Source organism: Colius striatus, chromosome 1 (assembly GCF_028858725.1).
Source record: "Colius striatus isolate bColStr4 chromosome 1, bColStr4.1.hap1, whole genome shotgun sequence".
Classification (NCBI taxonomy): Eukaryota; Metazoa; Chordata; class Aves; order Coliiformes; family Coliidae; genus Colius; species Colius striatus.
The window spans coordinates 16031940-16140972 of record NC_084759.1 but is presented as its reverse complement, the minus strand read 5'-3'; the positions used below and the strand labels follow the sequence as shown (position 1 = coordinate 16140972).

Here is a 109033-nt window from a genome sequence, read left to right as displayed (position 1 = left end):
AAGACAGAGTTTTACAGACTGGATGGATTTCAGTGGAAGCCCTTGAGATGGTAGGGCTGGAGCACAGACTCTGCGAGGAAAGCCTGGGAGACCTAGGCTTCTTCAGCCTAGAGCACAAACATCTTCAGGGGGACCTATCAGTAACTTCCAGTGCCTGAGGGAAAACTGCGTAGGAGACATCATGATTGATAATGCTGAGGTGAGCTTTTCAACATCATTAATTCCCATACCAAGAGTCAGGCTCTTCTAAGTGATGCAGGGCATAAGAGGCTCAGCTTAGATAAAAGGAGATGCTTTTTTCCCCCATATAGACAGTCAGGTGGTGGTCCAGGTTACCCAGAGAGACCATTTCGTCTCCTTTTTCAGAACTTTTTAAGCCTTAACTAGATGAAGGCCTAAGGTCAGACTGGGCTGCTCAGAGCTGACCTGCTGTGAGCAGGAGGTTTAACTACAGACCTGCTGAGGTCTCTGCCAACCTGAGCTATCCTGAGATCTTATGAAAGCCTGAAAAAATTTGCATACATAATAAATGCTCTATTTTCAAATTTGGTAACATGGCAGTTGCTACCAAAGCCCACATACTGCTACCACAATTACATAACACACATCAAAAACAGATACTGAGCATTAGATACTCAAATTGGTTATAGCTTTAATAAAGCCTGAAGAGCTCCCTCACTTCCTAGAAACACCCTGAAGGGCATGGTATAAAAGGACATTCAGAGAAGGGAAGTCAACTCATGTTAATGTCCACAATAGAAGTTTAATCTGCTTTGTGTTCACTTCAACTTAAACCCCTTTGAAGGAGGATTAAGGTAATGGAACTAAAGTCATTTTATGTCTAAATGGAGAGAATCCACACAAGTATTTAACTTGCTTTAAAAGCATCCACTTTATCTTCACACTTTTTGTTAATTCACTTCATACTCCCAAATGCCTTCATGCAGGCAACCCCCTTGTCTTTATGCAATAAGAAGCCTCTATTTTAGATATAAAGTGAAACCTAAAGAATGAGGAATCACTCCTACACTGGACTCAAGTTTTAGACTGGCAAAAAGTTGAGATGCTGACAATGAAATATTTTTTTTTCCTCTCCAAGATGTACCAAAACAAGTGCATCATCAGCCAGTCAGTCATTCTTCAAGTTTTCAAGAATCAGTTAAAGAGTCGATCTCATATGAATGCCTTCAAGAACAACCTATAACAGAGGTTTTAAAATATTCACAGGATAACATTAGGGATTTTGGTCTTCCCATAGACAATTGATATCAGACATCACAGATAGGACTAGTTTAGCACCCCTGAAGAATCCAAACACAACTTAAAGCCATCTCTCCACCTCCCGAGCACACCTCAGTGTATCAGTCAGGCTGAAGCTCCAGAAAAACAAAAGCAACAGATAAACGACAAACTGAGAGGTGCAGTGTGGTATAACAAAGTTGTGGGTTCTCACCATGCGCTTGTAGTAGAAATTAGCACCACTTTCTGTTGGTTTGTTTTATTTGCAAAGGTTAGGTGTCTATTAGAGCAACTCACTACTCATAGAGCTCATTTATATGAAAGGAACTAAAGACACACTTCTTGTTAACAGCCCATGTAAGATTTCATTCTAATGAGCAAGATATCTTCAACAAGGGTCATAGGTCCTTTAAGAAAGTTCATGCCTACACTTAATTGCCTCTAAGGCTAAAACATCACAACCCATTTCATTACTCAATGCTTCATGAGGTCCAACAAGGACAAGTGCAGAGTCCTGCACCTGGGAAGGAACAACTCCATGCACCAGAACAGGCTGGGGGTCAAACTGCTGAAGAGCAGCTTTGCAGAGAGACACCTGGGACTCCTGATTGATAATAAGCTAAACATGAGCCAGCAAAGTGCCCTCGTGGCCAAGAAGGCCAATGGCATCCTGGGATGCATCAAGAAGAGTGTGGGCAGCAGGTCAAGGGAGGTTCTGCTCCCCCTCTACTCTGCCCTGGTGAGGCCTCATCTGGAGTCCTGTGTCCAGTTCTGGGCTCCTCAGCTCAAGAGGAACAGGGAAGTGCTGGAGAGAGTCCAGTGCAGAGCCACCAAGATGATCAGGCGAATGGAACATCTTTCATATGAAAAAAGGCTGCAGGAACTGGGGCTGTTTAGTCTGGAGGAGACTGAGGGGAGATCTTATTAACATTTATAAATATCTAAATGGTGGATGTCAGGAGTTTGGGACATCCCTTTTTTCTATAGTAGCTAGTAATAGAACAAGGGGTAATAGGATGAAGTTGGAACACAAAAAGTTCCATTTAAACATAAGAAAAAACTATTTTAGTTTTCCTCACTTTTAGGGTGAGAGAGCAGTGGAACAGGCTGCCCAGGGAAGGTGTGGAGTCTCCTCTGGAGATCTTTAAACCTGCCTGGACACATTCCTGTGTGACCTGATCTAGGTGAACCTGCTTCTGCAGGGGGGTTGGACTAGATGATCTCTAAAGGTCCCTTCCAACTCCATGATTCTATGAGTAGCAGGAATGCTGCAAAACGAGACAAGCAATAAATCTCCATCATCAATAATGGGCCTTAGCAGAGATTCTGGAGAGCTCTTCTGTGAGAGAGAGGATGAAGAAAACTTTATCATTGCAAGACAGAGAAATTCAGAGCCACAAAATGCCTAAAGGAAGACTTCAGCTGCTAGAGTCACAGCAGTTCTATTCTACCCAGCATGTGCTGTTCTCTGGAGTATGAAAGCATACAGCAGGAAGAATCAGAGAGAAATGAGCATGTCATTTCTTACCCTGACATTGCAAAGGGAAGAACAGAAGTGGTTCTTAACAAGATGTCTCAAGGTTTGTCCTTGCAACTGATGTTGAGTCAGGGTGATGGAATCGCACACACAATGGTTATTAGAATTTACACCTCTCTCCAATGACAGCACAACATTACATTTTCACAAAACCTGGCTTTTTATTTAAAGGTGATTGGCTCTAGACAGACTTTTCCATGATAAAGAGGCAGAAGCAAAACTGAGCAAAGTTTTCCAAAGTTGTCTAATAGCTCTTTCCCATGCGAGGTATGTTTGCCTAAATAGCAAGATATATCAATAACGCAAAATGTGGCCTTTCACTGACATGAAGGGAAGTAGAGACTAGTTACTGTGTAACATTTTTTAAACTAATAAAATGGGAGGTGCTTATTCCCTCCCCAGGGTGATTTTGAAGTCTTAGTATTTTCAGCATTAGTAAAACACAGAACAAATACTTTGTGAAAAATTAAGCCTTCAACTAGACTTAAAAGGAGGGAGAGATGGAGTAAAAACAAAACAAACCCCAAACTCACGAGTTTAAAAGAATAACAGAGAAGTCACTGAATCTATTTACATATAATTTTCTTTCCTGTGTGTTCTGTTTTAGGCTCTATGGATAGGAAAGATTCCTACAAAACTGTTTTTCTTGAAGGACATACTCAGCTCGGAAAGGAAAGAATCACACATCACTATTTCCTTCCTGAGAGTTCCAATTATGACCTGGGAAGTCAAGGACACAGTAGTTGTCTATGACAAGCTGTCAAAATAAGAGATTAAGTGATACTGATCTGTTAGGAGCTAATTAACTTGACTATCTTTGGTTTATTTTGATAATTTACAGTGTGTATACAAGGCCAATCTAGAAGTAATGTACCAACCACCATTTCTGCCTTGCTATTAGCTCCTTTAAAACAAGAATTTCTTTTTTTCCATCCTATGCCTTTGCCAACTTAACAACTGAAATCCACCTTATCTCTTCATTCAGACATGAAAGCAAGTCACTGTGGCAACTAAGGCAGACCTTGCTTTTTGCTGACTTGATTTTCATTTTATCTGATGTGACTCCAGCACGACAGAACTTATGCTTAAAATCTGCTAGTGCTTGCAGACTGTTTTGCAGTAGATCAAGAGGTGTCAAGTTTCCAGGATTTATTGAAAAAAAAAACAAACCCAAGATTCTGCTACAGTTAGTTGTTACTATTTCAGATACTTAAGATAAATCACATTCAAAGAAGAAGTGCCACTGACAGACTCCTCAAAAACACTTTACAAAAAAAGAAAGCACTGAAAGATGAAATATTCCACTGAGAAACAGTTTTATTATTTCACAAGTAGTATTTTGGACTTCAGGAATAATTCATATAAGAGCAAGCTCAAAAAGAAAAGAAATGTAAACCAGCCATTTTCATTGCCTTGCTAAGAGTCCTGTAGTTTACTGTCTGAGAGCATCTAAATTAGGGATTTAGACTTATTCCAAGTACTAGACTCTGTTTAAAAAAAACAACAAAAAACCGTACTTATCCAAAGCAAGTAGATCAAAAGTCAGAAATGAACTGCTGTTAATTAAGGATCCTTCAATCTAAAAACTATATTTTTATAAAATCACAGAATTATGGAATCTCAAGGGCTGGAAAAGACCTCGAAAGATCATCCAGTCCAACATCCCCGCCAGAGCAGGACCACCTAGAGTAGGTCACACAGGAACTCGTCCAGGTGGGTTTTGAATATCCCCAGAGAAGGAAACTCTGCAACCCATCTGGGCAACCTGTGCCAGTGCTCCATCACCCTCAGTGGATAAATTCTTCCTTGTGTTTGTTTAGAACTTCTTATGTTCTAGTTTATATCCATTACCTCTTGTCCTATCATTGGACATCACTGAGAACAGCCTAACTCCATCCTCCTGACACCCACCCTTTATGTATTTGTAAACATTAATGAGGTCACCCTTCAGTCTCCCAGTCTCCTCCAAGCTCAAGAGCCCCAGCTCCCTCAGCCTCTCATCAGAAGGGAGATGCTCCACTCCATCATCTTGGTGGCCCTGTGCTGAACTCTTTCCAGCAGCTCCCTGTCCTTCTTGAACTGAGGGGCCCAGAACTAGACACAATATTCCAGATGTGGTCTCACAGGGACAGAGTAGAGGGGGAGGAGAACCTCTCTCGACCTACTGCCCACAGCCCTTCTAATCCACCCCAGGATGCCATTGGCCTTCTTGGCCACAAGGCACATTAAAAGATCTATATGTCCAAGTAGCTGCCATTTGTGCAAGCACAGCCCCTTTCTTTGATATTCAGATGTGTACTACAGTCCTGGGAAAGGAAGGAATAGAGGAAGTAATTCAGACTGAGACTGCATATGATTCAATTTAGGACTTAGCTGGAAGTTTTGCAGTTGTTTAAATACTCTAGAACTTTGGTTTATTAAAGGCAGTCGTCCTACATGTCACCACATGGATCTTGTATCTTTTTGTCTCATTCAATGGCTGAACTTCATGTTAGAATGTACTGACACTCATTTTTTAAAGTTATTTCTACAATGACAATTTCCTTTTCCAGTTAAAGTAGAGATGGTGACTGGCAGCAAGATAGGTAACTTCAGAATTGGGCTATTTTGCAAGAGGTAAAGACTACCTTTCAGATACATCTTAAAGAATAGCCACACACAAATTAACAACCCTCCCAACCTAAACCACCCACCCCTCCCTCAAGTAAACACACACATCAAAAGCAATTAAATGCATTAATTTTTTAAAGGGGTATTACATACTTGTTTATTTTTATAAATATCCTTAGGGACACATCCATCTCCTTCATATAAAACAGTTTAGCCGATGTTGTCAATGACACGAAGCAAACATCTTTTTCATTCCTTTCAATATGAGAGTGTAAAAACATTACTTGTAAAAAGCTATGCAATTGCTTTCATTATGGAAGAGCAGTCAGCCTTCAAATTTTACCTTTCGCATCATCTTTCATGTGAGGCCCTTAAAGTTCCATGTGTTTGTGGATCATACTGATCACACTCTGTACTTGGCCCCAGTGAGATGCACCTGGAGTGCTATGGTCAGGACTGAGCTTCTCCATACTAGAGTCCAACAAAGAGCCAAGAACATGGTTAAGGAACTGGGGGTATCTGTCATAAAGGATGTACTGAAGGCTAGGGGCTCAGGGGAAATCTTATCTATGTGCACAAATAGGGGTGTAAATGAGGGTACCAAAGACAATAGATGTAGACTCTTCTCAGTGGTGCCTACTGATAGGTAATGGGCACAGTTTCGAGAGCTGTCTTTCAACCTCACTGACTACAGAATCACAGTATGCTTGAAGACTAACCAGGGCTTCTTAAATGGAAAGATCTAGGGAAAAAATAAAAGACAATTAACTAAACACAAAATAGATTGTGTCAAGAGAGATAGGAGATGTAAAGCCACGTCAATGGTCTAACAGATAAGTAGTAAATACAGCAAAAGCAGCATGCAAATGAAACTAACTCTATCATTGTCTCTACTTATATCTGCAGTGTTTAGAAAAATAAACTCCAGTATCAAAGGTCCCCAAAGCAGCATGTCCTTTGAGAACAGCAGCAGAAACTACAGTGTGCCTCCAGTACACAAACCTAACTCAGAGATGAGTGGCAAGGCTGCCTACATGTCAGAGTCTTCTTTTACAAGAAGCTGGATTGAAAAGCCACTTTTGAAAGTTCTCCTTGGGTCTCCAGGTGAAATTTGATGTGTGAAGTTGCTGCAGGTGAACTACATCACTACTCAGAGAGCAGTTGAGATTCTTAACTTTACATATGAAAGCCATGCTCCTCTCTCCATCTGTTTTCTAACATTTTCTAAAGTGCTGTCAACACAATGACTTGCAGTTTGTGGGGACTTAACTAAACTTAATGGTTTTAAACAGAGACAGTCTATGCCTTCAGGATCAGTTAGTCCTGTGTCTGCTCTGTGGTGTGCAACAAGACACTGTCACTGAGCAGTTCTTGCCATCAGTATACCACATTCAGCCCAGCATTTGATCCTCACAAACAGTTCAGAATGCTTTTAGTAAGCTCCTGGATGGCTGCTGCTATTGGTAACAGACAAACACTAGGTGACACAGTATATCTTAATTTGTTTATTTTCCATGTGATTTTCAAGCTGAAAGGCTTAATAACCTTATCTCCCTGCAGCTCCAAACTTCACTGTCTTATTCATCATCACACGAACCTGCAACCACTATACATACAATAGAACTCACTATCTCAAAGTGCTTTTCTTGGAGGACAATCCCAGTTTAGTTCATAATCTCCTGGTATTTCTTCTGTATTTATAAAATATGAGGAGCATAGTACTTATGTTAATTGTTGGACATTAACTGATATAATAAAATCCCAATTCCTTTAAGTAAACAGAATAGCTTTCCTATATCAACACTGTTTTCCTATTTGATGTGCTCTATATTCCCCACTTGCCATCCTTTAATCTGATTTCCTGTACAGCATTAGGAATGCTGAACCTTCCATAATATCACAGTCTAGGACTTCATTTAGATAAAGAAAGTGCTTATCAGATCTCACTTGTGTACTTTAAAGAAGCTAACACCATCAACACTTCTCGAATTTTTTAGGATTCACCAACTTTGGGAATCACATAAAAAGAAGTAGGAGGTAGTTTCTTCAAGACAGCACACTCCAACATGGAAAACACAAGGGGCCAGGACAGCCAAAGGAGGGCAGAAAATGTAGTTTAAAGGAAAGAGCTGGCAACTTAAAAGTTATCAACAGCTCAGCTTCTCCATCAGGAGAGTGCAAAATTTTATTATACTCAAGAGATAACAGGCCATTATGGGGGCAAACTGTAATGCTCTGTGACCCCAGCTGGAGGCTCCCAGCCCACCCAGAGACTGGTGAAGACTGGTTTGCATCAAGAAGAGTGTGGATGGCAGGTCAAGGGAAGTTCTCCTCTGCCTCTATTCTGCCCTGGTGAGGCCTCATCTGGAGTCTTGTGTCTAGTTCTGGGCTCCTAAGCTCAAGAGGGACAGAGAACTTCTGGAAAGAGTCCAGTGCAAGGCCGTCAAGATGATCAGGTGACTGGAATATCTTTCATATGAGGAAAGGCTGCGGGAACTGGGCCTGTTTAGTCTGAAGAAGAGACTGAGGGGAGATCTCATTAATATTTACAAATATCTAGATGGTGGGTGTCAGGAGGTTGGGACATCCCTTTTTTCTGTTGTATCTAGTGACAGGACAAGGAATAATGGGAAGAAGGTGGAACAAAATCAGTTCCACTTAAACATAAGAAAAAACTATTTCACTGTGAGGGTGAGGGAGCCCTGGCACAGGCTGCCCAGGGAGGATGTGGAGTCTCCTTCTCTGGAGGCATTTAAAACCCACCTGGACACATTCCTGTGCAACTTGATCTAGGTGGATTTGCTTTAGCAGGGGGGTTGGACTAGATGATCTTTAAAGGTCTCTTCCAACTCCTACCATTCTATGATGGTTCTATGATGAAGTCAAATTTATGCAGGATTCACAGCCCAGAACCCATATGACACCAATTTGTGACCTTAGGCCAGGCTGCCAAGCAAGTCGGTATAGAGAAAGAAAATTAGAGGCAGGACTGCTGAGGTGGGAATTATTAGCAGGATCCAAGAAGGAAGGCTGGAATACGGAACTTTATGATTTTATAAAGGGAAAAAGTACCACAGTGACATTAGCCAGACTAGTTGTGAACCATGAAGTCCCTGGATCAGTATCAATTGGAGTTAGTGGAAGACTTGGGATCATCCAGGATCCAGGCCACAGAGCTGCAGGGGCCAATCCTTTCCTTCCTAACTGGTGCCTGTCAGGGTGGTAAGCACACTAGCATATTAAATCTTAGCTGTCTTTTTTGAGTGTTAGAAAGTAAATAATTGCTTTTTACTTTTAACCTGCATATGCCCTGCTTGCAGAAGAGTCCTTTTGCAGATAGCTCAAAATACTTAAGGGAACTCACCCAAACACTTCACAGAAATGCTTAACCAAAGCTAGCTTGGCAGCAAAATCATTACAGATGATCAGCATAGAGGTAAGGATGTCGATACCCATAGTGTCTAAGATTCTCTGCTATAATAGTCTAAAGAGTGAAAAATCTAGTGACAGATGCTCTATACAGAAGCATATGTTTCGGCTCTCTTGAAAAGTTTTTTCCCCAGCCAGACATGATACAATTTCTTTGGTTTATACAAAAATTAAGCTCGCTAACTGTATTAGCTTCTAGGAGTGATCAACTTTATCCACTGCAGAACAAAGAGACCATGAGCTTTCTGGACCTACACCTGATGTCTGCAAGTCTCCTGTTCTACCCCTGGTTTTAAAGATAAACCACAAGTAATATGTAGGAGCAAGTAATAGACATTTCTCCCCAAATTGAACACAAACAGCTTCAGAGAAATGTGCACCTCTTCACCAAGCATCTCAGGCTTCACAAACAACATTTCCAAAATCCACAGAGCAGACAAGAATGAGAAAGAAAAACCTCAACATTTTTCAAGCACTGTTACTGTTTCTCTTATTTTTCCCTGAAATATCAGACACTACTAATTTGATACATCACTGCCCCAGTCCCACCAGAGTTCCCACATTCTTTGCCTCTATAAAGAGCTGGAAAGGAAAATTTAAAAAACAAACAAATGAAATCAGTCATGAAATCTAGGCAAACAGAAAGCAATCTAGTATAAACTAGTTCACACCTACTGGTAACAGATAAGACCTCTTACTCACTGCAGCATAGAAGTAATCAGTATAATTTCACATATTTGAAAAAATACAGAACAGTTACCTCAGAAAGTGCTTCATGGTGACTGGTTTGTGCTGCTGAAGCCGTAATCTATTGATCACTGATGAACTCTTCTTTGCAGGTAATATCAGTGCTGTAGAAACAGAATTGAGATGTATTTACTAACAGGAAAAAAAAGTATTACTTCAGTTTTGGGGCCGGGTCTAGTTGGAGGCCTGTATCTAGTGGAGTCCCTCAGGGGCTGGTGCTGAAACTCGTACTGTTCAGTATACTCATTAATGACCTTGATGAGGGAACAGAGGGCACTGTCAGCAAGTTTGCTGATGAAACTAAACTAAGGGGAGTGGCTGACACACCAGAAGGCTGTGCTGCCATTCAATGAGACTTGGACAGGCTGGAGAGTTGGGCAGGGAGAAATCTAATGAAATTCAACCAGGCCAGGTGTAGAGTCTTGCATTTGGAATATTGTGTCTTGTTCTGGGCCCCTCAGTTCAAGAAGGACAGGGAGAGAGTTCAGTGCAGGGCCATCAATACGATGAAGGGAGTGGAGCATCTCCCTTATGATGAAAGGCTGAGGGAGCTGGGGCTCTTCAGCTTGGAGGAGACTGAGGGGTGACCTCATTAATGTTTACAAATACAAGAGTGGGTGTCAGGAGGATGGAGCCAGGCTGTTCTCAGTGAAGTCCAATGATAGGACAAGGGGCAATGGGTATACGCTTGAACACAAGAGGTTCCAAGGAAACACAAGGAAGAATTTCTTCACTGTGAGAGTGCCAGAGCACTGGCACAGGTTGCCCAAATGGGTTGTGGAATCTCCTTCTCTGGAGACATTCAAAACCCACCTGGATGAGTTCCTATGTGACCTACTCTAGGTGGTCCTGCTCTGGCAGGGGGGTTAGACTAGATCTTTTGAGGTCCCTTCCAGCACTTAAGATTCTCTGATCTCTTAAAATCTCCCATCAGTAAAAACAAAATAAATCATAATTTGTTCACCCTCTCCAACCTGAGTCCATACTTGAACCAGACTATATTACCCATGTCTCTTTTCAAACAAGTGAAAAAGTTTGAGTAAGTGTACAGAAACAAGTGAGAAAGTTTGAAGCAAAAAAATATAGACAGTTTCAAACGCTCATTGCACCTGCCTGGTTCACAGGAGCTTCCAAGGAGCAGTTTCAAGAGACACTTGGCTCACTCAGCAGTTAAAAGCCCCTCAGTTCCCTAGAATTTACAACAGCACTTGGCCACCTTGGGTAAAACAATATGTAAGCAAAGAGCTTCTATTATGACCTGATTTAATTAACTGCAGGAGATGACAGGTAATCAATTCTCCTGGTAATCAACTTTAAGAAATGATACATAGGAGGTCTTAAAACAGATACAGTTCATTGCCATCTGTTCTGAGATCTGGTGTCCTACAGGTAATTTTCATTATGATTATCATTTAATTCCTGTATAGGAGAGAAACAGGAAGAAATGTCATAAGTAAGCCTGCACATATACTGCAGACTCTTCCCAGTTCCCATCTCTTTACTTCAGGGTTATAAAACAGAGTATTTGCATACGAGAGATATTCAACTAAGAGATGAAGACTTGATATTAGTGCCTGTAAAAACCAATAAAGCATCTTTACTTGCTGCCAGAAAACAGACTACTGCTACTGCTACACATCTGCAATCCAGCTTAATCCAAGACCTAAAGGGGAACAAGACCAGACTAGTATAAATGACTAGTATATGACTAGTATAAATCATATACAAAGGCTTGAATGAAAGCTTCACTGTTAAGAGATCATTTAAGAGACCATTTTTCATTAGCACTGCATGCAGCATGCTGAAAAGTACTTGAAAGCCTTAAGAAAAAAGTATCTAGCCTCTTTCGTCACAAAATTATACATCTAGAGAACCTCAAATCTCTTCTCTATTGCAATAATAGGACCTGTTAACACTGATTGGATAAAAATCTTACCCTATCTTGCTCTCGTTTTTTTTTCCCCTTTTGTAACTTGCAAGTTTACATTATGCTGTTGCCTGCTAACTGGAATAGAACAAGCATTTAAGTTCTGAAAAAATGCAGCTTTCTTGTTGGATTAAATCACATACAGCTTGCTAAAAATATATAATCCCTGAACTGTGAGAGTTTAGTTCATTTATATTGGTTTTGACTGGCTGAATCATGTTGCTGTCCCCTGAATAGAGCTGTAATTGGCGCTTGCTGCAGTGATACCTGCTTGCAAGGGCAGAGAGATGCTAACATCAAACTCTGGTTCATTAATGAACACAGTAGGCAGGCTCCTAACACTTCCTGCTACAGCTTTTGATAGGTCTTCAATGATAGCCAAAACAGGCAGCACAGGAGACAAGCAAAAACTGGAGGGGATATAACCTGTTCCCCTTCTCCAGTCTAATAATTTGCTGCTTAAAAGATACAGTTTGTGAAAGATTCTCACAGCTGAGTCTCAGCTTTTTAGCATCAACTTGAACAAAGGAAGATTCACCACAATATTTGACCCATAAGGGCAGCAGTGTAAGGAACATACCAAAAGTGCCAGAAGCTGTCAAATCAACTCCCTTTAAAAGTGTGTGCTGGCCTCAGTCTCTGAGGTCAGCTCATACTTGATTCTGATCATGGCCCTTGCTGAAAATGATGCTGCTTTTTACTACTGCTTTAAAGGGAAGAGAAGTTCTACTTGCCTGAACTCCAGCATTGGCTTGTCTAAATGTAGCATGGTAGGAGCTTCAAGATACTTTCCCTTCAAGAAGAGTTACCAGCTACAGTCAACTGCAAATTTGTTTTGAATACTCATTAGAAATTAGTCCATTTCAAAAACTGTATTTTAAATCATTATAGCTCTTCATAAATCCCTGCCTTCTACCCAGAAAGCTAAACTCAAAGAAAGATTGCCAGTTGCAAAAAAGCATAACTGACACCACAAGCATGACAACTGGTTAAAAGTGACAATTCTGTGTCTCTTTAAAGGCTTGCTTTTGGAACTACAGGAATAACTCTCCTTGCTCTTTCCCTGTCAATTAAAAAGGAGGCAGGGGATCACCAGAAAGGAACTTTACAGAAGTCAGCATCAAAGCCCTCCTGCTTGGACAGGAACTATCCATTCTGCAGGCTTCAGCTTCTAGTCACCTATAGCACAGGCTCAGCAAACAACCAAGTTTATAGAACAGCTGTGGCCTCAAAGCACTTTCCTCTGCTGGAGCACCAGGCAATCAAAATCCACCTGACTGTACCAAGAAGCTTTTCAAGACCTAGGGGCAAGACTTGCAGCACAAACAAAAGTACAGAGAGCCTATGCTGCTGTCATGATTCATAAGGTTAAAGGTTTACTTTAATATCTGGCAGACAGGCTCTGTAAACGCTGTTGTCAGCTAAGTATGGGGATAGAAATTTAATGCCATGCTCTACGATTCTTGAAACAATTCACTTGTGTGGACACACACATACACATGACATTAATGTACTGCCATCCAGGCTAGACTGGGAAGCCAAATCAGAAGGCGAGAATTTACAATCATCTTCAAACAAGTAGAACAGGAGGGTAGCATTCCCCATAGCTACATAAGTGCTCTTCTAGGAAAGTTCAGTAAAGATTTCCTGCTACTATAGTTCACAGCTGAGTAAGTTCAACTATTCATAAACCTGTAGAGCCACAAGACCTGACTTTTCAGACTCTTTTCCTCTCAAAATATAATGGATTTCTTGTAAGAAACAAAAGAGAAAGGGAAAGGACCTTTTGTGGGAAAGGAAGACACATAAGAAAAAAATATTCTACAAGTGACATATAATCAGAATACTGAGTGTTTGTGAACTTGTTGAAAGAAAGAGCAAAACAATTATATAGTTTAGTTCAGAAGCTGACAGTAGTTATGGATTTGGAGAGAATGCTTCCTGTACTTTTAAAATGCCAGTTTTGTCAGAAATTGCTGCCGTGAGTCTGGCAAATCTCAAGTGGGGAGCAGCCTGTTGGCCCCAGCACCCATCCACCACTCCAAGAACCCAAGCTTGCATTTTTACATGATTTCTCTGGATGACAAAGTGAGGACACAGTTTGGATCTCCCATACATGGAAGTTTCTCAGCTTGCATAATTTTATCCTATACCATGCCATTTCCATAAACCAACCCCCTCCTCCCTCCAACAACACACCTACGTACTCATTCACTGCCAATTGTTTTATCCAGTTTATCTTAAACCAGACAGGAGTTTCCCCTCCTAAAACTAGCTGCAGCTTTTCTTAGAGGAAAAGCTACTGCTACAATCACAGGAAACAGCAGAACTATTGCAAGATCTGTCTTGAAATATAAATGAAGCTTTTCTTCAATAAACATTAACTATTTGAATTCTTGTGACTATGATATTTGAAGTAGTATAGCAAAACATGCATCAATCGGAAAGGTTAATGGTTGCTGAAGGCTGGAAGAAGTCAAGCATAAGCTTTAGAAGTCATCTCTATCTGAAGCTGAGGACTTGCTTTGTCTTGAAGAAAGCTACGGATACAGCCAAGTGGAAAGAGTTTTGTTATTTAACATAAATCACTGTATTTTCAGAGTAAAATATAAAACCAAGGTTGCTTTCTTCATAATGTTTGTACTGCAAGTCAATAACTCACTTGGCATATTGCAAAACATCTTTAGAAGGTTTATATTCTAATTAGAAAGAATAATTGTGCTGAAGGGACAAATCAGCAGAAGTGTTAAGATGAGCAGAATATAGGACTTCACATGGATCATTAGACTACAATTCATCTAACTTTCCTCCTTGCAAAAAAATCCCAAAAGATATGCTTGAAATAGAAGGCAGTGACTGTAGTCAGGCATCTTGATTGCAGAGAAAAAAAAAAGTCATTCATTTATTTTTAGATTTAGTTGTTACAGTTTCAAAGTAGGTTCTTCTGAGCTGAATACAACCAACTAGCATCAAGATGTTAATTTCAGATTGTAACTTCTTTCCAGTTAGCACTCTGGGTTGCCATCTATCCTTCATTCATCTCAAAAGCATATGAATATTTATTTGTCAGGGACAACAATCTTGAGCCTTATTTCACCAAAAATGTTTTTCTACTGTATTTGTCTTTGTTTTCTGATGGGAATGCTAATTCTTCTCTATCCTGAACATCTATCTGTGATAACTAGAATTAGAAAGGAGAGGAATAGCTGATTCATATTATGAAATGTCTCTTGAGGTCCTGGTGGATAGCAAGCTGGCCACAAGCCAGCAGTATGCAGAGACAGACAACAGTGCCCTGGGCTCCATAAACACAAGCAAAGCCAGTAAGTGGATTGAGGGAAGGGATTATCTTTCTCTGCTCAACACTTGTTGGATCACATTTAGACACTTTCTAGCTTTGAGCTCCAACAATACAGAAAAGATATCCATAAACTTGAGGGCTAAAATGAGGCCATCAAGATGATGAGGGGAGTTTGGGGGAGATAGGCTTGTTCAGCTGAGGTGAAGAGACAGTTTTGAGAACCGAACAACATCTCCAGTGCCTCCAGGGAAGTCAATGGGAAGAACTCTTGGACTTCAACAGACTCTTCACAGCAGTGCAGGTCAGGAAACCAGGAAGGCAAAAACCAGACATAAACAGTAAAGGTTCAGCCTGGATATAAGGCAATTTTTTTCCCCCAAGTCAGTGGCACAGGTTGTGCAGTTTCAAGCCTTCGATGTTGCAAGCCTTAGCTGAATGAAGTCTCTAGAAGCCTGACCATGGAGTTGACCCTGCTGTAAGGATGAGACCTCTTGAGGTACCTTCCAGCTTTTGATTCTCTAGGAAATCTGAAATACCTTGAGTTATAACCAAGTACTCTATACAACAGATAAGGCGCTCAAGTCCTTGCTGTTTTATTAAAGAGGTACTAACTTCCCATTAAAAGCCTGCATAACTTGCAATGTTTCCCACAAAACAAGTTTGATTTGAGGATAGAATAAGATTACTCACTCTATCATATCACCTCCCCCCACCACTCTTACCCAAAAGCCTCTATCACTCAATTTGACCATAAACATGTCATTTAAACGGACCTACAATTAAAGAATAAAAGTCTACAGGAGCATTAATATAACACAAACACATCAAATATAAAAACAACCCCAGCAACTCTAGGGCTCCATTTAGGTCAAGTCATATTAATTTCTCAGTAGGCAGTGTTTATAAGACTATCCCATGGAACTGACACACCTACTTGCACCTTCTAACTTGCACTCATGCTCAAAGGTGGAAGAGCCACTTAAAATATATATATTTTTTTAAATCCAGTAAAAATTGAGGATTTTTTTACCATCTCAGTTGCCGCATTTAGAGGTCTTTGAACATTATAGCAAGAGCAGTGCTTAGACCTCTCCAACTCAGAACACATCCTGGGAAACACTCTATTGCCTAAAAGGAACAGGTAATCACAAACTCCAGTTCCATGGAGTTTAAAAGTGCTTTATGTTGGCTCAGAAGTGGCTTTGCCTTACATTAAGGGATACAGCTACTGGTAGGACCTACATCAAAGACCAACAGCAGATGCCTGTCTTGTGGGAGCTCAGTACAGAATGACATTTTAATTTCTGTGTGTTCCAAAAGAGGCTGTATTCAACTTCAAGCATTCTTTAAAACAAAATCTTGAAACCAAATGTCATGGTTAATTGATGAAGCTAATAAGCATGACTCGACTTCAGTCACACTGCCACAGGTTTCTTCCCTCTCAATCTCCGTCACATATTGACTTAAGTTTCTTTATTTCACTCAGAGAGCGAGAAAAGGCTAGACATGAAGTCAAAATTCACTGAAATTCAGTCCTAAAAACTCTGTGATCATGAACACATACAACATATTTAAGCAACACAAAGAGAAAGCTCTGGACAAAAGCTTAAAATCACAGCCAAGCTGAGGGGTGGGAGAACACAAAAAAACCCTTTCCCCACAGAACAGTGCTTTTAAAATCTATTTCTGTAGTCCTTATTTAGCCTTTATATTTATTACTGCCTCTTTAAAATGATAAATAGTGAAAAAAGATGCAAGACAAGCAGGGAAGCATGAAGATGGTTTTACAATACCTGTAAGGGACAGACAAACCAGGACTGGTTCAAGAAAAACTAATCATTGTATCTTGCATGATGAGTTACCTCTAACATCACCCAGTTCAGCCTACACACTGCAATTCCTGAGGAGACTTTCGCTCAGTGATAGCCCACAATTTGACAAAGACAACAAGATCAAAACTCAGCATTGCAAAAGCATCGCCACAGCTCATTGTTGATCTCTGCTCTTTAAAAGAAAATGGCTATGGCTCCACACCTGACTCTTTAAAGTAAACAAAATTGCCCCCTAAAAAAAGAAAAATCAACATAGGAGGTGTACATACATGTACACATATTTTGCATGGAAAACTGTGGCAATAGTCTACTTATATCAATTTCTATTAGCTCTGTTCTGTTACAGTGTTGAAAGATGTCAAGGACAAAATTACATGAAGTCAGTTCAGGTCACCAGTGAAGACTTCACTGGGTACATTCTACTTGTAATATTAATTACAAAGTTAAAAAGCAGAGGAAGCTCTCCACATCCCAGAGTACTGCGGAAGTCTAGAAATGTAATCAGATGCTTAACTTCATCAGGAATTAAAGTGTCCAAGTGCTGTCTCTGTCTATACCATTTGCATCCTAAACAAGCATACATATTGAGAAAAGTTTATTTTATCCAAATGAGGTCTGAGTAGATGACACAGCAGCCAAAAATGAAGTCTCATGCTTAAAAACAGCCTTCAAGCCACAGTAATTTCTCTCCCCACACTCATGCACTAGAAAAAGGCATATTTTTTAGCTGCTTCTCATGAACTTTCACTTGCTCACTGACAGTTCACCCAGGAAAACAGCAGCAGCATCTGTGTGGCTTGTGTGTGCCTACATGATTTGAGAGTGATGTTTCCGGCCTACTTGCTCTTTTTCCAGACACATTGTATAACAGCTCCTATGTCAAGGAAGACTGTTCTAAATAAAACATCACACTTTGTAGCAAACATTCCTTCAAGTTTAGAATAAAACCTACAAGATTGGATGCATAAAATCCAAAGAGGCTGCCTGGTTAACTCCTAGATTAAACACTGCAGAAGCTCCATGGAAAAAACTCAAAATTATTATTTTCAGAAGTGAATGACTGCTGCTATTTTGCCTTCCCCTCTTGGTTTCCACCTCATAGGCTAGAGGAGAGGAGGATACAATGTAAAAGTTAAAATATCCACTTGCCACCAAAATTAACTCAAGCCTAGATCTGCTTTAGAGCCCTACCAATACCTAACATGCAGTAGTTTGTGGGGAAGAAACGTCATACTATCAATGGGTCTTTGACTTTCATATTTGGAAACATCCCACTCAACTTCTATCATGAAGTCATAGCTTAAGAAATACTATAAATAGGATTTACTAGATGTAATCATACTGTTGCAAACTGCATCAGACAGAGACTTTTAATTATTGGTAAAGATAGGGTTTTTTTTTTTTCCCTCCATGATTTGATACCATGAAGTTGTTATCCCAGGTAAGAAATCCAGACAAGCAGAAGTGAAGTAGAGATGTTCAGATCTCTAATATCAACAGAATTACACCACAGACACATGCTCTATCCTTTTCCCTACTTTTCCAAGTCTGTTATTCTTGCTTGGACAGGGCGGAGTTAATTCAGCTCTTAGGTCAGTATTTCCTCACACCAAGCATCAGTCTGAAAGTATGTAGAAGTAATTACATCCATATTTATTTTGTTAAGTAACAAGAAAAATACAAAACAAAAGAGACAAGGACACCAGAGGTGTCAGGACAAAGGCCAGATAAAGCTTCCAGGCTATAGTGGCATAAAGCAATTTACCTGGGAACTTGATGAAGGTCAGACATAACTCATATTGATCTAGCAGAGGATTGCTCCACATTTTGCCTGATTTTCCCATCACTGCACCCAGATTACTTTGGCATGCAAGTGACAATTTTTCTACAGAGCTGAGACAAATGTGCAAGGGTCAAGTATGTGAGGGCTTCTGCATCTCCTTCTGTAATTTTACATACCCACAGTTCCCCAAGACAAGATTCAGGAATAGGGACTGCCATGCAATAAACCAGTTAGATGACATCCTGAAGCAAGTCATCTGTGAAACTATGCATCCTATAGCAAGTGTTATGCACTGCAGCTACCTGCAGTCCTGTAGTCTGCAGAGGGACCGTGATAAATGAGCAACACTTAATCTGTAGACAAGAAGACTAAAAATCCTACTGGAGTTTCCTTTGTAAACTTCATGGCCTACTATTTCATCTCCTGTTTGCTGCCCAGTGAGATGTTCTGCATCCCAGGAGGCAAGAAACCAGGACAGCTCCAAGAACATAACCTCATTGGAAGTTCTAGTTATGCATTTGCTAGCCAGAACAAGGGTATGTACAGGGTAGATTGCTCTGGTTTTACCAATGTCTGGGGTGAGGAGAAGTAGAAAAAGTAATCTATTTTCTCATGGAAATAGGAATTTTTTCTAAAGTTTCTTCAATAAATACTGCAAACTCTATTCTTGGGCTAAAACAGTTTTTAAGGGAAAAGTTGTGAATGGCAACATGGTAGAAAAAATGAAAATTAAAAAAAAAAGAAAAGAAAAAAAAAATCACTTTAATCACTTTAGGGTCATTTTCCCAAATCTCTTCAGACAGGCCTACATACCAGCAGCTACAAGATGACTTTTCAACTTGGAAGTCACAAGAATCTTACCAAATTTTAGTTTCTAACAATCTGGATTGGGAACAACTGTAAAATAGATTGTATTAAGAGTCACTTCACCTTCCTGCAGCTTAAGCTAACTCAGAGCAGTGCTAAAAATCAAACACTACTTCCATAACTACTGGAGAATGCAAGCTAGAATGGAGTCTGGTGACAGGGACAGTCATTGAAAGCAAAGACACAGTAATAGAAACACTTCTCTAACATGATGAAGGGTAAGGTGATGAAGATCTGCAAAAGGTAAAGATGGAGAGAGTCATTTGAGGGTCCATAAAGTTATAGCACCTGGCTAACAAGACTTAAAAAACACACTTTCAGGCATAGCCCAGGAACCACACTTACATGGTAATTGCACAATATGACATCTCTCAACCAAGTAGGATAAAAAGCTAGTGGCAAGGGAAGTGTGAGGTGCAATGGTGCTCTACTTCCCTCTTCCACTTCCTCTCAGTGTTTGCTTTCTTTCAGGTGTCCAGTCTCAGAGGATGCTGGCAAAGACTTGATGGCAGAAAATTTGAAAGAAGGAAGAAGATGACATAGGAAGACAAGAAAAAGAAAAGTAATGAAGATGATTGGAAATTGTTCCTGCAACACCATTGCCAAAGGGGAAGAACAATAATGCAGAGCCAGAAAAAAACCCGCACAAACTAGGACAGGATGATTGACAGCATTGCCATAACACACTTCTTAAGAACGTAACATTGAAAGTCTTCTTCCTTCGGCATCTCTTTCTACTTAGAATAAATGGGCATACATGTTTGTAGTCCTGTGCTTTACCTCATAAGTGTAAAACAATAGTTAAAGAAACTGCTAAAGGAAAATAAACGAAACCAATTTCCAGAACACTTGAACCAGATACACCCATGACAATTCAGTGATATGAACTGATTTGATCCTTGAGATGGTAGACTGTATAACACAGCACAACGTGCTGACCAAGATTTTCTCCAGATTCAGTGGGTTGGCTGTTAAGTGAGGGTTTTTTTGTTGTTTGATGATTGGCTAGTTTAACTGAATGGTGACCCCAATCTCATCTTTCAGGCTTTAGATCTAGTCCTAAATTGCTCAGTTTGCATGTGAAATTAGCTCTACATTCAAGATGCATAAGAGCATTCCCTTGCTCATGCTGCATTGTTCAATTTCCTCTCTGGAAGAAAAGTATCCCCCAGAGTTTCAAATAATACCTACAACATGATAAATCATGGGGGGGCGGAAAGAAGAGATGTTCCAGTTAAATCAGCGTACAATATTAAAAAAATGCTGAAACATTTTTCTCTTCTAGTGGGAAACTTCAGTCCAGCAGTTCCAGGGCAGCTCATTTCCATATAGGTGCCTAAAGACTTCAAAGATGATGCATAAAAACTGACCCAAAGTACTTGTACAGTGGATGGTCAAGACAAGGTTCAAAGGAGAACATGACTATCTCAGATCCTTGGGGATACTGTTGTGGTACCCCACTAAATAGTTGGGGCACATCATATGGCCTTTTCTTAATCTGTGTTCTGGGTATGTCCTATTTTCTGTATCTTCCTTTGGGAGTGCCATCACTCCTCTCCCTCTTCCTCAAATGCTTTAGCAAAAACTACTCTTTTCCTCCTTCAGTCCATCTGTTCTCTTCAGGCTGCCTTAACACTGACAGTGTAAAGGCCTAACAAGCCCAAATTTAACAAACCCCACATTGATCTTAACGTTTCAGTGGCACAACCTGTTTGATGGCACACATCCAAGACAGTGTTGATATGCATGTAGCTTTGTGAAAGCAGAGTGGGAGAGGGAATAAGAGACTTGCTCTTATAACTGCCTACCAGAGCTATGGAAGAGGACTCCAGTTTCCATGACCACAGGACTGCTTTGTACTGAGGAGCCCAATCACCTGCACACCCACCTGATTGCAAAAGCATTATCAATGCAGTAACAAATTGTTGATACACCATGGATGAGTCTCAATACCTGAAGCATCCTGGAAAGCTAGGGATGGATTTTTGGTTTTGAATAGATAAGCGAGTCTCTTGGAAAAAAAAAAAAAAAACAAACACCAAACCAAAAGTCAGTGGCAAAACTTCTGTTTGCCATCAGTGCAATCTGAAACTGGCACAGGAGCCCTTCCTCAATATGCTGATCCCAGTAATATCACAGTTTTAGAGTCTCAGAAAAAATTATCATTTACTTTTGGCAGACTCAGACACAGGCACATAATATGGACCTGTGTGGCAGATGCTGTATGCACTAAGAAATGACTCCTATGTTTGTGAAATTGATAGCCAGTCTTACACAGTCCTAAATAAGCATTCTTTACAGAAGAAATGGCTTTTCTTCTCTATGCACCTTCAGAAGACACCAGTTAACTGTGAGTGGATTAGCAGCATGATACACGTACCTGTGGAGACAGGATCTCATATAACTAATTTTGTTGGGTTTTGTCCTGTCCCTCAATCTCTTTACCTAAGCATCCCTTGCCTGGAGAAGCAAAATACATACCTATCACAGCAGCTACAGCTTCATCAGTGCACAAGAAAAACCAACAGAAGTAGCTCTGCCAAAGAAAAAAAAAGGTGCAAAGCACTTCAAATTGAAGCTAAATAGATGGCAAAATACTGCTTGTTTTTAAACAAAACACCCAGTCCAGATGCTGGAGTGGCTTCAAACCACTCCTTGAGACTGACAGCTAAAACATTAGTGTTGACTAAAAATGGCTGAAGTAATTCTGGGTACAATACCACCAAAGAGGTGAGAGCTTACAGTTACATGGAATTTCCTGCAGACACACTCACAAGGACCACAGTATCCCATACCTCCTAAATCTGCTTTAACGGGTTGCAATTCCACCTTCCTGTATCTGCTGTCTTCAATTCCAGCCTTTGCACCTCTTGTATTTCTCCTATTCTTCAGGCTCTTTTGTATGTCTGTGACTGTAGCTGACTCAACCAGAATGGAGTGCTCAGCCTGAGGGTGTGCAGATAAATTAGGGCATGTTAAAAACACCATGCCCAACCACTTGATTCCACTTAGGTACTATACCTACTATAAGTGCTGGCAACCATCTTCTTGAAATGCCTCTCAGCTGTAACAAAGCTGAGAAGTGTTTGCTCACATTTTGCACTCCAGAAGGAACTGCCAGAAATGTTGGAAGCTAACATGTGGTGTGGGGCTCTTCATTGGTTTTATGCTAAAGTGAATGAGAACTGCTCTTCGATTACAGTTGAGAAGTGCTTTTAAGAAACAAATACCTTTCACACAAGACTCTGTAATTGACCAGAAGTGCTTCCAGTGTGGGACTTCTGCTTTAGTTACATTGGGAGAGTTCAGGTCTCTTGCAGTGAAATTGCTCTGAGACCTGAACCACTGCATGGCAACTGGAGAAGATCTCCAGAGGACGTGTCAGATGCTAGCAATTTGGCTCACATCCAGATTGAGTGTGTAAATACATGTATAATTTGTTTCAAGGCAAAGCCAAACAGGTGGATTTCCACCAAAACACTTGCTTTGCCTTAAAAAGGAGTGATAACACAGTCCCTCCTACTACTGAGAAGTGGCTCAGGAAGCTGCTTCCCCAGCCTCTGCTGACAGACTACTCTTTCCACTACCCAGCAAGAGCAAGCAGCCTTTCAACTTCAGGCTCATGCTTGGCAAATCCTGCAGTGCAGCATCGCTCAGCACTCAAGCTCAGGTACGTGGCTCATATCAGGTTACACAGATGCTGAGGATGCTAAGCCCAAGCCATAGCCTCAGTACTGCACTATCCACAACCATTCTTCATGACTCTTTACATCAGTCTCTTTTAATTTTATTTTTCTTGACTTTATCCTTTTTGCCCAATTGGAATCTCACCACCTGGCATCCTTCCTGGTACTCCAGCAAGCTCTATCCTGAAGTTTACTCTTCATGCCTCCTTCCTAAAGCTTGCACTTAAGGAGGGTAATATATTTCACGCAGTCTTTTGGACTACATTACCAAGCAAAAAAATTCAAAGCAATGCCAAATAAAACAAGTATTCCAATCAAGAAAGTTGAGCAGATGTTCATAAAAAAAAAAAGTCTCTTGAGCCAGAAGGGACTAAATCCAACACAATTTGATCTCCTGGAAGTCCAAGCTTCCTTGGCTTAAAATTTTCTGCAACACTTCAAATGACCCCTTGGAAAAAATAAAGCTTGCCTGGCTCTGTATAGCATTTATGTCCTATCTATGCAGTTAAACAGAATTTTTGTTAGCACTGGTTACAGCTGATCACAGCCTAGCTGCAAGTACAAGTTACCTGGACAGCTTTAAAAACAATACAATTCAAATGCTACCAGTAGTCTGGAGCCCCCTCATATGCTAGTATTTGTGCAACAGCATTTTCTCTGCTTCCCCCACTGCAAGCAGCAGCACAACTGTGTGCTGAAGAGAGATGATAGATAACAAAATAACCACCTAATGCAACATAGCATAGTTCCCCTGCTTAGATCAAGGGGCTGTAATTCACTGACGAGTGACAGAAAGACATTTGATCAGAGGAAGTTCTTGAGTTCACAAGTGTCAGCGCAGCTAATGTGATGCTGTCCCATGGCTAATAGACTCCTGTCTCAGGGCCTGAGCAGGTGAAGGATTCATAGACACTTTGATTATATGCTTAGCCCTAGCAGGGCTAGGGGTTTTACACTAGCAGAACACATTTACTGTATATTAGCAAACCAACAGGAAAGTTAAATGTATTCTGTTATGTGATACTCCATTGTTTAGTGCTTTCCTGGAAGTGTTTTCTGCCTTGGGTGATATATACAACATCTGATGCTGTCACATGACTTAACTCCTGAAAAATCATAGGCTTCCTGTCTCAACCATCTATTAGGCTTGGTGAGAAGTCAGTTGCTCCAGCATTGTAGTTTTGCATTAGGGTTTAGTTTAAATACTGCTTAAAATGATATGCAAATTATGAGGTTTGAACCAGTCAAAAGACATTTCTAGATGTAACTCCACCTGCTTAGTTTGGAAAGGCAGTGGTCCATATTTTTTAAGAAAGTCAGGGGAAAGCAAGCTCTTCTTAGAATCTAACTCTCCTCTGTACTTGCTCTTTGCTAAACAGACACAAGTATGCAATACCTACCAAATTACTGCACATAACAAGTCTTTTGCTGTTCTTGTCACAAGCACACTCAGCTGCTTCAACTGCTCACAGATATACCAGTACAAAATAATGTTCTTAAAAAATGCATAACAAAATATTTGAAAGGCTAACAGTAAGCCTGCTGTAGTGCACAGGGATGACACAGGACTTAAGAGATGCCATTTATTCTATTTCAGGATAAATTATGATAGCAGGGGATGAGGCAGAAGAAAGAAAAATGGAAACCTGGATTTACTAAAGCACACAAGCCACAACAAATTATTTCGGTTTCTAAAGTAGCTCCTTTGTTTTAAACGTCTTTATCACAAAAACAGATTCTTATGACAATGCTGTTGAAATGACTGAATTGGGACAACGGTCTTGTTCTCCCCACACTCCCCCCACCCCGTTCGACGTACACTTTAGCTACTCTCTTTTAGCCATTTTCATGGAAACAGTAAGAAAAGCAGAAACTGTGAGGACAAAGAGATACATAAAAGACTACAGACCTCAATCCTAGAGTTAGCTGGGGAGCAAGTATAACTTCAATACACAATGACCACGCGGTGGGATGAAGGGGATACAGGCAAGAAGAGAGTGTCATGAAAAAACCCAAACCAACCAACAAATCCAAAATATCATTATGGTGTCCACATCTGTGTGTAAGTGAGCTGTCTCCCCGGAGCGCAGGGCAGGAGCGCGGCCGGACGGGCTGCCGGGGCAGGGCGCGGAGCCCACTGCGGAGCCGCAGAGCCGCGCTCCCAGCTGCCGCCAGCGCTCGCCTCCTCTGGCGAATTACAAAGGATGAGGGCGTTAGGATAAAAATAACAAATAAAACCTAGAATTAAAAGCAAACAGCAAAAAAACCCCAACACACCCAAAGGCGCAAATTGACCAGCGTCCCTCCAAATTCCTTACGCCACAAGGTCTTCCCAGAGAGCATTCAAAGGGGCAAAACTTGGCTCCCGCCGTCGGGAGGGGCGGGCAGCGCAGGGGCTGCGATGCGATGGCCGGAGCCGCCTCCCGTCGCTAAGCGACCCGCGGGGCCGCGCCGCGCACTCACCGCTCCGCGCCGCTCCATCCCCATGGCACTGCGCGGCTCGGCTCAGTCCGGCCGCCGGTCCGGGGCCGTCCCTCCCTCCTCGCCGGGAGGCTGCGTTGCCGCCGCCGCCGCGATCTGGGTCACCCGGTGAAGGTGAGGAGGGGGAGGAGGAGGAGGCGGCGGAGGAAGGCGGGTGGCGGTACCGCCTACTGGCGAGCGCGGGGGGAGGCTGCGGCGGGGCCCGAGCCCGCCCCGTGGGAAGGGGCCGAGGTCCGCGGGATGACGGGCGCGATGAGTCCCTGCGAACCGTCATCCCTCAGACCCCGGCCCAGGCTGCACGTCTCCCATGGTGACCTTCCCCCGTCCCAAATTAACGCAAGATTTCCGAGACCTTCGCTCTCATACTCTGCTAGCCGCTCAAAGCGTGCGCTGGAGGGGAGTCCAGACCCAAGGTCCTAAAACAGAAACATCTCTGAGGTACTAAGGGCCCGGCTAGCTATGGTAGCATCCAGCGAGTCAGGGGCCTGCCTTCCTAGCCCATCCCACCGGCCTGTCAAGGAGATCAGCATCTTGTCTTTTCCCCATTGGTAGATCCTGAAGGCTTTTGATTGTCAAAATATAAAGTCTACTAATCAGGATCACAGCCACACCAGTCTATTTACATGGTTCTCCCCTCCAGGAGAGCAATGACCACTGTCTGAAGCATCCATAGAACTATTTAAAGTTGTCCAGTGTAACTACTGCCGGTAGGCAAACAGTCAGTGTTTCTGTTCATCCTGACTGCTGCATGCATCTGTCCAGATGTCCCTTTAAGGCTGTAAGCAGGCTGTCAGGCCACACTGGCATCTCCATAATACCCAATCTTGGGTTTTGAGATGTCCTTTCAAAAAGTTAATTAACCTCTTTTTAAAGTGTTTTCTATACCTAACCTGAAAATAGCTTTCTGCATGTCTGTTAAAGGCACATGGTTTAATTTCTTCTGAATCTCCTTTTTTAGTCATTTTGAGCGTATAATCAACATTCAAGAAGACCAGTGAAAACACTAGGGTCACTCTTCATGTCTTATATTGGAACCAAAGCAGACTGCTGCTTAACCCTCCTCCTAGCTGGAACTAGGAAGTTCTACTTCCACTTCCTGACATCAGCATGCCTGATGCACCTGACTAGCAGATGCTGCATCTGCAGAGCTGATGAAATGGCAGGGATGGGTCCCAGCAGCCTCCACTGCAACCATGCTATCCATTAACAACTAAAGTCCAATGCTTAAAGGAACCCACTAAAACAAACAACTGTTTAGGTAGGAAAGGGCCTTTAAGACCATCAAGTCCAACCCTTAACCCAACACTGCCAAGTCCATCACTAAACCATGTCTCTCAGCACACTGAGAGAGCATGTCTCTCATCTACAGGCGTTTTAAATACCTCCAGTGATAGTGACTCCATTACTTCCCTGGGAATCTTTTTTCAGTGCTTGACAACTCTTTTAGGAAATAAATTTTTCATAATATCCAATCTAAACCTCCCCTGGTGCAACCCTATTTCTTCTCATCTGCAGCTAACTACCTCATGTCTCATTTGCCTCATGTTTTGCACATTGAAGTTTCAATCTTATTTCCATGTACCAATGCAACTAGAAAACTAGTTCCTCTGTCTCCTGCATTATAGTAGGTTTTTTGTGATTATTATATCTTGATGAATCCCTTCTCACTCACACATAGATCTGTGCTCTAAATTCAGCACTTTTCAGGGGCTTCAGGAGCAGAGTTCAGTTATGGTTCCAAAAATGTTATGCTTCTTTGGGAGACAATTCATTCACAGTTATGCAAGATGCATCATGAGCATGAAAAGCCAGATCATAGTACATAGCCTGACCTTCCTAAATTCTATACTTGTGTCCACAAATGTGAATTAATTTAAAATGTGACCTGGAAAGGCTCATTGACTCTAGCCCCTTACTATTTTGGCAAATTTAGGTGATCCAGCCAACAGGTTTGGAGTCTTCAGATGGCCTCTGGCTCTCACTCTGAAGTCAGGTAGCAGTATACAGCTGTATCATTGTCATGGAGTGCCATTTCAGACTTCACTGGCTTTTTACAAGACTCTCCTTATCAAATTACAGTTTGATGTACCCACTCATTTAATACCTTGGACTGGAATTTACCAAGGTTACTCCTATGTTACCAAGGTTACAAGGATGCCTCCTATGTTCAGCATCATTGTTTGCATGAAAAGTTAAAGCAAATCAGCATTTTAAAGCTAACAGGGGTCTGGGGTTAAAAGCCTCAAGCTCTTTCAATTATAAGCAGCTACAGAAGGAAAGTAAAGCCTAGTACAATGTTCTAACAGCATAGTTATTTTTAATTTATGGTAAATGAGAGAAACTGTACATGACAGCAGAAATATAGCCTGTACAGTAGCAGTGAAAAATATATTAGAAAAAACAGATACAGGACCCCACTAGTTGAGCAATTGTCACACTTTTCCAGCAGTAGCTTATATAGCCTGCTGTGTTTAATAAAAACCAGCAAGGTCACCTACATGATTAATTTAGCATTGGAAAGAAGGTGGCAGAAGCAACAACAAGAAAAAGCCAGATAGCAGCATACCTCACTGAAATATTGGTGAAAAAATGAAATGCTCGAGTCCCTCATTATTTTGGACAGAAGCTCTTGTTCTTGCACAATTTACTGATAAAGACAAGACCAACACAAACTACAGTGCTGTGCCCTTGTAAAGAATCTAATGTGTTTTGGCACCATCCAGTGTCTTTCTCAGAAGGTGTACCATCCAAGCATTATTAAATGCACCCTAAGGAGTTACAATTTAGTTATTGCTTTTATAGAATTATTTAGTGTTCTTTTTAACAAATAATATTTTTAATTTTGTGATAACACAGTTAGCAGCAGAAGTACTTTGGCTACACTTGTATTCTTTTACTTAGAACAGAAAAGAGAAAGAATGTATTTTAGCTAACAATCCCAGTACTCCCAGAATACTCTTTTAAAAGTTATAGTAAAGAAAAATAAGGATAAAAACAACCTCTCCTATTTACATAAAGAACTTTCTTACCTCAGTTTTCAAAGCCCCTACTCCCAATGATCCATGTGTTTGAGCTTTATTCAGGATGACATTGCCTCCTTTCAGCATAAATTAAAACCTTCTCAAATTGCTTTCAATCTTCCTCACCTGCCCTGGGCCTCACCTGCCTTTTGTCAGCTGGGCACTATCAGGGTGGGATAAACCACACCCTTGTCTTTAATTTGTCAGCAGTTTTCCTGAGACCTAGGCATCAGATGAAAGTTTTTAATTTTTATTTCTTCTTTCTCTATTAACACAAGCATGATCTAAGAGACCATAGTATATTAGGCAACTAGTGGCAGTGCTGTGCATTTAAAGAAAATTGCTGTAAGAGAAGCATGCTGTTATAGTGATGATACTTGCGGTATCAAAGGAGCAATAGTGGATTAAGTACTGCCAGACCAGCTGCTGTGTTTCTATATTACTTTGAGTTGATCAAACTTGCTTACTTGAGGGGAAAAGCTTTACATTAAAAAGGCTATACCCTTCTCCTAGTAGTCTCACCTACTGAAACACAGGAAGTCTGATTTCAGTTTAAAAGCCGTTTGTTCTCACTCCATAGGAAAAAGCATCTCACCTCTTAACATTTGGAAACTCATATGTTTCTATGAAGCTGTATGGGATCTTTGTGTCAGACCTCCATTAATGTCCAAACACTGGTATGTGATCAGATGGAGTCTGACAAAAAAATACTGTAAGTCTGATGATAACTACACCTTTTGTTCACAGAAGAATAAAGCTCAGATCACCTTAGGTGTAGGATGTCATCAAGCAAACGTCCAGCTATGTCTTCTGGGAGGTGTTATATGGTCCAGGTGAAACGGATGCTCAGGTAAAGGTGCAGATGAGAGAATATTTATCTAAGCACAGCTTTTACTGCACACATGGAGCATTTACTGTACGAGGACAGGCTGAGAGAGTTGAGCCCTTCAGTCTGGAGGAGGCTCTAGGGAGACCTTGCAGCAGCCTTGCAGTTCATAAAAGTGCCTACAGGAAACATGGGGAGGGCCTCTTTGTCAGGGAGTGTAGTGGTATGATGGAAGGCAATGGTTTTAAAACTCAAAGAGAGTAGACTTAGATTAGATATTAGGAAGAAGACACTGGAACATGTTGCACAGAGAAATTTTGGATGCCTTATCCCTGGAAATGTTGAAGGTCAGGCTGGATGAGGCTTTGAGCAACCTGGTCTACTGGAAGGAGTCCCTGCCCATGGCAGGGGGATTGGAACTCAGTAATCTTTAAAGTTCCTTCCAATTTAAACCATTCTATGATTCTATACATTTGAGGCATAAGTTACTTGCTGAAAAAAAAAAAAACCCTTCAGTAGCCATTATTGTAGGGGAAGGATCTGGAGTCTTGGAAACTGCCAGTGGGAGTGGGAATCAGTGAGAGGTATATTAACTATAGTGAGCTCTGTAGTGAAAGGTGTTAATATTAAATCAATTCCCAGCTGCTAGACTGTACTACACAAGCAGCTGGACAGGTGCTGCCAACACAGTTCTTACTCCTATATCAGTATAGCCAGAACTTTCTATCTACCCAGAGCTTTATCATTTACTTCTAAGAAACGAAAAATTATATAAAAGGCTTGGAAATGGACCCTCCTGGGGACCCATGAGAATCTAGAAACAAAGTGCTAAACATCTATAGATTTGCTTATATGTAAGAATTATCACACTTTTGGAGCCTTTCATGAGAATACTTGTGCTAGCATGAGTCAGCTTCTCTGTTCTATGTTTGATACTGCTCAACTTACACAGAAGCCATTTGATTTTATTTTATATAATCATATATATACATGCTGAGGTTTACTGGGTGGAATCTGGGCTTTGTAGTTCATTCCTCCCCATTCCAAGCCGCACTCAGGTAGCGAGCATGATCCTGAATTATATCATGCAGTCAGGGATTCCCATTTGGTCTTCAGGCACATCCAAGTAAGTGCTGATTCCATTCCTAGGCCAGTGTCCTGTGTAACTGATATGTGTATGTCGACTTCCCTGCAGGTATCTGCCCCCTCAAATACATTCCTACAGTTGAGTTGCACAACACTACAGAAATCTGTTACAAAGAACCTGTGGTGAAGAGAAGAATGGGGTGACACAATGTATTTCCAATCTCTAACTTGTATAATTTTGTTTGCTTAGGAAATCTGGTTCTTCAAATTAAAAACTATTTATTTGCTATGTCTGAGTATCTATTTCAAGTTATCACAATGATTTAATAAGTGTCAGCACCCTACTTGGAAATAGTGAACAACTGACAATTCTCTGTGCCTAGCTCAGGACAAGTGTCAAATACAGATTTGTCCTGAGGTGGTGCATCACATGGCTCTTGTGCTGATATAGCAACCAAAGTTGCACAGAACCTTTCTGATCATTTCTTAAACCTCTCTCCTAGTTATTTTGTTCATTTACAGTGCCACACTTTGTTTCACTCATATTCCTTTGACTGAAGATGCTGTAAAGTTTAACATGGGTGACAATAACAAAAGCATGCAGATGGTGATAACATGAGAGATGAAGTGTGTCAGACTTACTCATACAGCCTTTAGAGAGATGACAGCTAAGTGAAGCAGCCAGTATGCTCATTTAGTTTACTCATCTCTTCAAACAAAAAAATTTGCCAGAAAGGACTTTGCCTTTGTATGAATTAAGATAAATTAACGTTGGAATGTTTTAATTTAAATCATTCTGTTTCTATATAGAAAGAGTAAAATAAAGTGATGTAGACATGAATTTAAAATACTATATGCTAACTACTCCTGCTTTTTTACCTTAATAAAAGTCAATAAACTTCAATATACTGATTAACATCAGACTATATCTTAATCTTCACTAAGATCTGTACCAACCATATTATACCCATGTGAAAAAGAAAGTTTGGCATTTGTAATAGAGAATTTATTTGAAACCAACTTTGAACAAGGGGAAAAAAAAGTGATGTGATCATTTTTTTTCTCTATTCTTTTCTTTTCTTCTCTGCCATTAACCACATCCATACTCTGAATGTATCTGCTACATTTCATTCAAGGAGTACAAAGTGCTACACAAACAATGATTCATGAAGATTCACAATCCTTGACAAGTTGGGTAAATATTTATGTAAATGTCATACAGATTGGGAAACTGTGTCACAGAGACTAGTGTTTGTAAAAAAAATTCCACTGTTTGTCCACATATTTATTTAATTTTTTAGCCTATTTGGTTGAAAAACTTCCAACTTCTGTTTTTCTGATGTGAGTATGTGCACAGACCCAGAAAAGTCAATGAAAACTGGATTACAAGAGCAGCACCTGGGGCGACCCAAGAAACTGACCATGTTTTTGTGTAGAAAATTTTAGCTTAGGGTTGCACAGCTATTCTTCTTCCAAAGAAGGTGAATCTATTGCCTGAGCAACAGCTAATGAGACCTTCTGAGATGATGCCTGAAATGAGCTGAAAGGATATAGTCCCAGTCTAAGGAATACATTGCAATGACCTCTCCAGTTTCACTGGAGGTACCAAGGTCCTAAGTTGTGAGGGAAATGTAATATTTAGCTCTTTGTATAGAAACAATACTACATCTTTAAAAATTAACTTTGCAGATTGTGTCTGGGCTGTCAGCACGTCATCCTTAAAAACGGATAGACTGATGAAGTAGACAAATTCACTATCTGATATGCCAAGATTTCCTTTATGATACATGTATGTTCTGAAGGATAGCTGTGAAAAATCATGATTCCCAAGGCTCTGCAGGAAAGCAGACTGTCTACCTAGTGTAGTTATCAGGGAGGATCCCTGAATAGAGTCGCATCACTTTCTGAGTGCCTACCAAATCCTAATTGCTTGTGACAGAACTGGGTTTTGCTGGGTTTGGGTAACATTTTGACTGTAGGGCCAGAAGAGAATAATCTCATTCAATCAGTAATTGAAAAAAAAAACCCAAAAATTTCTGTCTCTTCCTGGAAAACAGGCAAAAAGAGCAAGTAGAGAATGTAAAGTACGTGCAGGCTTTGAAGAAGAAATGATAATTTTCAGCTGTTGTGCCAGAGAAAACAGAAAACATGTTGTTTGAATCTTTCTTACAACATTGCTTTCAAGGCTAACTAAACCATGTGATGATGAGTTTTTGAATTTGGAAGGAAGTCAGTATTTTGTATGGTTCTTTCAGTATTTCATATTACTGTTCTGACACGCTGGGAAGTGTACTAGACTGGCACAAGAAGATCCTCCCTAGGCTTTGTCTGAATGGCAGAGGAAGGGTCACCTGAGCAGTGAAAGCAGCAGTTACTGTTCAGCAGAGAATGATCATCTCTTCTTCAAAGACTGCATGGCTTTAAAAAGATTTAAAGCCCCAAGTCTCCAAGATTGCCTATGGTCAGAAAGAATTTAGAAAGTCAAAAGTGAGGGCAAAATAATTATCTGCAATGATTGATTTGCTAAGGAGTGGTGCATGTAGGACTTTAAAAGCTGGGGATCATTCACTGAGAGGTTTTATGTGAGCAGAAGAGGCTGTCAGAAGCGGCATTGGGAGCTTTTAGTTGATCTTCATGGATATTATCCTTTTTCAGTAATTGTGCCAAGGGAATTTTGATCTCTTCGATTCTTCCTTAATCAAACGAGGAAATTCTCTGTTGACATCTGTGTGCATGTGCTGCAGGAACATTGCAATAGCTGGAGCTTTGAGCTGGCAGTGCTGATAATGAAAGGTCTTCAGACTTGCAGCACACACATCATAATTACAATAATTTCTATCTTCTGCCTGAAATTCACAGGAATTTTCTGAAGACTCTCTAGGAAGGGATCAAAGTTTTTCTGTTTATCAAAGCTTATAGAACTGTGCTCCTAGTTCCAGTGTGATATTAATGGTGACCCAAAAAAACAGGGACATCTTTATTGTGCATCTTACAACAGCATTTAAAACTGTTCCTTCCTCACTTTGATAACACAGGCTTGCAATTCATTAATGCAATCTCATGGCAGGGCAGAAGTGCTCAATTTAGCTAACCTCTGCCCCATCCTAAACATTCATTGACCAGTTTGGTTCTCTGGATGACAAAATCTACAGAACTGAAATCTCCCTGCTTAGAAAAAGCTGTGTCATCATGCATCAAACTATATAACAGTTGTGCTACACAGGAGGATGGTACCTTGTAACAGTGGAAGCTGGACCTGCCAGCAATAGTGCATCTGTGTCACAAAACCAGTGTTGCCAAATCTTACCATTTTATCATGAGATTTATGCTATTTAACATATTTCTTAAAGTTCCAGTACTCTGAGCCTAGAGATTTCAGGAAAAAATCAGCTTTTATTAAAGCAAAAAGACTTGGATGTATGAACAGGGTCTAGCCTAAAGCTTAGAAAACAGAAAGCATACTGATACTACTTGATGATTTAAATCTCTTAAGAATAAAAGATTGTTATTTACTGGTATTTGATTTCATCAGGGCCCAGATTTCTCATGTGTCTTTTTGGTCTTATGCAATTGCTAAAAAATGGTTAAAGTAATTTTTTGGCTGTTTTTCTTTTTTTTATAAGGAAACATGAAATCTGTCATTGAACAGCACAAATGCAGACTCAAAATGACATGCAGCACAGAGACAGCTTTGCTATCTTCCTGAAAAATATCAGCCTTTGGCATCGCGGAGGTTTGCTATGGAGAAATTTGCTATTGCAAGCAGCAGCGGTAGCACATTATGAGTTTAGGTCAACAGATATTTTTCAAAGTCCTTAACTATTACATGAGTGCTATCCTAAAAAAGTTCACCTTGTATCTCATAGTGTACTAGGGTACTCCTCTACGGTGCTAGTCATCTGTGGTTTTGAGCTGGATTTTGTGCAAAGAGGCTTCTTCTGTAACAAACTGCTATCCTGAGACATATCCTATTTGTCATGATCCTTAAACTGCAGTTTCTTAAATCAAGAGATTTGATACAGCAAATTCTACTATCTTCCTGTGATTTTAATTGGGTTTGAAAGTAATAGAAATCCAGTCTGATCACATTAGGCTAAAGCACAGCTTGGCTTACTTTGACATAAAAGGGAGTAAGATTGCCTTTCCACATATGGACCAGCAATCTCTAGTTCATTAAAGGAAAAAGAATTGTTTGCGTATTGCCAGACAAAGTGAATTGCCTTGACTTTCCCTGGGAATGTGGGAAAGATAAAATAGGTAACCGTATAGTGAGTATTGTAATTTGTTCCTGGGAAAAGTCATCAGCATTTTATTTCTCACCCAGGAATACACAGGAGGATGACATTCTGCTTTACAAGACATGTTTCCTGATTGTCAAAGGAAAAAAAAGACCCAGAGACAACATTTTCTGATATAAACATTTTTTTTCTTACAAAAAACTTAATTTCAAACTAGAATATTTTCTGAATTTTAAACAAAAAAATATTATCATTACAAAAGCCAGATTTATGGGTTTTTTTAAGGAATATTGAGATTTCTGCTAAAGCACCTTTAATGAGATTATATTAATATTAAATGTAAATATATTTGAATCCCCACTTCTGTCAACTATTTTGTGGGCTAGTGAGGGATAATGTTAACTGTATAGAGATGTAGTTTTATTTGTGGTAAATAAGCACTGTGGCATCTGTAGAACAAGTCTGTGCCCATGTTATCTAGTATGTGCTTCAGGGCTTAAATTATAAAGGGCATAATTGTTCTAGTTTGACCAAAATAAGTTTTTATTAAAAACTGCATGACCAGTCTTTAAATGTTCTCCTTTTAATTGGTCAAATTTTCATATGTGAAACTGTTGTTCATAGAAGTAAAATCTTGATGTACTTACAGAAAAAATGTTATTGCAACATGCACTGCAAGTTCTAATCATACAGAGATATTCCAAGAAAAAAAATGCACAGTAAGTTTGTTCCCCTCCAGAAGGCAATTTTTCAAAATAATAATAAAGGAGAATAAACCCAAGTGATGACTGGTGAACACAGGGCCAAGCAGCTGCCAGAACCTTGTGGTTTGTGCTCTGAAATCTAACATTCCATTAAGCCTACGTTCTACTTCTTATCTACCAACAATGCATCCCAGTGAACTAAACCACACATGGATGGCCAGGTAGAAGAATGGAGAGCCCACACAACCAGGGCATTGAACTGAAACTTGGGTACTTGACAGCAACAACTTTTGGGCAGCTATTTTCCACTTGTTAGAACAAATTGGTAATGAATTACAAACCAATTTCATTAGGATCATCCTTTCAGTAGCTTTCAGGTTTGGTGGTTTCCAGGGCTGAGCGCCTCAGAGAATATTTTAACGGAGACAGCAGCTGTTGATGTTGCCTGGTTGTTCTTTCCCTCTATTCATTCTGGCTTACAAAAAGACCAGATGGTGCTAATGCTTAGTGTTCACAAAGGTTAACAAGCTCCCTGCTATACTCCTACTAGTAGGCAGTTAATATTCACACTTTACATATGAGAAAACTTAAGCAAAAGATCTGTGCTATCATAATAGCTTACTACTCACTGTGTGGGTCAAAGATCGAGAGTGATGTAACGCACCACACTGTGGTGGAAGGACAGAAGTGGAATCACCCTTCTGACTAAATATTACCTTGAAATGCTGGTGGACATCAGCCTCACATCCTCAGTGTGCCTGTACCTCCTCCACGTGGGAAAGCTGTGTCTCTGATAGAGGACAGGCTATGTGGTCCAAGAGAAAGGGTTTCTGTCTGGGTTTTTTTTGTTTATTTGTTTGTTGCTTTGGGTTTTTTTTTGGTGGGTTTTTTTTGTGTGTATGTGTTTTTTTTTTTCTTCTGGGTAAGCACAGGATGGGTAGGCTCCTCCAGAGTGTGGATCTGGGATAAGGTTGAGAAGCTGGCTGCTGACTAGAGATTTACAGGCTTATCAGTCACCTTACATACCACCCTTAATTGATCCTGAGAAACGTTAAGTATCATCTCACTCGATGAAGGAGAGGAAATTGGTGTGGGGCAAGGGATAATGCTTAATTGCAGAGAGGGTTCAAACACGTCTGTTCTATTGCGGACTCAGAGGAAGATTGTATTGATGTGAAGGAGGATGACAAACAGCTGGTTGTACTTGGAGAGAAAAGGTGGCAAAGAGGGACATCAGGCAAGCAAAGCTGAGCAGCACTGCGTGAGCAGGTATACAGACATGGAACATTAAGTGCGTGGCCAAGGCAGAGAGCTGAAGAGGGCCACTTCCATTCCATTCTCTCGCTAGGCTGGCAGCTTCTCCTCAGGCTGCGAGCACAGACCCCGGAGTCCCGCTGGTAAGGGCCTCCCTCCTTCCCGTGGCTGCACGCCCTGGGGAAAATCCCGCACTCCTCATTAGGAAAACGTGTCCAGACAGTACCGACCGGCTGCGTTCCTTCACCGCACGTTACAAGAACTCCGCGCCGGCCTCGCTAAACACCCACAGCCGCCTGTAGGCCCAGCAGCTCAGCCGCAGCCGCCTGGGGCGGGCCGGAGGCGGGGCGCTGCCATGACGGCACGGCACGGCACGGCGGGGCGGGCGCACTGCCCCAACATGGCGGCCTCCAGCCAGGTAACGCGCGGCGCGGTCCAGCTCGGCTCGGGGCTGCAGCGCCCACCGCGCTCGGCTCCCTCTGGGGAGGGAGAGCTGCGGGGTTCCGGGGATGGAGCTGGCGGTCGCCGCGGGCTCCAGTCTATGTGTGCGGGCAGCTGAGCCCGTGGAGGTCTGGTCCCGGCCCTGTCAGGGAGAAGTGATGTGAGGGGGTTTAGGGGGAAGTTAACTGCCGCGTCTGCCTCGCAGCCTTTCCCTCCCCGCTGTATTTACTCGGGGCAGAACAGCATACACGCAGACCCGTTGTTATTCCTGTTATCCGTATTATTTTTAACGACGGCCTAGAGCCGGTGAATTTGATGTGTGTCGATGGTAGTTTAAGTGCGGCTGTCACTGGTAGGGATGGATGAGGACAGCCCCAGGAATGTACTGGCGCCTTCGGGCCTACCTCACCAGTGCTGGAACTCTTAAATCGCTCTGTCAGGCCTCTTGAATGTCTTTGTCCAGGAGTTCTGATGTCTCTGTGTATGCAGCGTGAATATACATTTATGTTCCTGCGTCTGCGGCACAAAAGACCAAACTGAATAATAGACCGCTAAACTTCATAAGTGAGCAAGGTGCTCCCTCTGTTGAGAGTTGCCGTTTAGTTCCACTCCAGTAATGATGCACTTTCAGAAGTGGCTACTTCTGCAAATAAGGTTCCACTGTTGCATTAACGTTTACATTAATTTCTGTAATAATTCCTGGCCAGTTGTGTGACTTGCTGTAACCTGAGTTAGCATTGCAAGGGGAGACTGTTTCAGGAGCTGTATTTTTGTAATACTTGTGGAAAGAGAACAGTAAGGAACAGTCCACTGCTGCAGGTTTTTTCTTCTGTAGTCATGTTGGGCTTTGTAAAAGGAGTGTGGGATGTTACAAATAGTGTTTTCCGTTTCTATACAGTTGAATGTGATTGCTTAACTCAGATTTCAAGGTAGACTCTGGGTTTCTGTACCTGCAGAATTGAGCCTGGGGTAGTGATGCAACAAACAAGACAGAGTTTAGGCTCAGCTCAAAGAGTCTAAGGGAAGGTTCTGCTGTCTCAGCAATGCAAGTAGTGCTGTTTGAGATGCCGTTAGGGACTGGAGTCAGCTGGGTAGTGCTGGCAAGCATGACACAGCATGTAGGGAGTATCTTCAGCTTCTTGAGTAGCAGGTGAAAGGCCAGGCAGCCTTTCGCAGTACATTTCTGCCCGTTTTCAATGTTCAGGCAACTGGGTCACACCTCATCCGTCCCTTGTTCTGTTGTTCAATTCAGAGGTTATGAAAGTAGTTTTTAAACTTCAGTTTCTGTGCTAGTCTGTAAAATGTTGGGCAATGACTTCTTGGCTTTTGTCTGGAGAATGTGGGAGTTTGTGATGACCTGACCCGACTAAAGGCCTGACTAAACTCAAAGCTGCTCTCCCCAGAGATTGGATGGAGTCTCGTAGCATACAGGGTTGTAGGTGTTATGAAAGAGGCTTGAGGAGACTTGCAGTTGGATATCCTTATCCTCTGTCTGGGTCTGTCCTACAGAAGCTGCATGACAGTAGTCTTGTCTGGTGTGGCTGATGGTATGTAGCCTCCACACTTTTCCATTTTAGCCAGATTTGCATGATTTCAAAGAGAACACATACCATATTTTCAGTCTTTCTGTAACTCTTCCTCACCGAAAGATGAGGAAGAGTTACTTCCCATACTTTCCTGGGAAGCAGTTTGTCCCCTTCCTCAGTTTAGCTGTGTGTGGCAAATGAAGTTGGGCAGGCCAAGCCTTTGGGACCAAATTTCTGAATCAAACAGTTTTGTCATGGTAGACTTGCTGAATGAGCCTTGAATCCTGGTAAGAGTAACCTATTAGATGCACTTAGTGGAGTCTACTTGTTGTAAACTTTATGCCTTTTTTCTTGAGACTTTTTTTTCCCTTTTTGTACCTTCGCTTACATTTATCTGTTGTTGGTGTATTTGTGTCTCACTGAGCTTTTGTCCAAGCATGTCTGAGATGTCTTCATCATTATTTAACTAATGAAGGTTAAGAGGAACGTTGCTGTCTGTGTATTTAACCATATTTGTAGCTTAAGTGAAGAATCCTCAATAAGAAATCTATTTTGAACTATTTGTTTTTAGAAGCAAGTGCAGTTTTGTCAAAGAATAAGCTATAGCCTGTGCAGGTCTGCCATCAACAAGGGAAAAGTGGCAAGAGATTCAGGAAGGGGAGGGAGAAAATCAGATTATAAAATATGCAAAGAGCCCTTAGTGAGCACAGTTTCTTTGAAGGGAAATGGGAGACAATTGCTAACAAATCTGTAATAAAAAGTTGTATAGAAACGTTCTATAACCCATTGATCTTTTCTGCCTCTACACTTTGTTTCTGAAGTCACATGAAATATTTATTTCAGCAGTCTCTTCTTTTTTTCTGAAACTGCCCTGTTGGAGTTGTGTCACTTGTGACATTTCCTTCTTGTACATTTTGCCTTAATTGCATGTTAGCATGTTTATCACAGAATCACAGATTGGTAGGGGTTGGAAGGGACCTCTAGAGATCATCTAGTCCAACCCCCCTGCTAAAGCAGGTTCATTTTGATCAGGTCACACAGGAACATGTCTAGGTGGGTTTTGAAAACCTAAAGGAGACTCCACAACCTCCCTGGGCAGCCTGTTCCAGAGCTCCCTCACCCTCACAGGAAAGTAGTTTTTCCTTATGCTTAAGTGGAACTTCTTGTGTTCCAACTTTTGTCCATTACCCCTTGTCCTATCTCTTGAAACAACAGAAAAAAGCGTTGCCCCGTCCTCTTGACAAACACCTTTTACATACTTGTAAATATTAATGATTTCTCCCCTGCAGTCTCCTCTTCTCCAGGCTGAACAGCTCCAGTTCCCGCAGCCTTTCCTCATAAGGAAGATGCTCCAGTCCCCTTATCTTAGTGGCCCTGCACTGGACTCTCTCCAGAAGCTCTGTCCAGTTCTTGAGCTGTGGAATCCAGAACTGGACACAGTACTCCAGATGAGGCCTTACCAGGGGCAGAGTAGAGGGGGAGAATATGTTTGAATTACGTCTGAGTAAGAGACTAGGAACTAGCAAGCGCATAATGGTGGTGGGATGGATCTTGGTGCTGAATATTTTTTATTTGCTTTTTAGTCAGACTCAGATGTAAATGTGATCTTTGTGGTCAAGATATGTGTAAAAATTTTACTTAATAATGCTGTTTGCCCAAAATATCAGTGTTCAGACTCTTGCAGCCATGTATGCATCATCTGAAACTTGACAGCAAGCATCTGAAACTTTTTTAGGATTGAATTGTTGGAGCCTGCCATTCCAGTAACTTAATAGGTTTGCTTGAAATTTGTGTTGCCAGTTCTTTTTCTTTGACAAGGGTTTTAATTCATTTGAGATTGCTGTAAAATTGGACTTTGCAGTGGGAGAGCAGGGGCAGGAGGAAGAACAAACATGGTAAGGAGTGGCAAAAGACCAAATCTTCCTCAGCAGCATTTATTCTGCTCCTTTTTAAAGGATTAGAGTCTATTATTTCCATGGGGTGCTTTTGTCATTCTGATTTCCTTTAAAGATTTTTCTCTTTTGGTGTAGTTAATAGTTGTGCATGTTGATGTTGGTAATGCTGCAGCAGTCACAGTACACAGCTCCTACACAACTCTTAATATTTTTGTAACAATTTTACTAGCACATTTGCATTTGTTTAAAAGAAAGTATTTGCCAAGGCATTCAATACAAAGCTACATCAAATGCTAATATGGAATGCTTTTTTTCTTTTACAATTTTCTGAGGTTGCGTCATCATATTTTCATGACTGCGTCTGCAGTTCAAGTTTTGGGGAGCACTTCTGCAGTCTTGCAAGGCAGAAGACGTGCAAGTGGATGACTTGACTGTTGGAGCAGTTGACACATTTAAATAAGTAAACGTAGTGGTGATTAGCATAGGTGTTTTGTTTTGTTTTTCAAAAAACAGAAACAAAACCATTTTTTGAGGTGAAGGTGAGATGGAAGGATTGTTGTCAGATCAATGATAATGAATGGAAAAGGACAGACAACTGCACTTGGATTGTCCAGCTGTACTCTGATGAGGATTTTTGGAAAACGGAGAAGAAACTCCTAATATATAGTCAAGGGATTATGCTGTAGGGAGAGAAAAAGAGAAAGGCAAAGTCCAGCCATGTCAATATATGGGAGCTTTGTCATAGTCTTACGTGAGATCTGCACTCTTCCACTGGGTTCTGAAGAAGTGGGAGGAGAGAAAGGGAAAGGAAGCAGTGTCAGAGGGATACAGAACAGGACTGTATAATCTCAGTATAGCAGTAGACCAGAAGAGGCAAAAAATGCATCAAAACCTGGAGAATGCCAGTGACTCTTACATAACTCACTAGTAGGTAAATGCTGTGTTGCCACTAAATTAAATGTTTAATATATGTAGGCAGCTTTCTGTTCCTTCTTATGACAGGAATATGATTTCTGTGAGGTTTGGCCATGGGAGGTGGGCTACAATGAGGTGTGGAGCACCCTGGTTGCTAGTTCTTGGGCATCTAAGTATTGAACACATTTTTCTGTTCCCAAAAAAAAGGTCAGTTTTTGCCAGATGTCATATTCACTTGAAAGTGACCATTAGAAAAAAAAGGAGTCCAATGGAAACAACTCATCTCCAACTCAAGCATTTGATGCAACAGGAATAAATAGGACACTAAACCAATACAAATCTCATGGCAATTCCACATATGTTTTTTTATCTTCTGCTCTAGAGAGAGAGTAGAGAGAAGGAAATGAGCTGAAACACCTGTATGAAAACAAGAGGTACAAGCAGGTTAAAAACTGGAAATTTATGTATTGATACTGTGAATAAATGAATGAAGAGGAAAAGAAAAACTGGAAAATGAAACCTAACATCATGGGAATCCTCTTAATGAGAGTTCAATAACAGAAATTCAGAGATGTAGAAGCTGTGCTACTGACTGAGGAAGAACCTACTTTGCAGACTCAGTTTTGTCAGCCTCAAATAATTAATAAAATATGGAATTACCTGAAGTGCTATTACAATCCTAGAGATAAGAGATGAGGAAGACATCTCTCTAGAGCAGACTGAAGTACTTAATTTTGAAATCAAGACACTTATTATATGTTGTTACTTCTGCTTCTCAGATTGCCAGCATAGAAGCCAAGACCAGCGAAGATGATTTGAAAGTCCATAAAATGAAGAAGAAGGTATTGAGGAAGCAGGTCAGAGCTCAGCATACACTGATGAGACATGAGGGCATTGAGTGTATCTCCCATGCCACACAGGTAACCAGTAGTTCTGATTTTGATGGTAATGTGAAAGTACTACTAATCAGTGTTTTATTCTCACATATGCTTTGTCTAAAATGCAGTTCTCCAAAATGCACTTCATGAGATTGAGAGCTTTCTGTGATTCCAAAGCAGAACTGTACTTCAGCAGTTTAAAGTCTGAGAGACTTTGATGGCCTTTGGATAAGATTTTGATTTTTTTAAAAATCTTAAACAGTAGTTCCTTGGATTGAGGAAGAAGAGGAAATGTTACTTTGTTGGAGTAGATAAACTTGTCTTCCCTGTGGGATTTTCCTCCTTTGGCTTTTTCTTTCCTATATACTTCCCTATCAAGTATTGTTTTTCATCTAAACTCCTTGTTAAAAGCATATTTATCTTGGAAATCTTTCCTGCATTGTCTTCTTCACCTGAATTGATTTAGGCTGTGGTTCTGTGGGAGCTGAACTTATTGACTGATTTATAGCTGTTGAAAAAGGGAAAACTTCATCTTCTTTGCACAAAAGGGGACAAAATAGGAGGGAATTCTACTTTCTCATGATGCTCAATGAACTTTACCACTATGAACTTTATTCCTTAACCTATCAGAAAGCTACTAGACTTTTTGATTTGTAGTTTTCTGCAACCATAAAGAGTTACAGCAGATCAGAGGGTGATTAGCAGATACTGATACTGCAAAAAGTGACAGGAAGTTGCAGACAGAAAGGGAAGAAATTAGAAAGTTTATAATTTCCCTGTCAGTTGTGGGGAGATATTAGTGGCTTGAAGCGCTGTAGAGCTGTATCGTTTACTCTAGCCGTGTTCATCCTAACACTGCAAATTCCTTCCATTCCAATATGGAAACAATGGTTAGATCTTGATACCTTTTTAATAACTAAATTGGGCTTAGTCTTCACTTGGATTTCACACCAAATGGACATATTCTAAGATGACATCGCAATACGGCATATATTGTAAGCTCTTTGGAGCTTTCTAGTGTTGCTCGGAAATGTATCTGTAATCCAGGACTAGTTCTCCTCAACACTGCTTCATATCCCAAATTATCCATCTAATCTATCCAAAGAGTAATTTTGAGGTCCAGCAAGAAGCAAGATCCTCACTGAGGACAGGACATTTGACTAAGTGAAGTATCATAATCATACTAAGTGAAGTATCAAAATCATAGTGATAAACCCCCGTCAAGAATCATAGAATGGTAGGGTTGGAAGGGACCTTTAGAGATCACGTAGTCCAACCCCCCTGCAGAAGCAGGTTCATCTAGATCAGGTTGCATAGGAACATGTCCAGGTGGTTCTTGAAGACTTCCAAGGAACAAGACTCCACAACCGCTCTGACCAGCCTGTTCCCCTGCTCTGTCACTCTCACGGTGAAATAGTTTTTTCTTATGTTTAAATGGAACTTTTTGTGTTCCAGCTTCATCCCATTACCCCTTGTTCTGTTGCTAGCTACTATAGAAAAGAGGGATGTCCCAACCTTCTGACACCCACCCTTTAGATATTTATAAATGTTAAGAAGATCTCCCCTCAATCTCCTCTTCTCCAGATAAAACAGCCCCAGTTCCCACAGCCTTTCCTCATAAGGAAGATGTTCCAGTCCCCTGATCATCTTGGTGGCCCTGCACTGGACTCTCTCCAGAAGTTCTCTATCCCTCTTGAGCTGAGGAGCCCAGAACTGGACACAGGACTCCAGATGAGGCCTCATCAGGGCAGAGTAGAGGGGGAGCAGAACCTCCCTTGACCTGCTGGCCACACTCTGCTTGATGCATCCCAGAATGCCATTGGCCTTCTTGGCCATGAGGGCTCATTGCTGGCTCATGGCTAGTTTATTATCAACCAGCACTCCCAGGTCTCTCTCTGCAGAGCTGCTCTCCAGCAGGTCAATCCCCAGCCTGTACTGGTGCATGGGGTCGTTGCTTCCCAAATGCAGGACTCTGCACTTGTCCTTGTTGAACCTCATGGGACTTCCAGGCTTTGTGCCAGTGTCTGATTATATTGAAATTGCTCAGTCAGGAGATCTGCTGTGCATGCTGCTGTTGGATAGTGATGGTCTTTGTAACTGAAGTGCCTACAGTATGTGAAAACGTTGGTTTGTGTCTCTACATCTCTTCTGCACACATGGGCCTTTCCCTTATTAACATTCTAGAAAATACCAATAATTAATAAGTCATTCACATTTGAAAAATGTGATCAGTAATGCACAGGCTGGTGCACTCCAAATCACCAGTGTTAACAGCCATCACAACAGGCGTAATCATTGTGGTACTTACTTTGTGATTTTTTATTTTTTTTTTTAAATAATCCTTCTCTTTATTTTTAAACTTAATTTTCTGTCTTTTAGAGAAGTGAAATGCTCTCATTTGGAACAAGTGAACACTTTACCAGCTGCCTTAAGAAAAAGTGGTAGAACATTTAGAGATTTTTAAGGAAAAGATTGAAAGCTTTCTGGAAAGGTATTATGTGGAGACAATCTGAATAAATTGTTGCTAGCTCTTTGGAGTCACCGAAGTTAAATTGAAGCTTTAAAAGTACATCATCATTTGGCCTTAAAAAGGCCCTTAAACTTCTTTCAACCACCATGATGAGAATGAATGTTTAATTATGGTATATAGCTATTTAGATGTCAAAAGAACTTGTTAATTTATTTTGAAAAGGCCTATGTATTTTCTAAGGCTATTTATTGAAAAATGTTGTTCTTTCTGGCAAACCAGCAACAATTCTCCCCAAGTGTGTACTCCTTGATAATTCTGGACATAAATCACTATGGAAGTGTAAAATTAAGGATTAGGTATTATGCATGAAGTGATCTGTGTTAACTAACAAGGGGACATAAATCCCTTTTGTTTATAAATACAGGAGAGAGACTTTTTAGATAAGGATGCTGGAGCACAACTAGGTGCTCTGTTTCAGCATCCTCTAGAGTCTTTTTTGGTCAACCTGATGTACAGGGGACATGAGGTGGGACTGGCAATATCTTGGCAAAGTTGGGAAACTTTCTTTAAAAAAATTAAAATCACAGTCTTCAAAGGTTTTTCTACTGTTAGTGGCAACAGGTCTCTGGAAAAATTCCATATTTGGAACCTTCAAAATTATGTGTGGCAGTGTCACTATTTTGCCTGAAGTGTACTTGATACATGCATGTTGATTTGAAGCTTTAGTGCTCTTGTAACAGGAACTGCATGCATTAATTGAGGAGATATCTCTGACAGAGGTGGCAGGCCTTTCTGCTAGAGTATGTGCTGGGCAAACAAAGGTTGCCTTAGCCTCATACACCAAGCTCATTGAGACATCCATATCTTGTGTGGAATACATAAGAGTACTCATAGGCTTATTTTTTCTTTATGGAGCTGCTCTCTTGGTAGATATTAATTTAAAATGTAATCACTAATTCTCTGTTCTTAAAAATTCCTCTTCATTTAGAACCTGGTTATTGCCAATGCTGGCCTTGGTAATGAGATGAGTAGACACCAACTACTCAGAATAGTAGAAGAATATGGATTGGTGGAAATGCTTTTAATGCCACCGAATAAACCATATTCATTTGTGAAATACGGGACAAGAGAAGAAGCCAAGAAAGCATTTGATGCCCTTAATGGAAAAGAAGTAACACTGGAAGATGTTGACCACAACATAATTCTATATGTTAATTTTGTGGAAAAAGGTATAATTTCTCTTCTCTCCTACAGATCCAACTTCTTGCATGCTACTTTCTTTTGCTTTTACTTCCTTGGTTGTAGATCTAGCTAAAAGCACACTAGTCTTTGTATGCAGACACAGAAAATGAAAGCGAGAATCTAAGATTCAGTACAAAATCTTTGCTCCTTGTATTTCATGATCATATACTCAGCATACTCTAATCTGAACTCATTTACTTGGAGGCAGAAGGAAAAAGGATTTAAGTAGTTACCAAACTGTTCAATACTGTGCATGAAGGAGATTAAGGAACTAAATTGGAACCCAGGAGATCTGTGGGCAGTTAATTGAATTTCTTGTGTGACCTTGATCTTGCAATCTCTCTCTGCTCAAAGAAGGAAAATAGGCACAAAAAGATTTCCAACTTTCTCCCCTTCTTTGCACAAGCACAATTGCTCTTTCTGTGAGTTTTTATAGTGGCTAGTTAAAACAGCTCCTGGTGTTGGTCTGTACCAATTGCTTTTTTAAGCTATTACCATAGCAAAAAAAATGTCCCTATATCAGCATTTTTTATTCACTTAGATATTGCATTACACTCCTCTGTATTTGATTAGATTGCCTCTCTGGGCAGAGATTGGTCTCATGATTTGGTAAATCACTCAAGTTCCAGAAAGTAAAAATGAAATGCAAGTAGAATCCTGATGTGATTAAGAAATTATTTCTGCTGCTATTTTGATAGAAAAATCACAAGAGGTTTTGCATTTGAGAAGCTTGGAGTCTTGTTGGTGTTAAGCATTAAAATTTCTAGAAGGTACTTTGCATGATGCAAAACTTGTGCCCTATCCTGTTTTGTCATGCCAAAAAGGGATCATTCATTCATCAAATAAGAGTCCCCATGAGAGCTCTATCATATCATTAAAGTAAATATTTCTACAGCTATACTGCATTCTCCTCCATAGTAAATATCCACATGGGGAACAAGTGGTTTTAGTTTCTCTAAACAGTGACGATATTTTCTTTTTCCATATGCTCTAGTTTCCTGTCAGAATGCTGTTCCTACAAGCTTGCCTCCAGGCCTGGTGGTCATTGAAAAGATTATTTCTCCAGAGGAAGAAAGGAGGATGTTGGAAAGTGTTGACTGGATAGGAGATGAAGAGACTCAAAATGGTGAGGAAAACCATAGAAATCCAGACCTTCCGTACTTTTATGCTGGGTTTTTTACGGTTTCAGTTTACAAGAGGTCTACATCTTGGTGAATGTATTGTTTGACATCATGAACATGAGCCAGCACTGTGCTCAGATGGCCAAGAAGGCCAATGGCATCCTGGCTTGTATCAGAAATAGGGTGGCATGACCAGGGAAGCTATTGTCCCTTTGTACTGGTGGTGAGGCCACACCTCAAATACTGTGTTCAATTTTGGGCCCTCAACTACAAGGACATTGAGGTGCTGGAACAGGTCCAGAGATGGGCAGTGGAGCTGGTAAAAGGTCCAGAGAGCAAATCCTATGAGGTACATCTGAGAAAACTGGGGTTGTTTAGTCTGGAGGAGGCTGAGGAGAGACATGATCACTCTCTACAGCTACCTGAAAGGGGTTGTAGAAAGATGGAGATCAGCCTCTTCTCCCAAGTAACAAGTAATAGAAGGAGTGGAAAATGCCTTAAGTTGTGCCAGGGGAGGTTTAGATTGGATATTAGGAAAAGGATCTTCACTGAAAGGGTAATCAAGTTTTGAAACAAGCTGCCCAGGGAAGTGATGGAGTCACCATTCCTGGATGTATTCAAAAGATGTGTAGATGTGGAGCTTAGATTTAGTGGTGGACATAGCAATGCTGATTTAATGGTTGGACTTAGTCTTAAAGGTCTTTTCCAACTGAAATGATTCTGTGAGTCTCTGATTTTGTGATAGTATTTTAGAAATTGGGTCTTATATTGCAGGTAATAAACTCCTGAGGTCAAGTGGTCTGAACTGGTAACTCAGGTATGCATTTACTTGAATAATATTACTGCATACAGAAGCAGCTGAAGTGTTTTTTAAGTGTCTTAGGCCAAGCGTAAGGCTGTTCTGTGAAGGTTAGCTTTGTAGTTTAATGTCCAACTGAGGAGCCGTGCTTTCTCTTACAGAGAAGTCAGTGGGAGATACATTCATGATGCTTCTGTCCTTTCATTTTAGCACTGTGGAGTTAAATATCTAAATTTATTAATTGTTTTGGAATTGACTTCAAAGTTTCTATGTAAATTTTGTTCCTTGGAACAACAGAGGTTTTTATTGACCTTATCTAACATGTAACTTGGTGAGTGGTAAAAGTGAAGGATCCTGCTAAATCTATAGGATATTAATCAAGGGTAAGTTCAGAGATCAGGACAACATGCATTAAACATGTCTCAAGAAAATGGATACTCTCTACTTCTTGGATATACAAACCCACCATCAGTGAATGTGATGCTTGATGGAATACAAAAGGTAATAAGGCAGGAATGTTTGCCATGAAGGACAATGGTCGCATATATTGTTTTAACTGTTAATTAAAAATATTCAGGCTTAACAGATCAGATGGAATAGGGAGGCATAGCAAATTGCCTATACTGTTTTATGTGGTCCAGTCTTACTTTAATGTGTTTTTGCAGCTCAGAAGGCTTTGAAGCATAGAAGAGTAAAACATTTTGGATATGAGTTTTGCTATGATAACAACAATGTTGATAAAGACAAACCTTTACCTGGAGGTGAGAGCTTCCCTTAAATCATACTTATTTTGCACTGATGTTTGAACCACTATGTGAAACATGTAAGCATCACTGAGATATAGATGTGAGATTCTAATTAAAAAAGAGGTGAGATTCTAGTAAAAGTAGAGCCTTCATGCATCTTAAGCACATGCTGAGCGGTGCTTTTGAATGAGATTCATTCCACATTACTGTGAGTGCTTAAAACTTGTTTTCCAATCATTTAGAGTCAGATGTTGCTGTCCTTTGAGGCCCAGTCAGATAAGGCTTTTGGGATTGTAATTGACAGTCTTATTTTAGAGGGGTTTTTTTCCATAAAACAAATATATGTTACAAGTTACATACACGTTTGTTTGGGAGTTGTGAAGTATATTGCTTTATTTATTTATCTTGACTAGCTTAAAGCTTGCTGGCTGCACACCAAAATAAAATTTCTTTTAGACTGAAAGCAATTAACTCGTATTTGGAGTTAAGAGCTGTGAGTCAGAGCAAAGCAGGTGAGTCATCTTATGGTCTTCAATCTAAAAGCAGAAAAATAGGAAAATTAAACACCTTCAAGTTTTATGGGAATTTAAGGTGATGGATGTGTACTGCCAGTGGATAGACTCTATTTACACATTGTGGTTTTAACAGTGAAGTTATATAATCATAAAAGCATTGATATTTGAGGATTTTTCTAGTCTCACAAACTATTTTATATGTCAAACAGAAACACATAATTGGGGGAGAACAATTAATAAAAATCAACAGATGTGTGGAAGAGCTGTTACTAACGTGTTTTTGGGTGTTACCTCCAACAGCATTTTACAGTGAAGTCCTTGGGTAAAATAGCAAACCAGTGATTCACTGCAGGACTAGCTCGTTCCTGTTTCAATACCAGTTCAGCAGATTTTTTTTTGTTATTTATTTAATTCAGTAACAGATTTTTTGGGGGTAAATTTTTTAAAGCGCTCTCTGCACAACTTCTGACTTTCTGCATAATTTTATTTCTTGATTGCAACTTCTTTACTGTAGTTGGCAGAAACTTTGCCTCTGATTTGATATGCTTTTATTTATGTCTAGAGATAGTTCAGTTTGCATTTATAAGAAGTGGCCTGCTTTTTAATGCAGAAGCCTTGGAGGTGTGGTCTTTCTAATTGTGAGATGTTATAAATACATCAGTCTTGCAGATCAGGTGCACAATTCTGATGTGTTTGTTACAGCAAATTTGGAGATGAACTTGGATATCTATGAAGCTGTTCCTATGTATTTTATCTGGTTATTAGAGTTATTGTGAAAAGAAAGGACAGAAATGTAAAAAACGATCCTGTCTTGCTTATGATTTTGTTTCTATGACTTAGGTCTTCCTGAAATTTGCGACATCTTCTTGGAGAAGTGCTTAAAGCAGGGCTATATCAAACATAAACCTGATCAACTGACTGTAAATCAGTATGAACCTGGACAAGGTAAGTCTATTTAGCCTTCAAAATTTTTTAGTTTTATTTGAATGATGTTGTGTGATATGGAATATCCCTTTGGTCAGCTCTCCCAGCTGTCTCATCCCAACTTCTTGTGCCCTTTCAGCCACCTCACAGGTGAGAACCAGAAAGAACCTTGACTCTGTGTAAGCACTGCCCACCAATAAATAAAACATCCCTATAGTATCAACACTGTTTTCAGCACAAATCCAAAACATAGCCCCATTGCTTGCTACTGTGAAGAAAATTAGCTCTATCCCAACCAAATCAGTACACTATAATTGAAAATCAGAAGAGTAGCAGCATCTAAATGTGACATGGTGTAGAGACAGGATTTAAGCACTTGCTTAGTGTGTTTCCTCTGTGGCCAGAGATGCTTTGAATTAGAACTGAAGTCTTCATACTGGTTTCTGAAGCTGGGAGCTTGTGTTTAGAAGTACAGTTTTGATACCACTGTTATGGAAATTGATGTTTCAGAGTCCAAGACTGTAACATAGAAACTAACCATAAAAAGATACAGGAATAAATAGTTATCTTTGGTTTTGTAGGCAAGTGCATTTTTTCAATCCAAACACTTCTTGCTTTCTGTACTGTGCCTACAGTGTCCAGGAAATGGCCCTTGCTGCTAGTGCACAGGATATAATGTTAGTGTATGTGATATATGGACTCTTAAGTGTGATGCAAGCAGTGTTCCCTTATCTGAGGACAAGAAATTAGTCTTTCTGTAATCTTTTCCAAACTGGAGACATCTGAAGAGAATTTTTCTTCTAATCACAGCTCTAGGGAATAAATCACATGCTGTGCTTTTTGCCAAGGTCAACCATCAAGGCTAAGTATCTGGCTTGCTTTCTAGAGTGGCTATCTCATTTGTCCTTAGGAAGAAGGGACAACAGCTTCTCTTTCAGAATTAATGTCTGACAGCTAATACAGTGTCTGCCAAACAAGAGTCTGAAAGCTGATCCTATTTATTTATGTATCTGACAATGTTAAATTGATACAGTCATGTACTTTTGGCTGGGACATCAGAGGAAATTCATTAGGATTGTAGATTTCTATCAAGAATAGAAAAATCTTTTAAAAATAAACACAAAGCAAAATACCCCTCCTTGAGTGCAAATTGTTAGGATATGAATGAGCACTGAATGCAGTCATATTAATACTTTTAGTATCTGATTCTGAGCCAGATTGTCATGGGAAATTACGCTTGAGATTTTAAAAAGTGCCTGATAGGGGCCACACTTAAGACATTAAATGAATTCCTGTTTGAGGATGTTCATTCAAGAGTCCTAATGTTGTAGATTTATATTTGAAAGTCACTATCCACTTTTGAATGCTTAGGTGACTCTTGCTATATGCTGCACATGTGGAGTATAGCAGCAGGTCAATGTGGTCTTGATTGGATTGTCTGGATGATGCTGAAGACAGCATTCAGTGATCTGTTTGTCGCAGTGAATTGCCCTGACTTCAGTGCACATGTGAAGGCAGAATTTCGGTGCTTTACACCGAGATAAAGTTACAAGCAAACTTTAGTTCTCACCTCTGCCATATCTTCTGTCAGATTATGTGCTGACCTCATAAAACACTTGCATTGTTTTCACTGAAACTAGTGAAATTCAGAATATTTACACCTGGAGGTAAAAACTGGCCGATCAGAAAGATGCTTTATAGGGCTGACTGACACTGTTGGGAAAAAATATTTTCAGGTCAGGAGTTCAGTAGTGTCCAAAATGAACATAGACAGAGTTTTTAATGAGCAAATAGAACTGTTTTGGTTTGGATCACATAGGAATTACTGTATCTGTCAGGGCCTGCAATGGTGTCAAAAGAAAGCATAGTTACAGTTCTTTCAAGCTGGACTGCTGGCCTTGCTCCACTGCTGACTACAGTTCCCCACCATGTGGTGAGATCTTGCTATGGTATGCACACTGCTGTTTCAGCACTCTATGTTAAGTTGTGTGGCGTGAGCTGCAGGGGATGGCAGTTTCTTTCCAATTAGCAGATCTGGAAATAAAAAAAAGGAATTACCGTTCCTTTGGCAGTTCTCAACTCTGTGTTTACTGATATCCATACACCAGCTACCCGGGAGTTAACCTTGCAATGGTGTCTGGAGTTCTCTTGGAAACTGCAAAGCAGAGGCAGGGGTTGATGCTGACGGTCCCTGCATTGATGGTAGTAGGTCCTAATTCTGAAACTGATACCCTTTGCACAATCATTTGCTTAGCAACAGAGGAAGAGGGTAAGGGAGAAACACATGATCATAGTTGAACTAAGGACCAAAAATCACCTAACATAGTACTTAACACCAACAGTTATGCTAAACTCCCTAAATGGAGCGCATAGTGATTTCAGGTGCTCTGTGCAGCAGGGAGAGCTAGGAAGCAAGGATGGCATTTAGGTGCCCTTAACTGTCTTCTAGGTAATTCCACTGGGAACTATCTGGGCATGTAAATCAGAACATTGTCCTGAGTTCTTTTGGAAGGCAACTCCCTTATTTATCATAAAGTTTTGTTTGCTCAACAATACATCCCACCTTTCTATATGTTCATCCATGGAAATGGAGCTTGCTAACAGAAATAGCACTCTCATTATTATATTGACTTTTTTTTTCTCCTGCAGGAATTCCTCCTCATGTTGATACACATTCTGCTTTTGAGGATGAAATAATCTCTCTCAGTTTAGGAGCTGAGGTAAACTTAACCTTTGTATGTGTTTTGATGGTGTTTTGTTGAGAACTTTCATTTTTATATTGTTTAATATAAGTTAATTGGATTTTTCCACGGTGTATGTTCACACCCCTCGGAGTTCAATATCCAGCACATACGGTAATGTGATAAACTAATTAAATCAGTAGCTGCAATGAGATGTTGTCACTTGAAGGTCACAGAATCTCAAGGGCTGGAAGGGACTTCGAAAGATCATCTAGTCAAAACTCCCTGCCAGAGCAGGACTACATAGAGTAGGTCACACAGGAACTCATTCAGGTGGGTTTTGAATGTCTGCAGAGAAGGAGACTCCACAGCCCATCTGGGCAACCTGTTCCAGTGCTCCCTCACCCTCCCAGTGAAGAAATTCTTCATTGTGTTTCTTTAGAACCTCTTATGTTCCAGCTTATACCCATTACCTCGTATCCTATCATTGGACATCACTGAGAACAGCCTGGCTCCATCCTTCTGACACCCACCCTTTACGTATTTGTAAACATGAATGAGGTCACTCCTCAGTCTCCTCCAAGCTCAAGAGCCCCAGCTCCCTCAGCCTTTCATCATAAAGGAGATGCTTCACTCCCTTTGTCATCTTGGTGGCCCTGTGCTGAACTCTCTCCAGCAGCTCCCTGTCCTTCTGGAACTAAGGGGCCCAGAACTGGACACAATATTCCAGATGCAGTCTCAGGAGGACAGAGTAGAAGGGGAGGAGAATCTCTCACACCTACTGCCCACACCCTTTCTCATCCACCCCAGGATGCCATTGGCCTTCTTGGCCATGAGATCTGCAAGTGAAATCAGTGATATCCTGTTTTTAAATCTTAGCATTCAGTTCTCTGTCAACCTTCCTTCATTTTTTAGTCATATTAGAAAAGGTATCACTCCTGTTTATGTTTCTACTTATCTTTTTCCCTGTGTCACCATCGGTTTCCTCTGGTCTGCATAAGCCTCCCATTATTTTTGTATTCAGTGGGTTAATGTAAATGTATTACCTGCAGAAGGTCCCTACTCAGCTAGTTGCAGTGCAGACACTGATCTCTTGAGCTTCCAACATATGCAGATGATGTAGACCAAGAGTGGGAAGATAAACAGAAGAAAAATAGTCTAGCACGAAGTCATGCAACGTATCAGGAGAAGGACTGAAAACAGGCTATATAATCTAGTCATCTGCTCCAATACAGGATCCCTCCCATGGGACACAGTCCTTAATGAACATCTCTGGTGTGAGTTCTTCCCCACAGTTACAACTTCTGCAAATATGGGAGCCCCCCAAAGGGACACGGCCTCCTCTGGGCATAGTCACTGCCCCTGGCACCAGCTCTTTTACGAAGTGCAAACAAATCTCACCTTCACCAGTCCTCTCCACAAGATGCAGGGGAGTCTCTGCTCCAGCACACCTCCTCCTCTCTTCCCTCATTGACCTTGGAGTCTGCATGGTTGTTTCTCTTCCCACTCCTTGCACCACCACCAGCCAGAAAAGAAGGGACAGAAGAAGGAACAGGAAAACCCTCCTCTTCCAGCTTCTTAAAAAGTGAACATGGAGGCACCTGTCTCAGCCCCAGAAGTGGGTCTGGCTCAGAGCTGGGGAAAGTTTTGAGCGACTTCTTACAGAAGCCATCTTTACAGCCGTTTTCCCCATTACCAGAAACAGCTCCACACAAACCTAGCACACTGAGGGATCTCTCCCTGTTCCTATCTGAAGCCACCAGCCTGTCATTAATTTCTCTCCCCTGTCCAGCTGAGCAGGCGACTGATGGAGTGGGTTTGGTGGATATCTCAACAAGCTCAACCGCCCCACCTTCTGATTTTTCTGTGCATTTCTTGAGAATGTATTCTACGTATCTGTAAGGCATCCTTCCATGCTTCTGTGCCTTGGGCCTTTTGTGACAGTGGAGTCACATGTATTGTGTGTGGCTTTCAAATCTTGCTGTTGAAAAGCTATGTATGCTATATGAAAATTGTCTAATCTGCTCCTTGTTCTCATCTGTCGGTGTGTAGATGACACAGATATCTCTGCTTATAAAGGTGTACCTGTATTACTGAAGTGTTCTCCTGTTACAAAACAACAACTTTGATTAATGTTCTTTAGGTAGAGAGGAACATGGCTGGATATTCTCAGCACTGACATTTTTTGAATCTTTAGTCTGAGCTTTAGCATTGACTTCATCTTTCCTTGCAAGTCACATATCCTCACAAGACGTGTAGTGACTGTGGAGCACTGGGACTCGGGATGAGTCTAAGGAAGGATCGCTTTTTTGTTAACGAGCTTGGCAGTAGTACATCTGTGTTCTTTGGTCTCTTGAAAATGGGCTGACAGCGTTGCTAGTCCTCTCAGCCTGACTATGGATGTATCTGTCTGCTATTCACACAAGCATCCACTTCGGAGTAGAGATGTCTGTGATCAGTTGTGGGGGTAGCATGGCCAGTGGCAGTAGAATTTTTACTGCTTCTTTTCTGAAATCTTCCAGTCTAGGGGCTACTTGCTCATGTGACTTTTGCACTTAGACTTGTCTCAGAGATAGTTGTATTCTCCTCTGTTAAACTGCAGTGTTGTCTTTAACAGTGCCAACACCTCTGTGTTACGTAGCACATGGTAAAGTCAGTTTTTCTCATGGAGTTTCTCTAGAAGGTCTCTAACTGATCTTCTGAGCAGTTTATCCATTTTAAGTTTAATTTTTCTAACACATGCTGAGCATTCAGAGCAGCACAACAGCAGGTGACCCAACCTTACAGCAGTTTTGATGTTGATCTTGTAAATTAAAAGAAATTCCTTTAGTTTACTCTACAAAAACAGTATTGGTGCTGTAATTTCACATTCTGCCCTGGTCTGTGGCCCCAGACTTTCTTGTCTCTTCCATTTTTATTAAAAGGCCAACTCTGGCACAGGTGCTGTGTTACTGCATTGATAAGGCACCATGGGCAGAACATTTCTAGATGATTATATTGCAGCACACTTTTGTGGTGGTCTCAGAGGTAGCAAAAAGCAGAATGATTTTAATCACCTGAGAAATGCAAACCTTTCTGGAAAGTGAACTGCCTGCAGCATTATGATGCTGTTAAAAATCTGAATGTGTGTATTTCAATCAGGGAAGCAGCCAGACTTGGGCCATTGCTAGGTTTCTCAGGCATATGAATTGGCTACAGTCTGTTAGACAGCGCTTGAGTTTCATTGCCTTTTCATAATGGGCCATTAATGCACTTTTCAGGTGCAGGCAATCAAAGCACACTTATAGTAAAACCAGCCAGTGGCCCATGAAATGCTGCATTATTTAATGGCTTTTCTTTCTGATGCTTTTACAACTTTTTATTTCTTTAATGTGTTTTTTTGCACTTAGGTCTTCATCTGATTTTAAAATGTGAATACCAGTTTCAGTAATATGTTTTAGGAGTAAAGCCCTTTACTGTGTTCCTCTGAAAGCTTACCATGTACAAAATTTACTCACTCTGATAATAAATAATTGAAGTTGCATATACAGCAGCAAGCTTTGGTCCCTTCCCCTTCCCCTTCCCCTTCCCCTTCCCCTTCCCCTTCCCCTTCCCCTTCCCCTTCCCCTTCCCCTTCCCCTTCCCCTTCCCCTTCCCCTTCCCCTTCCCCTTCCCCTTCCCCTTCCCCTTCCCCTTCCCCTTCCCCTTCCCCTTCCCCTTCCCCTCCATTGCTAGGAAGAGTCTGACTCCCTCTTCTTCATTCTCTCATGTCAGGTATTTATAGACACATATATATATATCGGTTAAGAGCCATCTTATATGAGCCTGAGCCATCTCTTTTCCAAGCTGATGAGTCCCAGCTCTCACAGCATCTCCTCATACAAAGATATTCCTTAATCATCTTCATGGCCCTGGTGCTGTACTTGCTCCAGTAAGTGCATATCTTTCCTGTAGTAGGAAGTCCAGTCCCAGGACTGGATAGCGTACTCTAGATGCATCCTCCTCAGTGCTGAGAGGAAGAATCACCTCCCTGACCTTCTGACAGTGCTCTTTCTAATGTAACCCAGGAGCCTGTTGGCCTTCTTTTCTTTGAGAGTGCATTGGTGGCTCACGTTCAACTTCTTGTCTACCAGGACTCCAAGGCCCTTTTTGGCAAAGCTGCTTTCTAGCTAATCAGCCCCCAGTGTGTAGCAATGCAGGGGGTTGTTCCTGAGCAGGTCCAGGACTTCTCACTTCTCTTTGCTGAACTTTAGATTCCTGTTGGCATCAGTTCTGCAACCTGTCCAGGTTCCTCTGAGTGGAGACACAACCATCTAGTGTATCAGCCACTCCTCACAGTTTTGTGTTGTTTCTGAACTTGCTGAACTCTGCCCTGTTGTCCAGGTCATTAATGGAGATGTTAAACAGTGTTAGCACCAGTCTTGTCAACCTAGAGTACTCCACTAGTGCCGTGTTTCCAACGGCACTTTGTGCCACAGCTATCTTTAGTGATGCCTTGCAAACTTAGGTGGTGTTACTGAGAATCATCCTTTTCCTCAGTGGCAAATAAGCTTCTGCAGTAACAAAGCACTTTGTACTGTTTAGTTAGAGGGATCATTGTGAGTCTAATTTACTTCTGAAAACTTTATTTGTGTTGAAAAAGGAATAGTTATTGTCATGTGGTGTATATGTTAGTTTTAAATATGAACAGACAATCTTGAGGAAAAAATAAGGGCCTCATTCTTCCCAACACTGCATTCGTCTTGCATCAGATAAACTACACCAATGTAAGTTCTCGTATGAACTGAGGTGTGAGATTCTCTCTCCTATCTCAGTCACGTGGAACAGCTTTGTCAAGAGGTACAGAGACAGCAAGTGGCTCAGTTTTGTTCTAGTTGCTGCAATATGTTATGTTTGGGGAGTGTACAAGAGAGATCAAATTCGATTTGAAGGATAAAAATTTCACTATTCCTTTTTACTACTGCTTATCTTACTTATCTTATGTAAAACCCATTAAATAGTTTGAGGGCAAAGAAATGAGACATGTGATATGTCTTGTCCCATAATGTTCCAGGAAAAGTGAGGATCTCGGCTAATCACTTGACTGGCTTTGACTTTAGCATCTCCTTGGAAACTACAGAATAAAGTGAGCATTCTAGAACATCCTGTGGGCATGTAATGACATTTATAAATCACCCCATTCCTTTATAGGAGCAGATATACTGAAAAGTACTAATATCAATGTCAATGTTGTGTTATTGAATACCACTTCCTTTAATTCAGAAGCTGTCATAGTAGAAGAAGAAAGGCAATGGGGTAAGTTTATTTCAGAGGCATTTTAATTAAGCTTAGCAGCAAACTGTATATCCTGTGTCCATGAATTTTTTCCCTGTTTTGCAGTACTTTGTTCAGTGCTTTCCATGGAGGATTTTCTAGTTTTGAGTTAGGTGTTGTTTTCAGTGCTTCCATTTGGTGTCTCTAAAGATATGTAATTTTACAGTATTTCATCTTAGGAGCCTGACCAAGTTTGCAGCTGTCTTAAACCCCAGTTAAAGCCTGCATCACAGATCCTTTTTCAGATTTGCAGCACGAGTAGAAATCTCAATATTGAGATTTACATTTTTCTACTTTTCCTAATTTGCCATTTTACATGCTGTCATATAAGCCTTGATTTGTTAACATTTTAGAAATACACAGGTAGCATTTCTATAATGAGCTAAGTAGTGCTATGAGCATATCCAACCCATGAACTCTTGCTAGCAGGATTTTCCCTTCCTGGCTGCAGACCTTAACCCCAGTGCAGAGGGTGAAGCACAGTCATAGTTTTCCTGAAGGGTATGTTGTGTTGGCACCATACTATGATTTATGTTGTTCTGTCCCATTTTCCTAATGTCCAGCTGTGATGTGGAAGCCCCAGACTTGTCAGTCTCTCTTCTGTAGCTTTTGCTTTTCCTCCTTGAGTGCCTTACTCTGCTTCCTGTCCCTCTGCCTTGGCCTGGCATGGGGCTGGTATAAACACTGAGACTTCTATGGTGCTCTGGTTGGGGCTGTGGCCTAATGTCTGTGGAAGGGAAGCTTCAGGGTTTTCAGTGAGATCTGTGGCTCAGAATTAAACAGTGGGACCATGTTTGTATCCTCAATGACTTCTGCCTAACTTCTGTTCATCTGAACACATATGCATCATATCTTAGCCTACAGATATTGTCTTGATCTAGAAAGAAAAGCCATGCTTCTCTTAAGCTTTGAAAGCAGAGCAATGTTATAAATAATATCTCCACCAGACATTTTGAAATATGTATGACAGTCATCCTAGAACTAATAGGATGGGGTATACTGCTATTACTCATCTCTCAAGCAGGTAATTGACCATTTTCCCAGCACTTTTGCTTCTGTTAATCTTTTTTAGTCTGTCTTGGTTAACAGACAGGAACCTGTAGCTGCTATAGCAGCAGCTCTATCTGTAACAGCTGCTTGAGAGACTTCCAGAAGCCCGTAGAAAGTCTATATTGTACCTAGCCCTTGGCAGCACTTGTTTCATATCTTGTATGAACTCTAACAAGGTAGCCGGGAACTAGATATTATGTTAACTTTGTGATCCTGCTCTTACTTTGCTCATCTTGGTTAGTTTCTGATTCAGTTTAATTTACTGTTTGCATTGCTTTATTTTTCGAGGGAAGGCAGAGGGCATCTTACTTGTTTAAGGAATTACTCAGTAGCTATACTGAAGTTTTTCTTCTCTGATTGAGGTAAGGGAAATAGTAGTACTGATGATCAATATTTAAAAAGCGATTGGATAGTCAGAACCAAAATATCTCTTAAGTCAGAAGACATTCATTTAAACCACTACAACCTAATGCTCAGTTCAGAAGTTTGTTGAAGTGGCCCTGGGATCCCTGAAGCTCGAGTGTACTTTTCTGTAAGATGTGTTTCTTGAACTGGACCCTTTTTACAGTCATGGATTTTATGATTTCTTGAAGAATAGCAATTCACAGGTTTATCATTTAGCTGGAACCTCAAAGGGACTGTGTTTATAATGGTATACCAAATGAACTTGGTTTGTTCTATTTAAAGTGGTATTTCATTTTTGAAGACTACTGAAACATGTGAAAGGTGTCCTTAGCATCACAAATTAAATGCATCAGGCTTCATAAAACTATCTGTCCTGTTTGCATTTACTCTTTATAAATGTGTGTTTCTTCTTGTCCCTGTCTTAGTATAATGGACTGTCATTGAGCTTGGGGATCAGGTTCAAGGCCCATCAAAATCAAGGGAGGACTTTCTGTTGATATAATTGAATGTTGAATTGTACCCTCTGAGATGAGCAACAAAGCCTACAGCCTTTTGTGGGAATATTTATAGTAGTCTTACTGTCTTTTTTCGGAAAGATGACTATTAAGGAAACATACTGTTCTGGGTTTTTATTTCTGTGCTGGATATCTCTTCCTTGTTGGTATGTTTGAACAGAACCTTATATACAAACATATCCTGTTGATGTGTCCATCTGATCAGTTATTTTAACCTTTGTAAAGATCTCAGAAGTCCAGCCTTCATGTAAATTGTTCAGAGAGAACCTGTCTTCCAATACTTGATCGCCTTCTTCCACAGCCTTGGTTGTTTATAGGCTAATTCTTATTTTAGCCAAAGGTAAAAACAGCAAGGCACCCACTCAGTGCAACTAATGGCAGTCAAGTTTGTTTCTCAAGTGTTACAGAAATCTGCTAACCAATCTTGATATAGCGTTTGCGATGCTACAAGACGAGCATTCAGACACAATTGCCCCCAGAACAGTGATACTCGCATTATTTCTTTAGAAGCTGTGTGGCAGTAATTTGTTGAGAAACAAGACAGCAGCATGGAGATCTCACCTTCTCTGCTACCTCCTCAGATACTTGGGAGGAACGAAATCTAAGCTAAGCTGTCAGACCCTGTATTTTCAAGTTTTATATGTAAAAATATTCTTTGTTTTTTAAATCCCCTTTCATACTGGTGAGACCACTGAGAGGGATGGCAACTTCTCCTAGTTGTACCACTTTGCTTTCTCCTCAGTCAGCTGATTCCTTCTTTTAGCATCTTTTGTTTGCTATTGGTTGTTGATGTTGAGAAAAGGATGTGGGAAGAATGTTCTCGTAGTCTCCTGAACTCCTCTGGACAGCTGCATCAGCAGCGCATCCGAGGTGAATGTTATCCCATGGAAAAATACATAGAGGTGCTATGAAAAATGTCATGTAGTTCCAGTTAGGTTATCACAATCACCTCAAAATCCTATGGCGAGTTAAATGTTTCCTGAACTGTTTGAAGTCTGCAGTAGGGCTGACAATTTTCTGGCTGTGGTCATAGCTGCTAAATAACGAAGGAAAACTGCGTAATTCCTCTACCAACTTGATTCTCTTTGAACAGAACCTGTTGTCTCCAGGCTATTTGCTGTTTCTGTAGCATGCTTACTTTGTATGCTGAGGCAGCAGCGTTTCATTTCCAATTCTCAGATGTCTGGCTGTTATGTCTTTACTGTGACACACAAATACAGATACTGAATTTTTCAGAGGAAGGAAACGTACTCTCTAAAAAGTGTCTTGCTATTGCATTGCAGGAGATTGCTAAATGGTTTCCATTTGGTAGAAAATATGTACATGAATAAAAATCTTGGGAAAACATATCATTATGCATAATATGGCTCTTCTTAAGCTAAAACCTTTTTGTTTATTCTCTCGTTCGACTTCATTCTCCCAGTATACCCTTCACTGAGGTAAATGAACTGCTTTTCAGTGGTGGTAAGATGAATTAACTGTTTAAATATGAAGGTGCTATTTATTTCTTTGAAGAATGTAATCATTATAATAGAAGAAAACTATCGGAGCAGTTAAATTTACATTGAAATAGTTTTTGAGTCAGATTTTGGGTTGACGTTCTTGAAATACAGTTTTTTTTTTTTTTAAAGAAGTAGTTTTCAATGGAACCTTCTGTAATGATGTTTGAGTAGTTACTAATTTATTTTTTTCAAAAAGAATTCTTAATTTTCGTGAGAGGTGTATTAGTGGAAGTTATTTCTATGCCACGTTATTTTTAGAAGATCAGTACTTGATGCATGAAATGGAATCCTGGTGTCTGCCACAAATTAACAGCAAACAGGCTGAAGTCTGGGACATTAAAAAGTCATTTTCTTCAGCTGTTGCATTTCAGCTGTACTTCAGTTCTGGAATTCAATAAAGAAATCTAACTTCATTAGTCAGTGATGTCATCTCTATTTTCATAGGAGCCTATTTTAAGACCTTGGCAAATTTCATGTAGAAATGACAAGTAGTCAGTCAATAATAATAATCACAAGTAGTTTATAAGCAAAGAAAGAAGCTTAATTTGTTGAGCTTCTGCTGTGGTATATGGTAACTGTTGGCTTTCAACTGGACTTCTAAAATACCACCAAGAGTAGCAAGTGAGGTCTGAAGTCTGTCTATGTTTATGCTATCTTTACAAATCTGAGCGTTTTGCATACTCCAGTGTTCTGTTTCTTTCCAGCTATTTTGAGTGTTTCAGGAGGAGTTTCTCCACAGAGCTCATGTTTCAGTAGAGTTCAGTCTGGAAATATTCATTGAGGAACTGGTGATTTAGAGTGGTTGAAAGTGTGCTGGAGCCAGGGCTGTCAGGCCTCTGATCCTGAAAACACTTAGAAAGATTCTGATTTGAGGCAGGGTGAGAGATGTGCTGTTGGCAGAGAGGCAAGTAGGCAGGCAGCCTCTTGGTGCAGTGCAGACGCAATGCAGGTGAAGCTCTGGGATGTTGACTGGGACAACAAAAGAAGGACTGGAAGGGAGCGAAGTTGATGGTGAAGCTGAAAGCAGTGAAAACTGGACACTTGACAGTTCCTTGTGAGGTGTTCTTGCTGTTCCTCCGCTTCCTTAGTTACTTCATCTATTTCTTGACAGTGCATGCTCATGCAAGCCATTGTCAATTCAAAGCCAGATGCTGAGGTCCTGGTAGAGCCCTTTTTTTTGTAACTTCTGGCTGCACTATAGCTCATTGTGCTAATAAAGCAGATGAAGGGAATGAGAGAAGAAAGATGACACTGCTTGTGATAAAAATCTGTAGTGTTTGCCTCTGCAAACTTCAAGATGCATTTTTCCTTTTTGATTGTTTTACCTGCCTTAGAATAATCTATATATGTCAGATGTGTGGTGAAACATAGCAACCGTGTGAATACCTAAAATGGTTTTCTTCAAAAGGTTTTAAAGAAGTCTTTTTGTCTCATTCTGTGTTCTGAATGATAATTCATGGCCTTAGGAAATATCATTAGCCAAGAAGATGACCTTTGTTCATTCTTTTGTTTGTTTTGTGGTTTTTGTTTGATGTGTGGTTCTTTTTTGCCCTTTTTTTGAGAGTGAGTTATATGCTTTTGTCTGCTAAGGAATTACTTTTCTTTATGTATTTAAGCTGTTTCTGTAAATTTATGCCCAGATCTTTGTTCTTCAGTAGGTTTCCCTTTTACAGTGAAGATGCAGAGGATGAAAAAACAGGCCATATGGTAGTTTCTATAGCAATAGATTAAAAGCTGTGTCTTGTCAGCCCTTGTGAGATATGATGCACGAGTTAGTTTGGAAAGACACAGTTTGCATATCTTGTATTCCAGCAGTTCCCTGTTGTTGTAATGGTCTCTGGGACAGTTGTTAGATGGAGTTGTGAGGAGGGTTAGTTGACCTTCATTTCAAACTCAGGCTGAGTAAAGTCATCATTTCATCCTTATGAATTACAGATATTCATCACTAAACTATTTCCATGCTACTTTCTCAGTATGTAGGAAATAGGATTTTTGTGGTAATAGTGCAGGAAGTGATTTTAATTAAGGCAGAATGGTTTCAAACAGAGTTGAGGCCTCAGCTGCATCCATACTAGGGTGTCTTGTAAAATAACTTCTTGTCAGTAGGACTGAGTTCATAATGAAGATATTGAAATTTTAGCATTTAAAGTGCACATGTACACACCTACTTGTATGCTTGAGCTCCTCTGTAATCAGTGGGGACTGTCAGTCCTGCTCAGGGTATGATTCAGCTCACACTAAATTAGACATCTAGTGTCTGGTTTCACAGGTTTCAATTCCCTAATAGGATTTAAAAAAAAAAATCCATGCCCAAACCTAGATGTCTTAATCTTCAACTGAATTGACTCTTCTAACCCTATCACTTGGAGTTAGCTTGGATTCCTGTACTACTCATTACTATCAGGAAGCTAAGACCTGCAGAGGAGAGTAAGGTCTAGCAAACAGCCTCAATATTTATAGAAATTGAGGTATGACCTACTACTACCCACTATATAGGACAAGGAACTTGCAGCATGTTTTCCCCATTCTTTGAAGTACCCTAAATGTTTAAGAACTTGGGCTATTATACAGCAGCTGGCACGTATGTGCCACACTAGTGTTTGGTATGAGTGTACACTCTGAATGTAAGTATTTCAGATCCTTCTTCCTGTAAATGACTCTATCATTATTGTGGGTGTTTTATTCCAAGTTTGGCAGTATTACTCAGCCAATGGCTGGTCTCTCCTGTATCAAATATTGTTTATGTTATATAGAGGCTCTATCCACAGCCATTTATACCATTTCTGTTGATGAAAACTTGCAATTAAAGGTTATAATGTTGATGACAGAATGATGAATGTACAGATAGGGTGGCATGGAAATAAAATTAGGGTTGAAGAGAGTCCTGCTACATGTATCTGCAACCTCAGTAACACGGAAATTGCTGATTACAGCGTGTGTTTCCACAAACAGTAGTAAATGAGCAATGATTAAAAAAGGTGATAGACTCTTTTTGAACCCTGAAGTGTTTCCTCTTCTACTTCAACCCTGAAAATCTCACACTAACTTGCAAGTTTTTAATGTGTGAAAGAATTTCAGATATGCCACAGCACCACATACACAGATGTGTGTACCAGAATCCTGTAAATGTCATCATACTTGCACAGAAAGTTGTACTCATTACAGAACAACTGTGTCTCTCTTGTAAGGACTTGTTCAATGGTTTCTCGGTAGACATTTGATACAGCATTAAACATGTAAATAAGGTTTATTTGTTTTCAGGACCATGCAGGGGATGCAGAACTGCTTTCTTGTGACGCCTGCGTATTAGATTTTGAACAAATTGAGTCCTTTGGAGGCCACTAGGATCAGGATATGTAAGAGTCCTCATGCTCTTATATTAGACTATACTCCATTAGAGATCAAGTGATACAAAATACTGGAAACTCCTTTCCAAAGGAAAGGAAAAGAGTGCTTACTTACATTTGGGGCACGTTCTGCCCTGTATAGGTGGATGCAATTCCCTTTATGTCAGTGTAGTAGCATCCATGGATGTGAGGGAAGACATATGACTGAAAGGATGGAAAATATCGCAGAGGGGAGCTAAGTCTATACAAGAAGACTAACAGCATTATCCTCTTGCTTTCTGTGTCCTAAAAGAGTTTATGCTGAAAGCTAGGGAGGCAATTTATTAAAGGATGAAAATGTAATGTTAGCAAAATTGAATAAACTGGATATTGTTGAGTACTTGACTGAGTCTTTGTCCCTGGATTCACAAAAGAACATCAAGGTCATATTATGAAGTTGGATAGCATTTTCCAGGAAGGAGAAATTTATACCTGTGGTGGCAGAGAGGGAAGCACTGATGATGTGTTTTACTATAGGGATTGAAAGTCTTTTATGTAGGAGTCTAATATTCAACATTGACTTTTAACTGGTAACTGCTAACAATCTGGAGAGGTGCAAAGGCCACAGGTCATGTCCTGACATACAAAAGAAACTGTGATACTTTCAGAGTTAGTAGGAACTGGCATATTTTATGACTAGTCTTTAATGGATTAGGTTTGTTGTGCTCTTCTTTTAGTCTGGCTGTTCAGTTAGCAGGATTAAACAATAATCCTGGATTTATAAAGAGCCTTTTGAAACAAAAGAATTGTCAACTTGAGAAGAGAGAAGTCTAAAAATTTGTAGCAGCAGGAAGAGACTTTGGAGTGGGAATAGCAGCAGTCAAAAGTTAGTGTGTTGCTGCCAGAAGCCCCTCCAGCATCCAAAGCTCTGTCGAGGCTGGGCAGAGCAACCACCCCTGTTGGATGCCACAAGGAGCCAGCATCCAGCTAGTGGGGCAGCTAATCATTTCTAATAGTTTGAGGTTGATGAAGCTCAAGAGATGCAGCCCCAGGTATGAGAGTGGTATATATTCCAGCTAGCTGTGACAAGACCTGGAGAGGATTGTAAGCTGCTTCATCCAACAGTTGTTACCTTGGAAATTGCAGTAATTTTCCTCTTCTTGTATGCTACATGAATCTTGTAAACAGTACAGACAATAAGAGAATTTGTATCATGGAGTCAATGGCACCTGTAATAGCTAGGACAGATACTAGAATGCCGTTCAGTGGATACACTCTTTCTTTGAGGTTATCAAGAAAATCCTAACAAGGTGAGACCTTGAAAGAAAAGAATGAGGTACTGTATATGTTGAAGTAGTTCTAAAACATTCATATGCTTGATTTCAACTAAGAGGAAGAAAAATAGATAATTAAAATGACACATAAATTTCAGGAAGACAGTGCATTGCATGGATGGAAAATTGAGTATAATTTTTGAAGAAAGAAAATCCATAAAGTGTATTAAGCATTTGACTTGTATCAACACAGTGTCTGAGTAGATAAGCAGGCTTAGCAAGAAATTATATGCTTTGGCGTAAATCTGATATGGGGGAGGCCTGGGCATGTGTTGTAAGATTTTTTTTTTTTTTTTTTTTTTTGGTAGACAGTAATGAAATATTTCATTAGCTTGACACTACACTTCCTTTCTGAGAGACCATGATAGAGGATGTAGATATCAGGTAAATTTTCTGTGACCTGGAATATTTGGAGAAGATAATCCCATCCTCTTTCCCTTGAAAATGCATTATTTTTCTGAATTCCAGACCTTGAAATTTAGCATGTTTTTTGCAGCGAAAGGCACTGTGTATTACTGATTGATTGCCTCAGTCCTGTGTAAGCCAGCAGGCTCTTGTCTCTACGTATAGCTGCACTGTGTTGTTCCAGCTCCATGTGTGGGCTTTAAAACTCTCAGCTGTCTTTGAAGTAGACATTCTTTTTCATCTGTTTTACATGTGGGAAACTGCTATGTAGGCTGATAATGTGCCTTTGCTCTCTGAAAATTTGCGTCTCAAGTCTCTGACATTATTTATCATTCCACATTGTGCTCTTTTTAGCTTTAGAGTGTGTTTCATCAAAGGTAGTTTATGAAAATCAAATACAAATTGCATCAGAGAAAGCTTCGAAAAACAATATTGTCATTTCACACCATAGCAGTGAAATCCTGATTGACTTTGTCCTTAGAGCCCTGTTGCATTATATTTCTTTTGCCTTTGGATCGTTAGTTATTTGATAGTGATAGTCATTCACCTCCATCCTCCTGCTTGTTCATGAAGTGCAGTACCATTGCTGTGAATGGCAGTGCAGACTTGTTCTCCAAGGACTTAAGGAAAACATACTTTCTTCCCTCTGTCTTTTATGCCAGATTATTTCTCTTTTCTTTTTTTTTTTTTGGATTTTATGCCACAGGAGCAATATTCATGTTGTGTGTGTCCTTTGCTTTGATGTTTAGCAATCCTTGAAATCCGTTTACTTCATGTCTTCCCTTGTCATGAACATTCTCTGTTAAATAATCATGACAAGTTATTTAAAACCACAAGTTGGTATTATTAGTTGTTTGTTTCTTTTAAGTTTTTTGATGTATGTAGAGATACACTTTTTCCACAGTACAAAGAAAAGAGGTAGAAGTTGTATAAGAGCAAAGCATTCACCACGTTTATGTTTTTGACTGTAATCCCTGGATGACACACCATGGGCTAGCTGGAAATTTGATCTTTATTGACTCTGCCATCTAAGAGAAAAAAGAAAATAGATAAAAATGAAAATAGTAATTGGAAATAGCTCCTGTGGAGCAAAGCTGTCATGAAGCAGATTGATTCAGCTGTGGCAGAGTTGCTTTATTGATTGAAAGTCCTTAGTAAATTAAAAAGAGGAGCAATTGCATTAATCTTTTGTGTGTGTGTGTGACAGTGACAATTTTGAATGTTCTGCTAGGATAAAGACACATATAGGAGTGTGGGAATGTTACCTACTTCAGTCAGTTATAGGCTTGTCAGAGATACGAACAGAGTTCTTAAAAAAATCCTTTGGGGTTAAATGTTCTTCACTGTACTGTAAACAAATTATAGAAGTACTACTCTTGACTTTTTAAGCATTCAGGTGCAGTTAATCTAAGTAAAGGAATGAGGCTTAGGAATTGCTCTAATTTTCTTTCTGAAGTTCATGGTGAGTTCCTTAAAATGGATTCTCTGACTCAATTATGATGTCAAATTTGTTGTTAATAAAGAAAATGCAAAACTTGATTATATTCTAGCAGAAGATCTCTTGTCTGTTTCATAAGCAAAAGTCAGTTTTGGATTTGGATCTTTGACTCTACTTAAGGTCATTCCCCATTTGCAAGTCAATTAATCTTTTATTTATATTTGCCCTGCCAAATCATCATGGCTTGTCATCAGGATGAAATTTGTTTAAATGTGGAGCAGCCACACAGTGTAATGTGATAGTACAGCAGCTTTTTCAACACAAAGCAGGGAGCTGGGATCCTGTACTGGTGAGGACTGAGCTTGCAAGATGTTATGTAGATATAATCATAGAATCACAGAATGGTAGGGGTTGGAAGGGGCCTATAGAGATCATCTAGTCCAATGCCCCTGCTAAAAACAGATCCACCTAAATCAGGTTACACAAGAAAGTGTCCAGGAAGGTTTTGAAGACCTCCAGAGAAGGAGGCTCCACACCCTCCCTGGGCAGCCTGTGCCAGGGCTCCCTCACCTGAACAGTGAAAGAGTTTTTCCTTGTGTTTAAGCAGAACTTCTTGTGTTGCAGCTTCATCCCATTGCCCCTTGTCCTGTCACTAGATACAATAGAAAAAAGGTGCTGTCCCAACTTCCTGACATCCACCATTAAGATATTTATAAGTATTAATGAGGTCCCCTGCAGTTCACTTAGTTCTTGTTGGCTTAGTGAAGCTTAAATTCAGCCAGGAGGATATGCTTTCCTCTTTTACTGTATTTTCATGCCACTTCCGCCTGAAAATCCATCTACCGGGGATAGTTTTGTGGCCTCTCATTCCAAGCGTGCCATGTGTTACAGAGCATGCTTAATCTTTGCTATTTTGAATGCACAGTTGTTAACAGGACAGGGCTTGAACAGCATATTTTGTGAAATGACTCTGGGGCCATGCAGTCGGTAGGGTACAAGGAATTTTAGATGAATGAGCTAAAGCAACAGAGAAGGCAGGGAGCTAGAGGAACTGTTTCCCACTGCTTCATATGGAGTCCCCAGCCTGGCATGTGGAAGTAAAATCAGATGAGGTTCTCTCTGGGCCATGGAGAGAGATGGGAACTGGAAGCATAGGGAACCCCACAGAATTGTCCTCATTGACTCTTGGAGAAAGTATGGTTCTTAAACAACATCTGCAGGAACAGAGCGCTGTAGCTACTGCACACCCAGAAAGAGGGACAGTAACTGTGACTCTGGGAAGGATCTGAATGGAGTGTCATACTGAGTTTATTCTGCCACACTTCAGAAGACGCCAATCTCTGTCTTGTCCCCTCACATCTTTCTCCTCCAACAGCAGTGAGACAGAGAGGCAAATGACAGATTGAGGTACCATCTCACCTGTTTCATTTGACCACTTCACTCCTCACTTTTCTTTACTTTTCCCTTCCTTACTTTCTGGTCCTGAGTAGTTATCCCGTGGTTTCTTTGCCTTGCCAGACAGTTCTGTCTTTTTTACAGAGATTTGCACCCGGTTGTGCTTTATGAGACAACTTCCCCATCAGATCTGTGAAGCTACTGTGTTTCCTCCTTTCACACTCCATGCTTCTTTGAGAATACCTAGAAGAAATTGCTGAGTGCGAGGGAAGGGAAGTAGGTTAGCAAGTGGCTGCCATTCATCTATTTGTGTAACTATTGAAGTGTTTCATAATCATTAATCAGAGCTTATAGATAGGCTTTGTTCCTGTTCCCCCGTACCTCATTTTCCCTTTCAGCCCCACTGTTTGTCACCCTTGTCATTTCTTGCCTTAAATTTAGGTAGCTCATCAGGAGAAGCTGTGTCACTGTGTGGGTGATACTCCAGTGTAAATAATTTATTTCCTAAAAATGTAAATGCCATTGTAGTGTGCTTCAGTGTGCACAACATTAAATAGTAAATGTTGTAAGTGGTAATTTGTATTGCTTAAAAGTCTTGCTTATTCAGTCTCTGTCTTGCTGTTTCTTTGTGTGGAATGACTGATGATTGCAGTTTTCTCTTTGTTAAACGCATCTGTATGCAGAAGCAGAACTGCTTAATTTGTTTCGATCTGGCATACTGTATGAAGTCTGCTTTTAAATTGCGTAGTTAGTAGGTTACAAATCAGGTGGCAGCACTTTCATGGTGCTAATTCTCCAGTGTAGCTGGAACCACTGACTTGAATAGATTTTGACCACTTTTATTTTTTTGGCAAGTAGTCTGTAACTCATTTGGTTTGCTTAAATGACCTGCTGCTTATTTTCCACAGCAAGAGTTTCTCTCATTTGAGAAATGTAAAAGGATAACATTTCTAGCCCAAGCAGAAGCAAAATGTAGCACTGCCATCTGGGCTGTGAAACTGGAATAAAACTGAAAGCGTTACCTCAATGTATTGTCATGGCTAGAAGCCAGGTGGCAAATAATAAAAGGATGGTCTGGTAGTTGGCATCTTAGTCAGGATCTTGGGAGACTGCGTGTGGGCAGGTTGGAAATTATTTATCTCACCTAATACTGATCATCTAAATGTTATCTATCTAATTGTCTCAGCTCAATCTGCTGTGAATGGATAGGCATTTCCAGAGGGTCTAGGGCCATTCCACAGCACTCAGCTCTACATTTTAGACTAGGATGAATCACTCTGTGGAGATAAGTGTCTCTCTGCATAGACTCCACAAAGAGACGGTAGCTGACTGCCCTAGCCCAGGTACCTAACTTTCAGATGCCTGAGTTACAGCAAATGAGCCCTCCCATCCTCTTATGCAGTTGCATTTAGTTAAGTAGTAATCCTCCTACCTCATAGGCACACACAGAGACAAAACAGTGCTATCATGTTCTCACAAAGAAAGCTGTTACTGTGAAAAGAAAAAATTAATATATTGAGTATTTCAGTTATCTATCTATGCATATAGATTTGTGACTGCCTCAGATTTTTGAATACACTGCTGAAAGGGTGAAATCTTAAGGACAGAGACAGAAAGGCTTTTGCATCTCTAGGAAATACGTAGCTGTTTTGTAGCAATATTTCGATAAACACATTGAAGAGGCAAACAAAGCTAGGACTTCAGAGTTCCTGGAATGTATATGAAGTCATGCTCATTTGTGGTGTTTGGTTTTGTTTCTTTTTAGATTGTGATGGATTTCAAGCACCCTGATGGCCGTACAGTGGCAATTATGCTGCCCAGATGCAGTTTATTGGTGATGGCTGGAGAATCCAGATACCTGTGGACACATGGGTATGTGCAAGAGTCCTTGCATTGCTGATAATAGGAGAATAATATGTGGTGTTCACTTGCTTTGTTGATAACATTTTGTATTAAAAATTGCTCTGAAGGAAATCAAGTTGGGTTTTATAATTAATACACAAATTCACTCCTCTGCTCAGGTGCTGCTCAGGTTAAACTGAAAAAATTGGGCATTTTAGGAAGCTAATTGCCACTTCCTGAGTTGCAGTTTCCTGCTGCTGTCACAAGTGAAGTTTCCTTCAGAAATGACTCTCACTTATCAGAGAATGGTAGGGGTTGGAAGGGACTTCTAAAGATCATTCAGTCCAACCTCCTTTCTCAAGCAGGTTCACCTAGATCAGGTCATTCAGGAACATGTCCAGGTTTTGAAAACCTCCAGAGTAGGAGACTCCATACCCTGCCTGGGTGTCTGCTGGTGTGAAAGTCCTCAGTGAAAAAGAATAGATTCTATTGAAATCAGCTTCACCAGCTTTGTCTCTTCAGTCCACAGCTTTTCCCTGTAGGATCACATGTACCAAAGGCTTTTGAGAAGGGCTGTTTTAAGAGAGAGACTTCAGCACAGAGGGCATGAGGACAACAAAGGGAAGTCTTCCTGAGCTCTTCTCAGCTGTTTTAGGGGCACTAATAAAGCTGCCTTATACTGAGCAGGTTTGCAATCTGGCAAAGAGATTTCTTGAGGCTTTGTTTACTGCAGAGTTTAAACACATGCTTTTAAAATCACGCACCACTGGGAGTTACTTATAATGGGAGTGCTGAAATTGGAAAAAAGGCTAAAATCTTGGCAAGCTCGGAGTGACAGTGGTGTGCTTCAGGAAAATATGGAGACACTCATATTGGACAGAAATGACCATGGTAAATGTTTCTTCCTTTGTTTGACCCAAGCTGTCACTGCTTTCAGCAGACAATTGGAGACACTAATTGCATTCTGTGTAAATTAAACATTAAATCCTTTTACTGACAGAAGATTTTCAGCCTTTTAATTTCACTGATTAATTTGTATTATGAAGGGTGAGTGTGAAGTCCCCAATGACCTTTGCATTGTTCATTTTTATAGATCACTTATACCACCTGTATATTCCCTCATTAAACTAAATAGTCATAAAATGCATCTGATACTACTGACGTGCTTCATTATAGAAGCCCAGAGCAATGGAGTCCTTTGGTTTTTGGTGTACAAGACTGAACACCGATACCAGCATTATGGCTTCTTATTCTGTCCTCTGCAATACTGATAGTTGTCTTTGGGAAAGGTTATGTACAACTCTGAGAACACAGTGCAGTTTCCAGTGGCACTGCTAGCTAAAGGAGCTGTGGGGCAGTCCCCAACCCTGGGCATCACGCACCTCTACGGGACTGGGCTGAGGCTATCTTTATGACAGTTTTCTCTGAGGTCATCAGTTCTTCTCTTCCCAAGCCCGCCCTGGGCAGCCAAACTCCCAAGAAGGAGAAGGATGCATGCAGGGCACTTGCCAGCAGGCATTAACGTTGGGTTAGTGTACCTGCCTACTAAGTAACAATCTCATTCCAGTTCTCAACTCACTTGTACCTTGTAGTCGTTTTGCCTGGTCCAGGTTTGGGGGGGGGGGGGGAGGTGGCTACAGGGATGGCTTCTTTAAACAAAGATCTTCCAGAAGCTTCCCATGTAGCTGTCAGGGCTAATGCCACTTAATTCTAAGCTGGACCCTGCAGCTGACCGAGGCCTGGCCAATTAGTCACTGAGGTAGTGCCTCCGTGAGTAACATATTTGAGAAGGAGAAGTTGTTGTTGCACAGTTGCACCGAAGTCAGTGGGGGAGGAGGGTGCTTAGGCCCTAAATGAAAGACTCCCCTGTGACTTGTGATGCAGCCCATGGTGAGGCAGCTGTGCCCCTGCAGTCCATGGAGGCCACCAGGGAGCAGAGATCCACTTGCAGCCCGTGGAGGACCCCATGCCAGAGCATGTAGATATCTGAGGGAGGCTGTGACTCTGTGGGAAGCCCATGTTTGAGCAAGTTCCTGGCAGGATCTGGGAGTCTGTGGGGAGAGAGAGGCCCACGCCAGAGCAGGTTTGCTGTCTGGGCTTGTGATCCTGTGAGGGACTCAGGCTGGAGCAGTCGGTACCTGAAGGACTGTTCTCCCAGTGGGTGACCCATGTTGGGGCAGGGTGTGAGGAGCTGCGCCCATGAGAGGCCCTGTGCCAGAGCAGTTTCTAAGGAACTGTAGCTCATGGTAAAGACCCACACTGGAGAAGTTCATGAGGGACTGTCTCCCATGGGAGGGATCCCACAGTGTAGCAGTGGGAAGTGTGAGGAGGTCTCTCCCTGAGAAAAAGCAGCAGTGAAGTCCATCCGTAACAAACTGACCATAACCCCCATTCCCTGTGCCACTGGAGAGGAAGGACGGAGAGTCCCAGGAAGAAGGGGGAGGGTGTTTTAAGATTTTATTTTGTTTCTTATCTCCTTGTTCTGATGATTCATTAATAAATCAAACCTTTTTTTCCCCAAGCTGAGTCTGTTTTGCTTTTGATGCTGATTGCTGGAGTGATCTCCCTGTCCTTACCTCAACTCACAAACCTCTTTTTATTTTTCTCTCCCCTGTCCAGTTTAGAGGGGGAAGTGATATTATGACTTGGTGACCCAGCTAGGGCCAAACCACCACATACCTTCAAGTGGCAGTTGTCTTTTGAGAACCACTGATATAAGCTGCATTTAAAATGAAAATTCATATATTTCTCCTCATGTAGAAGTTATTCCTGTCTCAGTGCTTGTCCACCTTTCCTAAAAAGAGTTTTTGTGTGTATTTTTAAAAGCACTAATGGGTCAAGATAATCAGCTGGAGTAAGCTTTCCCTCATGCTAGTGTAGCTTACTACTGTAATCAAGATTAATCATCCAGTGAGCGAGTGGAGTTAATTCACTTGTGTACATAATGTCAAGATGTATTTAGGATCATTTCTGATGCCTTTTATCTACTTTTATTGAGTCTGGGAATTACTCTGGAAATGTTTTCAATGTATGTAGTGGAATGCCAAGGCAATTAGAGACTTCATTTTTACCCTGTTAACAAAGTGCACAGGAAAAGGGATTTTGTTCAGTTCTCTCCCAAATAGAAACGTATGGTTAAGAAATAATCCTTATCAAGGAGAGCAAAAGATGTGTGCTCATTTTGTCTCATAGGTGAAAGTAAACTTACGGCTTTTCTAATGAGATTCATTTGTGACGTGTTTTTCTGATGAGTTTCACTTTTGGTTGGGTAACCTGGCAAAACACTGTGCCAAACAAGAGGATATGCAGCATTTTATTTTTGACATTGGGAATCCTGTTTTTAGTCCAGCCTTTATCTAGAATTCTTGCTTGTATTATAGGCAAAACAGAATTATGTAGGTTGAAATTATAACCTTGAAAAATAAGACTTATTTCTGAAAATACTAGCTGCTATGCTTAGCTCATTGATGCAAGTACAAAAGAAAATCAAAATAAAATATGAAGATTTAAAGTTCTCCTGTCCAGGGAGTCTTGGGCATCTTCATCTGATTATTTCAGCATACCTTCATTATCTGCCATGAACAGGACAGTTCTTTATTAGATCCCATCCTTTCCATAGCTGCGTTTAGGAGATTTCTGTCCTTGGGGATGCTCCATGTAATCTTTTTGCAACATTTAGATGGAGCATCAATGTACTCCTTTCTAATTTCTAGACAGAAAGGACCTGCACTCTTTTTTGCTGTGACTGGGTTAGAGATGAGCATCCCTGAACAAAGGGGGCCAGTGCTGCTCAGGCTGCAGGGCACCTTCTCTGCAGGCAGATCATTCTTCTTGCTGCAAGTACAGACCCTAGTCCACAGTTTTGTGTGGCCTGCAGAAAAGTTCCAGTAGAAATTTGAGATGATACTGAATGCTTGCTTTTTAAAAAGATTTAAGACACCTTTTTTTCTTTTTTTTTTTTTTTTTTGGATCAACTTATGAAGGTTAAACTGAGCTAACCAATATGGAAGTCAGTTTTATACTGATACCTTCTCCTGTTGAGAGTTGAGTACTTCAAAGTCAGCAGCTCTGAAGGGGCTTCACTGAGAGGCCAGTTTCAGAGATATTGTTTTGTTTTCTGGGTGAGGAAATTTCAGCATTAATCTCCTTGATGACAAAGTTCAGGAAGTGTTTCAGTATGACAGTTAACATCTTTGAAGTGCTAAGCTATTTCCCTGAAGAGTTTCCATTTTGTTCCAAGAGGTCTACTTTTTCCCATGTGCAAGTGATGGGAAACTATATGTGGGTGCAGCTGTTTCATTTTTTACTTTTTCGTTTTCCTCCTCTTAACTGTGAGAGAGAGCTGTTTGTACAGTTATTATATCCTTGGGTTTGCTTCTTTTTCATAATGGAAAAACCTCTTCATAAAATTACTTGAAACTTGTGTCATCTCAAGAATGTTCCGAATTACTTGTATTTTATGGGTTTTGTGTTCTATTAAGATTCATGCTAAATCCAGAAATAGCTTAGAGAAGCTCTACTCCCAGTCTCCTTGATTGATTGATAGATTTTGGTCAAGAAAGATCTACAGCAGAATTTCTCCCTTTAGGCATTTTAGCAATTCTTCCAAGTGCTATGTTCTTTGCATCTTCTTGTCATTAAATGGAAAGGCATTTCTGTTGCAAAGCAGAATTCATTGGAGAGGCCCATTTGTAAGAAAAAAGTTTCAATCTGTGCTAATGTAGAGCTCAGCCAATTCTATGCTTTTATAGCTGTAACCACCCTTTTTACTTTTATCTTTAATAATAATTTTTAATATAAAATAAATATATTTTTAAAATACAAGTCCTAGAAAAATAAACAATCAAACTTTATGGAAGGAAAGGGAGCTATAATTATTTGTGATTCAATAACACCTTGATTAACATCATTAATTTGTCAGTGACTTGTTTTTTTTCTCTGAAATGGAGTAAGTTGAAAGCTGAGAAGCAGCAGTATATGAAAAAGCACGTTGTAATCACGCTTGTCACAATATGTAAGAATTGCTTTCTTATAAAGATGGATTGTTTGGGGTTTTTTTCTGATGCAGATTTTATTCTTTTATTTTGTGTTACTTTGTTTTAGGATTACACCCCGGAAATATGATGTCATTCAAGCATCTGAGCTTGGGCAAAAAGTTGGAACAATCACTGCTGATGTTGGAGATTTAACATTAAATCGAAGGGAAACAAGGACATCATTTACATTCAGGAAAGTGAGGAGAGGCCCTTGCAATTGTAGTAAGTATCTTGACATAGTCTTCAAGATGAAATTTATATTTATCACCAATATATAAGCATTTCTTTAAAGCAAACCAATTTATCCCTTTGAGTGGTTTTGGCAGTCCTCATAGGCATCCCTGAATGACTCACGGTTGGCCGTACTATATGGCTGGAACTGGTTTCATCTGTGTGGTTGCTGGAGTTTCTCTATACAGGAAGGTATTTGGCTTGCTCCCGAGCCAGGCAAATAATCTGGAATCTTGCATTTCATTGAGACCTTAAGTGCTGGAATGTAATAGATACTGTAATAGAAGCAGCTACTGTTCTTCAGGTTCACATCAGTTTTGGTTAGTTTTTGTTTGAAAGGAACTGTGATTTTGTGAAAATAAGTACATTAGAGAAGGAGAAGCAGTCAGATCTTCAGTGATAGAGCCATGTAAGTGCCTTAGGGCAGTACAGATAAATAGTAGATAGGTGGCTCAGTGATTACATGGAATTGAAGTTCATTTGTGCCCCCAGAAAAGAGTTTCAGAGGCTGAATTGCAAGGATGTCATGATCTTTGGTATTAGAGACACTGTCTCACTTTTGAAAACATAAACCTTGTGAATGATCACTGCAAACCTGCCTTTGACCTGCCTTTCAATTTATAAAAGGTAAAGGAGGAATGAAGGAAATTTGTTTCATTTTACTATTTCACTGTTGATTTTATTTTGCTAAAATAATAATAATAAGTTTAATAATAATAAAATAAGTTTAACCAACAAGGAATTACTTTTAAAAACTATTTGTGTGTCTTTTGTTATATGTAGTTTATCCGTCTGTCTGTGACAGCCAGAAAGGACGGCAAAGACAGGTGCAACCTTCATTTCCCCACGATGAGGTAGAGGCCTCAAAGCTGGAGCAAGAATATGTACACAAGGTGTATGAAGAGATTGCCACACACTTCAGCAGTACCAGGCATAGCCCATGGCCTCGAATTGTAGAGTTTCTCAGGTCCCTACCAAAAGGGTCAGTAGTGGCTGATGTTGGTTGTGGTAATGGAAAATACTTGGGCATCAATGAGGATTTATACATGGTAAGTAGTAGCTACTCTCATTTGTTTTCTTTGATACTAGTTTTATTCCATCTAGCAGTTGTAGCATGTTGGTGCTTCAGTTGTGGGAAGAGTACCGAGAACAGAAAGCTGTTTCCTGATCCAACATCAATTCCCAGTTGTATAAAGTTTCCACATCCATTTACTATGTGCATTACCCTTTTCTTCTTTCTCAAAGCCACGTTTGCTTTGCAAGTCAAAATATGTCAATTAAAAAATAGTAATGGCAGCAGTTGATTGAAAAATTGTAATGGATGCTCTAGTCTTTTTTGTTGTTGAAGAAGTTTAATAAAAGGGAAAATGGTTGGGCAGTTTGAATGCTTCCAACAGGTGGGGAATGCAATGCGCATGTCCCTGAAATCTCCACTGGCAGCACTGCTTTTCTTGTATTCTCTTCAGTTCCCTTTGACTGCTGGCTTGGCTCACTTGTGAATGATGTCATGGTTGACTGTTCCACCTCTGACTCTGTGAATAGGCTCAGTAAAATATGCCAATGTAAAACTCCTGGGGGAATCTCAATTTCTGCACAGATTTCTGGGCTTTCTCTTTACTTTTTGACAGTTCTGACATTTTTGCTGATGTTCTCATCACATAGAAATATGAAGCAAAAGAGAGTTTTTATTGCAAATGTTTCAAAGACTTTTTTTGCAAGGGTCAAACTTCCTGTTGTTTTTACCCAAAAGAAATCTTTCAAGAGAAGTGTATTGTGCTGTCTGCTCTCCCCTCTTCCAGAATTGTCTGATTCTTTCATGTGTTTGTACTGTGAAACACTTTGAAATCCTTCAGGCTTGAAAACTTCGATGTAAGGCAAGGCATTCATTATTAATAATAAAAGTCAGATTTGTTTGCCCGTTTCAGGAGTTTCTGTCCTGCTACTTATATTCAGCTATAAACTGTAAGTCGTTATTTACAGCCCTGTCTGTATTAGTAATGGATTTATTTCCATTACTGTTCTATAAGCTAGAACAAAATCAACTGATTTATAAGTAGGCATGTTTACACCTGACTGCTGTAGCCTGAAAATAATTATTAATGCACAGTACATTTCAGTCTTTCACTCCTGATTCCTGGAAGAAAAATCAGCAAACTTACCTAGGGAAGAGAGGAGTTTATTGGGATACCACAAAGGTCACCTTGTCCTAGAATGAGTTTGGTAAACTGCTGTTGTGCTGGTTTGTGGTAGACTTTTAAGGTAACATGTCTGCAAGATGCAGTGTTCAGATGCAAGATACTGGGTTTAGAAATTGTCAGCACCAGTTTGTTTTTTGGAGCTCAGAGTTAACCGACTAAGGGAAAGAAAGATTACATATTTACTGTCAGTCAAATTAAAGCCAGTCCCTCTGCTCTGTTACTTTAGGAGTTACCCTACTTCATATGTGCCTGCAGGAGAAATCAAAATGTGAAGAATAAGTGAGAGACAAGAAACTTTTAAAGAAGCAGTTGAGACACTTGAAAAACAGAATCTGGAAACTGCTTTACTCATTTGACCTCCTTTGATGTTTTATTTTCCACTGGTGGCAACTAGTTGTTCTTGGTTGGAGCTAGACTCTGGGCTTTGCATTTGCTTTTTTCATCTGCAAGCCAAGCAGAGTCTCAGGAGGATGTACGGGACTCCTTTCCTTTCCACTATATTTATTTTTGTGTCAGTCAAAGTATGATTAAAGCAAAAATGTGTGTATCAAGTTTAAAGAGATTTTAAGAATACTTTTGACAAGGTACATCCAAAAGACTAAGAATGAAATCATTGTAGGTGAGAGGAACGGTGTGGCGTTGCACTGGTTTGGACACAAAGGGAGGTAGGGCTGTTGGATATAGTTGAGTACTGATGAAGGGTTAGCAGTGTGTTTTCCTTACATCACCTACCCTGGATATTTCCTCTTATGAGGAAAGGTTGTGGGATCTGGCACTGTTCAGCCTGGAGAAGACTGAGGGGGGAACCTCATTAGTACTTAGAAGTATTTGAAAGGTGTATGTCAGTGATAGGGGTAATGGACAAAAACTGGAACACAAAAAATTCTACTTCAGGAAAAACTTGTTACTGGAAGGGTGAGGGAGCCCTGGTACAGACTGCCTGGGGAGGGTGTAGAGTCTCCTTCTCTGGAGGATTTCAAAACCCACCTGGATGAGTTCCTTTGTGACCTGATCCAACCCTGCAGGGGAGTTGGACTAGATGATCTCTAAAGGCCCCTTCCAACCCCTACTATTCTGTGATTATGTGATATGAGGATAGTGATGTGATCCAAGGAGACCTGATTGTTTGGGAGCAGTGTAAACTGCAGCAAACTGTTTTCCACTGAAAAAAACCAAAATACTTTAGGCACATTTAGTGCCATTTATTGAGTGGAACTTCTGGTCACAAAAATGTCAGGAAGCCAAGGGCTGAGCAGCAGGCAAGGATGGGGTCAAATTCTTCTAAAGGACGTAAATTTGCTTTGTTCGTAAGTCATACGAACCCGTGTTCTTTGACTTGAAGGAAAGTGCCAGTAGGCATGAGTTAGCAAGACATTTTTGGTATGGTCAGCTTTTTAGAGAGTGAACTATTGTGCTGATTTTTTTGTGCATCTTCCTCTAAAGCAACTGGTAATGGCTGTTATTTGAAGTGGGGTGCTACTTTAAATACTTCACTGTTTCTGTGATTGCAGGAGGGATTGACATCAGGTTTTTATTTTGTGGATTCTGATTTGTGTGAAGTCAGTACTCATTTGTTCAGTAATGGGATTTTTACCTCTGTTCCCTTGCTGTACTGCTGTATAGGAAGGACTGTAGAATAATGGTCAGTGATGTGTCAGTATTAGCATGGGTAGCCAGTTTCCTTGGCAGAGTGGCTATGTTGGATGAGTCAGGCTGTTCAACTGTTATTTTTACTTAAGGGAGGAAGGAGCAGGCTTTTCCACATTTTGTTTTCCTCCTGGGTTGTTATTTGGTCTCAACAGAAAGGTGTGGTTATACAGAGCTGTTTCTGATACTGTGCTGCTTGCATTTACCATGGGTTGGGCAGGAGCCAAGGCTGAGGGGTTACAGAATGTGTTTTGTATATCATATGTATTGTTGGGATAAGGGGAGTGCTCTCTAGATGCAGGACATCAGTTTCCTCCTTCATTTTACTGGTCTTGGGGACATAAAATATGGGCAGAAACTTAATTGCTGCAGCCTTTCCTTCACAGCAGTTGCTGTGGCTCTTGTTTTTGTGCACAGCACACTGGTGCTCTTAGCCTTTCCCATTGGGAAAGAAGCAGTAAAGCAGTGCTGTGAAATTAGGGGCTAGGTAGAGCACTTTTAGTACAGCTATGTAGTTTCAGGTGGTTTCACTCAGAAATACTGAAAACCTTGAGGCAAGCACTTTCTGAAGGCAACCAGTGTGCTTTAAAGGTTGCTGTACTGCTACTTTAAGTAGCAGTGCTAATGGTTGATCAAAGCTAAGGTAGCTTTGTTGGTTTTAATCATCAGACACTGTTAAAAATGCCTCCACTGTGGCCTGTGCTACTGTATTTGTGACAATGAAATGCACATAGTCTAGCTATGCTCACTGAAAATGACAGTGCTGTAACGACTGTTATTCTGACAGGGAAAGAGCAGCAATTTCATGACAAACAAATTCAGATGAAGAATGTTTGAATGAGATGGAATCCAAGTCTGATGTAGTTAGGATGAAGATTGAATTTAATGAAGTATCAGATCACTTTTTCTGTCTTGCTCACCTTTTCTATTGTTTGAGTGCAAAAGAGAGAAACACTTTTAGAGCTGATTTTACACAGACTCCACACAACCTCATTTGAGGGAGTTATTTTTACAGCTCATATTGATGTGTTTTCAAGCTTAATAGCCATATCTGTAAGCAGAACTTTTATTTTTACAGAATGCTACATTTCAGCCTTACCCTTCCCCCATCATCACAAGAGTTTCATTGCAGAGCCAGCTGACATCACTGCCATGTATCTCATCAATTTTTATGAGCTTTAGCTCCCAGTTTCCCAGTTTGCAGTGTTTGGGTAGGTGTGATGATGTGTAAATCCCCCCAGGAACCTTCAGCATGCTCATGGGGCCAGGATGTGAGTGAAAGCCGTTGAAGCCTTTCCGTTTTGTGGTTTACATTTTTAATTGAACAGACAGTCTGGTGGGAAATCTAGTTAAAAACAATTGAAAGTGCCTTTGGGTAGATATTTTTTCTTTTTATATTAAAAAGTTACTCTCCTTGCCAGAATACTTATGTGAGGAAGAAAAATGGCAGGAGTGTAGGAGCCCAAATGGTTTGCTTAGACATGGACATTCTATGATATGTGTCATTCAAAGGTAATTGGTGATGTAGCAGGTATTTCAGAAGACATCCTTTTGTGCGTCTGTTTTCTACATTACTGTCCCAAACTGGGATCCACAAGAACTGTATGAAGCCTTGATTTTGGCAGGATGTGAGGAAGAGGGAGGGTGAATATTTGCTGCAGTGTGGTTACATAATGGTGGGTGACTTAGTTGCTCTGGGTTCGTGTTGATTGAGAACAGATTGCTATCTGAAGGACTTGGTAGTGGTGGGTAAAAGCAGGAAGTGTAAAATTAATTGGTAAAAATATGGCTGGAGCAAGTTCACTGTATCTTAACTGTTGGAGAGCAAGACAGAGGAGCTTTTCCTGCACTTTTCTCTCAGTGAACAGGAGCCATTAAAGTGGTGGGAAATGTGGGAGGAGAGCTCAGTAGGAAGTGGGCAGCATCAGCACAAAACTAGAAGGAATGTTGAATTGCTCAACTTGATTCTGACACTTTGTCATTGTGAAAGGAACTTCACGTTTTAGACGCAGCACTTTGTTTCCACAGACACCCTGACTGTACGCAATGGAAAACCAAAACACTATGTGAAAGGAATACTAAAAGCCTGACTCAGACCAACTGGAACAAGGACATTTGTCTGTCTTGCCATAGCTGTACTGGTGTCTCTTTTTCTACATGTGTTTGTTTGCTGGAATGCAATTTGGTTTCTTGAGGCTCTCGTGCTATTAGTTATAGCTGAAGTGTTTCTCTGGGAAGCCACATAATTCCATTTGACGGCTGGATTTAGAATTAGATGTTGTTTTCTTCATCGGTTTCTAATGTGCCGAATCAATCATGTTTCCAAACACTTAAATAGACTAATTCTACCAGGTAGAGTTAGTTATAATGAGGTGACATAGAAAGAAAATATGTAATGGTGGGCAACATCGACCCATCTTTACCTGTCTTTATTCAAGCTTTCAAGAGGATTTATCTCTTGCAGATTTGCAGCACCATTGCAAAGCAAGCTAGTTATTTATTTAGCGTCTTTTGCTCCCTAATGATCTATTGCAAACCACTGCATTAAGAAGACTTTATAAAACTTAGTTTAAGTACTCCTGGCTGAAGCAGTGGAGGTGAAGGTGCCTGAGAGCGCACAGGAGTGGGATGAGATATCTGCCACTTTTATCCAGTTCCCAGGATCTGCTGTAAACTCAGACAAATCACAGGTACTACATTTGTTTCTTCCTTCCCTTATCCTCTTTTATTGTAGTCTTTTTTTGGTACTGCCATTAGTCTAAAGGTTTGTATTGCCCAGCATGCCCTGAAATGGGTGCCATATGTGAAATGACAACATACTTTTGCCTCTTTCCTAAGTTTTGTGCTTGCTGGTGTTCTAGTCTGGCAGTAAGAAACCTCCATGATAATACAGATTTCTTGCCTTAAGCAGGAGATGAATGCAGTTAATGTTTATCCAGACACAATGAAAATCAGTGCCTGAAATCTATGTTAAATGCAAGTGGATTCTGAACCTCAGTATGTAGGTATCAGTGGCCACTCAGGAGCTCCTGTGAGCCATTGTCTTCATCACAAAAAGCAGTGAAGGTAGGGGTGGAAGTACCTGCTGAAAAGGCAGGGATGTGAGATTGGCTTCCTGGAGTAAAATCTGAGAAACCAGCCTCCTTTGAAAAGAAACTAAAAGGTGTAGAACAACTTGCTGAGAGATGGACTCACTAAGAGCTGAATTCAGATGAATAGGCGGTGTTGCTATTTGAAAGATATATAAAGCTGGGAGGTTTGAGCAAGGAGTTTAATTTGGAAAACTAGGAAAACAGATGTAGGAAATGATTGAGAAGACTCAACAAGAAACAGGAAAGCTTAAAACTGTAGAGAACTTGGCTCACCAAGAGATGTACTAGATTCTGTTTGGTGTGGACACTGAACTAATAGCAATTTGTCTACCTTTCTTCACTCTTCTAGAATTGATGTCAGCAGGGACAGTGTCCCATGCTGAACATCTAAATTAGAGATATGAACTGTCAAAATGTAAAGCATTCCAGTTATGTTTTGAGATACATTTTTAAAATGTTTTGATTAGATGTTTAATTAGAGAAAAATAAACATTCTTTTGAACTGTTTCCTGTAAATGACGCTTCTGCATACTTCAGAATGTAGAAATCAGTAACAGAATTGGGAAAAGCTGAGCTTGGGGTCTCTGCCCCTTGCTGTAAATATTTTCTACACTCATAAAAATCACAGGCAGGCTGAGTTTCCAGCTGGAAGCTGCCATTGCACCACTGAAGTTAGCTGCTTTTTGCCAACTCAGGGTTTTCTAAGCAACTGAAACTAATTTGTTTTGCTTTTTAAGGAGTACATGGTTATTGTAAGCTAGAAAATGCAGGAACACGATGACTATAATTATTTTAAAATATCATGCAGAGATAATTCTAGTAAGGGAGGCTAGATTTGCTTCGTTTCAGCATCAGGCATATCTGTGGTGGCTCCCTGTGTTCAGCATTTATGCATATATGCAGAGTACCTATCATAACGTTTACATTTAAAACCATGTAAATTTTTAGCCTAATATACCTGTTTTGGAGCAGCTGTGCATTCAAGATGCCCATTTTCATGGCAAAACAGAATCTCTTTGCTTTGGATGTAGCTTCACATTATAATAAGTATGACAATACAAGTAAGCCTGACTTCCTAATTATTTGATATAATTTAGATGCAAATGAGAACTTCACATTCTGGCAGTTGTGCCTTTGTTCTCATCCTCACTTCATTGGATTTCATCAACATACAGCACTGTCCTTTTCAAGGTCATTTTAGGAGGGGAGGATTGAGTTCTATTATCTATTCTGTTTTTACTATAGTTGCACAGGGGCAAAAGCAATTCTTCCAGAGAAAGCTTGTTGTCAGTGGAAGTTGCAAGCAGTATTCTCCCTCCTTCTGCCAGCAGTGAATTTGATCCTTGGAGTTTTATTAAATACTGCATGCTAATGTCTTAATTGCAAAAGTAGTTGAAGGCACTGGTAATGAGGCATGGAATCTCTAACATGCAGGTTGTCAACTAAATCTACCCCATGATGAGAGTAATTTAAAGACACTTCAGTTGGCTTCCAGTGTGAAAGGATGGGGATTTATGTTTACTTCCAAGTAAACATGCGTTTCCTTGTTTTATTCATAAAGAACACTGTTTACTCAGTCTCTGTGTTTACTGAAGCACCAGGCCAAGGAATAAATGGGAAGAAAGCAATGCTCTGATTGATCTTTTCATGTTTGTTTAGAGCAAATTTGCAGGACAGTATCTACATATTCTTAGTACTGTTTTTGTGGACGATTATCTTGGGTTGTCAGGTTGGCATTTTGCAGCTGTTTCATTTACTGTGGACCAAAAGGCAGGGACCTGACCAGAGAGCTTGTCACCTGGAAACTTTCAAGATACACAACTGGAACAGAGTAACGATTTTTGTGAAAACTATGATGGTGTGGGCTGAAAGCTGAAGTGATTTGAACCGATCAAATGAGAAGTTATGATGGAAAATAAATATATTTTCATTAATTACTGCAGCAGAGAATTTTAATTTTAGCAGTACTGCTGTCTCTGCTGGGTTGATTAATGAGAGCCAGCTGTTTGCTATTCTTCTTGCACCAAGGATGGATTAGTATTCTTTCTGTGTCAAATGCAATAAACGCTGTCAACAGTAATTATGTAGGATTCTGAATCTATTCTTTGTTGCCTGTCTGTTGCTGATCACTGAAAACATAAATAAATTTCACATTCTCCTGCAGGCTGAGTTTGATATACGAGGCTTTGGTTTTAATGTTCAGTGTGTGCGAAATGAGGGTGGTGCATATCTTGTTTTACGTATTCTTTCAGAAGAGTCTTGATCAGTTTGTACTTAGTGTTTTTATGCAAGCATGTAAAAACCCTCTTCTAGATGCTTTTTCCTACCTGGACATTGGGCAGGATTCAAAGGGGAGAAAAAATTTACGTTTTATGAGATGTCCTGAAATGGTTTCTAATGGTTACTTCATTTGGACTGTACAGAACCTTGGAAAGTTATGTTGTGCTTTAATTTTTGTGGATGGTCATACTGAGGGAGAGAAGGACTGAGCTGTTCCTTACCCAGGCTGAAGTGATGGAACCTGGGTGGTTGTTAAAACTGTGTGGCACACCTCAGTGGTACTACCACAGTCACCAGATTGTCATTTACACTTGTAGATTCAGCTTTTTTGAGTTCAGTGTTTGGCTGCTTCAAATGCTGTCAGGTTACAAATGGCAACTGAAAGGAAACTGAGGTTAGGTCACCCCTGGTTTTGCTGGTTGCAAGATACTCTAAGAGTCAGTTTAGAGGAAAAGTTAGACTGAAACTTGATCTTGCCTTCAGCTGGTTCAGAATCAGAGTGCTTTAATGAGCTGTCTAACATCCAATCTGACCTTTGTTTTAATTCAGCATCAGTGTTTTTCTTCTTTATATCTGCTCCTGAGAAGCATATATTCCACTTACACTTGCTCTTGTTTTTCTGTTAAACTAGAATGTGTTTCCTCACTAGGAGACTGCGATGACTTTACCGTAAGCATCAAGTGAAAATCATTTCTTAGTCTTGTAATTATCCCCTTACAAAAAGCTTAATGAAACACTTTCTGTTGTAGGTTGGCTGTGACCGCAGCAGAAACCTGGTGGATATCTGTGGAGAAAAGAATCAGGAGGCTTTTGTGTGCGATGCGCTGCAGGTGCCGCTGCGCAGCGGCTCCTGTGATGCCTGCATCTCTGTTGCTGTCATCCACCACTTCTCCACTGCGGTACGGCACCCTTGCCCTGCTCCTCTCTGCTGCTGTGCAGGGCTAATAGTGCTACAAAAAAGCTGCTGCTTTGGGCCCAGGAAAGCAAAAGGGAAGAACAAAATGGGGAGAAATGGAAAGCCTGCATTTGGTATAAGCAGTTGGCAGAACAGAATTAAGCTGCTCTGCTGCTTCTTTACTTTTTCTCCACATTCTCCTTCTGCTTGTCAGATGCCCTTGCTTCTCCTGCCACTTTGATCTTGCTGTTTGTGTTTCATTTTTGTCTGCTTACATTTAATGATACTGGGGCTCTGCTTTGGGAGTCAAGAGATATGTTACTTCCCAGCTCAGATCTTGAACAGATCTCAAGGGTTTTTTTTCTCTGTGCCTTTGTTGTCTATCTGCAATGACAGAGGCACTACTCTCTGGTCTGTTGTATCTCTGAGCTGTGTAAGCTTCTCCTGACAGGAATGTGCAATTGTAACAAACTTCTAGACCATGGAGTCATAATTGCAGATGGGACTGCTGGTCTGTCCATACTAGAAACACAGCAAAGGTTTCCAAACACAATATAAAACAGCAGGAAGTCAGTTTTGCAGAAGGCTGATGTATCCTTGTTCTAGTGCTCAGTGGGCCTGTGTTTAAGCCATGAGTCTCACTCCTTCAGCTGCAAACTTAGGGTGTGTTTCATCAGGTGTGGTAGATAGGAATCTGTGAAGATTTAAGATGCTAAATAACCTTCATAAAGAGGCACCTATCACTTCCAGATGGGCTTATCATCCAAGAAATCCTGCTCAGCACAGCACTATTTTGAAATGGAGACTCACAGAATCACAGAGCTGTTTTGGTTGGGAAACACCTTTAAGATAACCGAGTCCAACCATTAACCTCATACTACTAAGCACACCAGTAAACTATGTCCCTCAGCACCACATCTACACAGTTTTTAAATATCTTCAAGGATGGGGATTGTACCACTTCCCTGGGCAGCCCTGCCAATGCTTGTCAGCCCTTTCAGTGAAGAAACTGTTTCAGCAAGAGTTGTGTTTAGAACAGTATTTTGGTGTGTGCATAGTGATGGGCTGTATGAATGAAATGAATAGTGGGCAAAAATTCCTCTGATTCTGGCTGTACCTTGGGGTAGACAGTATGGAGGAATTGCTGCCATTCCATTTTCCTGTTTATACACTAACTTCACACTTCTGCATTTCCTTTGTAGGAAAGGAGACTGGCTGCTATCCGTGAGCTAGTCCGGCTCCTAAGACCTGGTGGAACAGCACTTATTTATGTCTGGGCAATGGAACAAGAATACAAAAACCAGAGGTCTAAATACCTTAAGGAAAAGCATAATAATAAAGACAAAGAGGAGCAAATCCATACTGGCACATCCCAGAGACCTCTTAGTGATCAAATGCCTGATAACAGCAGCCAAAACTCAGCACATTCTGACCTTCTCCTTAATGAACTGAAGGATGAAGGCTGCGATGCAAAGCCAGCAACAGCCACCAGACTGCCTGTTCACACTAACAGAACCTCCTTTCACTCTCAGGATGTGCTGGTTCCCTGGCACCTGAAAGGTACCGCTAAGAAGAAAGGGGAAAGTGCTGATACAGTGTTGTTTCTAGCTGACTCTAAGGAGTCACAAGAACTCAGCCCTGTTTTCCACCGCTATTACCATGTCTTCTGTGAAGGGGAACTGGAAGCAGCATGCAGATCCCTGGATTGCGTGAGGGTTCAGAAGAGTTACTATGATCAGGGAAACTGGTGTGTGGTTCTAGAAAAATTGTAGTCTGCGGTGTTTCCTCCACTGTCTGTTGTTTTGTTTGTTTTTTACAGTGTGAGGGTATTTCTAATTCAGGCTACAGCTATTTACCTCTTTTAAAATAACAGAATAAAGATTTATTGAGTTAATTACAGTAACTGACACTGCGTGCATGTGTTAACAAAATAATGGCCAAACTCAGATACTACCTCTGCAGCATTTGTTTCACTCTTGTGAATTATAGTGAAGAGGATTTAGTGGGCAAATACTGGCCATGGAAATCGGCAAGGACAGTGCTGAGCTTTTAATGACAAAGGGCCTGGTTCTCTCTTCTTTTACATCAGTTTGTGCTGGTGTATCTGTAGTGTCCTGAGTGGAGCTCTGGGCAACAAAGGTAAAGCTGTTTGCTGTATAAAACCGTGGGTCAGGGAGGAGGGAGTGAATAGCACATGGAACCGTTAATCTGGAGTCAAAATGTTGCCTGAGTTCAGTCCTACCTGTTTTTGTGTCTGTCAGGGGTCACAGATCTCTTTCAGTTTGGGATTTACTCTTTTTGTTGTAATAATGATTTCCTCAAAGGGAAATGGAAAGCCGGTGGGGATGCTATTGCCTTTTTTATCTTTGTTGGCCCTCAAGCACCAACAATTCATGCTGTCCCTCCCCAGCTTTCACCATCTCCTCGCTTTAGTGCTGTTTGAAAGCCTCTCTGAGGTGTGAGGTCACCCTACTGGCACACCCTGACCAGCCCCCTTCCTGTCAGCACCAAGCTCTGCCTGTGGCACCAGGGCTCCTGTCGTGGGCTGACAGCTCAGATGCACTTGGAAAAAGAAACAAGATTTAACATTTCAACCCCTAAATACTGGCAGTGGAACAGGTTTTATGGAACAGAAAAACAAAGACGAGGAGTGTTGGAGAGCTGCTGCTGGGCTGGCTGACTGTTAGCAGCCATGGCTGCTGCTGCCTGCAATGGTTAGCACAATTTGCTTTACACAGCTCTTTTTCTGTCAAAGGAGTGGGCCACCTGCAGTGCATTTCCAGAACTAAAGTGTAAGGGACTGATTTTTGCAGTGTGAGTGACTATTTGTGCCTCTATTCTTGCGCTGCCAAGCTGTGCCTTCGCTGCTGTGCTTGGTGGCCCATCACCTGTAGGTGTCTGTGGAATGGGCAGGTCACTGCTATTGCAACTAGTGGCATCCCATGTGCCCATCCTGAGTCGTGTGGGGACTTGGAGGACAGCTGTGTGCCATTGGCCTGCCTTTGCTGCCCTCAGACTTAAAGACTGCTGTGCCCCAGTTGCTGTTTCTCAGAGGCTCTGCCATTTTCCCCCCGTCATATAATGGAAAAAATCTGAGGGGAATGACAGTGGTAAGAGAGGAGCTCGCTGCCAGCAAGGTTGACCTGGCCTGTGCCTTGCTTGCTGCCTGCTTCCAAAGAGCCCTTGAGGAAGATGGTCTCATTCCTCAGCTCCATGTGTTGTCCACGTAGCAGCAGCCCTGTCCTAGCTGATTTCTGATTTCTTTTCTCTGGACCCCATGGCAGCATGTCCATGGCAGGGTGAGTTTTCTTGGGCATATTCAGGAGCTGGTTTTCACACGTTCAGTAAATACCACATGCCTGGGAACTGTTAACTTCCCCGAGGTGTGAGATTTGGCTTCGCTTGAGTTTATGGAGGAGGAGCCTTCCTTTTTCCTTGAATTCATGTGCCAGGCTGCTGGGTATTGCTGATCTGGGTATTGCTGATCTGGGCATTGCTGATCCAGACCTACTGATGTGAGCAGTCCCCCCTCTCAGGGGAGACATGTTGCTGTAAAGTGAAGAACTAACACTGGCTGATGATTGTGCTGTTTCTGTTCAGCAACTCACTGAAGAGTGCTCTGGGTGTGCAGGCACACGGGGTAAGGCAGTTGTCACTCTAAGGCTTAATTTAAGCATGAAAGTCCAAGATGGGAAGCAGAAAATGAGTCCAAAGGGTGACGTAAACTAGCTGAAGCCATAAGCAGAGATGGAAATGGGATCCATTCCCAGACTTCATTGCAGGACCAGGCTACCTCTCTAATCCTAAAGCATTTACAGCATAGCAAAGTGTTCATTTCCCACCTCCAGATGACATTCTCCCTACCCTTGTCCAGAGTTGATCTGCCCCACACTGTCACAGCGAGAGGGGCTAATCATGGCTCTTGCAGTGTGGAGGTTCCCATACACTGCAGTGTAGTCTGCAGGCAGTGATTGCATGTGCCTGATAATCAGTGGGGCTGGCACCTGCTCTCTGGCTCTGCTTTTTGCTCCTCCTTCGTCTCCTGTTTGCCTCTTACATCATTGTTTGTGCTGTTTCCTATTTTCCTTCTCTTCCTTTGGCTAGAGGGGAACTTGCTTGTTGTTGCTTCTGCTCACAGCTGACAGAGGGTGGCTCTGGGAAGGCATACAGGAGGATGCTATGCTGATACTTGTCAGGAATAAATGCCAGCTCTGAGTAATATATCTTCAAGCTAAGAAAACGTAATGAAGCAAATCAGCTGTGAGACTTGTGTTGTTATTTTACTTGGCTGCTGAGAAACTTGCCTACCAGTTATAGAGGCTGCATTGTTTTTCAGGGGTGCCCAGTGTGCTGTCTCCCCTATAGGGCACTTCCCAGAAAGCTGCATTTCTCACTGAGGACTGTTTGCAGAATGCCCTTGAGCTGCCTCAGCAGTGGGCTGCCCTGTCTGGGTACCCAGGGGGGCTGTAAGGCTGGAGCTGGCCTGGAGGGCTCCCTGGCACACAGCCACCTTGGCATCCCTGTGTCACTGGTGACAGAGGGCAGGGATGGGCTCTCAGTGGCTGACTCCCTGCACTGTACTACCTGCTGTTTGATTGCTGTGTGTTGCTTTTGGGCAGGGGAAAGTCAGAGGACTGCCTCTGTGAGGCTCTTTGTCTGCATGGCTGTGTGTGTCAGTGCCTGGGCTCATGCTGAGGAACAGCAGCTGTCACATTTGCACATGGGTGCTTTTTCTGTGAGGATAAACAGTATGCTGGCAAGAAACACAGGCACTGCTTGAAACAGTTCAAGGTGTGGCTGTATCCTGACCTTGTGCAACAAAAGAGGGGTTCAGGTCTGCAGCAGAGCTCAATTACTCACTGTACTCTGGTTCTGACTGAGGAGAGCTCAGAGGTGCTGCCTCCGAATTGACTGATGACTCTAAGCTGGGCATGGGATGAAGTGCCGCTCTAACCTAGGGCTCGAGTGCATTGAGTAGATACAGACCCTGAAAAGTTTGAATGTGGACTTAATGTAACCCACTGGTCTGTTTTTCTTGGGCCCCATGGCTCTCCCAGAGCTCTGCTGCTTCCTTCCCTTTCCCTGGTGATGTCTGGTGTGGCGTTAAGCATTTCTGACTGCTAAGGCTGATCAACATCAGCTCTTGACTGCTGCATAAATTAAGAGGTCAGATTCCCTCTTTCACCAGTTCTACAGCGAAGCACCTGGGATGTCTGAGAGAAGAGTCACTTTGTTATCAGCCTTCAAATGCCATCGCTGTTCCTGTTGTGAGGTATTCCTTTCAGCCAGCTACTTTGATCCAGGTTGTGGCATTTCCCATCTGTTTCACCTGACCCAGAGCAGGAAGTGTCAGTCTCCCTGTCCCAGGCAGCCTGGGTTCTGGAAGGAGGTTTGGGCCTGGGGAACGCGGGTGTAGGCAGTGCTGGGCTGTGGTTGAACACAAGGTGCGCATGTAACTCCTTACCAAGGGGGTTCCAGCATTCCCCAGCACCCTGAGCCACAGGAGCACCTCAGCTTTTCAAAGACAGGGGAAGAGTTGAAAGAATTCTGGTATCATCCTCCGAGGCCTGGAAACCTTATGAATTATTTCTTTCATTAAAGCCAAGCAGTCTCTGCAGATGCTCAGAGAGGAATCAAGTGGCAAAGGAGAAAGTGACAAGGGAGGATGGTGTTAACACAATGTACTGCAGAGCTTATTGAGGAGCTCGTTGCAACAGAGCTACGTGTTCCTGTTGCTGCCCACTGCAGTATTCCCTTGCCCCCCAGTTCTACCTGCTGGAAATGTAATGAGCTGGAACTCTTTAGTGGCAACAGTTGGATTTGAATGTTATAGGTTCCACAGTGCAGTGGTTTTCATAATGATTATCTTCCTTTTTTGGTCTTACTTAAATTATAAATGGGTTTAAATGGTTATTCATTTGCAGTCTAGAAGATAAAGGGAAAGCAGAGCTCCCTGTGGGTATGACCTGTTGTAGTGGGTCTGGGATGGTAGTGATTTTCCACAGCAGCTCCTGCAGTGCTGTGCTTACTGTTGATATCAATATTATGACTACCGCTTGCACAACATCAGGGCTGTCCCTCCAGCATTCCTTCCCCCACCTTCACCAATAGCTGTGAGTGGGCATGATCTTGGGAGGGACTATGGCCAGGACAGCTGACCCAGGCTGACCAAGGAGATATTCCATACCATATGACGTCAGCTCAGTAATATAAACTAGGGGAGAGGAGCAGGAAGGGGAGGCGAGATTCATTTCTGGCCTTCCCAAAGCAACCGCTACGCGTACTGCAGCCCTGCTTCTCGGGAGGTGGCCGGACATCGCTGCTGATGGGAAGTAGAGAGTAACAGCTTATCTGCTTCTGCTTTGCTTCCCGCGCGCGCGGCTTTGCTGCTTATTTATTAAACTGCTTTTATCTCAACCCACGAGATTCCCATCTTATTTTCTCCGCTTCCCTGGCTTGCTGAGGAGGTGGGGGGTAAAGCGGTGTGGTGGGCACCTGGCATCCAGCCAGGCTCAAACTACCACACCTGTGCTGCCAGTGTCTCTCCTGCAGCAGTCCTGCCCCCATCCCAGACAGCTTCAGAGTGCCTCTGCACCCAGGGGCAGGGAGGTAGGAATTTCTGCCTTGGCCCAAATATCACCCATAAGTATGGTTTAGCTCTGGGCAGGTGCTGGCAAAGGTCTTGTGGTGTGACCAGAGGTGGCTGACTGTTTTGTGGGGCACTGTTCTTGTTCCCAGCCCTCCTGCCCAGCACTGGGCAGACCTGTCTGCTGATGTGTTTGCACTGTCCTGCCTAGACAAAAGTGCTTCAGAGCAGCTGTGGGCTGGAAGCTGAATACACATGATGTGATTTGTTGTCTCAGGAGCAGACAAAAAGTGCAACTTGCAAAGCTCTGAAGGCTTCTGTTAACTTCATAGATATCCTTCAGACTGATGTACTGGTGCAGCGATGCCAGGGATAAAACTTGCTCAGACCTCACAGAGGCTGAATTTCCCTGGAAGTCCTCAACTTAAGCATAGCAGGAAGAGGCCTAGGATAGTAGATGGCAAGGGATGACACCTTGACTGTGTTACTTTGCTGACTGAGAGCCTTAAAAAGCTTTTCTTCAGAGAGTTTGCTCAGCCTCAGCACAGCAAGCAGAAGATGGGCACTTGTACTGCTCCTCAAGGCGCTATGGAGTGAGCTTAGAAGATAATGCAGTGGGAAAAGTGGTTTTCCCTCTTCCAGAACTTCTCCAACAATTGTAATATGATGGAATTCTTGATCAATTTATATGTCAGCCCTTGATCAAAGCATCAAAATCTACTTGAGAACCTATTTCTGGTGAAGGTTCTAAATGATCATTCTAAGAGAATATTTGGGTCTTTACTGAGCTACAGAAGTCTCAAGTTTGCTACTTTCCTGTTCTTTGGCTGGCTTTTTTTCTATTTAGTGTTTATTTTTCCAGAAGAATTAGTCAAAGTCTTTATTTTCATACGCACAACTGTTTCCAACATGGATGTGTTTAGTGAAGTTTTGTGTTGTGTGGTGGGGGAAGCACCATTTCCATGTGCAACAAACAGTACAAAAACCCTTTAAACTCACATTTTAAGTAAATTTCTTGTTCACCAAGCATGAAAATGTAAAGCAAATACAGAAAAATCCCAAGCTACTGGAAAAGCTGCTGCTTAGTAGGAAATGTTGAAGCAAGATGAGGACTTAGGAAGCTTTTAATCAGCAGACTGTTAGACTGCTCTTAGCAGATGAAGCAATTAATCTTTACAAGAGATGCAGATGTTTAGGTCAAGTTCTTTTCTCCCAATTTATGTACTCAGAGTGGTTTGAGAGGTACAGGAACACAATGTCCAGAGCTCAGGATAATTCATCCTTCTCGTTCATGTTGCAGACTTGTCCAAAGGGGCAGTACTTTGGTGAGGGTTTGACAAACAGAAGGGTAGTCTGCTGCCAAGAAATAAAAGGAAATAAAGGGTCTCCTGGGCAAAAACAACAGTATTTATACTGTACCTGAATGATAGGTCCAGACCAGGCCTGGCTGCTGAGACAGGGTGCATCTCTTTAGTCTCAACAGAGGCAGGTCTTTCACGTCTGGCTGTGCTATGGACTGATTCATTATTTGATCCAGAAAAGCTCAAGGTATCTCTGAGCTTCAAGGAGGCTGAAGACACCTGCTTTGGTGTTCTTATCCAGAAACAGCCATGGCCTCAGCTCTCTGCAGCTCAGCTCAATCATGGAAAGTCAGCTTCCCTTAAAATTCTTCTGTGACAAACTTGTAGGTCATTGAGCTCAAGAGCTGAGTTTGCAATCCTGCATATCTGTCTGTGGCCCCTCCGACTCAGAGGTGTGGTTTCAACACAAGGGTCGGTAAATACAGTGTACTAGCTGGAGATGAGTGTTTGGGGTCAAGAGCTTGGTCTCCTGTCTCGTGGTGTGTACTTCTACAGCATCACACATGGTGAAAACAAGTGGACCACACTTCACAGGAGGGACTTAGTCCCATGGAGCTGTGATGAGGATGCCTTGGAAAAGGGCCACCTCCTAAGGCTTGGGCACAGCTTCAGGGTGTAGGTAGAAGGTAGGTGAAGAGCACAGGACCAGAGCTCACAGTCCCTTCGGGATTGTTCTGAAGTCAAGGAGGAGAAACAGAAATATCATAGAGCAGTGAGGGGGAAGAGACAACACTTTCTCTGTCTGCTTCTCTCCCCATATTGTCCCCTGCTTTTGCATCCCAAGCCTCTGGAATGGGTGGGTGTGGGTGGCATGTACCATGTGAAGCAGTACAGCTTACTGCAATTTCACCCTGCCCTTGATCTTTGTGCTTTTTCCTGTGTGAAAAGATTTCTAGACTTTTGGCCACTTCTAATATTGCTAAATGTACCTTTCTCCAAAATTAATTCACAAGGTTAAAGCCAGCAACTTCTGCTTTTACCTCTTTCTTTCTAAATTCCTATGGCTGTAAATACCCATGATGGCCCTTGTTGCAGGGAATTTTATCCAGTACTTTGTCTAAGTACTTAGGGTCACCTCAAGTTCCACCAGATTGTACCTCTGTGTCTCTGAGTCCCTTCTAGGCTGAGAAGACTAATTTGTCTAGTTTGTGGTTGGAGCTGTGAGCAAGGCAGTGCCCTAAAATCCACAGGCCAGGAAGCAGCTGCATTGGCGTGGCTGGAATGAGCACGAGGGGGAGCAGCTCCCAGGAGGCGCAGGATCCCCGTCACACTCATTCTCATGCCAAGTCATGCAGGAGGGGCTCTGAAACCAAGCCTAGCTCTGCCTTCTGCCTGAGACTGCCCTCCACAGTGAGCTGCCAGATCCCTTCTGCCTGAATGAACCCTAGGAGGGGGGAAATGACCATAAATCCCACTGGGAGAGAGATGTGCCATATGGCAAGTGTTAGACAAATGTGTCTCCCAGGTGCTGCATCAAGACACCGTCTGACTTTAGCCCTCTGATGGCTCCTTAGGAATTGTGGCCATTTGCCATGGGCCACTGGGGTTGTGCTGTGTCTGGGGAGGTGGCTGCTTAAGAGCCTGGCCTTAACAGTTTGTCTTTCTGCAAGGGCACGTGGTAGTTCAGATAATAGAGCTACAGACTTTGCAAAGGTTTCTTGACCCCCATATTAGATTGAATTATTAAGAAGCAGAAGGGAAGACACAATCCTTTTTCTTGGCAACAGACCCTTTCACTGTTATAGCACGTTTTCAGAATTTAGGGCAAAGTCCTCTGAAATGTCCTTCAGCAGGAACAGTTCACATGGTATTCTGCTCTACAGAAACACATATGTTACTGTGCAGACAAAACCAGCCTGCTGTGCTGGACAGACACATCCTTCTCATTCCCTGTTCCTGCTCTGAGGCTGAACTGTACTCAAAGTCAGGTTATAAGGGACTTTAAGCAACCTGAATGATGTCCCTACCCATGCCAGGAGGTGATCTTTGAAGGTCCTTCCCAACCCCGACCTTTCTATGATTCTCCCATTATGACTTGATTCCTTATTCTGCTCCTGAGGCAACTCTAGTATTCCTGTCCCACTGCAGGAAAGATGGAATAAAATTGCTTTCCTTATGTTTCATCCCATTTGTCCAGATCTGGTCTGTGCCATCTGATGGCCATCAGGTACTGCCTCCTTTAAACAGACACAGTGGTGCTACTTTGCGTAACAACAAAGCCACCAGGACAATGGTTGAGCACAGAACCAGTTTATATATAAAAGGAGAGATTAGAATCCCTGTGGTGTCTTGTTTCCCAGACCCTTCCTGCTGTTACCCAAACTGATGAGATGCAAGACTCTACACTTGCTCTTGTTGAATTTCATTAGATTTCTCTCCACCCAACCCTCCAGCCTGTCCAGATCTCGTGGAATGGCAGCACAGCCTTCTGGTGTGTCAGCCATTCCCCCCAGTTTAGTATCATCAATAAACTTGCTGTCAGTGTCTTCTGTTCCTTCATCAATTTCATTAATGAATAGATTGAACAGTACTGGTCCCAGCACTGACCCCTGAGGGACTCCACTAGATACAGGCCTCCAACTAGACCCTGCCTCATTGATCACAACTCTCTGCCTTCTTCCCTTCAACCAGTTAATAATCCACCTCACTGCCTGATCATCCAGCCCACACCTCAGTTTTGCTGCCAGGATGCTGTGGGAGACAGTGTCAAATGCTTGACTGAAATCCAGATAAACCACATCCACTGCACTACCACCATCTACCCACCTGGTTACATCTTCATAAAAGTCTGTCAGGTCGGTCAGACCCGACTTCCCTTTGGTAAAGCCATCATTTACTGCTCCTAATGACCCTCTTGTCCTTTAAATGCCTGGAGACAGCACCCAGGATAAGTTGTTCCATCAGCATCAGAGCTGACTCTCTCCATGTGCTGGACCTTCTCATCCATCTAAATACAAATACAGACATGCTTCATGTATACAAGTAAGGTTAAAATCTTAAGAGATATAAGGCTATGTAGGATGACAGGAAGTTGCTTTAAGGTACTGAGATGGAAAGCAGAGAGATTGTAAGAAAAGGTTATAGGGAAGAGCTTGGTCAATAGAAACTACAACTTAATATTAATAGAGCATGAGAGCAGAGAATGGAGACTAATAGTGATCAGTTAAATGGCATGATCCCAGTGGGAACAACTGAAGTAAACATCTATTGGAGACATTAGATACCGGCTACAAAAACTGCAATCAGTCTGAGTGATAGCAAGCTGCTGGTGTGCATACAGGATGAGAACTTACGAAAACAATGTGCAAAGTCAGCTGCAGAATTCAGGCATGCCCCTTATGAAGTGAATGGCAATAAGCACATCTGGGGAACTGTGTGCCAGAAATGAATGTCTTGCAGTGGTCACTGCTTAGAGCAACTGTTTTGAGTTGCACAAAGTATTCCCCTGACAGTATGGGAAGTGCTGGGTAGATGGGGAGCCATCCCAAACGCTTCATTATAAGAGATTTGGAGTGATAACATTTTCCGTACATGAAAAGATTTTCAGATTTACCAGAATGTGCATGACTTTATTCTCCAGTCCAAATATGTTCTACCTGTAAATATCACAGAAAGAGTTTCCATTTGCAGAGAGAAAGCAGTAAAGACTTGTCTAGAAATACTAAAGAAGATTAATAGTTACTGTCTCTAGTGTGCTTTGTTTTGTGTATTCTTCTTGCTGCTACAGTTAAGGATTTCTTGCCAGTGTGACTTTCTCTGTGTCACTATAGTTTTCTGTAATTTATAGGGGAGAAAAGAGGGAAAGACATTTCATTCATCATTGCAGACCTCCTCTATGTGTGTTAATGTGCTTTATATCCAGTGATTACACTGACAACAGCAGCATTTGGACCCTTATTTATTATGTAAAAAACTTGCCCTGCATTAACTAATACATGTCCTCCTGGGGCAGGATAAGAATTGCATGGCTTTGCCCAAACTGCTCTGAAAGACCATACCTGACATCTCAAGTGGCTACTAATAATTTCCCTTCTCTCACCCGCCTCCTCACCAGGTTAGTGCTACAGAGATGCTTGTTGAATGCAGCAGCTTCTTCCTGTGCCTGATGGTGCTCTCATCCACAAGCTAGATACAGATTTCTAGGCTGAGCCACCTCACCTATCTTTTGAAAGACATTGACGTTGATGCTGACGTGTCAAGTCAACAGCAACACTCTCAGTAGTTTGAGACAAATAGGGATTTGATAGTGCTTTTTATCTGACTTAATTTTGTACAAAACACTCAATATATCTCCTGTCAGACACTTACAAAATTAAGACTTAGACAAGATTTTGAAGGCTCAACTTAACTGACATTCATTTTACCTTTGAGAATGTCTGCTGTTCTTCTTTTGAAATGTTGTCCTTCCCTTGCTCCTGTGATGGTTTTCCTTCCTGAGTTTCCTCCATTACTAATCTCTTTGTGCGTGTCCTTCAGTGAGCCTTCCCTTATTCCCTCCCAAAAGACTCCATAAGGCTCTGCCCTTGTTCCTCCTCCTCATCTCAACATAGTCTCATCCACAGATGGAAAATTAATTATCCTTAGTATGCAAACCCGCTGCAAATCGTACTCTCCATTCCAGACTTGTTTCCTTATGACAGATTAAACCTTCCCTTAGCTATGTGGCAGACACAGCTCTGTGGCTAACCCTGTCAACTATAGCTGTGGCTTTGAAGGGCTTGAGGGTAACACAAGGAGGAAAGTTGAGACAATCCAGTGTGATTTCTTGTCCTGTCTGTATCGTCTTCCCTTTGCCTCCAGTAAATAAGGTGGCCTAAGCATTTTATTTCAGGACTTTATCAACTCCCAAGAGGCTTTAGGTAGAGAGTTGACTGGGGATACAGGCACAGCTCTCTGACACGAACTTGTCTCTCTCCCTTAAGCAGATTATGGCTGTGCTTTGTCATTAGAAAACAGCAACCCCAATGACAGTAGTAGTTTTTCCTTTGGTTTTACAAAAGCGAAGGCAGGAATTTGCCAATTCAGAAGCAAATAAGTACATTGCAACATTAGTAACTAAATTTCTCCTTGCAATGCAGAAGCACTCTGAATTCTCACTCTTATGTGATGGCAAGCTTACCTTCATTGTGAAACTAATGCCCTTTATCTAAAAAATAAAAAAGAAAATCAATGTCCTACCACAACAATCGATGACATTGATGCATTTATTCTTAGCTACGTGTTTGTCTCGTATTGTTGCTGAAATTAAAAGGAAAAGTACTGAACCAATGCATACAAGAGCAGAACAAATTAGTGTGAAACATATATTTTTGTAGATGATTTTGAATTTCTTCATGTGATGTTCAGAATCTCGATAAAAACTGAAATAGTGATTCCAAGGCCTAGACAGAGTCAAGAAATTATCGTTATTTATGAATTATCAATTAAAAATAGCTCATAGTCTGTTGCTGAGCCATCCTTTCTCCTCAGCTAGTTCATCTTCGGTGCCTTGTGCAGAGCAGAAGATGGAGAAGCACACTGCTCATCACATTCAGCTGCTCAAACACACATCAGGCCTTAATGTCAGACTTCTTATACCCTTGGATGAGTTCAAAGCATAAACTTTCAACCAAGGAACTGCTAAAGCATTCACCTGAGAGATGTAGAGTCCTTTACAGTATGCTGCAGCTCTCTTCTGCAGTTGTTCAAGTTGCAATCTGAGAATATCTAAAGCTCTTGTTAGAACAATTACAGTGAATCCCGCACTCCTGCTACTGGAAGGTAAATCTTGCCTTCAGTTCTCCACTTTCAAAGTTCCCCAACTGTTCACTCTGCCTTATTCTTGTAGCTAATGATGTCAAGGATGAGAAACAGCTAAGAGATTTTTGATTCTTTCTTTTCCCTTGCCTCCTGCTCATTTTCCAAAAGGGATTTGCACAGTGGATAATCGCGATACATTATTTTGTTCTCCCTAAATCTAGCAACACAAATCTGCTGGTTTTCTTTCCCTTTTTCTTCCTCTCCACCTCAGTTTTCTGTGCACAGCATCCCTTTCTGAGGCCTTGTTTGTGTGTGCTGTCCATCTTTTCACTTCCATCCCTCATGAGACTGCATCTGGAATATCGTGTCCAGTTCTGGGCCCCTTAGTTCCAGAAGGACAGGGAGCTGCTGGAGAGAGTTCGGCACAGGGCCACCAAGATGACAAAGGGAGTGAAGCATCTCCCTTATGATGAAAGGCTGAGGGAACTGAGGCTCTTTGGTTTGGAGAAGAGGAGACTAAGGGCTGATCTCATTCATGTTTACAAATACGTAAAGGGCAGGTGTCGGGAGGATGGAGCCAGGCTGTTCTCAGTGATGTCCAATGATTGGACAAGGGGCAATGGGTACAAGCTGGAACATAAGAGATTCCAGAGAAACACAAGCAAGAATTTCTTCACTGTGAGGGTGAGGGAGCACTGGCACAGGCTGCGCAGATGGGTTGTGGAGTCTCCTTCTTTGGAGACATTTCAAACCCACCTGGACGAGTTCCTGTGTGACCTACTCTAGGTGGTCCTGCTCTGGCAGGGGATTTGGACTAGATGATCTTTCAAAGTCCCTTCCAAGTCTTAAGATTCTATGATTTTCTGATTCATTAATGTACAGGTTTCCTCTCTCTGGCCTCATGGCCTGTAAGCTCACATCAGATTTCCTAAAGCACCACTACTGAAATAATCCATTAACTCACAAGTAATGCCATGTCTGAGTCCCTTGAAAATCCTAATACTTTGTATTTACCATTCAAATGCTCAGATTATTTGCTCCTCACTGCAGGACATGATGCAATCTTTTGCATATCTGCATTTTTTTACTTCTAACCATCTCCTCTTATTATCTCTTTATTTGACAAAGCACTGGCTTTTCAAAGGATATTGGCCATCCTGGAGAAGGCTCCATGTGAAGGAATTATGTGAGGTGTGAACCCTCGAGCCTCTGAGAAGAGGCTGTCTTTGTCACCAGATCTGTGCTTCTCTGGGTAGTGGATTATTCACAAACCTCAACACTAGCCAAATGCTGCTCACTTTTTGGATGAGAGTTTGAAACCTCCCTCTGGTTTAGGTGTCCACAGAGGAGCAAGCATGACCAAAGACCTGACTTCCACTGAGCTTAAAGGAATTACTCCTAGAACTGAGCAATTAAGCTTTAAGTTTACTTTTTCTGAGAGCAATATTTGGTTCCTGAAAAACAGACTCTAAGGCTGAGAAACTTTGACATGAAGCCCTTTTGTAAATAGCCTATCTGGTAACTATCCTGATGGGGTTTTTTTAATTTACCATAAGAACCATTCTCTAGCAGTTTCTCACATGACTTTCTAGTAGTTTCTAGCATTTCTCGAAGGGTTATGCCCTTCAAGAGAGCATGATTTCTTTCAGGAATGCTTCCTATCTCGTATTTTTATTACTACTCATTTTCTCTCTCATTTCAACAGATTTCTGCTGCATGTACTCACTTCACATCTCACTTTCCTCACTCTGCATCCCGTATTTTGAGGAATGACCAGAGGATGTTTAATTTAGAGCTCATCACTGCCTTTCACCATGACATCAGAATGAGAGGATATATTTCATCTGGTCCAACTGTTTCATTCCCCATCACCCTTCAGATTGTTTGCTATCAAATTGCCTTCAAGTTAAATTACTACAAAGACACTGGCAACTAGAACCCATATTCAGAGCATAAGAGTTTTTTTCGATTCCTCCAACCAGTCTAATCTCTTTTTTTAATTAATGAGAAATTAATTAGACTCTACTCCGGCTTTTGTGAGCTGGGATTTGCAGAGAAAGCCTCAGAGAGACCATTAGAAGGCATCTGGTTCTGGTAGGTGGTTTGGTTTGAGATCTTCTCTGGCACTGGCAAGGCAGGGCTGTCACCTGCAGCTTGTAACACTGCATGTGGGCCTAAAGGCAATGCCTCTTACAGCCTCCATGGTGGAGACCAGATGAAGACTGGTCTCTGTGTGAGGTTCCCATATGGCTGAGTGCAGCTGGCATTCCTGATGGCACCCAAGACAAGAGAGAGATGCGGGAATCCTGCTGCTGGGCTCAACTGAGTTTCACAGTTAGACAGACCAGAGGAAAAATGTTACAATACTTCTCTCCTGCTTCCTCACAAAGTAACATGGTCTTCTTAGCTAGATTAACTTAAGCCTCAGACAAAGAAACAAAATTTCTAAGAGAATCAATTAAAATTAAACAAAAAGAAACTGAAGTGCACACTAAGATATCTCTAGTCCATATCACTTTATTCTGCACTGCAAACACCTTCAGCGAAAGCAGTGATTTACCACGCTGTTCATTGAAGCTGAACCTTCCCCTGCACAAATGGTTCTTGTGTCACTGTATAGAGGCACATTTTTTCAACACGAGCTTGAGCTTTGTTTTTTGTTTTAACCAGAAAAGATCTCTCACCTTTCCTTCAGAGGCCGCATTATTAAGAATACACTAAGAAAAGCATGTTTGTTTATCTTGCACTTTTCTTGAGTCTCAGGCTGCACATGGCAAGGGTGTAAATTAAAAGGTGATCCGCAGTGAAACACATTTGTACTGATTCCTTTCAATGGAGCAATGCTGATTATGAAGATTTATCTCACCTGTATGCCTTGAGTTAGAGGAATTACTGCAATTAATCTGTCTCTGTTGACACCTTGCAGATTAAGTAAACATAATTATGCAATCGATGGCACTGTTGCTGTTCTCCCTCATTTCTGTTACAAAACCTGAAGGGAATGGAGCCAGCTTGCAGGCCATAGTTACATTTATCACACTAGGATCCCAAGTAGGAGTGTTGTTAGGATGGCCAGAGCTTGTGCCTCACCTCTGCTCTTCCCAAAGAATCCTCTCCATTGAGTCAATCCCTTTGGCCAGGCTGACATGCCAGGTCTCTTGGTGAACAGGCAGGAGAAAATACAAGGGCAGAATTCAGTTATCACCCATTTATGCTGTCTATTAGATGCTTGGCATTATAAGACATAAAGGCCTTCTTATTCTTGTGTGACCGATCTCTTTCTGAATCCATCTTCCAGTCAGGATACCTTGCAGGATTGTGCGTGTCTTTTCATCAGCAGCTCCCTCAGATGCTTCTGACAGACAGGGGGAGAGCTTGAAACCACATCATGGAGAAATATCAGGTGGACTTTGACTATGTAAGATGCTATGTTTGGTCTTACTCTGAAACTCCCAGGACAGGCCAAAGCATACACTCTCACTGTATGGTTTCTTTACCAACTCGGTGGAATCCAACACCATGACATATGCTTGAAGATGTGCTTGCTTGGAGTTGCTGGTGTGTTTGCAGTAACAAGGGCCTGGAGGGGCAATTGTGCTTGAAAATGAGGTGAGCAGCAAGGCAAGCTGGTAGTGTTATATTCCTCAGAGGGCTTGCTGTCAAGAACAGTGACAAAGACAGGCACATTACTCAGTATTTACAGCTATTTCTGGGTCAAGGGCTGAGACAAGCATTGGATATGAAATTACCCTCCCCTCTTAATGCAGTACTATAAAATAAAGAGAAATGAAAAGCAATTTCAGGAATTGTGGGGTGAAAATTGGAGAGAAGTAAATTGTTCAAGTTGCTGCCAAAAGAGACAATTACGGATGCTCTCTGTGGCAGTCAAATTCTCTTCACAATTATCACTGCAGTGCTGGAGTGCTTTAGAGCCCTTTCCATGGAGCAAAACCTGACTCGTCTCAACATTTTTTTTTTTCTGTGAGTGCTCACCATTTTGTCCAAGAAAGACATGCTCCCCTCCCCATGGGTTTTTTTGATTCTCTATTGCAATGAAAGGAGGAGACTCTCCTACAAGATACTGCACATACGGAGTCTGGGTGGGAGTGCTGCAGCAGCTTCTTTGAGTTTGCTGCCCATGGGAGTGTGCATTGGACAGCAGTGCAGGAGAAAAGAGCAAACACAGCCCAAAGGTCTTTGGAGCAACCAAAAGCTGGGTCTTCTCTGTACAGAGTCTCTGCAATATCAGCTTAAGGTACTGCTGCTCTTGTAACTAATAGGCTGGTAGAATTGTCTGTGGGACTCTCTCCTCCTGTACTCGGCACTTGTGAGGCTGCACCTTGAATACTGTGTTCAGTTTTGGGCCCCTCACTACGAGAAGGACTTTGAAATGCTGGAGCGTCTCCAGAGATGAAACTGGTGAAGGGTCTGGAGAAAAAGTCTAGTGAGGACTGTCTGAGGGAGCTGGGCATGTTTAGCCTCGAGAAGAGGAAGCTGAGAGGAGACATGATCACTCTCTACAACTACCTGAAATAAGGTTGTAACAAGGTGGGGGTTGGTCTCTTTTCTCCAGCAATGAATGATAGGACAAGAGAAAATGAGCTCATGTTGTGCCAGGGAGGTTTAGTTTGGACAACAGGAAAAATTTGTTCACCGAGAGGGTTATTAAGCATTGGAATAGGCTGCCCAGGGAGGTGGTGGAGTCACCAGCCCTAGAGATTTTTAAAAGCTGTGTAGATGAGGTGCTGAGGGAGTGGTCCTGGCAGCGTGAGGCTAGTGGTTGGGCTTGATGGACAGATAAACTAAAGGCCTGGGGTTTTACTTCCTGCCCCAGCCAGGTGATCTGAGTCAGGATTTATATCTCACTTTGAAAATAGCTGATCTGAAGCTCCTTGACATCTGGCCCTCTCCATGTTAGCAAGCATCAGAAAGACTCACCCATTTCTCTTTAAGAAATGACTTCTAAAAAAAGTGTGTTGCCAGACTTGGCAAATCCAGGTCAGGATGGGTGTTATCACTGCTGCAAGCTTCCCCTCTGATAAAAGTCTTTGCTTTCAGCCTCTCAGAGGAAAAGAAATAGAAGCATGTAAAATCCCCAAAAGAAATTAACTGAGTTATCATTTCACATGTATAATAGAATCCTCACAAAACATTTATAAGTAGTAGTTGTCACTACAGAGTTTCCCAGGTGACTGATTCTCTTTATTACCATTGTGAAGCTGGGGTGGGGAGAGGAAAAATGGATGCTTCTGAACCCCATCCCCTGGTCTGTCCAACTACAGCTGAAGAGATGACTTGTTTTCAGAGCAGCTGAGCAAATTAAGGAAATCACTGTCGGTTCAGGGGCAGACAACACAGGATTTGCTATTGAATATGGAACAACAGGTGAATCAGTCTTCGATCCACCACAGCCTCCTCCTTTGTTTTCATTGCAAGCTGAGCTCTCTTTCGGAGGCAGGCTGCCAGGATCCTCAGTGTCACAGCAGCCCTTTTGTTACTGCTAGGAGCTCTCCTTTTGATGGACAGTAGAAAGTTGTCTGGCTTTTCAATTCAGGTGCTCACTGCACAATTCAAGCATGGGAAACTAATAACCCAGGCATTGCTACTGCATTGATTTTTGGGCAAGATGTTCTATCATTTTATGGCACTGAGATTAGACAGAGTTGCTTTAATTTTCTCCTGAGGAAACATAATGAAATTTCTTTGAAAGAAATATATTTTTCTCCATAATTGTGTCATTATTTGGGTTCCCCCCCCCCCTTCAATTTCTCTAAGGATTGACATTTTTATTTCTTGGATAAGTCATTGAAAATTCCCATCCTAGTCTAAGTAATCCCTGAGAACTGAATGTCAATAACTACTTAGCAGTACCAATGGCAACTGAAAAGCAGGTGGTTTTTAAAATAAACAGAGTAAGAATTAACCGAAACTAAGTACACTTTGACTTAGGTGTACCCTCTCTCTGTCCTGCCCCCAGCATTCTCCTGGATATTGTGATGCTTCAGTACAGAGACTTCAGAATGTGTTGCTAAACTTGAGGTAAGAAACTCTTCCAGCAGCACTGCAGGAAAGAAGTTTCATATTATCTTAGTAAAGAATTCCTTTTCCCCAGTGAAACATTGCCTTTCACTTAAAGAAAACTGCACAGGATCACACTGAGAGGAGAGGATTGTTTTCCAACCCTTTTCATGTAAAAATAAAGTATCAAACAGAGCATTGAAGGCAAGCGGTGAAGGTTAGCAGCATGGAGGTTTATAATACAGGTCAGTTGGAGAATCACCAGCTTCTTTCAGAGAAAGCATAAAATGTGCCATTAACTGGGAAATAACAGTCCACTCTGCAAGGTCAGTGCCTCCCTGGAGCAGTTCAGCAGAGGTCAGTATCTCCAAAGCATTATTGTTTTATTAGTGTGTTTGGTTGTGGCAGTGAGAAGGAGATGACTGAAAAGAGATGCCCAGCTGACCATCAAGAGTGGTGTACCACCTTGCTCTCTAGGCTCACTGGAGATTTCTGAGCACATGAGGAGCTCTTGGACATAGATTACTGTCTTAAAAGAAGACTAAATGTTTGGGTTTGCTTGCTTCCTCTGAGAAAATCCTTTTCTTAGTTGAGGAAATACAAATAAATTATATCATCATTTCTCTAACTGCTGACTTAGAAATTGAAGCCAGCTCTCAAAAATCCCAGTGGCAGATGATCATATTTATAAAATAGCTTTCCAGGGTTTATTATTCTTCAGTTTTTACAATTCTGAAGTGTATTGGCATCATGATTTCTCTCTTAAAAAAACGAGCACTGGAAATGTGCTTTTAAATGAAAATGTACAGTTCTGCCTTATTAACGATGTGGAGGGTTACAAGTACCAAGAACACCATCAAACACTGCAAAAGCTCACATTCTGCTTTGAATTCTCTTGTCTGTAACTTCCTGCTGTAGAGTGCACATTCCCTGTCCCCACTCCTGTGCTGGAAGAAAAAACTGGCCATGGCTGCCAGGCTTTCTGTTCTCATGGAGCTCTTCCAAATGCTTCCTGAACTGGTTGAGTCACAACTCGTTGGGTCAGCTCATGGACTCTCCATTGCAGTTCAGATTTAACACAAATCTATTAAGCCAGGATGCCTGGCTGTGTGCTGAGCAAATTAGGAAGCACCCGAGATGCTCTGCTCGATGCCTGGAGAAAGTAACAACATGGGGATGGAAAGGAACCAGTTTTTTGGTAAGAATAGCACCTCATGCTCCAAAAAGAGGCTTTCCTTACTGGGCCAAACACACGTTTTTTGCTCTTACAGCCAGTGTGTGCTTTGCTGCATACAGCTAAGGACAGAGCATACCATTAGTTGATCCTTCTGGAACATCTTTTGTATCCATTTGCTTTGGAAATGGCTTCCCAAAGGGGGTTTATGTGTTTCTTTTCCAAACAGTACCTATGGAGCTCTATCAATTATCACTCTCTACCTAGTGGTGACCTACAATGGGTTTTTCTTCATATGTTGTTAACTGTCACAGCATAAATTGAACAAAGATGTGAATGCAGTTTATGCATTTAATACCACCATGGAGATGATGATTAGAGTTCCCACTGTCCCAATGCAAGTAGCTAACAAATGACCTAAGCACTTTGCTCAGACCTTTACCTAAATACTGTCATTACTTGACAACTGTGAGCACATTTGGTAGCAGACATATTTATTACACTCTGATCTTATCCCAAAGTTATGTCTCTGATAAACATTTGCTTCACCTGAGACACAGCAGCCTCATCAACTGTTGTTGGATCAGCTGCAACTTGTAAAGTGTTCACGTGTGCATGTTTTTTGGGTTTTCTCCTCCCATTCAGCCTCCGCAGCTGCAGCACCCTGCCGTGAGGGATGCCGCGGGCTAGCGTGAGCGCACCGAACCGGCTTCAAAAAGGGCCGAGAGCGGCGGGCGGCCGCCTGCAGCGGGACCGTGGCGACGCGGAGCTTCGGGCGCCGAGAGGCGCGGGTGTAGCCTCACGGGCTGGGCTGCGGGGCGGGATGCCGGCCCGGCGGCAGGAGCGAGCCCGGACCCCGCCGTCCCCGTCACACGGCTTTGTGGTTCCGTTGCTGCCTGAAAGGCGGACTCGCGCCCGGCGTGCAGTGAGTCAGTCTGCACACAGCGTCGATATTGCGGTGTTTCATGTCCGTGCAGGGCGGGGTGTAGGGGGGCAGCTCCACAAAGCCAACACACCCCACTCCCACAGAGCATCCCGCGCTGTATTGGTATTCTATTGCGTGTGTCCTCCGCCTGGTCTGGATGTTGAGTAAACGATCATCTGTCCTCTGGCACTTGGCAGGGCTGGGAGTTCCTTCCTTAATCCTTCTCTAAGAGTACAGTGGTTAACGAGCCCTACATATAGAGCAGGCAGGCCCACCCCATCGAGCTGCTGCTGATGGTAAGAGCACAGACCCTACCACCTCAGGCACATAGAGACTGGACCCACCCCCCTAACCTGCTGATAATGGTTTCTCTTCTGAGGCAGAGAGAGAAGTTCATTAGCAGTCCAGGACACCCTTGCTGAGGACGGTGTGTCTGCCCTGCGCCATCTGCGCTTATTTTCATCAGTACCACCGTAGGGTTAGTTCTAACTACAAAGCCCCAGTGCATCAGGACCTAGTGCGCACTGTCTTACTGTGCCTCCCGTGACCTCTCATGTGGTTACACCGACAGCCAAGGGCACAGGGGCCCGCCGAGCTGCCCGTGCCGCGGCCCGGTGCGCGCCGTGC

At 41.5% G+C, this 109033-nt stretch overlaps 1 protein-coding gene across 2 annotated transcripts; it reads left to right on the top strand.

Moving 5' to 3' along the window:
- Nucleotides 1-36910: 36910 nt before the first annotated feature.
- On the top strand, nucleotides 36911-88468 carry ALKBH8 (alkB homolog 8, tRNA methyltransferase). Of its 2 annotated transcripts, XM_061991938.1 has the most exons (12): nucleotides 36911-36985; nucleotides 42124-42264; nucleotides 45681-45921; nucleotides 46929-47060; nucleotides 48520-48615; nucleotides 49956-50060; nucleotides 52689-52759; nucleotides 71148-71254; nucleotides 76328-76482; nucleotides 77275-77540; nucleotides 86458-86607; nucleotides 87806-88468. In XM_061991938.1, the coding sequence occupies exons 1-12, from the start codon at nucleotides 36923-36925 to the stop codon at nucleotides 88373-88375; spliced, it is 2097 nt and encodes a 698-aa protein (XP_061847922.1). In that variant the 5' UTR covers nucleotides 36911-36922; the 3' UTR covers nucleotides 88376-88468. The 2 variants fall into 2 exon arrangements, with proteins under 2 accessions (XP_061847922.1, XP_061847931.1); XM_061991947.1 differs by lacking the exon at nucleotides 48520-48615.
- Nucleotides 88469-109033: the final 20565 nt, after the last annotated feature.

Bases quoted from the DNA above. Each gene is read 5' to 3' on its own strand.
- ALKBH8 (XM_061991938.1), top strand. From the start codon at position 36,923: ATGACGGCACGGCACGGCACGGCGGGGCGGGCGCACTGCCCCAACATG. The intron at 42,265-45,680 runs GTAACCAGTAGT...CTCTTCATTTAG, and splicing joins GTATCTCCCATGCCACACAG to AACCTGGTTATTGCCAATGC. The intron at 86,608-87,805 runs GTACGGCACCCT...TTTCCTTTGTAG, and splicing joins TCCACCACTTCTCCACTGCG to GAAAGGAGACTGGCTGCTAT.